This window comes from Musca domestica, unplaced genomic scaffold (genome assembly GCF_030504385.1).
Source record: "Musca domestica strain aabys unplaced genomic scaffold, Musca_domestica.polishedcontigs.V.1.1 19, whole genome shotgun sequence".
NCBI classification, from domain to species: domain Eukaryota; kingdom Metazoa; phylum Arthropoda; class Insecta; order Diptera; family Muscidae; genus Musca; species Musca domestica.
The window spans coordinates 2157056-2301234 of NW_026712245.1; the positions used below are offsets into that span (position 1 = coordinate 2157056).

At 32.0% G+C, this 144179-nt stretch overlaps 1 protein-coding gene across 1 annotated transcript; it reads left to right on the forward strand.

The window, feature by feature from the left end:
• Positions 1-58796: 58796 nt before the first annotated feature.
• On the forward strand, positions 58797-119702 carry LOC101899294 (ras-related and estrogen-regulated growth inhibitor-like protein). Its single transcript, XM_005181541.4, has 5 exons — positions 58797-59611; positions 79789-79875; positions 97813-97985; positions 105413-105568; positions 116366-119702. Exons 2-5 carry the CDS (start codon positions 79800-79802, stop codon positions 116684-116686), a joined length of 726 nt encoding a protein of 241 aa, XP_005181598.1. The 5' UTR covers positions 58797-59611; positions 79789-79799; the 3' UTR covers positions 116687-119702.
• Positions 119703-144179: the final 24477 nt, after the last annotated feature.

The following is a 144179-nucleotide window of genomic DNA, read 5'->3' on the forward strand; positions in this document are numbered from 1 at the left end:
TCTACGCTTTCTTTAGATAGAAGGCCTAATAAAACTCTTTTATGGATAAAAGACCTCATAAGGGTCTCCTATGCATAGAAGACCTCATGAGAGTCTTCTAGGGATAGGATACCTGATATAGGATTTCTATAGATAGACCTCATGTAGGTCTTCTATAGTTAGAAGACCTCATGTAGGTCTTCTATAGATGGAAGATCTCATGTAGGCTTTCTATAGATAGAAGGTTTAATAAAACTCTTTTATGTATAGAACACCTCCCCAGGAGTCTCCTATGAAAAGAAACCCCCGAAAAGTCTTCTATGAACAGAAGACCTCATAGGGGTCTTCTATTGGTATAAATATGAAAGGAATAAAGACCTTCTAAAGATTGGAGACATCATAAAGGTCTTCTATAAGCAGAAGAACTTATACGACAATAAGAAAAAATCTGTGGCGCCACTACGGCGACGATAGTTGGCTAATGGAAAATCCCTATCATTAGCCCGACAACATGCTGTCGCCAAACACAGGAGAATGTTTCGAGAATCTTTTTGGCAATCTCTTTGTGTTTCCTCTCACTATGTCTTCTCTCTGACTGTCATTTATTCCGGTTCTGGTTGCACGCATGCGCATTGCAAGTGATTCAAACAGGAAAGCTGATAGCATTGGACTTTGGACCATGGCTACAGTTGATGACAGTTGTTGTTGTTGTTCACTGACGCAATACGAAATGCAAAACAAGAAGATGTAAACAAAATAAAACTGGTCCTGGTATCAACTTGTCGGAAGAACAACAACAACAACTGCAGCGGATGCCTTGACAGTAATGATCTCAAAATGCAGAATGGCTTTCTTTTCAGAGAGTGCAGGCGGTAGTGGATCATGCAGTGGATGCATGACTTGGAGGATGGAAATGCATAGCATCAAAACATGAATGTTGATTATCATTGGAAAAAAAAAAACATACATATGTATGTCGCATGTGTGTGTGTGTGTGCGGATGTATGTCATTTTTGTGGAGAGGGAATAACACTTTTTTGGCACGTGGTTGGCGAGTGTCAATGCCAAAACAGTATCAGCCGCAAAACATCCAGAGCATGTCCATTGGCCATCCAGTCATTGAACAGTTCGTCTTATCGATCGATTGTAGTTTTTTTCTTCGCTTTTCAGGCTTCCTTCCACTCGCCATAAACTGGACACATGATTGTTTTAATCTTTATGTTCGTCGTTTGGCTATTTATGATATTGAAAAATGTTGATACCTTTTTCGGTTTTATGGGTTTTGAATGATTTGAAGGTTAGGGAATATTGAGTTAGAAGTGTGCGGCCTTTGACGTGTTAATTCTTGAGGTGACATAAAATTATTAAATGTTTGGGCGATTTGTTTATGGAGGAGCAAAGTCTTAGTCATGAGGGTGGGCCTAATGAAAATTTGCTGGAAATAATGGGAGCAAGAACATTTGAAACCACCTCTAAGGTAGGACTCCCTAAATATAAGGTATTTTTTGAATAGAGAAACAGGAAAAAAGGGATTTAAGTTGTTAACTACTAAAATTAAATATTCTGAAATATAATGAAAATATTCTAAACACTTATCCTACCCCCTCGTATTGAAAAAAAGTATTGTGGATCAAATGGGATCATATATAAGTATGTAAGAAAGATAAAGGCTAACAAGTTAAAAAGCAGTAAGTTCGGCCGGGCCGAACTTTTAATACCCTCCACCATTTGCAACGAATTTGGAAATTTTCAAAAAATAAAATCCTTAAAAAAATCTGTTAAAATTTTAAAAATACCGAATATAGCCGTTATTTTGGGGTCTATACGACGTGGACATACATAGGCATTGTTTGTCATAAGCCATTACCATATTCAAATTCGAAACTTGAAATAAACGGTGAATAATGTAGCTAAAATCATCAAAATACCGAATATAGGGAGGTACCGTTATATGGGGGCTATACGAAGACCTGGACCCGCACAGACAATTTTCTGTCACAGACTGTAGTTCCCATAACGAACTTCAAATACCAATTTTTAAACAATTCCGGTGAATAATGTCGCTAAAATCATCAAAATATCGAATATAGGGAGGTACCGTTATATGGGGGCTATACGAAGACCTGGACCCGCACAGACAATTTTCTGTCACAGACTGTAGTTCCCATAACGAACTTCAAATACCAATTTTTAAATAATTCCGGTGAATAATGTCGCTAAAATCATCAAAATATCGAATATAGGGAGGTACCGTTATATGGGGGCTATATGAAAACGTGGACCTACATGGCCCATTTACGAACTTAACCTGCCTACTAAAAAAATAAACATGTGTGCAAAATTATAGCCACCTATCTCAATTCATTCGAAAGATAGCGTGATTACAACAGACAGACGGACAGACAGACGGACAGACAGACAGACGGACATCGCTAAATCGACTTAGAATTTTACGCTGATCAAGAATATATATACTTTGTTGGGTCTGATATGAGTATTTCGAGGAGTTACAAACGGAATGACAAAGTTAATATACCCTCCATAGTATGGTGGAGGGTCTAAAAAAAAAGCTTTTATATAAGGATTAGAAAGGTCCTGCGAAAAGTCCACCTTAAAATCTTAGATTTTTTTCAACAGTTCGTGCTAGGCATTGACAATTTGTTCAGAATGGCAAAAATTTTTAATTAAAACTTCATACATCGTACTAAATTTTCAGACTTTCAAAGTTTTATATATTAATCACCACTTTCAGCAAGAAAAATCGGAAAATGTTGACCTTTTACAGCAAAAGGTCTTAAAAATCTGTCAAAGGAGGATATTATTAAAACCATTGCACAATAGAACCACATCCATTTTTTCTGTCGAAAATTATTTCAATGTCTCCATAGGTAAAGCCTAGGAACCAACAGTGACCTCAATATCAAACTTCAGGATTTCGGCTCCATATCTTCACCCAATACCAAATTTAGTAACATTTAGTACGCATACCTAAAACAAACTACATCTCTCCATCATAGACACAAACAGTGATCCAAATTTAGTACCATTTAATAATTTTCGAGCAATACTAGTACCTATTTGCCAAATTACAACCAGATCACAATCTCAGATACCAACAATGTCCTTAAAATCAGATTCAAGGACATCAACTGTGTAATTTTCCCCATTATCAAATTTAGTACCATTTACTATAACTATAGTACGCATATCCAAAACCTGACACCAACAGTGACATCCGTATCAAATTTCAGGATTTCAGCTCCATTCCTTCACCCAATACCAATTTTAGTACCATTTAGTACTTTTCGTACAATTAAAGTACACTTTTAAAAAAGAGAACTCAATATCCCAATATCCCTTTACCCAATACCAAATTTGGTACTATTTAGTACTTTTCGTACAAGTATTGTACATAATTCCAAATCAAGCTCCACCTCTATCAAAGATCGAGATTCCGGCTTTATCCCTTCACTCAATACCCGATTTATAATAATTAGTACATTTCGAACAATTATAGTACACATTTCCAAAACCACCTCCATATCTTGACCACAGACACCAATAATGTCTGTGAATTAAGGAATGGGATTTTAATTTAGTACTATTTACAACTTTTCGTACAATTATAGTCCATTTTGTCCAAAACCACCGCCTTCCCTCAACTACAAATAGCAACAGAGATTTTTTTTATCAAATATAGGGATTACAGCTCTATCCCTTCACCCAAACACACAAATTTAGTACCATTTAGTTCTTTCCGTACAATTGTAGTACACATTTAAAAAACCCACCTCAATATCGCAATTCCAGATACCAACAGAGACTTCAAAACCAAATTTCGAGATTCCAGTTCTATCCTTTCACCCAATACCCAATTTCAGGATTTAAGCTCAATTCCTTTAGCTATAGCTAATACCAAATGTAGCACCATTTAGTACAAACCACCTCCAATTCTCAATTCCAAAACCACCTCCATATCTCAATTCTAGATACCAAGAAAGACCTCAAGGTCAAATTTCAGGAATCCAACTCTATGCCTTCACACAATATCAAGTTTAGTACCATTTAGTACTATTCGTACAATTATAGTACACATTTAAAAAAGAGCACTCAATATCGCAAGTCCAAATACCAACAGAGATGTTAATATCAAAATGTCAGGATTTCAGCTTTATTCCTTTACCAAATTTGGTACTATTTAGTACTTTTCGTACAATATTAGTACGCATTTCCAAAACAATCTACATATCTTAACCACAGACACCAATAATGACATTCTTATGAAATTTTAGGATTTCAGAATCTAGCAATACCGAATTTAGTACTAATAGTGTTTTTTACGTATAATTATAGCCAATTTTTACCAATTTTGAGATTCCAGATCTATCCTTTCCCCTAACACCCAATTTGAGGATTTTAGCTCAATTCCTTCAGCTAATACCACTTGATTCCAGACATGGTACACCCTCAACATTTCCATCAACACAAGATCTGTTACAAAGATGATAGAGATCGGACCATTTCTTTTGCTACCTGCTCCACAACTCTTAAAGAAAGCGAAATAAATTTCACACACACACAAACATTTTTGCTAACACAAGATCTGTTGTGAAAATGCTATATATCTGCGAACCCCTTCTGGTGCCTCACCCACAAAGCGACACAATTTTTAATGCCTTTTTCTGTCATAAATTGCGGAACAACTCAACGATTTTTTTGCAACTTGCTTTATCTATATATATGTCTCTCAACCAAAATCCCACAAATTGGATATAAATGTTCGATTTTCTTATATATATAATATTTATATCATATATATTTAGGTCCGATACGAAATGGACAATATTGACCCATTCTTTCAAAACTCACTCCACAGAGGGTCATGAGTTTGAAAATAATCAAACGTTGGCTGAGGGTTTACATCTGTCGGCAAAACCGACCGATACTTTTTTACTCGTTAAATGAAATTACAGAATTTTATTTCTATCCCTTTACCCAATACGAAATATGGTACCATTCAGTACTTATTGTACATTTATAGTATACATTTCCGAAACCATTTAGTGCAGTATGCATTTCCAAATTCACCTTCGTATATAAAACTTATTTTACATTCATGATTCTCATATCAAACTTCAGTTTTTTAGATCTATCTGCGTTCACATAATACTAAGAGATACATTTTTAGAAGTTTAGTACCATTTTAGAACTTTTTGTAACCTTAGGTTCAAATTTCCGAAAACCATTTGGTTCATCTATTTTCTACAGTGACTCTTATACGAAATTTCAGAATTCTTGCCGATACAAATTATTTAGTACTAGTACTTTTCGTACCCTTTTGGTACGCCTCGTTTCCTAAGAGTCCAAATCCAAATACTCAACATTCATTCTAAACATTCCAAACTCTGATATACATGTCTTACATTTCTAGCTCAACTTTCGAACTTCTGCTGAAATTTTACTGTAAAAATTTTTTGTGTTGCACAGTGTTATAATCCTTTAAAGAATAATATTTTTTTTTCATAGATAAGACCCAAGGTTCTTCAGATGATCATGGCAATGGAAATTTTTACCCCACGTAGTCTTTTAGGTTTATCAGTCAATTATGTTTGTTTGTTCGAAAATAAAGATCTATTCGAAAACAATTTGAAACACATTTATCATTCAATTGGTGTTCTAACCAAAGGAAAAAATCTACAAATTTAATGCTCGACAGTAATTGAGTCAAAGAAAACCTCATAACAGGGTGTTGGAAAAATTTGACAAATTGAATTGGAATTAAATGGTCAAATTAAATTAACAAAAAAATAAAAAGAGATATGAATGCCCTGACATTTAGGTGTGAAAATACTAGAACAGACATAATTTATGGGTGGTCGTTGTTGTTCTTCTATTCTTTGCATGGCATATGACAATCATTTGTCAGGTATTAAAATCGCAGAAAAATATAATTTCAAATGAATTGTATTCAAATCGCCTTGCGTGGTGTTCCACATGCCGGGGAGCGTGTTCAAATTCCACTCAATTATATCAGAATTATCCAAAGAAATTTAGCCTAGCACAAACAAAAACGATATCAATTTTCACACCTTAATTGACAATTATGCGGGATGATGGAAGAGTCTATTATCGTGGAGAAATTTCGGGCAATTATGTGTATGGGAAGAAACTGACCATGGAAATTTTTTATCTGCAATTATGAGATTGCTCTTCTTCTTCAACTTTTTGCCTCAAGGCCTTGCTTTGTGGGTAAACAAATTAGGATGTGTTGCGTATTGAAATTAATAATTATTTTCCTTGCAGAGGGAATTATTCAACAATTAATGGGGTATTTATGTTGTAGTTTAGAAATGAATGTTGCTTTTGGGTTATTTGTCCAGAATTTTGTCTAGGAAGCTAATTGCTGAATATGGAAAAAGCATGTGCCGGAATCACGTTGAAAAAAAATGGATAGAAAATTAGTACTTGGAAATGCTAAAAACGTGGTCACATTATGTTCTCTAGCATGGGCGGCAGCTGGAATTTTGAAAATGAAATACATGGGAAGATGTTGCAAATTGTAAATTGGAATTATTTTCAAAAAAAAAAAAAAAAAAAGAAAACAAGTAAAACAGTATCATTCGGTCAGACGGGTGTGCGTGGTGAGATAAAAAAAAACTGGAAAAAAGTCAAACGCCTTGATTTTTACATTTTTTTTTTTTTAAATTTTATTGAATGAAAGCAAAAATGTCGGGAAATAGCATCAAATTTTAAAAAAAGTCTAGATTTGTTCGAATTGGTCATCTTTGGCACGAATTACGGCCAATGAAACCGTCACACGCTGCCCGAATATTGCTCTGCGGTATTTTGTCCCGTTCGCGGCGAAGCGCTTGCTTGAGGTGATCGACACTTTTGTATTTTTTAGTGCCAACCTTGCTTTTCAAAATACTCCAGACACAATAGTCCAACGGATTGGTATCCGGAGATTTTGCTGGCGAGGAACCTCATTTTGTGACCATACTTGTGTGGCGCGTGCTGAGTGCGATGGTACTGAGTCCTGTTGGAATGTCCAAGGTCTGCGGCCAAAATGTTTGCGTGCCCAGGGCTTGAATACACCCTCCCGAATATTTTCGCAATAATATTCGGCATTTATTCTAATACCATGGTCGATTAATAGGAGCGGAGAGCGGTCTGGTAGGCCGATAAATTTCATATTCCCATCAGATATTTGGTAGAGAAAAATGTTTACATATACCAAGTATGAAAAGAAGGATTGGTCCGTTACATTCCGTCTTCACACCAGATCTGGCCTTAGTAAAAATATTGAGATGTGTTTAAATTGAAAAGAAACAGATTCTTATTTCACATTTTATAAGAGTTGTAATTATTCAATATTTTGAGCCCTTTGACCCTTGTCCATTTTCGCACCTGACTTAGCATAAATAAATATTTTAGGATTGCAAAAAGTGGATGATCCTTTCTTGTTCTTTAAGGTAAATCATTTTTGGTAGATATTTTGACATTTTGTGGGTGAGCTACCAAAAGGGTTGGACCGATGTTGCTCATATCCTAACTCGTTCTATGTCTGGTTAAAAATGTTACGATGTACCAAGTTTGGATCAAATTGGATACTCCTTTCGGGAGTTATCGTGCGAGCCAGCCAACCAGACAGACAGACGGACACAGCTAGATCGATTCCAAATGTCCTAAAACGGATTTCATCCAAAAAGACCTTGGTTCTAAAACCATTATTTGGAAGAGGCTCTTTTTGGCCGTATTAGTAGTTCACCATTTCTGTTGAACAAATTATTCTTTTATGTAAACCAGTAAAGAAAGTCTTAAAGTCGGGCGAGGCCGACTTTATGATACCCTACACCACTTTGCTAATTTAGTAGGGCTCCGCATAGCAATTAAAAGTTTTTATGGGAGAATTCAATCATACACGCTGTGATTATAATTATAATTTAAAGTTCAAAGGGCTAAATATGCCGAAGCATTTGTATCTTTTAAATTCGGACTTGTATTGCCCAATTGATATATATATGGGAGCTATATCCAAATCTGAAGTGATCTCGATAAAATTTGGCAAAGATATTTCAGAGCTGTATTTCATATATTTCCCTGAATATCGTTGTAACGGAGTGCATATTACGGCTGTGGGTAACAAATCGGATGAACAGTATATATGGATATCTGAACCGATCTTCACCAAATTTCACAAACTAGCTTCTAGACTCAATTTGGTCGTAAGTGGCAAATTTCAACACATTTGGGCAAATATAAGACGTTTGGTGCACAATAAAATTTAGATCGGACGAAGATATATATGGGAGATATATCCAAATCCGAACCAATCTCGATAAAATTTAGCAAAGGTATTTCGAAGCTGTATTTGATATATTTCCCCAAATATTGTTGTTACAGAGTGCATATTACGGATGCGGAGGACTAAAATAACAAATCGGATGAACAATATATATTGGAGCTATAGCTATATCTGAACCCATCTTCCTAAAATTTGACATACTTATTTCCAGGCCTAATTTGGTTGTATGTGCAAAATTCCATACTATTCGGTCTGATATTACACGTTTGGTGCACAATAAAAAGCAAATCGGACGAAGATATATATGGGAGCTATATCTAAATTTTTACAGATTATTTCCATTTTCAATAGGGTTCGTCCTTGGGCCAAACAAATGGTATTTGTAAAATATCATCTGGATAGGGCAATAAATGCGAACTGTACTTTGTTTACAAAAATACATAGACAGACGGACGGACTTGCATACATCGACTCAGAATGTGATTCTATGCATATCATCAAAAGGAACTATGGGTCTATCTCGTTTCCTTTTGCCTGTTACAAACAAATGCACAAAGACATAAGACCCTGACCACCTTATGGTGTAGGGTATAAAAACGGATAAAAATCTGCCCACATGTCTCTAAGGAATTTGTACAATCTTCAATATTTGGTTGGACCCTCAAAAAATAAGAAAAATTTTTTATGACCCAAAATATCGCCAAAACCTAGACTTTCATGGGCAGAAAAATAAACGTGCCCATTATAAAACTTGAGCAAACCACTCGTGTTTTATGTAAGGAAATATACAATCATAAATGACATATTCCCGCCATAAATAACCCTGAACATAAATCACATTAGTACAGCCTATGTTCAAAATTTTGAAAACTCAAGTGGTTTGATAACTTTATTAACACGACGATAAGCCATTGATTTTCATAATTAAAGAAATTATCGAAAGGGTGTTTTCGCATAATCACCTCGAGCAACAAGAGCTCTAGAACCTCTTCATAAATGTCAATGAAAATTTATTAAGAATCTCTCGCGCGATTGCATGCCCATGAACATTATTAAATAAAGATTACGAATTATATCAGGGTAGCACTTCAAGCACCACCGCGGCTGTCGTTGCCAACTTAACGAAATTATCACACGGACTCAAACATGTTGCTTGCTCGCTCCATTGGCTGGCTGGCCTGATTATAATTTATAAACAAACCTTAAACGTCAATTTCATGTCAATTAAATTATTATTATTCTTATTATTGTTGTTTATGTTATTCCCATCAACTGTTGACAGTTTTTCTGGCAGTTTCAGTGAAGAAAAAAAAATAAAATAATAATAACACAGCTATCTTGAAATTAGTGTTTTAAACTTTCGGAGTGGTTAATTGGAGGTTTAGCCATAAACAAACAATGAAAACGGCACAAGAATAAAATAAATATGAGACCACACGATTGTGGCATGTGGCAGAAATAAGATGTCATAAAATGATATCATAGGCAGTATTGAAAGAGTTAATCATTTTTATTTTGTGACAATTCAAAAGGAAAGTGACAAATTGTCGATAGCTGGATTGCAATGTGAAAAAAATTCACGATACAAGGTGGGGTCTTTATGGGGGTTGTTAGAACTGGATATTTTTAGAAAAATTCAGTACCGTCATGTTAATAGCATGTCATAATTGGTGTTATGTGATAATTTTGTGATCTTAGACTTCGTTGCAGGAAATTTGACAATTTCAAGGGCAAAGTCGAAAGACGGTGGAAGAAGTTGGAACGTATTAGTTTTACTTACCGACAGCTGAATACCCTTAGATAATAGCTTAAGATTAAGTAATATAATCACCAAAATTAGGCAAGCAATACAATTTTACAAATCGAGAGGATTTATGCAAGCCCGAAAAAAAAACAGAACAATGACTTTTCACTGGAAAGACTAAATTGGTCACAAGTTTTCCGGAAAAAGAAAATGAATACCTCCAGAAAGTCAAATACCGTGGAGTAATCCCTGGATAAAAAAATTTCCGGAAAGACCACGTCAGCGACAGAATATGGCTCAGGGATTATTGTCAATCTGTAGTAAGACAAACAAGTAAGCAAAGGCTACAGTCGAGCGGGGCCGACCGTTGAATACCCTACAACACTATAATAAACAATACAGTTTATATAGGCGAGATACTCGAAGAATTCCCCAAGATATTGTGACAAATAATAAAAGAAAACCATCAGGTTCCGTTCTCTAATTTTCGAATAATAGCAACTTAAACTAATTTGCTCATTTCCAATTTATTGGTAGATGTTGCACGTAAACGGTCTTCCTAGATCTGGAACCAAAATTTCCCAAAGACCTATAATCTCTCAGAAGTGGCAAAAGATTAACATTTATTATTGGTTTTTGACTGAAACGCATCTATATGAGATACAGACATTTGACTATATTCTTCAACGAAATCAGCGTTAACGAAGTAGTCAGAAGTGCGTCTTTCCTGCATTTATGAATTCTCCAAAAAGTCGCTGGAATGGACATTTTCGTCTACAAAAGTTGGTAAACTATTTCACACATTGAATATTTTTGGATGGCCATCCGAAACTGCTTGGCTTTTACAATGTGCGGTAACCCCCATTGAAATGTGCGTGAGGATCGGGCGATAATTACGACCTGCTGACAATTTTGCAGTTTTTTGGTCCATTTCAACCCTTAAATATATAACGATCATCTCCAAAAAGAGTAGGCTTCTATTCTGACCCTCATCTTATCCCCATGCAAAATTTCGTATGGATCGGGCCATAAATTCGATCTGTATATGATATCCTGATATCCTAACTACTTAGTTTTGTTAGCTGTAGAAATATTACCAAATGTTTGATTCAAAATGAAAATATGCCAAAAATATGACAAAATTGAAAAAGTATGAGAAAATGTTAGAAAATAAATATTTTTATCTTTAGAGAGATATTTTTATGCGATTTTTTTAGACGTTTTTTTCTTTCCTGCCAAGAGGCCATTCTGAATTAATGAGAACTGTCGAAATCAGTTCAGCCGTTCTCGACATATAAGAGATTTTTCAATCATATCTTCTTTGATAAACATATATATCGCAAATATTTTGCTATATATCCGTTTTGTTGGATGTTAACATAAATGTAAAGGTCAGAAGTAACCTTGTCATGGCTTTGTGATTTCGACGGGATTTAAAAAATTCACGGTTTAATGAAAATTTTTGAATTTTTTCAACACAAAAGATATGGTCTAATTTACCCGCTAAATATTATCCGATGACCACCCAAATTGGTAGGTTTCTTCCCCGCCTTAAACTCAAGCTACATGCGAAATTATAATTGCGACCTGTATAGCTACTGCAAAATCCGACATTTTTTCAGTATTTGGTCCATTTTAACCCCTAAACATTTGGCGGCCATCTCCAAAAGAAATAGGGTTCTATTCTGACCCTAACCCCACCATCGTGCAACATTTCGTAAGGATCGGGCCATAATTGCGACCTGTAGAGTGATTACAAATTAACATGGACAGACGGACAGACGGACGGACGGACGGACGGACGGACAGACGGACGGACATACATAGCTAGATCGACTCAGCTCGGCGAGCTAGGAAGATCCATATATACTTTCCTATATGGGAAACCAATATTTCGAGGTGTTACATAAACTTATAATACCCCCAACACATAGTGTTGTAGGGTATAAAAATGGGGACGAAATCCAAAAATGTCTCACTGACTTACCGAAGCGCAATTAAGCCTATTCTTACATAGGAGTCAGTGTTCTGATGGACAGCAACTGATAAAAAGTCCAATATAAAAACCTTGCAGAAAATCCACAGAATATGCTGTCGAGGTATCAGCGGAGCAATGAGGACTACACAACCGTTCCTCAATGGAAATACAGATTTAGGTTTGAGGCAGCCATCGTGGCCAAGAGGCTGAAAGCGATGGCAGAGTGGATCAATAAAGATCACACAACATTTAATATCAAAAAGTTATACAAGCCACAATAGAGAAGACCATTTCTGAAAGAAAACCAGAAAAGAAATTAGTTGCATTGTGCGAAGATCTCGGATAGAGAATCCATCCGGAAGTGGGTGTTTCACTGACGACTCAAAGTTAGGGGAGAAAACGGGTCTAGGCATCTTTATACATGAACTGGAGACCGAAATCTCTCTCTCCGTCTACCGATTCACCGAGCGAAAATCCAAGCAATTTCAAATCTCTGAACTGATTTGGTACTAATATGACTTGATCGAAACCCGCCTTGTAGTGGCGGAAAAATGGCTCGCGAGCTGAACATATCGCAATATTCCATTCGGCAAAAATTTAAAAATAAGCTCGGGGTAAAGCAATTGATGAGAAAACATTCGTAGTCCAGCAGTTTCTAAACCAAAAAAATGATCCTGTTTACTTGCCAAAGAGGTCAGCTGAAAATGTGCACCTTCGGTTGGCCACTAGAACTCAAACGCCGGCCATGGTGATGGTGTGGGCCGCCATAACAGCCGATGGTCGAACGTGGCATCAGAATGAATGCCGAATATTATCACGAAAATATTCTGGAGGGTGATGATGTCGAGGGGTTTTACATGATTATCCCCTTGAGGACTTCAACCATGATGCACCATTGCACACGGGGTGACGATACGATGCGTCGGCCAGCGCGCCTTTGTAATTACCCAGAGTTCTCTTAGAGAGTGTTAGCCCTCCAAAGAGTTCTAGATCTATTCCGCAGTTACCAATTCGAAGATCAGCTATATGGGCTTCACTTCTCTCTTGGTAAGGGGTTGAGGACTATCTGACACCTCTGTTGCTCTATGGGTCGCAGCAGCCGGCTGAGAATGCAACACCACATCGAGCCGAAGCTCTACCCGCGATTTGGATATAAACCACAACCAACGGTTTGTACCCCAAAACAGGGACCTCTCCATAGTCAGGCTAGATCAACAGATTTAGGGGCTCCTGTCACCCGAGGCACCAGAGTAGTCTCCAGTCAGACTTCGTAGTCAAAACTACTACCAGTTTTTGCTACATACATGACGGGACTGGTAACCCAAAATGAGAGAAAAATTTAAGGCACGATCAGGGAGTAGGAGCAACACAAGTGTTGCACTGATGGAGCAGTCTAATCACCACCTTTACATGGACGTAGCTTTCTCACTGCGAAGAGCGAGGCCTATTCACCTCTTCCGCTCTGACGTTGGCGAACGGCAACCGATTAGATTTGAAAGTGCCCCCGACAAGATCAGAAGGACCTATGAAGTTGAGGCAGAGAATATTCTGGAAGGTTTATTAAAGTCTTGGGCTCGCAAACATTTTGGCCGCAGACCTTGGACATTCCAACAGGACTGAGCACCATCACACTTAGCACGCGCCACCCAAGGATGCTTACAAAATGAGGTTCCTCGCTTCGTTTCTAGCGCACAATGACCACGAAAATCTCCGGATATCAATCCGTTGGACTATTGTGTCTGCAGTATTTTGGAAAGCAAGGTTGGCACTAAAAAATACCAAAGTGTCGATCACCTCAAGCAGGCGCTTCGCCGGGAATGGTCCAAAATACCGCAGAGCAAAATTCGGACAACGTGTGATGGTTCCATTTGCCGGTCATAATTCGTGCCAATGGTGACCAATTCGAACAAATCTAAACTTTTTCTAAAATTTGAGGTTATTTCCGACCTTTTTTGCTTTCATTCAATAAAATAAAAAAAAAAATGTTAAAATTATGGCGTTTGTCCGTGTTGAATTTTTTTTCTCACCCTGTAGGTGTTCGTCCAGGCGAACAAAGCTTAATTTCTATTTGTTTTGTTTTTCGGTTTTTAGTTTTGTGATTTTTTTTAAATTTCCTCACACAATATCTTGACCTTAATTGAACCCATTTTCCATATTTTTAATATGTCTCGAGTCTATTATTTTTAATTTTATAGACCAAAATTTAATAGTTATTTTAAACATTAATTAAAATCCCCAAACATGTTAATGACCACAAAGAAAGTCGGGTGAATGTTAAAGATTGACCTCTTAATTGTTTACAGGTGGTTAACTGGTTTTCCAATTTATAGCATTATGGACATAGCCATTATTATTGTCCAGAGCCAGACAGTCGCTACAGTTAATTTACATTTGTAGTTTTTTTTTTTTAATAATTAGTTTTTGTTTTGATTTTAAAAACTCTATTCTGCTACCTGTTGTTAGGCTGACTACTCGAAATTTACATCTTTTTTCGATAATGGCTTTTCATACAATGTCAAAAGCCTTTGTTAGCCATAGGGCATGGATATTGACAGCAGCACCAAATATCTCAACAAACAAAGTAGTAACAGTCTGTGACACTTCCCTTTGTGGTGTGGACCGGACAAGAGCATTATCACTGTCAATGAGTTGGAGAAAAGAAACAAAAATTGTCACCAAACACCAGAACAAAAATCACAAATGATAAGGGAACAAAGAGGGTTTTAATTCTCAGCGTCACAGCGAAAGGCCAGTGGCGACCCACAAAAAAAAAAAAAAAGAAAACAAGGCAACGACTTCAAATTTTCATTATTGATTCAACAAGTCCATCCCCCTGCCCTCCACCACACCATTACAAAATCACCAAAATATACCCCAAATCAATGAATTTTTGGTTATTCTGCAAAAAGCATCAGCAAAACTGTTCCTCCATTGTCTCCCTCATGATATGGCCAAAAAATATTAACATGGATATTGTCCCTCAAAAATCAAAAAAGCAGATGGGGAGGGAATCCGAAAAACAAATGCTCTTTGCCATTGCCCCAAATAGACAATAAACCAGTAAAGAAAGTCTTAATATCGGGCGGGGCCGACTTTATGATACCCTACACCACTTTGTTAATTTAGTAGAGCTCCGCATAACAATTAATAGTTTTCATGGGAGAATTTATGATTATAATTATAATTTATAGTTCAAAGGACTAAATATGCCGAAGCATTTGTATGTTTTAAATTCGGACCTGTATTGCCCATTTGGTGCACAATTAATTTGAAATCGGATAAAGATATATATGGGAGCTATATCAAAATCGGAACCGATCTCGATAAAATTTGGTATATTTCCCTGAATATCGTTGGTTCGGAGTACATATTACGGCTGCGGAGGACAAAAATAACAAATCGGATGAACCATATATATGGGAGCTATAGCTATATCTGAACCGATCTTCACCAAATTTGACATACTAGCTTCTAGACTCAATTCAGTCGTAAGTGCCAATTTTCATCCAATTTGGGCAAATATTAGACGTTTGGTGCACAATAAAAGGTAAATCGGACGAAGTTATGTATCGGAGCTATATCCAAATCTGAACCGATTTCGATAAAATTTAGCAAAGGTATTTCTGAGCTGCATTTGATATATTTCCCCAAATATTGTTGTTACAGAGTGCATATTACGGCTGCAGAGGACAAAAATAACAAATCGGATGAAGAATATATATGGGAGCTATAGCTATATTTGAACCGATCTTCACCAAATTTGGCATACTTATTTACAGCTATATCTGAATCGATCTTCACCAAATTTGACATACTAGCTTCTAGACTCAATTCGGTCGTAAGTGCAAAATTCCATCCTATTTGAACAAGTATTAGACGTTTGGTGCACAATCAAAAGTAAATCGGACGAAGTTATATATGGAAGCTATATCCAAATCTGACCCGATCTCGATAAAATTTAGCAAATGTATTTCTGAGCTGTATTTGATATATTTCCCCAAATATTGTTGTTACAGAGGGCATATTACGGCTGCGGAGGACAAAAATAACAAATCGGATGAACAATATATATATGGGAGCTATAGCTATATCTGAACCGATTTCGATCAATTTTGGCATACTTATTTTCAGGCCTAATTTGGTTGTATGTGCAAAATTCCATACTATTCGGTAAATCGGACGAAGTTATATATGGGAGCTATATCTATATTTTGACCGATTATCTCCAATTTCAATAGGGTTCGTCCTTGGGCCAAACAAATGATTTTCATCTGGATAGGGCAATAAATGCGAACTGTACTTTGTTTACAAAAATACATGGACAGACGGACGGACGGACATGCATAAATCGACTTAGAATGTGATTCTATGCAGATCATCCAAAGGAACTATGCGTCTATCTCGTTTCCTTTTGCCTGTTACACACAAATGCAAAAAGACATAATACCCTGACCACCTTGTGGAGTAGGGTATAAAAATGTTGTCAAGTAGCCATCGATCTCCCCGAGTGGAAATCAACTTGTGCTGGGTTTTCGGCCCTCAATTAGATGGTTCACTATGTTATTGGGATACCCCAGTCCAAAAAATATAACAAAAAAAGAACATTTTTCATGAACTTCAATAACCTTCAGTTGGTGTTTAATTTATGACATCTCTCTTTCTATCTGTTCGATGGCAAAAAATGAAATTTTCCGATTACAAAGTAATTGCTGTTCGAAAACATTGCAGGCGAAAACATTAACATACATCACATTATTCTCATCTGAAATGGAGGTTAATAGCAACAATGGAGGTTACTAGCTGATAGGAGAGCAAATTTTATTAGTTTGCCCATGGTCGGGATTAGAGGTTCATAAATTGGCAAAGGATTAAGATTGAACTAAAAATAGGACAAAATATAAGTTTACGCAGTAGGTTGGCACAGTGCACAGGACAACTCCTAATAAGTAAAGAAGCAGTAAGTTCGGCCTGGCCGAACTTTGAGTACCTTTCATCATTTGGAACGAATTAGTCAATTTTCAAAAAAAAATAAAATCCATTAAAAATTCTGTTAAAATCTTTAAAATGCCGATTATCGGAAGGTGCCGATATATGGGGGGATATGCGATATTGTGGACCTATACAGACAAATTTATGTCTGGGTGTAAAGTACCCAGAACAGAGAATTTCTTATGTAGAATTTCAGACAATTCCGTTGACAATTGTGGTTAAAATCATCAAAATACCGAATATCGTGGGGAACCGTTATATGGGGGCTTTACGATATCGTAGACCGATATAGCCCATCTTCGAACTTAACCTGCCTGCAGACAAAATAAATCTGTGCGAAATTTTAGCTTCCTACTTCCTACTACAAAATGAAAATAAAGGAAATGGGAGAAAAATAAAAACACAATAAATTAATATTTTTTCCCACTGAGCAGTGGAATGTATATTTTATAGGGTGGCTGTTCGTAGAACAATATTACCTTCGTACAAAGGGTTTTTAGCAGTAGGACGTAATACTATGCTTGTTAGTACTCGTATAGTCGGTAGAATACTGTAAAGGCGGCAATTACAAACGACACTCCTTAGGAAATGTCATTACCTTTGACATTATGTACGAAGTACAAAGTCGTATTGAGAGGTAGTAGACATTACCTAAGGAGGGGAAAAATCACCCGTGTTACAAATATGTAATATTAACGCAATTTAATGAAAATTAAGTTTGAAATTAAACACCTATCTTAATTCGATTTGACTTTAGCGTAATTATAACAGATGGAGGGACGGATAGAACTTTACGTCGATCAAGAATATATACTTTGTTGGGTCTAAAATTATTATTTCAATGAGTTACACACGGAATGACGAACTTAATATATCCTCCATACTATGTATGGTGGAGGGTGGGTATAAATATGAGTCGGGTACAGCACTTTTGTGCCTGGTCAATTAGCCCGACTTCAAGGAAGTATACGGAAGAAAACAGCAACATCAGCGGAAATGGTTCGATATGTAAAGAAGCTAATTGATCAAAGCCCGCGTCGCAGTGGCCGAAAAATGGCTCGTGAGCTGAACATATCGCAATATTCCATTCGGCAAATATTGAAAAATGAGCTCGGGGTAAAGCTATTGAAATTCCAAAAAGTGCAAGAACTTCCACCGAAACAGAAAGAAAATAGACCCAAAAGAGTTAGAGTTGCTTTAAAATGCCGAATTTGGTTTTCTCCTGTAGTTTGGAGACCGTGTTTACCTGCCAAAGAGTTCAGCTGAAAATGTGCACTTTCGGTTGGCCACCAGAATTCAAGCGCCGGCCATGGTGATGGTGTGGGCCGCCATAACAGCCGATGGTCGCTCTCCGCTCGTATTAATCGACCGTGGCATCAGAATAAATGCCGGATATTATCTCGAAAATATTCTGGAGGGTGTATTAAAGCCTTGGGCACGTAAGCATTTTTGCCGCAGAACTTGGACATTCCAACAAGACTCAGCACCATCGCATTGAGCACGCACCGCCCAAGAATGGTTATAAAATGAGGTTTCTCACTTCATTTCCATCACACAATGGCCACCAAAATCTCCGGATACCAATCCCTTGGACTATTGTGTCTGGAGTATTTTGAAAAGCAAGGTTGGCACTTAAAAATACCAAAGTGTCGATCACCTCAAGCAAGCGCTTCGCCGGAAATGGACCAAAATAACGCAGAGCAACATTTGGGCAGCGGGTGACGGTTTCATTAGCCGTTTGAAGGCCATACTTCGTGCCAAAGGTGACCAATTCGAACAAATCTAAAGTTATTCTAAAATTTTAAGCTATTTCCGACATTTTTTTGCTTTCATTCAATAAAATTTAAAAAAAAGTGAAAATTATGGCGTTTGACCTTGTTGCAGTATATGCATACTGTGGTATTGAAACATTGCTATATTGGTCTGTGTTTAGAAATAGCCCCCACATAACGGTACCTGCAAAATTTCGGTATTCTGCCACAATTTCCAAACAGCTGAAACTTTACATTTGGGTTTTTCAATAGGCCCGTTCTCTCTTCCCCCATATATCGGTATCTCCCGATTTTCAGTATTTTTAATGTTTCTGCCACGATTTCTAACCAACTTAGAAGAGAAGAGGAACCAAAGAATTTAATTAAACTAAATTTCTTTTGTGTTTGATTTCTCTTTCGAGACGAGCTTAATGATCTGAAATTTGCAGTGAAAAGGAAAGCCAGATAGACACTATCACACACTCACCACTATGCAAATTTCAGATCATTAAGCTCGTCTCGAAAGATAAATCAAACACATAAATCATAAAACATATGATCTTCGCCTTAATAAGGCAAAACATAAAAATTCAGCCGAGCCTGGCTGTGGGATTTGAACCGCGGACCTCGGTGTGCAGCCAACTAGAAGTTGCCGTCTCTACGTTCAGAGCCATTAACCCGTCTTCCTAAAGTAGCACTAAAACAAGTGTATGCATTGGAAGCAATGTAGTTGTTGTGGACAAAAAATCCATCACTACAAAAACAAAACAAAACAAAAAAAAAAATTGCTGTGAAAAAGATCTGCCAATAGAACTTGAGTCGAACCTGGAGAGTTTCTAGTGTATAATTCGCATATGCTAATTTGCAATAAGTTCGAAATATATACTACTTTCCAGAGAACGGCCCTTGTATGCCATCATCCCACACCAAATATGCCTGATGAGCCGCTTAACCAACGGCGAAACGCGTCGCATAGTGGTGTGTGTGTGATAGTGTCTATCTGGCTTTCCTTTTCACTGCATATTTCAGATCATTAAGCTCGTCTCGAAAGAGAAATCAAACACATAAATCATAAAACATATGATCTTCGCCTTAATAAGGCAAAACTTAAATTTCTTTTGGTCGAGAGAGAGATGATATAAGTTCGGTTGTAAGATTTCGAAGAAATGCCAAAGGAATTTGGCTTTGGCATAGAATTCACGTTATTTTATGAAGAGCTTGGGAGATTGCCAGAAAGTAAATTCTCTGTTCGATAAGATAGTGCATCCCGATCCTAAGTCGCTTGAAGAATTGAGAAAGTTCGAGTTTTCATAAGATTGGAGAATTTCAGGTTATAAAAAAATACTCTAGCAAAAAAAAAAGACATTAGATCCAAATACATTGTAAAATCATTTGAATATGCATTTTTTTTTCAATGATTAATTCAATATACATTAATTAATTCCAACTAATGACACACAGACACACTTCTTACATGTTGTTGTTATTTTTAGATGCATTTACATGCCGGCGAACACTCCGCTATTTGCATACAAATAAAACAAACTATCTATCAACTTTAGTCTAACAACAACAACAAATCAAATATAAATTAAAAAGTCTATGAAATGAAATCGAGCGCTACAAGGTCACTTAGAAGCCACTGTGCTCTTGAACATGTTGTAGGCCAATAACCGGTGTAAGGCGAGTTGCCATGTGAGCTAACCGAACATGGAGTGTCGCGGTTATAAAATTATCGAGATATCAGTTTCACGTATCAATAATAGCAATAAGGAAGGCGGGAGGGCGGGTGAGTCGTGGGACCAAATCTGTTTTCAAGTTGTTGCTGTTGCTTTATTTTCGTCTAACATTTAATTTATGTGTATCTCTGATTTACAGCCATTATTTAATTTTGCACCTCCCCCCTCCCTTTGTGGGTACCTTATTGTAATTACAACATTTATTATTAATAAATATTTTACAAAAACAATAGCCTTGTTGTTATAGCAAAATAAACAGTGCCGTTATTTTTATTTGTTTCAATATCTGTTCAGCTCGGTTTGTCTGTCTGTCGGTCTGTCTGCCTGTTTCTAAGTCTCCGCTGTTGTCTGTTCTGTTGTAGCATTGTTTTTCATAATTATTTGCTTTTGCTGTTTTTTGTTTTCCACATTCCTGTCCCGATAAAAGTGCATGGCTTGTTGTGGCCTGTCTCTGACCATGGAATGGAAAAAACCCATTCGAGCTGCAGCTAAGAATGCCAAGAAATGCAATCGGAACAAAACAAATATTCATAAATGTTGAAGACAGTGGTGAAATCAATATTGGCGGCAGAGAATATTAAATGGACAGGAGTTGAAGGGCTATCATTATTTAATCGTTCGGAAGGAGTGTTAATAATAAATAATTCGAGAAGACTCCATAAAAAATATGTATGTGCTGATGATCGGTGAAAGAGGGTGCATGCTGATGTTATGCCCTTATCGGCCTGAATCTCGGCTTGATTTTTCCAGAGAAAATTATGTTAATATAAAAACAATGTAATTTGAGACGTGGGAAACGTCCTATGAAATAAAAACGGTGAAATATCCTATGGGAATTTGGGAAAAAGGATACTAAATCCTCAAATACAATTTTCAAAATTACCTGACGGGTTCCAAAAACACTCTAGAAGTTTTTATACCCTCAGCCATATGGCTGGAGAGGCTATATATCATATACAGGTTTTAGGTCCTAGTTCTCTTTGGACCAAATCGATCTAGAGATGTCCGTGTGTCCGACCTGTCTTTCTGTCTGCAGGATAGTGGGCACAATAACTCTCGAAGGGGGGGAGATTTGGTCCAAACTTGACACATCGTAAAATCATTAACAAACTTCGATTGAGGTCAGAGATGGGCAATATTGGTCCACTTCTTCTGGTACCACCTCCACAAAAAGTCAACATTTAAAAAAAAGTAAAAAAACTGTAAGTTCGGCCGGGCCGAACTTGGAATACCCTCCAATTATCAAAAAAAAAAAAAACAAAAAAAAAAAAAACAGTAAAGAAAGTCCTAAAGTCGGGCGGGGCCGACTTTATGATACCCTACACCACTTTGGCAATTTTGTAGAGCTCCACATAACAATTAAAAGATTTTATGGGAGAATTTAATCATACACGCCATGATTATAATTATAATTTAAAGCTCAAAGGACTAAATATGGCGAAGCATTTGTATCTTTAAACTCGGACTTGTATTGCCCATTTAGTGCACAATTAATGTGAAACCAGATATGGGAGCTATATCCAAATCTGAACCGATCTCGATAAAATTTGGCAAAGATAATTCTGAGCTGTATTTCATATATTTCCCTGAATATCGTTCTTACGGAGTGCATATTACGGCTGTGGGTAACAAATACAACAAATCGGATGAACAATATATATATGGGAGCTATAGCTATATCTGAACCGATCTTCCCCAAATTTGGCATACTAGCTTCTAGACTCAATTCGGTCGCTAAATTCCATCCCATTTGGGCAAATATTAGATGTTTGGTGTAAAATAAAAGGTAAATCGGAAGAAGATATATATGGGAGCTATATCCAAATCTGAACCGATCTCGATAAAATTTAGCAAAGGTATTTCTGAGCTGCATTTGATATATTCCCCCAAATATTGTTGTTACAGAAAGCATATTACGGCTGCGGAGGACAAAAATAACAAACCGGATGAACAATATATATGGGAGCTATAGCTTTATCTCAATCAAATTTGGCATACTTATTTTCAGGCTTAATTTGGTTGTATGTGCAAAATTCCATACTATTACACGTTTGGTTCACAATAAAATGCAAATCGGACGAAGATATATATGGGAGCTATATCTAATTTTTTACCGATTATCTCCAATTTCAATAGGGTTCGTCCTTGGGCCAAAAAAATGTTGTTTGGAAAATTTCATCTCAATCGGATAATAAATGCGACCAGCATACGTACATGGACAGAATACATGGACTGACGGACTGACATGCATAAATCAACTCAGAAAGTGATTCTATGGAGATCCTCAAAAGTAACTATGGGTCTATCTCGCTTCCTTCTCCATGTTACAAACAAATACACAAAGACATAATACCCTTACCATTACAAGTGCGGAACTTGAAAAAAAAAATCGGTGAATAATGTAGCTAAACTCATCGAAATGCTGAATATAGGGAGGTACCATTATAAGGGTGTTATACCAGAACGTGAACCTGCACAGAAAATTTTCTGTTATAGGCTGTCCATTACGAACTTCAGATACCAAATATTTAACAATTCTGGTGAATAATGTCGCTAAAAGCATCAAAATTCCGAATATCGGGAGGTGCTGTTATATGGGGTCTAACGAAGGCGTGGACCTGCATGGACAATTTTCTGGCTTTAGTATCCATTACGAACTTCAAATACCAAATTTAAAACAAATCCGATTAATATTGTCGGTAAAATCACCAAAATACCGAATATCGGAATGTACCGTTATATGGGGCTATATGAAAACGTGGACCTACATTGCCCATTTACGAACTTAACCTGCCTACTGGAAAAATAAACACGTGTGCAAAATTTTAACTTTCTATCTCAATTCATTCGAAAGATAGAGTGATTACAACAGACAGACGGACAGACAGACGGACATGGCTAAATCGACTTAGAATTTTACGCTGATCAAGAATATATATATATATACTTTGTTGGGTCTGACATGAGTATTTCGAGGAGTTACAAACGGAATGACAAAGTTAATATACCCTCCATAGTATGGTGGAGGGTACAACAACTGGGATTTGGGTGAACGATAGGGCCAAAACCCTGATGTTGGGAAATGCGATTTATATTGGATTGTACGATGCAGGTTGTTATGGAAATGCGCACTTATGTAAACTAAATGCTACTAAAATGAGCTGGAATTCTAAAAATAAGGAAATATAATATCTATGGCATTGTTTGATTAGGGTATGGAGGTAGTTTTGGAAATTTTGAGTGTAGGATTGGGGTAAGTAGGAAGTTGGGAAATCCGTACTCATGTGTAATAAATTTGCTACAATTTGGATTTGTGCGAACCGATAGGGCTGGAATCCTTAACTTTGGAATTAGCATGCCTGTTGAAGTGCAGGATTGGGCTTTTATCCCTTTTTTTAAATATTGAAATTTTCTAATATTTTTTTTTTATTGCAAATTTCTTTTAACAATCAGTAGCGCCTATCTCCTTTTTTTTACAGATTATTTTCGTGTGAAATATACGACTTATATAAACAGAACATATTTTAATAAATGCGTTATTGAAATTGCCACTTCCATTGACTGAGTACGTCAACTCAATGACGCATCTTGGTAAAATGCGTAATTTTTTTTGTACCTATATTCTATAATCTTTAATTTTTGGCATGTTAAATCATGAGTCGTAATTAAAAGACAAAAATATTTTCTAAGTAAGCAGGACATACTTGGTTTTTGGTATCATTAGTTGTGAGTATCAAATTCCTAGGATAATTAATTTTCCTATCGTCGTATTTCTTAAACCACTGTAACTCTATTCCTTTGCGTAATTGATGTGTTGCAGGAGTTGTATTAATGGTATCGGAAAGAAAAGGATATAAATAATAATAAAAATATATAAAATCAGAATGTGAGGACTTAGATAAATAAATAAACTACGATCTTTAAGAATGCAATAACGCAATAAGAGTGCGAGTAAACATTTATAATTTTAATGAAAAAGTTGAATTGAAAATTGTTATTCAACAAAAACAAGTAAGCAAAGGCTATAGTCGTACGGGGCTGACCATGTGATATTACTACAATATACATATTAGAAGCCTCGTGTACAAATCCATTTTGAAAGATTTCGCTTTTGAAATTATGTCATAGAGCACTGCCCAGATATTACCCTTAGCTTTTTGACCAAGGGCATTTGCCCAATATTTACGCACTCCGTCGTGCTGTTAGTTGTTGTGGTCCATTTGACAGCTAAGTATAATCCAAAGCTCATCCACAATGCTAGACTTCTTCGCTGTTCTTAACTCTCTACTCAGGCAAAATTCCGTGTCGATTGGTTTCATAATTGCGTGATCAGGACAATTTTTCTATTTTTGGTTCATTTGAACCCCTAAATATTTTGCCATCATCTCCAAATACAAGAGGCCCCTCTGTATCTCCAAATTTAGACCCATCTATATGACTTGCTTTTCTAGGATATTTGGCTATATTTGTCAACGAAATCAGCATAAAAAAACCAGAAGTTCGCCTTTTGTGTATTTCGGATATCGCCTGTGGGTAATGTTAGCATTTCTTCACACCAAAGTAGTGGTCCATTCTACCCACTGTCCTAAACTCTAATTTTATGCGAGATTTCGTGTCCTTCGGTTTCTATTTGTGACCGTCATAACGGCTGCAAAATCAGGGACATTTTTAGTTGTTGGTCCATTTCAACCCCTAAATATACAGGGTGAGATAAAAAAAACTGCAACAAAGTCAAATGCCATAAAAATGTAATTTTTTTTTAAATTTTATTAAATGAAAGCAAAAAATGTCGGAAATAGCATGCAATTTTAGATTAAGTACAAGGTCAATTCTGACCGTTACGTAGATGCCGATAGTAAATATATCAGATATATGTACCGAAATATAACAATGTGTATATACAAAGGAAGAGGATATTACCTAGAAGCCTATATCTCAAGATATACGCTGTCCGAATGTTGCTCTGCGGTATTTTGGCCCATTCCCGGAGAAGCGCTTGCTTGAGGTGATCGACACTTTGGTATTTCTTAGTGCCAACCTAGCTTTTCAAAATACCCCAGACACAATAGTCCAACGGATTGGTATCCGGAGATTTTGGTGGTCATTGTGCGCTGGAAATGAAGCGAGGAACCTCATATTGTAACCATTCTTGGGTGGTACGTGCTGAGTGCGATGGTGCTGATTCCTGTTGGAATGTCCAAGGTCTGCGGCCAAATTGACCAAGGCTTTAATACACCATCCAGAATATTTTCGCGATAATATTCAACATTTATTCTGATGTCACGCTCGATTAGTACAAGCGGAGGACGACCATCGGCTGTTATGGCGGCCCACACCATCACCAGGGCCGTCGTTTAAGTTCTGGTGGCCAACCGAAGATACACATTTTCTGCTGACCTCTTTGGCAAGTAAACACGATCATTTTGTTTGTTTACAAACGGCTGTTTTCGGAACGGAATGTTTTCTCATCGGAGAAAACCAAATTCGGCACCACTTTCGGCCAAGCGAAGCAAATAATTAGCTCTGTTGAGTCGATTTTCTTTCTGTTGCGGTGTAAGTTCTTGCGCTTTTTGGAATTTCAATGGCTTTACCCCGAACTCATTTTTCAATATTTGCCGAATGGAATATTACGATATATTTAGCTCACGAGCCATTTTTCGGTCGCCTCTGTACATTTCGAACCATTTCTGCTGATGTTGCTGTTTTCTTTCGTTCACTTCTTTGACGTCGGGTTACGCTACCAGTATCACAAAAGGTTTATTCACATTTAAATGCTGGAGTGCTCTAACGATAGCCATTTGTGGTTTTCGAGCCAAATATAAAGAAATCACACTATCACGCTTGAATTCCATCACGAACATTATTGGCACCTTTTTATGCGATTTTTTTAGATTGTATTCTTTTATGCCATCCATTTAGCTAACACCCCCTTCCTTCCTTTGTATGTACACATTGTATATATTTCGCTATATATACCCGATATGGTTCCTATCGGCGTCTACCTAATGGCCAGAATTGACCTCTTCGTCTATTTATGATTTCGTCGGGATTAAAAATATTCGGGGTTTAATGAAAAATTTGGATTTTATTTAACACAAATGTTATGCTCTATTTCATCCACTAAATATTACCCGATGACCATCCAAGCTCTAGATCCATGCTAACTTTCGCGTCGATTGGTCTATAATTGCGACCTGTAGAGCAACTGCAAAATCAGGGAATTTTTCAATTGTTGCTCCATTTCATGCCTCATTATTAAGCGATTATCTTCAGAAACAATAGGGTTCTATTCTGACCATAACTCCACCTCCATTTTCAATTTCGTGAGGATGGGGCCATAATTGCGACTTGTAGCGTGATTACAAATTAACATGGTCAGACGGAAAGACGGACGGATGGACGAACGGACGTACATGGCTAGATCGACTCAGCTCGGCGAGATAGGAAGATCCATACATACTTTCCTATATGGGAAACCAATATTTCGAGGTGTTATATAATTTTTGGCCTAATCAAACTTATAATACCCCCCAACACATAGTGTTGTAGGGTATCAATAGAAATTCAACCTACAAAGAGGATTACATAAAATGTTTAAAATTCAAAATCTAATAATGGTGCAATGATATATGGACAGTTGTCTGAATACTTTTTTAAGATTTGACCTGACCATTTAAGGGTTAAACAATCTTTAATCTTTATTTGGTTTATATCTTGGCTAATAGCCTGAACACTATTATCGACAGATTTGGTATACTAACATGATCATGGACAGAGGTTGGTTCGAATCTTTGATAAATTATTAAAAATGAAACATATAAATTACTCACCACATCCGAACATAGGGTGTCTCATATATACCCAATTTTATGGTGAATAGGGAAATATGAATGATTGCTGCTGTTACTGAAATGAAAGTTATTGATATTATTATTATTTTTTAAATAATGAAACAAATAAATAAATAAAATACTTCTAAGAAAAACTTATTTTTCGACATTTGCTATAAAATAAACGTCTTAAGTGCGTTTCTGCTGAATTTTTTGTATGCGTATTCAAATGTGTTTTATTCCGCTTTACCATTTCCAAAAAAACAGGTGTCAATGAGAAACTTAGCCAATTTATGACTATCGCATGGCATGTTTATTTTCAAATATCGAAAGTTCGCATTAAAAAATTAAAAGGGGATTTTCCTTCGATTTACTTTCCGCAGAAAACAAATGTTATATATCAAAGTCAATATTTTAGCAGATAATATACAAATCATAAAAATGTCTGATGGGTGAATGTCTGAGAAACTGTAAAAATAAATAAAGTAATTTTCCGAAAAAAAAGTAAAATTTTTACTAGACTATTTAAAATTGTTTGCAATTACTATAACCTATAAACTTGAAATGAGATTTTTGAGAATTATTTTCAAAGACTTTCACCGTAATTCCAGCTGATTTTTGAAAAAAAAGAACATCAGACCTCTAAATGCGGATGTTTGTCATTAGTTTTTCAAGGTTTTTTTTACTGGTATTTAAGATACGTTTCTATTATTATTTTTGAAGTACTTTTCTAGGGACTATAGTCATTTAAACCTAGATTTTTAAGAAAAGTTATTGAAGAACAATCAGCCTCACAAGTATGGACTTGAAAAAAATTAAAAGGCTATCGAAGACTATGGGAGCTATAATCCTGTATTTTTAAGGTGTTTCTTGGACGTTCATTTTCAATTTTTAGGACTACTCATAAAGGACTATCAGAACTATGATCGTAGGTAATGTCAGTCAGATAGCGACAGTGTTGTCAACTTTTATTTAGACTTTCCATCAATAATTTTGAAATATAATTTTTTGGTCACCCAAAAAACGAGTTAGAGAATCTCACTACAGCTCTGTAAACGTGGATTTTTAATAACAATATTTTTAAAGGACAGTCAGCACATATAAGGACCTTTGGCCCTCTAAACATACATTTTTAAACATATTTTTCTAAAGATTATCCGACCTCTAGACGTTGATTGTTTAAGAACAGTCTTTGTAAAGACTATCGGTCCTCTGTCCATGGACTTTTAAGAATACTTTTTTTAAAGATTAACAGTCATCTATACATGCATTTGTTAAGAATAGTCTTTTCACAGAATGTCAGCCCTCAAGAAACGTTTATAAGTTCTTAAAAATATTTTTTTCAAGTACTATCGCGCAGTTTTCAAGAATATTTTATCAAGGACTGTCAGCTCTCTAATCTTTGATTTTTTATACCCTCAGTCATGTGGCTAGAGAGGGTATATATCATTTGATACGGTCAAAACGTGCACAGTCGAAATAACGGTTTTACACCCTAGGTCTCTATGGACCAAATCTGTTTCTGACACTTGGAGTTGATCTAGCGAGGTCCGTCTGTCTGGTTGGCTGGCGATAAGTCTAGAAGGGGGTATCCGATTTGATCCAAACTTTGTACTTCGTAATATTATTCTCAAACTTAGATCGAATACGCAGATGGGCAAGATCGGTCCACTCCTTCTGTTAGCTCCCCCACAAAATGTCAACATTTTCAAAGAAAATAATTTACTACCCAGAAAGATAAAAGATAATCCGATTTTGCTTCAACATCGCAAATCCTCATATTTGCGTCAGTGCTAAGACAAGTGCGAAAATGGACAATATCGGTCCACTCCATAAAGTACCTCCCCCACAAAGGGTTACAATTTTGAATAATTACAACTCTCACAAAATGTGATATAAGAGTCCGATTGCCTTCAAATTTCACACATCCCAATAATTTTGTTAACCCAAAGTCTGGTGTTAAAATGGAATACATAGGTCCACTTCTTCTAGTCAAAATATCCCTGAAGGTCATAAAACGCGAAAGAAGCATCAGGTAATCTTTATATTTCACACATCCCATTATTTCTACTAACATAAGATCTGTTGTCAATTAAGATAGGGAGCTAAAATTTTGCACATATCTGTCGTTTGGTCCCCATATAAAGGTACCCCCTTATATTCGGTATTTTGATGATTTTTGCGATGTTTTTCACCGGAATTGTTTCAAATATCGGAAATTACCTATGCAGGACAACGTCTTCGTATAGCCTTCATATAACGGTGTTTATTTGATTGGTATTTTCTGACGGATTTTTTTTTAACATTTTCAAGTTTCTTCCAAATGGTGGAGGGTATAAAAAATTAGGCCCGGCCGAACTTATCTGCTTTTTTACTTGTTTAAATATATTTTTTCAAAGGCTACCGGTCCTATATACGCGGATTTTAAAAATAGAAATTTTCAAATACCCTCAAAGCCCTCTACATCTGGATTTTTTAATTATAATATAACAAAGGCCATTGGCCCTCTACACGTGATTTTTTTTAAATGTCATTTTTCAGAGACTATCAGCCCTCTACAACTTAGCTGCTTCTTTACTTGTTTAAATATATTTTTTCAAAGGCTACCGGTCCTCTATACACGGATTTTAAGAAAAGAAATTTTCAAAGGCTATCCGCCCTCTACATCTGGATTTATTAACTATAATATAACATAGGCCATTGGCCCCCTACACGTGGATATTTTTAAATGTCATTTTTCAAAGGCAATCAGCCCTCTACATGTGGGTTTTTAACTATAATTTTTCAAGGGCTATCAGACCTCTATACGTGGATTATTTAAAGGAATTTTTCAGAGGCTATCAGCCCTCTGCACTTGAAATTTTTAAAAGACTATCATCACTGTACAGTTGGATTGGAATAATTCTTCGAAGGCTATCAGTTCTTTACACGTGGATATTTTAAAAGAAAGTTTCAAAGCCTATCAGCCATCTACACGTGGATTTTTTAAATGAAATTCTTCAAAGGCTATCAGCTTCCTGGTCGTGGATTTTTTAAATAGAATTCTTCAAAGGCTATCAGACCTCTGCACGTGGATTTTTTAACTATAATATAACAAAGGCCATTAGACCTCTACACGTGAATTTTTTAATGTCATTTTTCAAAGACTATCAGCCCTCTACATGTGGGTTTTTAACTATAATTTTTCAAAGGCTATCAGACCTCTATACGTGGATTATTTAAAGGAATTTTTCAAAGAAAATCAGCCCTCTGCACGTGTATTTTTTAAATATGATATTTGAAAGACTATCATCACTGTACAGGTGGATTTGTATATACATAATTCATCGAAGGCTATTAGCTCTTTACACGTGGATATTTTAAAAAGAAAGACTATCAGCCACCTACACTTGAATTTTTTTAAATGGAATTCTTCAAAGGTTATCAGCTCCCTAGTCGTGGATTTTTTAAATAGAATTCTTCAAAGGCTATCAGCCCTCTACATGTGGATTTTTTAAATATAATTTTTCAAAAACTATCAGCCCTCTACACGAGGATTTTTTCAATATAATTCTTAATATTATTCAAAGGATATGCGCTCTCTACACGTGGATTTTTTTTTAATGTAATTGTTGGTTGCTCAGGACTCTACGTGTGGATTTTTAAAATTGGATTTTTTTTGAAGGCCCTCTGCACGTGGATTATTAAATATGATTTTTCATAGACCCTCTACTTGTGGATTTTTAAAATTGGACTTTTCAAAGACTATCAGCTCTCTACACATGAATTTTTAATACATAATTCTTCAAAGGCTTTCAGCCCGCTACACTTTGATTTTTAAACATAATTTCTCAAAGTTTATCAGGCTCGTGGATTTTCTAAATACAATCTTTTAAAGGCTACTACCTTCTACAGCCTCTATAAGTGTATTTTTTCAATAGAATTTTTTACGTATTTTAAATATAATTTTTTAAAGTTTATCAGACTTTATGGACTTTTAAATAGAATTTTTTAAAGGCAATGAGCCCTCTACACGTGGTTCTTAAGATCAAAAACTATTCCCGGCCTTTGAAATTCCCAACAATTATCCTGAAAACCATACAACAATTTTGTCAAAATATTCACAATGTCAACATGACCGAGGTCATTATCATCAGCATCATGAATACATTATCAAACATTAAATTGCCTCTGCGAATGACCTCAACCAACAAGTGAAACGAACATTTGGTTAACACCCCTAACAAATGCAGTAACATGATTCAGTCCTCACTGCGGGGTCATCTACTCCTGGTGGTTTATGAAAATGCCCCTTTTTGTGATGCATTAAAAATCCTTTTTTATTTTGTTGGTTTCTTGGGTATTCCTTGATTTTTCCATGTCTGTCATTGACTTTAGGTCAATCTGGAGAGAGAGAGAGAGAGAGAGAGACCAAGTGAAAAGTCATTGAAACTGCCAAGGCATGTTTATTTGGACAAAAATTAAACTTCCTGATAGCAAATGCAATGACCTTAACTTTTTTTATGGAAAAGAAAATAAATATTGGCACTTCTTCAGTGGCAGTGGCAGGCTACTGCCAATGCTGGTGTAAATTGCCTTGCCACTGTCGTAGCTCACATTCATACATGTCTGTCACACACACACCACACGGGCCGAGTTGTGACAATTTCGCCTTGATTTGTCACTGCAAATCTCTAAGAAAACACGCCAATGAACTGAAATCAAAACAAACACAGGGTCCATAGTATTCTGTTTTCATTTCAGCCTTTTTTTTGCTTTGGTTTTGGAAGAAAAATACGGAGCACCAGAAAAAAGGGGGAATTAAATGTGAAACCACAACATCAACTCGTTGACAGATAACACCCAGAAAATATGAAATGTGACAAAACGCAAATTATCCAGAGACGAAGACAGCTATGCATTTGAAGTCTGTTTACTCAAGAAGACGGAATCTTTTTTGGCCAGAAGAAAAATCAAATTTAATGCTGATTGATTTAATGGCTCTGAAGGTGAGTGCTTTCTGAAAGACATAGAAACAATTAAGTCTATTGACGCACGACCGCACAACAAATTCCGAGAAAAAATAGTAAAACTGAAATGCGTAATATTTGTAATAATTGCAGTGTAATAGTCGTATTTTAATTAATCTTCGAGGCAAGTTTTCATTTGTTGCATTTCGATTTCCAAGGAAAAATACTGAGGGATGAAAAATCTTAATTGGAGGGGAAGTACGTAATTCCTTCCTTTGAGATCTTTTGGGACATTTTTCAAAGATTTTGTATCTGACTTTAAGGAAATTTTTAAAGGACTTTGAGCGGATTTTTTGTGTAATATTTTATAAGGCTTGAAAGGCCTAAACGTGGATTTTTTTAAAAAATATTTTTTAAGGATTTTCAATAAACGTGGATTTTTTAAAGAATATTTTTTAAGGACTTTCAATAAACGTGGATTTTTTAAAGAATATTTTTTAAGGACTTTCAATAAACGTGGATTTTTTAAAGAATATTTTTTGAAGGACTTTCAATAAACGTGGATTTTTTAAAAAAATATTTTTTAAGGACTTTCAATAAACGTGGATTTTTTAAAGAATATTTTTTAAGGACTTTCAATAAACGTGGATTTTTTAAAGAATATTTTTTAAGGACTTTCAATAAACGTGGATTTTTTAAAGAATATTTTTTAAGGACTTTCAATAAACGTGGATTTTTTAAAGAATATTTTTACAGGACTAACAGACCAATAATCGTGGATTTTTTAAAGAATATTTTTTAAGGACTTTCAATAAACGTGGATTTTTTAAAGAATATTTTTTGAAAGACTTTCAATAAACGTGGATTTTTTAAAGAATATTTTTAAGGACTTTCAATAAACGTGGATTTTTTAACGAATATTTTTTAAGGACTTTCAATAAACGTGGATTTTTTACAGAATATTTTTTAAGGGCTTTCAATAAACGTGGATTTTTTAAAGAATATTTTTTAAAGACTTTCAATAAACGTGGATTTTTTAAAGAATATTTTTTAAGGACTTTCAATAAACGTGGATTTTTTACAGAATATTTTTTAAGGGCTTTCAATAAACGTGGATTTTTTAAAGAATATTTTTTAAGGACTTTCAATAAACGTGGATTTTTTAAAGAATATTTTTTAAGGACTTTCAATAAACGTGGATTTTTTAAAGAATATTTTTTAAGGACTTTCAATAAACGTGGATTTTTTAAAGAATATTTTTTAAGGACTTTCAATAAACGTGGATTTTTTAAAGAATATTTTTTGAAAGACTTTCAATAAACGTGGATTTTTTAAAGAATATTTTTAAGGACTTTCAATAAACGTGGATTTTTTAACGAATATTTTTTAAGGACTTTCAATAAACGTGAATTTTTTACAGAATATTTTTTAAGGGCTTTCAATAAACGTGGATTTTTTAAAGAATATTTTTTAAAGACTTTCAATAAACGTGGATTTTTTAAAGAATATTTTTTAAGGACTTTCAATAAACGTGGATTTTTTACAGAATATTTTTTAAGGGCTTTCAATAAACGTGGATTTTTTAAAGAATATTTTTTAAGGACTTTCAATAAACGTGGATTTTTTAAAGAATATTTTTAAGGACTTTCAATAAACGTGGATTTTTTAAAGAATATTTTTAAGGACTTTCAATAAACGTGGATTTTTTAAAGAATATTTTTTAAGGACTTTCAATAAACGTGGATTTTTTAAAGAATATTTTTTAAGGACTTTCAATAAACGTGGATTTTTTAAAGAATATTTTTTAAGGACTTTCAATAAACGTGGATTTTTTAAAGAATATTTTTAAGGACTTTCAATAAACGTGGATTTTTTAAAGAATATTTTTTAAGGACTTTCAATAAACGTGGATTTTTTAAAGAATATTTTTTAAGGACTTTCAATAAACGTGGATTTTTTAAAGAATATTTTTTAAGGACTTTCAATAAACGTGGATTTTTTAAAGAATATTTTTTAAGGACTTTCAATAAACGTGGATTTTTTAAAGAATATTTTTTAAGGACTTTCAATAAACGTGGATTTTTAAAGAATATTTTTTAAGGACTTTCAATAAACGTGGATTTTTTAAAGAATATTTTTTAAGGACTTTCAATAAACGTGGATTTTTTAAAGAAAATTTTTTAAGGACCTTCAATAAACGTGGATTTTTTAAGGACTTTCAATAGACGTGGATTTTTTAAAGAATATTTTTTAACGACTTTCAATAAACATGGATTTTTTAAAGAATATTTTTTAAGGACTTTCAATAAACGTGGATTTTTTAAGGAATATTTTTTAAGGACTTTCAATAAACGTGGATTTTTTACAGAATATTTTTTAAGGGCTTTCAATAAACGTGGATTTTTTAAAGAATATTTTTTAAGGACTTTCAATAAACGTGGATTTTTTAAAGAATATTTTTTAAGGACTTTCAATAAACGTGGATTTTTAAAGAATATTTTTTAAGGACTTTCAATAAACGTGGATTTTTTAAAGAATATTTTTTAAGGACTTTCAATAAACGTGGATTTTTTAAAGAATATTTTTTAAGGAATTTCAATAAACGTGGATTTTTTAAAGAATATTTTTTAAGGAATTTCAATAAACGTGGATTTTTTAAAGAATATTTTTTGAAAGACTTTCAATAAACGTGGATTTTTTAAAGAATATTTTTTGAAAGACTTTCAATAAACGTGGATTTTTTAAGGAATATTTTTTAAGGACTTTCAATAAACGTGGATTTTTTACAGAATATTTTTTAAGGGCTTTCAATAAACGTGGATTTTTTAAAGAATATTTTTTAAGGACTTTCAATAAACGTGGATTTTTTAAAGAATATTTTTAAGGACTTTCAATAAACGTGGATTTTTTAAAGAATATTTTTTAAGGACTTTCAATAAACGTGGATTTTTTAAAGAATATTTTTTAAGGACTTTCAATAAACGTGGATTTTTTAAAGAATATTTTTTAAGGACTTTCAATAAACGTGGATTTTTTAAAGAATATTTTTTAAGGACTTTCAATAAACGTGGATTTTTTAAAGAATTTGTTTTAAGGACTTTCAATAAACGTGGATTTTTTAAAAAATATTTTTTAAGGACTTTCAATAAACGTGGATTTTTTAAAGAATATTTTTTAAGGACTTTCAATAAACGTGGATTTTTTAAAAAATATTTTTTAAGGACTTTCAATAAACGTGGATTTTTTAAAGAATATTTTTTGAAGGAATTTCAATAAACGTGGATTTTTTAAAGAATATTTTTTTAGGACTTTCAATAAACGTGGATTTTTTTAAAGAATATTTTTAAGGACTTTCAATAAACGTGGATTTTTTTAAAGAATATTTTTTAAGGACTTTCAATAAACGTGGATTTTTTAAAAAATATTTTTTAAGGACTTTCAATAAACGTGGATTTTTTAAAGAATATTTTTTAAGGACTTTCAATAAACGTGGATTTTTTAAAGAATATTTTTTAAGGACTTTCAATAAACGTGGATTTTTTAAAGAATATTTTTTAAGGACTTTCAATAAACGTGGATTTTTTAAAGAATATTTTTTAAGGACTTTCAATAAACGTGGATTTTTTAAAGAATATTTTTTAAGGACTTTCAATAAACGTGGATTTTTTAAAGAATATTTTTAAGGACTTTCAATAAACGTGGATTTTTTAAAGAATATTTTTTAAGGACTTTCAATAAACGTGGATTTTTTAAAGAATATTTTTTAAGGACTTTCAATAAACGTGGATTTTTTAAAGAATATTTTTTAAGGACTTTCAATAAACGTGGATTTTTTAAAGAATATTTTTTAAGGACTTTCAATAAACGTGGATTTTTTAAAGAATATTTTTAAGGACTTTCAATAAACGTGGATTTTTTAAAGAATATTTTTTAAGGACTTTCAATAAACGTGGATTTTTTTAAAGAATATTTTTTAAGGACTTTCAATAAACGTGGATTTTTTTAAAGAATATTTTTTAAGGACTTTCAATAAACGTGGATTTTTTAAAGAATATTTTTTAAGGACTTTCAATAAACGTGGATTTTTTAAAGAATATTTTTAAGGACTTTCAATAAACGTGGATTTTTTAAAGAATATTTTTAAGGACTTTCAATAAACGTGGATTTTTTAAAGAATATTTTTTAAGGACTTTCAATAAACGTGGATTTTTTAAAGAATATTTTTTAAGGACTTTCAATAAACGTGGATCTTTTAAAGAATATTTTTTAAGGACTTTCAATAAACGTGGATTTTTTAAAGAATATTTTTAAAGGACTTCCAGACCAATAATCGTGGATTTTTAAGGATATTTTTTAAGGACTTCCAGACCAATAATCGTGGATTTTTAAGGATATTTTTTAAGGACTTCCAGACCAATAATCGTGGACTTTTAAGGATATTTTTTAAGGACTTCCAGACCAATAATCGTGGATTTTTAAGGATATTTTTAAGGACTTCCAGACCAATAATCGTGGATTTTTAAGGATATTTTTAAGGACTTCCAGACCAATAATCGTGGATTTTTAAGGATATTTTTTAAGGACTTCCAGACCAATAATCGTGGATTTGTAAGGATATTTTTTAAGGACTTCCAGACCAATAGTCGTGGATTTTTTAAATAATATTTTAAAGGACTTCCAGACCAACATTCGTGGATTTTTTCAAGAATATTTTAAAGGACATCCACACCCATAATCGTGGATTTTTTAAAGAATATTTTTAAAGGACTTCCAGACCAACATTCGTGGATTTTTTCAAGAATATTTTAAAGGACATCCACACCCATAATCGTGGATTTTTTAAAGAATATTTTTTAAGGTCTTCCAGGCCAATATTCGTGGATTTTTTAAAGAATATTTTTAAAGGACTTCCGGACCAATAGTCGTAGTCGTGATTATTCATACATCATTTTATCTAGGGAGTCTGTGTAAATATTTGTATTTAAAATATTTGAGAAATCCCTCATTTTTGCCATAATATTATCAATATGGCTTCTATAAATTCCAAAAATTTCAGCATTGCTTACATAACGTTTTTATACAGAAGCCGAAAGGGGATTAATGTCATTAACAAAGTTGCTTTGATAAGCTTTCCCCTTTTTTTCGGAACGAAAATTATTTCATAAGTCCATATTTACAGTGGATTACATTGTCTAACCGTTTTTTACCAGTTATGTATCTCAGCCACCATAAAATTCAAGACAAAAAATATTTACTTTCATTTAAATATTTTTTCGTTTTTTTTTTAATAAAAATTTCCCCTTAAATTGTTCTGCTTCTCAGATACCAGTTACCACTTATGCCAATTCTCATCATTTTGCGCACACCTTTTGCTCTTTTTCAAACCCATTTCTGTGGAAGTCGTAATTCAAAATGTGTATTTTTTTTCTGCGTTCTCTTCAAGCTAAGCATTTCCGAAAATTCCCTAAGTACGGTCAAATTTATTACATTTGAAATTTCCGTCTAGACCATATCATCTTCGGGATGAGTTTTTGGCATTTTGGATTTTTTTCTGCATTTTTTTGAGGTAATTTCTTTGCATTGGATTTTGTTGGCTAAGACCATCAGGAATTGTTGTTTATGCTTTTGGGATTTTTTTTTAATTTTTTTTTCATAGCGAAAAAAGTGAAAGATTATTATAAAGTTCTTTCACATGTTCTTCATTTTTGTTGCTGTTGCTGAAAACAGCGTTGAAAAAATAACAAAACGTCGCTATTTTATGATTTCATTCCCATTCATATTTAAACAACCTGTGTTTAATGATGAATTACAGTTTTGTTTAAACATTTGTTGCGTTTATTTGTTTAAAAAGAAAACACTCATACACACGGGTACAAAGGTACTTTAATAAAAAAAAATAAAACAATGGTGCAAAAGTTGAATGATCACCATACACTCGGAAGAAAAAAAGGTTTAACAGTTATACCAAAGGATACCAAAAGGAGTTTTTTGAAGGACTTGTAAAACCATTTGTTTCCTCTTTGGATTTTTGAATATTTTTCTAGAATTTAAAAATAAAAAGATTTTATAAATTTTAATTCAATTTTTTTTTAATGTTGAATATTTTTTGAGTTTCGTTTGAGATTTTTCTAGTACCGCCTTTTCTTAATTTCTTAATAATTTTTTCTTAAACATTTTAAGCGATTTCTAAGGGAAATGCTTTTAAAGATCTTTCGGGGCTACAATGTTGCATTTTTTATAATTTTTTTTGAGCTATAAATGAAAATTATTTTTTAAAATATTAGAGCTAAATCATGAAATCTTTAAATTATATTTTTTTTAAAGAATTTCAGGGCTACAATCGTCGATTTCTTGGAGAATCGATAACTTTTTAAGAATATTTTTAAACTCTTTTTGTTCTCCATTTGTGGATTTTTTTCTTTTTTAAAGGATATTTGTTGAGGACTTAAACTGCAATAACCATGATTTTTTAAGAATATTTTCCAAAGACTTCAATACAAGTAAACATGTTTTATAAGGATGTTTTTAAACGAATTCAGTTGAATAATCGTGGATTTTTAAAGAATATTTTCAAAGGTTTTATGACCCATAAAATTGGTATTTTAAAGAAGTTTTCCAAGGACTCTAAAAGTTCAATAAACCTGGATACTTCAAGGAATATTTTTTTAAAACTTAAGTTCAGTATATTTTTAAAGGACAATCGTGACATTGTAAAGAATTTTGAAAAATCCTGACGTTTTAAAGAGTTTCTTCGAAGGACCTTCAGTCCAATAAACGTAGATTTTTAAAAAAATATTTTTAAAGGGCTTTAAGTCGAATAATCGTGAGTTTTTAAAGAATTTTTTTCGAAAGACTTTAAGCCAAAAAAGGTGCATTTTTTATAATTTTTTAATTGAATAATCGTAGATTTTTAAAGGATTTTCAGTCCAGTAAACGTGGATTTTTTTTAAGAATATTTTAAAAGAACTTTAGGTGAATTAAATTTTTATGTATTTTTATTATGGGTTGTTTGTAATTTTATATTCTTCCGAGACTTTAAAGTACAGAATATTGTTCAGTAATTTTTAGTGATTTTTCAGGGCCATAATCGTTTATTTTAAAGCGGAAATGGTAAATTTTCGAAGGCGACAATCGCAAAATTTTAAAAAAAATTAAAAAAAAATCGGACTAATAATTTTCGATTCTTTAAAGAAGTTGTAATATTTTCGGTTTTCAATTTTTAACTTCTGGAACTTGTTATACCCTCAGCCATATGGCTACAGAGGGTATATATCATTTGATACGGCCAAAACGTGCCTAGTCGAAATAACGGTTTTAGACCCTAGGTCTCTTTGGACCAAATCCGTTTCAGAACATTTGGAGTCGACCTCCGTCCGTCCGTCTGTCCGTCTGTCTGTCTGGATGGTGCGCTCCACTCCTTCTGGTACATCCCCCACAAAAGGTCGAAATTTTCAAAAAATATATTTTTTGCACAGAAAGAGAAAGGATAATCCGAATGTGCTCCAACTTTGAAAATCCTAATATTTGCGTCAGTCCTACGTCAGGTGTGAAAATGGTCAATAACGGTCCACTCCATCAAGTACCTCGCCCCACAAATGGTCAAAATTTTGAATAATTACAACTCTCATAAAATGTCATGTAAGGGTCCGATTGTCTTCAAATTTCACATATCCCAATATTTATATTAACTTAGGTCTGGTGTTAATTTGGACAATATCAGTCCACTCTTTTAGGTACCTCCCCACAAAAGGTCGAAATTTCCAAAAAATATATTTTTTGCACAGAAAGAGAAAGGATAATCCGAATTTGCTCCAACTTTGCAAATCCTAATATTTGCGTCAGTGCTAGGTCAGGTGTGAAAATGGTCAATAACGGTCCACTCCATCAAGTACCTCGCCCCACAAATGGTCAAAATTTTGAATAATTACAACTCTCATAAAATGTGATGTAAGAGTCCGATTGTCTTCAAATTTCACACATCCTAATATTTGTATTAACCCAAGGTCTGGTGTTAAGTTGGACAATATCGGTCCACTCCTTTTGGTACCTCCCCCACAAAAGGTCGAAATTTTCAAATATGTATGTAATATTTATTTTGGTCAGATACGAAATGGACAATATTGATCCATTCTTTCCAAACCCACTCCATAGAGGGTTTAAGAGAGAGAGAGAGAGAGAGAGAGAGAGAGAGAGAGCGAGAGAGATAGAGAGTTTGAAAATTCATAACAGAAGTCAAAATATTTTAAAATAATCGAACATTGGCTGAGGGTATTACATCTGTTGGAAAAACCGACTGAACATTCTTAACTTGTTTTAGTTCTACATTAATAATCTTTTGGATTTTATGAAAAATTAATTTTCTAAAATATTTTTTCTGACTATGACCCCATTAAAAGGAAGTAGCCATATGTTCGAACAAGATAATCCTAGTATTGTTATGGGTTATATTGCAGAAGACACGATGTACCTAAAATGCAGGGGACTCTTAATTCAAAAATTCGAAATTTTTGGATGGGATACTTTGCTATGTAAACGTTTTAAACGGCGATATGAAATCTTCTATTTTTGGCTCTACTTTCATAATCTTCTAGGTTTATTATGTAATTATAAACAATTTTATGTAATTATTCATTTTATAACTAGAATTTATTTTAACTTAAATAAATGCATTCTTCATATCTTATTGTTCTTTAAATGTTGGTGATTATCTTTATTAATTAAAGTTTGGCTTGATTTTTTCCTCGAGTGTACCACCACAACATATGTTTATTTAAATGGCAAGTGGGAGGAGGATGGGAGGGGGTAGGTAGGTAATCTACTTTTGTTGTTCACAATTTTCGCAATTTTCAGTTGCCATTATTGGCATTGCTGCAGTACAATTTAACTCCATAAGCATTTTGTGGCCTTTTATCTGATAATTAATCTTTTATTCTCGCGCAATATTTGGGGGTCTTCATCTTCTTCTTCATCTCTTGGGCTTCTACTTTTGTTGCTGCTGTTGTTCTTCGTTCACATGGCAATGAAACATGTAAAACATTTGGCAAATTCTTCGTGGGAATTTTATTGAATTCATTTTATTTATTATTATTTCTGCGGTTGGAAGGCGGACAGACAGACAGACAGATGTAATATCTTTTGCTTTGTTGTTTTTTTCGGGTTTGCCCATTCAGACGGGCCAATACAATTTAATATTCCAAAAAATATTTGAGAAGTGAGAAATACACGGAAGTGGTTTCATTATTGTTGTTGTTTGATTGTTTGTTTTTTGTCTTCTTTTGTTTTCATCGGCGTTACAAATGTATGGCATATTCATGTAATTCCAAATTTCCAATTTTTGGGGAAAAATGATGAACAGTCGGACAATTTTAAGGAATTTTAATTTTTTCCTTCTCTCTGCTAAAGCAATTTATGTTGGACTTTGTGCTCAATATCGAATTGTGAAAAAGAAAATATTGATAATTTTGTTTTTGGGGAAACCTCTTCAAAATCTCAAGAGTATTTTTTTTTTTTTTTTGTTTTGGCAACACATCAAGGCTGGCCATGGAAAATCCCAAAATTGAAATTAATATATCAATTTGTACAGCCGTGTGCTTAATGTTAAACATGTTCATTCAAAGTGTAACAAGGAATTTCAGTTAACACTTTCTATTAAGAACGTTAATGTAAGATTGGCGATACTTAACGAATGCAAATTGCATGAGAGAAAATGGAATATGGAATTGGAGGAGTATGACACTGTGCAGCAGTAAAGTGGAGCTCAAGGGCTGGAGTATGGAAATTTTTAATTTGAGAATGATAGACCTTGATGAGTATATTAAAACTAGAGCAAAATTGCCAAACTTAAAGTCTGCTAAAGGTATACAGGGTGAGATAAAAAAAAACTGCAACAAAGTCAAACGCCATAATTGTTATTACATTTTTTTAAATTTTATTGAATGGAAGCAAAAAATGTCGGAAATAGCATCAAATTTTAGAATAAGTTGAGATTTGTTCGAATTGGCCACCTTTGACAATAATTATGGCCTTCAAACGGCCAATGAAAACATTACACGCTGCCCGAATGTTGTTCAGCGTTATTTGGACCCATTCCCGACGAAGCACTTGCTTGAGGCGATCGACACTTTGGTATTTCTTAGTGCCAACCTTGCTTTACAAAATACTCCAGACACAATAGTCCAACGGATTGTGTGGTCATTGTGCGCTGAAAATGAAGCGAGGAACCTCCTTTTGTAACCTCGTTTTTAGGTGGCGCGTGCTGAGTGCGATGGTGATGAGTCCTGTGGGAATGTCCAAGGTTTGCGGCCAAAATGTTTGCCTTCCCAAGGTTTTAAAACACCCTCCAGAATATTTGCGCGATAATATTCGGTATCCATTCTGATACCACGTTCGATTAATGCGAGCGGAGAGCGACCTTCGGCTGTTTGGCGGCCCACACCATCACCATGGCCGGCGCTTGAGGTCTGGTGGCCAACCGAAGGTGCACATTTCTAGCTGACCTCTTTGGCAAGTAAACACGATCAACGAATGTTTTCTCATCGGAGAAAACCAAATTCGGCAGTTTACAATTTTTGACCAAGCGAAGCAACTCTTTAGTTCCTTTGAGTCTATTTTCTTTCTGTTGCGGTGTAAGTTCTTGCACTTTTTGGAATTTCATTGGCTCATTTTTCAATATTTGCCGAATGGAATATTGCGATATGGTCAGCTCACGAGGCATTTTTCGCTTCTTTATTTTTCGAACCATTTCTGCTGATGTTGCTGTTTTCTTCCGTGCACTTCCTTGACGTCGGGCTATGCTACCAAAATCACGGTGACAAGCGATGGTATGAGACACAAAACATTTATTAACATTTAAATGCTGGAGTGCTCTAACGATAGCCACTTGTGGTTTTCTAGCCAAATATAAAGATATCACTCTATCACGCTTGAATTCCATCACGAATAACTTTGTTTCACGAAAATTCTCACCAAAATGCTTTTGTACGCTTGTGAACAATATAATGAGCTGTCACTGGAATATTTTTAAAAAATATTCTTTAAAAAGTCCACGTTTATTGGTCCTTGAAAAAATATTCTTTAAAAAGTCCACGTTTATTGGTCCTTGAAAAAATATTCTTTAAAAAGTCCACGTTTATTGGTCCTTGAAAAAATATTCTTTAAAAAGTCCACGTTTATTGGTCCTTGAAAAAATATTCTTTAAAAAGTCCACGTTTATTGGTCCTTGAAAAAATATTCTTTAAAAAATCCACGTTTATTGGTCCTTGAAAAAATATTCTTTAAAAAATCCACGTTTATTGTGGTCCTTGAAAAAATATTATTTAAAAAATTATTGGTCCTTGAAAAAAAATATTCTTTAAAAAATCCACGTTTATTGGTCCTTGAAAAAATATTCTTTAAAAAATCCACGTTTATTGGTCCTTGAAAAAATATTCTTTAAAAAATCCACGTTTATTGGTCCTTGGAAAAATATTATTTAAAAAATTATTGGTCCTTGAAAAAATATTCTTTAAAAAATCCACGTTTATTGGTCCTTGGAAAAATATTATTTAAAAAATTATTGGTCCTTGAAAAAAATATTCTTTAAAAAATCCACGTTTATTGGTCCTTGAAAAAATATTCTTTAAAAAATCCACGTTTATTGGTCCTTGAAAAAATATTCTTTAAAAAATCCACGTTTATTGGTCCTTGGAAAAATATTATTTAAAAAATTATTGGTCCTTGAAAAAATATTCTTTAAAAAATCCACGTTTATTGGTCCTTGGAAAAATATTATTTAAAAAATTATTGGTCCTTGAAAAAATATTCTTTAAAAAATCCACGTTTCTATTGGTCCTTGAACAAATATTTTTTAAAAAATCTACGTTTCTATTGGTCTTTGAAAAAATATTCTTTAAAAGATCCACGTTTTTATTGGTCCTTGAAAAAATATTCTTTAAAAAGTCCACGTTTCTATTGGTCCTTGAAAAAATATGCATGAAAATATATTCTTTACAAGATTCTCGTTTCTATTGGTCCTATAAAAAATATTCTTTAAAAAATCCACGTTTCTACTGGTCCTAGAAAAAATATTTTTAAAAAAATCTACGTTTCTTTTGGTCACTGAAAAAATATTCTTTAAAAAGTCCACGTTTATTGGTCCTTGAAAAAATATTCTTTAAAAAGTCCACGTTTATTGGTCCTTGAAAAAATATTCTTTAAAAAGTCCACGTTTATTGGTCCTTGAAAAAATATTCTTTAAAAAATCCACGTTTATTGGTCCTTGAAAAAATATTCTTTAAAAAATCCACGTTTATTGTGGTCCTTGAAAAAATATTATTTAAAAAATTATTGGTCCTTGAAAAAAAATATTCTTTAAAAAATCCACGTTTATTGGTCCTTGAAAAAATATTCTTTAAAAAATCCACGTTTATTGTGGTCCTTGAAAAAATATTATTTAAAAAATTATTGGTCCTTGAAAAAAAATATTCTTTAAAAAATCCACGTTTATTGGTCCTTGAAAAAATATTCTTTAAAAAATCCACGTTTATTGGTCCTTGAAAAAATATTCTTTAAAAAATCCACGTTTATTGGTCCTTGGAAAAATATTATTTAAAAAATTATTGGTCCTTGAAAAAATATTCTTTAAAAAATCCACGTTTATTGGTCCTTGGAAAAATATTATTTAAAAAATTATTGGTCCTTGAAAAAAAATATTCTTTAAAAAATCCACGTTTATTGGTCCTTGAAAAAATATTCTTTAAAAAATCCACGTTTATTGGTCCTTGAAAAAATATTCTTTAAAAAATCCACGTTTATTGGTCCTTGGAAAAATATTATTTAAAAAATTATTGGTCCTTGAAAAAATATTCTTTAAAAAATCCACGTTTATTGGTCCTTGGAAAAATATTATTTAAAAAATTATTGGTCCTTGAAAAAATATTCTTTAAAAAATCCACGTTTCTATTGGTCCTTGAACAAATATTTTTTAAAAAATCTACGTTTCTATTGGTCTTTGAAAAAATATTCTTTAAAAGATCCACGTTTTTATTGGTCCTTGAAAAAATATTCTTTAAAAAGTCCACGTTTCTATTGGTCCTTGAAAAAATATCCATGAAAATATATTCTTTACAAGATTCTCGTTTCTATTGGTCCTAGAAAAAATATTCTTTAAAAAATCCACGTTTCTACTGGTCCTAGAAAAAATATTTTTAAAAAAATCTACGTTTCTTTTGGTCACTGAAAAAATATTCTTTAAAAAATCCAGGTTTATTGGTCCTTGAAAAAATATTCTTATGATTATTGGTCCTTGAAAAAATATTCTTTAAAAAATCCAGGTTTATTGGTCCTTAAAAAAAATATTCTTATGATTATTGGTCCTTGAAAAAATATTCTTTAAAAAACCCAGGTTTATTGGTCCTTGAAAAAATATTCTTTAAAAAACCCAGGTTTATTGGTCCTTGAAAAAATATTCTTTAAAAAATCCAGATTTATTGGTTCTTGAAAAAATATTCTTATGTTTATTGGTCCTTGAAAAACTTTAAAAAACTTTAAGAAATATTCTTTAAAAAATCCACGGGTATTGAAGTGGAAGTCTTTAAGATATATTCTTTAAAAAATCCACGGGTATTGAAGTGGAAGTCTTTAAGATATATTCTTTAAAAAATCCACGTTTATTGAAGTGAAGGTCCTTCAAAATATTCTTTAAAAAATCCACGTTTATTGAAGTGGAAGTCCTTAAAAAATATTTTTTAAAAAAATCCACGTTTATTGAAGTGGAAGTCCTTAAAAAATATTTTTTAAAAAAGTCCACGTTTATGAAGTGGAAGTCCTTAAAAAATATTCTTTAAAAAATCCACGTTTATTAAAAGTCCTTAAAAATATTCTTTAAAAAATCCACGTTTATTAAAAGTCCTTAAAAATATTCTTTAAAAAAATCCACGTTTATTGAAGTGAAAGTCCTTCAAAAAATATTCTTTAAAAATCCACGTTTATTGAAGTGAAAGTCCTTCAAAAAATATTTTTTAAAAATCCACGTTTATTGAAGTGAAAGTCCTTCAAAAAATATTCTTTAAAAATCCACGTTTATTGAAGTGAAAGTCCTTCAAAAAATATTTTTTAAAAATCCACGTTTATTGAAGTGAAAGTCCTTCAAAAAATATTTTTTAAAAATCCACGTTTATTGAAGTGAAAGTCCTTCAAAAAATATTTTCTAAAAATCCACGTTTATTGAAGTGAAAGTCCTTCAAAAAATATTTTTTTAAAAATCCACGTTTATTGAAGTGAAAGTCCTTCAAAAAATATTCTTAAAAAAATCCACGTTTATTGAAGTGAAAGTTAAAAAAACCACGTTTATTAAAGTGAAAGTCCTTCAAAAAATATTTTTTAAAAATCCACGTTTATTGAAGTGAAAGTCCTTCAAAAAATATTTTTTAAAAATCCACGTTTATTGAAGTGAAAGTTAAAAAACCACGTTTATTAAAGTGAAAGTCCTTCAAAAAATATTCTTAAAAAATCCACGTTTATTGAAGTGAAAGTCCTTCAAAAAATATTCTTAAAAAATCCACGTTTATTGAAGTGAAAGTCCTTCAAAAAATATTCTTAAAAAAAATCCACGTTTCTTGAAGTGAAAGTCCTTAAAAAAATATTCTTAAAAAATCCACGTTTATTGAAGTGAAAGTCCTTCAAAAAATATTCTTAAAAAATCCACGTTTATTGAAGTGAAAGTCCTTCAAAAAATATTCTTAAAAAAAATCCACGTTTCTTGAAGTGAAAGTCCTTAAAAAATATTCTTTAAAAAATCCACGTTTATTGTAGTGAAAGTCCTTCAAAAAATATTCTTTAAAAAATCCACGTTTATTGAAGTGAAAGTCCTTCAAAAAATATTCTTTAAAAAATCCACGTTTATTGAAGTGAAAGTCCTTCAAAAAATATTCTTTAAAAAATCCACGTTTATTGAAGTGAAAGTCCTTCAAAAAATATTCTTTAAAAAATCCACGTTTATTGAAGTGAAAGTCCTTCAAAAAATATTCTTTAAAAAATCCACGTTTATTGAAGTGAAAGTCCTTCAAAAATATTCTTTAAAAAATCCACGTTTATTGAAGTGAAAGTCCTTCAAAAAATATTCTTTAAAAAATCCACGTTTATTGAAGTGAAAGTCCTTCAAAAAATATTCTTTAAAAAATCCACGTTTATTGAAGTGAAAGTCCTTCAAAAATATTCTTTAAAAAATCCACGTTTATTGAAGTGAAAGTCCTTCAAAAAATATTCTTTAAAAAATCCACGTTTATTGAAGTGAAAGTCCTTCAAAAATATTCTTTAAAAAATCCACGTTTATTGAAGTGAAAGTCCTTCAAAAAATATTCTTTAAAAAATCCACGTTTATTGAAGTGAAAGTCCTTCAAAAAATATTCTTTAAAAAATCCACGTTTATTGAAGTGAAAGTCCTTCAAAAAATATTCTTTAAAAAATCCACGTTTATTGAAGTGAAAGTCCTTCAAAAAATATTCTTTAAAAAATCCACGTTTATTGAAGTGAAAGTCCTTCAAAAAATATTCTTTAAAAAATCCACGTTTATTGAAGTGAAAGTCCTTCAAAAAATATTCTTTAAAAAATCCACGTTTATTGAAGTGAAAGTCCTTCAAAAAATATTCTTTAAAAAATCCACGTTTATTGAAGTGAAAGTCCTTCAAAAAATATTCTTTAAAAAATCCACGTTTATTGAAGTGAAAGTCCTTCAAAAAATATTCTTTAAAAAATCCACGTTTATTGAAGTGAAAGTCCTTCAAAAATATTCTTTAAAAAATCCACGTTTATTGAAGTGAAAGTCCTTCAAAAAATATTCTTTAAAAAATCCACGTTTATTGAAGTGAAAGTCCTTCAAAAAATATTCTTTAAAAAATCCACGTTTATTGAAGTGAAAGTCCTTCAAAAAATATTCTTTAAAAAATCCACGTTTATTGAAGTGAAAGTCCTTCAAAAAATATTCTTTAAAAAATCCACGTTTATTGAAGTGAAAGTCCTTCAAAAAATATTCTTTAAAAAATCCACGTTTATTGAAGTGAAAGTCCTTCAAAAAATATTCTTTAAAAAATCCACGTTTATTGAAGTGAAAGTCCTTCAAAAAATATTCTTTAAAAAATCCACGTTTATTGAAGTGAAAGTCCTTCAAAAAATATTCTTTAAAAAATCCACGTTTATTGAAGTGAAAGTCCTTCAAAAAATATTCTTTAAAAAATCCACGTTTATTGAAGTGAAAGTCCTTCAAAAAATATTCTTTAAAAAATCCACGTTTATTGAAGTGAAAGTCCTTCAAAAAATATTCTTTAAAAAATCCACGTTTATTGAAGTGAAAGTCCTTCAAAAAATATTCTTTAAAAAATCCACGTTTATTGAAGTGAAAGTCCTTCAAAAAATATTCTTTAAAAAATCCACGTTTATTGAAGTGAAAGTCCTTCAAAAAATATTCTTTAAAAAATCCACGTTTATTGAAGTGAAAGTCCTTCAAAAAATATTCTTTAAAAAATCCACGTTTATTGAAGTGAAAGTCCTTCAAAAAATATTCTTTAAAAAATCCACGTTTATTGAAGTGAAAGTCCTTCAAAAAATATTCTTTAAAAAATCCACGTTTATTGAAGTGAAAGTCCTTCAAAAAATATTCTTTAAAAAATCCACGTTTATTGAAGTGAAAGTCCTTCAAAAAATATTCTTTAAAAAATCCACGTTTATTGAAGTGAAAGTCCTTCAAAAAATATTCTTTAAAAAATCCACGTTTATTGAAGTGAAAGTCCTTCAAAAAATATTCTTTAAAAAATCCACGTTTATTGAAGTGAAAGTCCTTCAAAAAATATTCTTTAAAAAATCCACGTTTATTGAAGTGAAAGTCCTTCAAAAATATTCTTTAAAAAATCCACGTTTATTGAAGTGAAAGTCCTTCAAAAAATATTCTTTAAAAAATCCACGTTTATTGAAGTGAAAGTCCTTCAAAAAATATTCTTTAAAAAATCCACGTTTATTGAAGTGAAAGTCCTTCAAAAAATATTCTTTAAAAAATCCACGTTTATTGAAGTGAAAGTCCTTCAAAAAATATTCTTTAAAAAATCCACGTTTATTGAAGTGAAAGTCCTTCAAAAAATATTCTTTAAAAAATCCACGTTTATTGAAGTGAAAGTCCTTCAAAAATATTCTTTAAAAAATCCACGTTTATTGAAGTGAAAGTCCTTCAAAAAATATTCTTTAAAAAATCCACGTTTATTGAAGTGAAAGTCCTTCAAAAAATATTCTTTAAAAAATCCACGTTTATTGAAGTGAAAGTCCTTCAAAAAATATTCTTTAAAAAATCCACGTTTATTGAAGTGAAAGTCCTTCAAAAAATATTCTTTAAAAAATCCACGTTTATTGAAGTGAAAGTCCTTAAAAAATATTTTTTTTGAGAAATCCACGTTTTTTGAAGCAAAAGTCCTTAAAAATATTTTTTAAAAAATCCACGTTTATTGAAGTAAAAGTCCTTAAAAAATATTATTTAAAAAAATCCACGATTATTGAAGTGAAAGTCCTCAAAAATATTCATTAAAAAATCCACGTTTATTGAAGTGAATTCCTTCAAAATTTTCTTTAAAAAATCCACGTTGATTGATAGTCCTTAAAAAAATTCAAAAATGAACGTTTATTGAGAAAATAAAAAAAAAATATTTTAAACTGTTTTATCTCTTCTTTCCCTAAGTTCTTTATCTATATAGGGCCAAAAAATTTGAATAAAAAAATATGAATATGAATCTGTGTCCTTTATATAGCCTATTGTAGGAAACACTTTGACCCAGCATTTGTTGGTGGGAACATATTTTATGAAATATTTACTACACTCAATTCCCAGGAAGTGGCCATTTGTACATTTGTACCTTTTTCCTTTGAATTTTCACAATTGCAAACGAAATGTGACATGTCGTTGCCTGTTTATGCAAAAAGAAATTACCAAATATGGTGTTGGAGAAAAAAACGCCATCATAATTCTTTGACAATGACAAATCCTAATTATAATACTGCCTGTCATTGCTTCGGCTTTTATGGCTGATGTCAATGAACATTGCAACGGTTATGTGAAAACATATGTTAGACAGCGCATTTGAAATCAGGAAATTTTCTAAGAAATCCATTCCATTCTATGCCGAAAAACAAATTAAGTGGTTGATTGTCCTATGGACCATCGTAGACTTCAGTGAATCACACTCATGAGTTATGTTCACCTGCCTTGCAGGCGGGGACAGCTTTTCCTTTGTGGCAATGACAAAGTCTGAGTTTCAAAGGAAATTTTGTTGTGGAATTTCCAATAGAAATGATATGCAAATAATTTGAACCCCATCATACCAGCGTCGAAAGAAAAAAAAACTTGGCACAAACAATTATGTCCATTTTGTAAATAATTTATTGCTTAAATTCATTTCTATATATGTATTTATATATATATATGTACATGTGAAAGCATTTCTAAATATTTTAAATGGCTATCATTTCTCTCTGATGACAAATAACAATTAGCCAAACGATAATCGCCAATGATTTTCATGTTGAGGAATTTTAATAGAGATTCTCATGTCTTATGGGATTTCTTTGTTAAAAATGTGGAAAAGAAAAAGTATAGGGTTGTTAGGATTTTTAATATCCAAAAGATTATATCCAAATCGTAAAAATTCATTTTTTTTAAATAAATACTATTTTTAAAAATCCACGCCTAAATGAAGTAATTTAAAAAATATTTTTTAAAAATCCATAAGGCATTTACAAATATTTGTAAAAAATCCTCGCCTATATATGAGGCATGTAAAAACTTTTTTTAAAAATCCACGCCTATATATAAGGCATTTAAAAATATTTGTAAAAAATCCACGCCTATATATAAGGCATTTAAAAATATTTGTAAAAAATCCACGCCTATATATAAGGCATTTAAAAATATTTGTAAAAAATCCACGCCTATATATAAGGCATTTAAAAATATTTGTAAAAAATCCACGCCTATATATGAGGCATGTAAAAATATTTTTTTAAAAATCCACACCTATATACAACGCATTTAAAAATATTGGTAAAAAATCCACGCCTATATATGAGGCATTTAAAAATAGTTTTAAAAAATCAACGCTTATATGAAGTCACTAAAATATATTTTTAAAAAATCCACGCTTATATGAAGCCACTTAAAAAATGTTTACAAAATCCAAGCCTATATGAAGCCTCTAAAAAATATTTTTAAAAAATCCACGCCTATATATAAGGCATTTAAAAATATTTTTAAAAAATCCACGCCTATATATAAGGCATTTAAAAAAATCCACGCATATATATAATGCATTTAAAAATATTTTTAAAAAATCTACGCCTATAATTAAGACATTGAAAAATATTTTTAAAAAATCTACGCCCATAATTAAGGCATTTAAAAATATTTTTAAAAAATCTACGCCTATAATTAAGGCATTTAAAAATATTTTTAAGAAATCTACGCCTATAATAAAGGCATTTAATTTTTTTTTAAATCTACGCCTATAATTAAGGCATTTACAAATATTTTTAAGAAATCTACGCCTATAATTAAGGCATTTAAAAATATTTTTAAAAAATCTACGAATATAATTAAGGCATTTACAAATATTTTTAAAAAATTTACGCCTATAATTAAGGCACTTAAAAATATTTGTAAAAAATCCACACCTATATATAAGACATTTAAAATTTTTTTAAAAAAAATCCATGCCTATATGAAGTAATTTAAAAAATATTTTTAAAAAATCCAGGCCTATATGAAGTAATTTAAAAAATATTTTTAAAAAAATCCAGGCCTATATAAGGCATTTAAAAATATTTTTAAAAAATCCACGCCTATATATAAGGCATTTAAAAATATTTTTAAAAAATCCACGCCTATATAAGGCATTTAAAAATATTTTTAAAAAATCCACACCAAGCCTGTAAATAAAATTTTTTTTTAAATATTTTTAAAAAAATTAAAAAAAATATTTTTAAAATATATGAAATGATTCTAAAAATATTTCTAAAAAATTTAAAAAAATATTTTTAAAAAATTCACGCGTATATGAAATGCTTTTAAATATAATTTTAAAAAATCCACGCCTATATGAAATGCTTTTAAAAATATTTTTAAAAAATCCACGCCTATATGATATGATTTTAAAAATATTTATAAAAAATCTACTCCTATAATTAAAAATATTTTTAAAAAATCCACGTCTATATCATATAGATTTTAAAAATATTTTTAAAAAATCTACGCCTATAATTAAAAATATTTTTAAAAAATCTACGCCTATAATTAAAAAAAAATTTTAAAAAAATCCACGCCTATATATTTAGGGCATTTAAAAACATTTTTAAAAAATCTACGAATTTCTGAAGTCTTTTAAAAATATTCGTATACAAGGCGAGGTAAAAAAAAATGCAGCAAAGTATATATTTCCTTTACCCTAAGGTCTAGGTTATTAAAAGTTTGGCCCGGCCGAACTTAATGTTTTTTTACTTGTTTCATCTCACCCTGTACATATGGATGTGTATACAGACCAACAGATCTTCTTTATTAAGACATTACGCCCGGTCTATAAATTCTTTTTGCACTATAAGATATTCAGTATCCCCCCACCCCTCCGATGGCACACTGTTTTGAAATTATGCCAATCGATGGAGCATACAAATTCATGTTTCATATTTATTCATTTATTTGCGGCTAACTATAAAAATAGTTCGCTTGCTGTTCAGACTCGTAATTCGCAATTTGTTTAATTGTAAATTACAGAATAAAGGTCAGATTTCAAAATTAGCAATTTGGCATATTTGGCTAGGCTTGGCTAACATTGAAATTTTTTCAGTCGAACATTTCAATTGCAATTTATGAAAGTTTTATAAAAATCCAAATGATTCAACAGGTACTCTCACCACCATTAGCCAGCGAAACGAAACGAAACGTAATGACTCGCACAATATTTTATTGAAGATTATCATTATTTTTTTGTTTACTATAGACTAGGTCGAGGATTGTGCGTGAGAGAGGGGTGGAGGGAAAGAGATGGGATTTTTCCTTATTGAAAAAATAAATGTTTCTTTGATAGCACAACAAAAACGCCTGAGAATGCCTTTGAATTTTTATGAATGAAAATTTTCTGCTCGTGTTTTCCAAGAAAATTCAAAAATGTGTGTTTTTGCAAATTGTGAGCGAAGGAGAAAACATGTTTTTTCACTCCTGTAAAATGGCAAATAAACACGGGGTCCATAGTCGAATGCCCAGCAATGCGTGAGTGTTTATATTCTTCAAAAACGACAACAACAGCTGTATGCTGTCGCCCAACACTTTCCTCACAAATACCACGCGTTTAAGTGCACTCACACCGCTACAATGGCGAACAGCTGATTTTTGAGTGACTTTTTCTCTCGGCCGAGAGTTTACCTTTACTCCTACCAAAATAAGAACGTTTTTATCATAACAGAGAAAATGTGGGATGTGAGGAAATGGAAAATGTTTAAAGAGCGCATGCGTTATGAACACTGTGAGAAAATGTGGGGCGAGAGTAGAAAGGGAAGAGTAGCTATTAAAAGTGTTGTGTGAAATTTTTTAACAACATTTTTAAAGTTATCATTTTTAAATACTTAATAATATATTATTAAATAAAATTTATAATCGTGGATTATTATTTTATTTGATTTTAAAGTAGTGTATATTTCATTTTCATATAGGCGTGGATTTTTTTAAAAATATTTTTGAAATGACTTCATATAGGCGTGGATTTTTTAAAAAATATTTTTGAAATGACTTCATATAGGCGTGGATTTTTTAAAAAATATTTTTGAAATGACTTCATATAGGCGTGCATTTTTTAAAAAATATTTTTGAAATGACTTCATGATTTTTTAAAAAATATTTTTGAAATGACTTCATATAGGCGTGGATTTTTTAAAAAAAGTATTTTTGAAATGACTTCATATAGGCGTGGATTTTTTAAAAAATATTTTTGAAATGACTTCATATAGGCGTGGATTTTTTAAAAAAATATTTTTGAAATGACTTCATATAGGCGTGGATTTTTTAAAAAAATATTTTTGAAATGACTTCATATAGGCGTGGATTTTTTAAAAAAAAATATTTGTGAAATGACTTCATATCGGCGTGGATTTTTTAAAAAAATATTTGTGAAATGACTTCATATAGGCGTGGATTTTTTAAAAAATATTTGTGAAATGACTTCATATAGGCGTGGATTTTTTAAAAAATATTTTTGAAATGACTTCATATCGGCGTGGATTTTTTAAAAAATATTTGTGAAATGACTTCATATCGGCGTGGATTTTTTAAAAAATATTTGTGAAATGACTTCATATCGGCGTGGATTTTTTAAAAAATATTTTTGAAATGACTTCAAATAGGCGTGGATTTTTTAAAAAATATTTTTGAAATGACTTCATATCGGCGTGGATTTTTTAAAAAATATTTGTGAAATGACTTCATATCGGCGTGGATTTTTTAAAAAATATTTGTGAAATGACTTCATATCGGCGTGGATTTTTTAAAAAAATATTTTTGAAATGACTTCAAATAGGCGTGGATTTTTTAAAAAATATTTTTGAAATGACTTCAAATAGGCGTGGATTTTTTAAAAAATATTTTTGAAATGACTTCAAATAGGCGTGGATTTTTTAAAAAATATTTTTGAAATGACTTCAAATAGGCGTGGATTTTTTAAAAAATATTTGTGAAATGACTTCATATAGGCGTGGATTTTTTAAAAAATATTTTTGAAATGACTTCATATCGGCGTGGATTTTTTAAAAAATATTTGTGAAATGACTTCATATCGGCGTGGATTTTTTAAAAAATATTTGTGAAATGACTTCATATCGGCGTGGATTTTTTAAAAAAATATTTTTGAAATGACTTCAAATAGGCGTGGATTTTTTAAAAAATATTTTTGAAATGACTTCAAATAGGCGTAGATTTTTTAAAAAATATTTTTGAAATGACTACAAATAGGCGTGGATTTTTTAAAAAATATTTTTGAAATGACTTCAAATAGGCGTGGATTTTTTAAAAAATATTTTTGAAATGACTTCAAATAGGCGTGGATTTTTTAAAAAATATTTTTGAAATGACTTCAAATAGGCGTGGATTTTTTAAAAAATATTTTTGAAATGACTTCAAATAGGCGTGGATTTAAAAAAAATATTTTTGAAATGACTTTAAATAGGCGTGGATTTAAAAAAAATATTTTTGAAATGGCTTCAAATAGGCGTGGATTTAAAAAAAAATTGAAATGACTTCAAATAGGCGTGGATTTTTTAAAAAATATTTTTGAAATGACTTCAAATAGGCGTGGATTTAAAAAATATTTTTGAAATGACTTCAAATAGGCGTGGATTTAAAAAAAAAAATTGAAAAGACTTCAAATAGGCGTGGATTTTTTAAAAAATATTTTTTTCATTTTTATATAGGCGTGGATTTGTTAAATAATATTTTTGAAATGACTTCATAGAAGCGGGTATTTTTTAAAAAATATTTTTGAAATAACTTCATATAGGCGTGGATTTTTTAAAAAATATTTTTGAAATGACTTCATATAGGTGTGGATTTTTTAAAAAATATTTGTGAAATGACTTCATATAGGCGTGGATTTTTTAAAAAATATTTTTGAAATGACTTCATATCGGCGTGGATTTTTTAAAAAATATTTTTGAAATGACTTCATATCGGCGTGGATTTTTTAAAAAATATTTGTGAAATGACTTCATATCGGCGTGGATTTTTTAAAAAATATTTGTGAAATGACTTCATATCGGCGTGGATTTTTTAAAAAAATATGTTTGAAATGACTTCATATCGGCGTGGATTTTTTAAAAAAAATATTTGTGAAATGACTTCATATAGGCGTGGATTTTTTAAAAAAATATTTTTGAAATGACTTCAAATAGGCGTGGATTTAAAAAAAAAATTGAAATGACTTCAAATAGGCGTGGATTTTTTAAAAAAATATTTTTGAAATGACTTCAAATAGGCGTGGATTTTTTAAAAAATATTTTTGAAATGACTTCAAATAGGCGTGGATTTAAAAAAAAATTGAAATGACTTCAAATAGGCGTGGATTTTTTAAAAAAATATTTTTTTCATTTTCATATAGGCGTGGATTTGTTAAATAATATTTTTGAAATGACTTCATAGAAGCGGGTATTTTTTAAAAAATATTTTTGAAATAACTTCATATAGGCGTGGATTTTTTAAAAAATATTTTTGAAATGACTTCATATAGGCGTGGATTTTTTAAAAAATATTTTTGAAATGACTTCATATAGGCGTGGATTTTTAAAAAATATTTTCTTCATTTTCATATAGGCGTGGATTTTTTAAAAAATATTTTTGAAATGACTTCATATAGGCGTGGGTTTTTTAAAAAATATTTTTGAAATTACTTAATATAGGCGTGGATTTTTTAAAAAATATTTTTGAAATTACTTCATTTAGGCGTGGATTTTTTAAAAAATATTTTTGAAATGACTTCATATAGGTGTGGATTTTTTAAAAAATATTTGTGAAATGACTTCATATAGGCGTGGATTTTTTAAAAAATATTTTTGAAATGACTTCATATCGGCGTGGATTTTTTAAAAAATATTTGTGAAATGACTTCATATCGGCGTGGATTTTTTAAAAAATATTTGTGAAATGACTTCATATCGGCGTGGATTTTTTAAAAAAAATATGTTTGAAATGACTTCATATCGGCGTGGATTTTTTAAAAAAAAATATTTGTGAAATGACTTCATATAGGCGTGGATTTTTTAAAAAAATATTTTTGAAATGACTTCATATAGCCGTGGAATTTTTAAAAAATATTTTTGATGTGAATTCATATAGGCGTGGATTTTTTAAAAAATATTTTTGAAATGACTTCATATAGGCGTGGATTTCTAAAAAATATATTTTTGAAATGACTTCATATAGGCGTGGATTTTTAAAAAAAAAATATTTGTGAAATGACTTCATATCGGCGTGGATTTTTTAAAAAAATATTTGTGAAATGACTTCATATAGGCGTGGATTTTTTAAAAAATATTTGTGAAATGACTTCATATAGGCGTGGATTTTTTAAAAAATATTTTTGAAATGACTTCATATCGGCGTGGATTTTTTAAAAAATATTTGTGAAATGACTTCATATAGGCGTGGATTTCTAAAAAAATATTTTTGAAATGACTTCATATAGGCGTGGATTTCTCAAAAAATATTTTTGAAATGACTTCATATTGGCGTGGATTTCCAAAAAAATATTTTTGAAATGACTTCGTATAGGCGTGGATTTCTAAAAAAATATTTTTGAAATGACTTCATATAGGCGTGGATTTCTAAAAAAAATATTTTTGAAATGACTTAATATAGGCGTGGATTTCTAAAAAAAATATTTTTGAAACGACTTCATATAGGCGTGGATTATTTAAACAATATTTTTGAAACGACTTCATATAGGCGTGGATTATTTAAAAAATATTTTTGAAACGACTTCATATAGGCGTGGATTATTTAAAAAATATTTTTGAAACGACTTCATATAGGCGTTGATTTTTTAGAAAATATTTTTGAAATGACTTCATATAGGCGTGGATTTTTAAAAAAAAATATTTTTGAAATGACTTCATATAGGCGTGGATTTCTAAAAAATATTTTTGAAATGACTTCATATAGGCGTGAATTTCTAAAAAATATTATTAAAATGACTTCATATAGGCGTGGATTTCTAAAAAATATTTTTGAAATGACTTCATATAGGCGTGAATTTCTAAAAAATATTATTAAAATGACTTCATATAGGCGTGGATTTCTAAAAAATATTTTTGAAATGACTTCATATAGGCGTGAATTTCTAAAAAATATTATTAAAATGACTTCATATAGGCGTGGATTTCTAAAAAATATTTTTGAAATGACTTCATATAGGCGTGGATTTAAAAAATTCAAATTCGTTGCAAATGGTGGAGGGTATTCAGCTTTTTTACTTGTTACATATTTGTTTAGAGATTTTGTGGTCGTGAACATTTTTAAAGTATTTTTTTTTTTTTTGAGATTTTGGGGTTGTGGAGGTTGTGGGGTCGTGGAGTTTCCAAAAAGACATTTTAAAGATTTTGGGATCGTAGACGTTTTTAAATATTTGCTCGTGGAAATATTTTGGGGTCGTGAATTTTTTTTTAAATTTGGTTCTTTTTTTGGAAAATTCAAAAACAAAAAAATGAGAATTTGAAAACCCGACGATGTTTAAACGCTCTTTTTTTGAAAGACCCAATAATTATTTAAAAAATTTAAATTAATTTTTTTTTTTTAAATGTATTAAAGAAATATCGAATCAACGGCACTTCTCTTAGCTAAACCCAACCATTTAGGTCCCACAAGAAAAACAAAAATTCTGGCTAGAAAGCAATTCCACTCAAATTGTGGGAATATTTCAATTTCAAAACACACAGAAATGATGTGAAAACATCTTGTCGTCTATATCAGCGATAACGGCTGGGAAAAGCAAAACAGTTTTATATGAGATATCGTCGGAATAAGATGTGTTGAGCGGAAAGCACACCTAGAAAAAAACACAAATTTTGAAACAGCACAAAAATATACCAACAGCAACAACAAAAGAAAATATTTATAAAAATAACAACAAAGTCTTTCGCAATAGCAAATAAAATTTTGGAAAAATTATTGGAAATTTTGAAACCGTTTACAAAATCAAATCACAAAACGGCTTTCGGCAAAAAAGCTTATTCAGTTTTCCCATACCAAACAAAAAAAATTGGGGGGAAAACCAACGATTTGATATTTTATATAAAAAAAAATCTATTCAAATTTATGGCATTTTCAGTTACAAGTGAAAGTGTTAACCATTAAATGCCCACAGAAAAAAAAATCGATAAATAGAAAAAAATTTGAAACATATTTTTTTCTGAAAATTACCAAATTGAGATTAAATTAAAACCTTTTTGTGAAACCCAAGAGAAAAATCAACAACAACAACAAAGTTCTAGAGTACCAAACAAAGAAAATGTTAAATAATTTACATTCAAACTGTGAACAAGTGAAAAAAGCCAAGAAATTGTGAAAGCCAGTTATTTGAAAACAAAAAGATATTCAAAAAAAAAAAGACCCGTTACCAAGAGGAAATTTTTGTGCCATTAAAAAAAGCAAAGTGTTTACATTTTACACATTTTAAATACATTTTTATTAACAATCAAGAAAATAAATTAATTATTATCAATTACAACATCTGAAGTTGTCCTTATCTCTCTGTCTCTCTCGCTCCCGCACTCAATTGGAATTTGGAATATTCATTGACATTCAACAGGTGAGTTTGAAGCATCATCTCTTGGTTGTTGTCTTTCAACCAATTTAGTTTTAATTAAATTTGAGACCTAGTCTGCGTACTTGACATCTTTTTGCTGTTCACACATTTAAGTTTTTTTTTTATTTTTTATTCATTTTGTTTGATTTATAAATATTTTGAATTTTAACTGTCTTGACGCAATGTTAGTAGGAGAACGGTTATTTTATGACAATTAAATAAAGCACAAAAAGACCGATAAGAGAGGATTTTGTGATAGTTTACACTCAAGAAAATATGTTAGTTTAAAAGCATTTTTTTGCGAAACATTTTGGAAATTTGAAAAATTTGAGCTTTTTTGTGTTCAAAGGATTTATGAAATTTAGTACACCTATATAGAACCGCAGTCACGACCCAAATGGCGTACAAAAATATTACGATGCTCTAGATTTGGAAAAAAACTTGAAAACGCCCTTTACCATATACTTGATTCACGTTTATTTAAAATTGTTGCCCATTGTGGGAGAGGTACGCAAAGGACCGACATTAAAATTTTTTCAGTAACACCTAAGTTTAAAAAAAAAATATTTTTTTTTTTTTTAATTTTGACCTTTTGTTTTAGAAGGATAACAAAAATTGATACTAAACAAATATCTTGATTGGCGGATTTTAGATTAAATGCTGTAAACGGTCCTTTTAATATTTTAAAAATATTTTGACCATTTGCAGGTCGATGTAGATATTTGCCAAAAAGGACCCGATATATTTCACATCTTTACAAGATGTATTATTGGCAAAATTTTTAAGATTATTCATTTTCCGAATGTGTCACAAATGTTGCCATTTGTTTTATATTAGCTTTGTTTTTATTTTGAATTTCAACCTTTGTTGAGAAGGTATCAGAAAAAAAGTCTAAAAAATAAGTATTTTGCCACCGGTAGTGTCTTAAAAAAAAAAAAAACTTTAAAAGCCTCAAGCTCTTATAAGACCGAAAAAAAAATCTTAAAAATATCCATCTTAAATTCAAACAAAAAAGAGGACATAATTCTTAAATCCACGTTTGTTGAGCCTCAAGAAAAAATATTGAAAATATCCACATCCCTAGCTAAAATATGTAAAAGAATCAGGGTTTGTAGTCGCCCATGGGAAAGTGTTAAGAAACACATTAAAGAAACATATAAAAAATTTGTGGCTCTAAAAAAAACTCTTAATCTAGATTTAAAAAATTAAATCAAATTTTTGACTCCGAAAAAGAATTTATCTATTTGGCTCTGAAAATCTTCGCTAAAAACCCAAGTCTTTAACATCCTCAAAAATATTGGGTTGTTGGGAATATTGAGGGAATTTGACGCTAATTTCACATTTTATATGCGTTATGGTTATTCAAAATGTTGACCCTTTGTGGGGGAGGTACCAGAAGAAGTGATCCGTTCTATCCGTTCTTCATACCATATCTTGTGGTAGTGGAAATATTAAGATATGCGGAATTTAAAGACAATTGGACTTTTATTTCCAATTTTGTAAAAGTTATAATTATTTAAAATTCTGACCCTTCGTGGGACAGGTACTTTCTGAAGTGGGCCGATATTGACAATTTTTCCACATAGCACAGATACAAAAATTGGAATTCGGCGGATCCTTTCTCTTTTTATGAGGTAAATTACATTCTTTGAAAATTCTTCATACCATATCTTGTGGTAGTGGAAATATTAAGATATGCGGAATTTAAAGACAATTGGACTTTTATTTCCAATTTTATATAATCATTTAAAATTCTGACTGATACAAATATTGGAATTTGTAATGTTTGAAAAAATTCGGCGGATCCTTTCTCTTTTTATGAGGTAAATTAGGTACCAGAACGAGTGGAGCAATACTGTCCATCTCCGAACTCGATCTGAGTTCCATAGTAATGTTACGATGTACCAAGTTTGGAACAATTCAGATAGTTGGATATAAATAGGCAGCCAGAGAGACAGGCAGACGAATGGGCGGACACCGCTAAAACTGAACTGGGTTTGGTCCAAAGAGACGTAGGGCCTAAAATCGTTTTTTCAATGACTATCTGTATCCACATTTGTGATCCTGAAAAAAATTTAAAAATTCCCGGCTCTGAAACGCCCCCTGTTTTGTGGATTTGAAAAAATCTTTAAATTTTTAAATATTTTAAAAATTCTCTTTTTTTGGCTCCAAAACAATGAAAATCGACAATTTGTCGGCCTAGAAACATATGCATCCTTTTGTGACTGTGGAAAGAAGACTCAATCCTAGAATACAAAATTTCTGTCGCTTAAAATTCAACTTGGTGGCTCTGGTAGACCTAAAAATATATCTTTAAAATTCCACATTTTTGGCTCTAACAGTGATTTAAGGGAACAGAATGTTGGTTTATTAAAAACAGAATTGAAAAAAACCTTGTTTGTGGTCCTAACAATTTTTCAAAATACTCCTCAAAAATTCAAATTTGTAGGTCTAATGTCTTAAAAAAATCACGTTTCGGGGTTTTATATTTCTTCAGTAAAAAATTCTTAAAAAGCTTACATTTTTCCCCACACATCTCTAACGGTGATTTTGCACTTTAAGCTTCTTGCTAAATTTTTTCAATAGATTTTAGGATAATCGGTCTCTTTGTGTTCTAAGAGAGCTGGATGTGGCAATTTCAAAAGTAGCTCAAATAAAATTATTCAAAACGTTTTTTTTTTGTGACATCATGTAAAGAGAAACGAGATTCTTGACAGATTTTTGGGGCCAAAAATACATTGACCTTAAAAGTATCCCATTTTTTTTGTCTAAGATTCTGAGCCAATTTTTTTATTTTCTCCAGTTCCAATTTGATTGGAAGTGAAGTTTTTTTTATGTTGGAATTTTTAAGGAGATGTGAAATCTCCTTAAAAATTCCAACATAAAAAAAACTTCACCTTCATTGTCGTCACATTACGTAAAGCCCTTACAGATTTTTGATATTAGACGCTTCCAATGTAACCTAGACAATATGTTCTCTCTCCAAAAAAACTATAACTCCCCAGGGAATATGCTCTGCATATCCTTTTGGCTTCTTGTAAATAGAACACATGCCATATTTATTTATTTTTTCTTGCAAAAATTCTTGCCAACTATAAATAAATAAAAGAAGCTGGCAAGATAATTAGACCTCCTGCCGTGTAGTTGTAATCTCAATCATAACACGTGTCTCTAATGCAAGACAAGGTAGGGGTGGGGGCAGGGGAGGTGCTGGCATTGGAGGAAAAAAAGTAGGTTGCTGGCAATTACTTTTATTTATGCATAATCAAATTGCATTGTAATTAATTAGATGAGAGCGCGTTTCGAAGTTGTTGCTTCTCTTTTTTTTTTTTTTTTTTTGAAGAGAACATTATGGGGCAAAAGGGGGAGATTGGTGCAAGAGGATTACGTTTTAAATATCACCTTAAATGGCACAAAATTTAAACTTAAGTTACTTATTGTTACAAGATTTTCCGGGAAAGCCAAATTACAATCCTCAGCAAAGGGAGACCTTTTGTTGAAATTTTAGGAAAATTTTGGTTTCGAAAAAAAATTTGGAATTCAGGAAAATTTTCATTTATCTCTTCTGCTAATTAAGTGTTAAATGTTTCCCCCCAAAAAAAAAATTCCATATCATTTGCGTTTAGATATTCCAGCATGCCACACATGTCGGTTTGCCGGCATGCCTGCCATTCTTCCCTCTGCCATTGAAACGCCTTGCCTAATGACAATTAATTGTTTCCTGGCAATAAAGGCAGTGATTCGCTTAAATACCCAGTGATGACTTCCGCTTAAAAATTAATCAACTGTTGATTATTTTTTTTTTTTCGGGAAAAGAAGAAATTTCCATTGCCTCGGTTTATGGAAGGCACATATTTTCCCACAAGACATACATAAATACATACATATGTATATAAATCCATACACATGTACCCTAACAAACGTCATATGTGAAGCTATACACATAACTATTAGTAACACGTGCTTGGATACTCAATGTTATTGCAGGCTCAAGCCACCCACTCACATGCATTCTCCCTTCTATTTTTATGTGTGTATGTGTGTAATAACCCCCCTAACCTTTCGACAGACAAAACTCATTGAGAAAATGGTATAGAAGCCCAGCTGGATATGTGGTAAATGGACCCAGAAACAAAAACTAATTTTAAGCACGTGAAAATGGCAGAACAGCAGCAGCAGAATCGTAAATTCAGCAACTTCAATTCATTGAGAGTTCGTGTGTCACAATGCTGCAAAAATCCCACACACACACAGGACAACCACGCATTCTAAGGACATCATGTGTGTGTGTTGGTTGGTAAAAATAACACAACAAAACAAAAAAATCACAATGCCTTCCAGCCAGCGACCACCCATCATGGTCACAAGTTAGCAACAAGTAAAAGAAAAAATGGAAAAATTTTCATGGGAACTATAGCCGCATGATGAGCTGATGATGATGGCGGTGGTGGGAACTTTTGACTTTTGTTATTGACACATGACACTAATGTTGCGAACAATGTTTATGGGATTAGTTGAGGGTTTTTGGAAAAATAGGGGAAAATTGTAGGGGAAAACTCATTAATGAATTAATATGGAAAAAGAGAAAAAGGGGGAGAGTGAAGGACATTTTCAAGGGAAACCATACAGAATGAGATGAAAAAATTGCAACCAACTTCAGACTGCTGTCATTTCTAAGCCACTCGTCCGACAACTGTTAAAATTATTCCAGCGACAGCTCATTATATTGTTTGCAAGCGGACAAAAGCATTTTGGTGAGAATTTTCCAGAAAATAAGTTATTCGCGATGGAATTTAAGCGTGATAGTGTGATTTCTTTATATTTGGCTGGAAAAACACAAGTGGCTATCGTTAGAGCACTCCAGCATTTAAATGTAAATAAATCTTTTTGTCTCGACATCAACATCAGCAGAAATGACTCAAAAAGTAAAGAAGCGACTTGATCGAAACCCGTGTCGCAGTAGCCGAAAAATGGCTCGTGAGCTGAATATATCGTAATATTCCATTCGGCAAATATTGAAAAATGAGATCGGGGTAAAGCCATTGACATTCCAAAAAGTGCAAGAATTTATACCGCAATTTATGGTGAACTGCCGAAAACATTCGTAGTCCCGTAGTTGGTAAACAAAGAAACTTATCGTGTTTACTTTCCAAAGAGGTCATCTGAAAATGTGCACCTTCGGTTGGCCACCAGAACTCAAGCGCCGGCCATGGTGATGATGTGGGCCGCCATAACAAGATCGATGATCGCTCACCGCTCGTATTAATCGACCGTGGCATCAGAATAAATGCCGAATATTATCGCGAAAATATTCTAGAGGCTGCATCAAGGCCTTGGACACGCAAAATTTTTGGCCGCAGACCTAGGACATTCCAACAGGACTCAGCATCATCGCACTCAGCACGCGCCAACCAAGAATGGTTACAAAATGAGGTTCCTTGCTTCATTTCCAGCGCACAATGGCCACCAAAATCTCCGAATACCAATCCGTTGAACTATTGTGTCTGAAGAATTTTGTAAAGAAAGGTTGGCTGTTATTGTCTGTGGTTAAGATACGGAGGTGGATTTGGAACTATGTGCTAAAAATGTTCGAATATTACTAAGTGGTACTAAATTTGGTATTGAGCGATGGGATAAAGCTGGAATTCTTAAACTTCATATTGGGAGTTCTTTTGGTATCTAGAATTGAGATATGGAGTTGGGTTTCGGAATGTGTGCTATTATAATTATACGAATCGACCATTTGGAGGTGGACTTTTCTTTGACAATGTTGCGGGCACTTGCTAGTCTATAATAAAAATAAAAAAAAATATAATAAAAAGTTCTTCGTATAGCAATAATACTATTTATTAAAATAATAATTTTTTAATTTGAAATATTTATTTTGAAATATTTATTTTGAAATTAAAAAAAAAAATATATACTCATATTTCCTCTTCACCAACAATAATTTTTATCTTTTGTAAATTTCGCCTAGCATTCCCTAATTGGCAATCACATCTGTAAATTTCTTCCATGAAAGCTGGCAGCCATCCCAGCCACCCTGCCATCCACCCAACCTCTTAAAAAGAGGTCAATGTGTTAAGTATTGGCCAAAAACACTTTAGATCTTGCATTGCTTGTGGCTTCACCAAAACCAGGCAACAGACAGCCAGGCCACCAAGTTCTCCACTTGTTGAAAACATGTTAAGTGTGTGTGTGTACATTTCCCTGGCCAAATGTTGGTTTGGATAATTTCCCACTATGAAAATGGTACAATTTTCCCCCACCAATCGAATCGACCATTCCAGAGAGATATGGGTTGTTATGAATCGTATTGCTGTTTTCATTTCATAATTCAATATTTTTGATAGACATAATTGGGCCATCGTGTAATGAAGGCAACAGGGATATTGAGGAATTTTATGGAATATGGGAATCATTTGCAGTTTCTCTCACAGGGTGTTACATCTCAAAATTAAGTGGGAAATGTGGGTAAATTGGGTTAGATTGTTTTGCAAGACATTGAAAAGCCAAAAGTGGAAGGAAGATCAAGAGCAATATTGGAGAAATAGGAATGTGCCGGATATCAAGTATCAGAGATTTTAAGCAGATTTTTTGAAATTCTTTTATAGAAGAAATACCTTTAAGAGCGGCTTCTCCTGAGGGTCTGTTTTAAGACTTCTAGAGGTGTTTGGAATTTTTTTTAGAAAATCTTTTTGTATGGAATGGTTGTATTGGAAGACTTCCCTATTTACCGAAGATTTTGAGAATATCTTCTATTAATGGAAAACATAGAGCTATGCAATATGTTTTATGGAAAATAACTATTTTTCATTTTCAAATCTTGCTATGCGGAATTTTGGCCCATTCCCGGCGAAGCGCTTGCTTGAGGTGATCGACACTTTGGTATTTTTTAGTGCCAACCTTGCTTTCCAAAATACTCCAGACACAATAGTCCAACTGATTGTTATCCGGAGATTTTGGTGGTCATTGTGTGATGAAAATGAATCGAGAAACCTCATTTTGTAACCATTCTTGGGTGGCGCGTGCTGACTCCTCTTGGAATGTCCAAGGTCTGTGGTCAAAATGTTTACGTGCCCAAGACTTTGATACACCCTCCACAATATTTTCGCGATAATATTCGGCACTGGCTGTTATGGCTGCCAACACCATCACCGTGGCCGGCGCTTCAGTTCTGGTGGCCAACCGAAGGTGCACGTTTTCAATTGACCTCTTTGGCAAAAAAACACCATCATTTTGTATGTTTACAGACTGCTGGACAACGATTGTTTTCTCAGAGGAGACGGAGAAACCCAAATTTGGCAGTTAACCACATTCGGCCAAGCGAAGCAACTCTTTAGCTCTTTTGAGTCTATTTTCTTTCTGTTGCGGTGTAAGTTCTTGCACTTTTTGAAATTTCAATGGCTTTACGCCGTCTTCATTTTTCAATATTTGCCGAATGGAATATTGCGATATGTTCAGCTCACGAGCCATTTTTCAGCTTTTGCGACGCGGGTTTCGATCAAGTCGCTCCTTTACTTTTCGAACCATTTCTGCTGATGTTGCTGTTTTCTTACGTCCAATTCCTTGACGCCGGGGGGCTACGCTACCAGTATCATGGTTACGAGCGAAGGTACGAGACACAAAAGATTTATTGACATTTAAATACGGGAGTACTCTAACGCTAGCCACCTGTGGTTTTCCAGCCAAATATAAAGAAATCACACTATCACGCTTGAATTCCGCCACAAATAACTTTTTTTTCTGGAAAATTCCCACCAAAATGCCGCTTGTAAACAATATAATGAGCTGCCACTGGAATAATTTTAACAGCTGTCGGACGAGTGGCTTAGAAATTACAGCAGTTTGAAATTGATTGCAGTTTATTTCCATCTCACCCTGTATAGCCCATCTTCGGTCTAAGTTTTATAATAATATTACGATGTGTCAATTTTGGACCAAATCAGATACTTCTTTCGGGAATAATCGTGCGAATCAGCTAGATAGCCAGAAGATAAACAGGCGTACGAACCTGTCTAGATCAATTCGAAATGTCCTAAAACGAATTTGGTCCAAAGAGACCTTAGTCCTTAGGTCTCTGTTATTTCGATTAGGCACGTTTTGGCAGTATCATGAGATATACCTTCTGAAGACACATGGCTTAGGATATATTTACAATATTTTTGTTTTTTTTTTTGTCCTGATATTTAGGAACAATTAGCAAAAAAGTTCTTGCCTGGTTTTTTACTTTTTTTTGTCTTTTACCAGCTGATGTTTTGAATTTATTCCAAATATTTTTGCCTCTCTGCTTCTGGCATTTACATACCCAAGAGTATCATATAAACATGCCAAACAACCACCCTTCGATTTGAAAATCCATTTCAAATCCATTCTGAAATTCCAATGCTATTTATAATTGCCATCATTTATAGCGGTCAGAATGGCGCCCAACGGTATCGTGAAAGGCTTGGTTGAAGAATTCGCCACAAGTTATTTGCCTCGATATTCGCTTGTTTTTGCTCTCTCTGTCTGTCTGTCTTTCATGGGAGTCTATAAAAATCGCTCTCTCTCTCTGTCTTTCATGGTAGTCTATAAAAAATCCCAAGAAAAATATTTTGAGTAGCTCCCAAATAGAGTATCCATAGAGATCATTCAATGTGTATGTGTGTGTGTATGTGGGGCTTTTGCTGAATATCTGAGTTTTTGGTATAGATGTGTTCTGTTTTTCTATTTCTTTGTTGCTATTGTTGTATCCGTTTTGATACGTGTGCTATGCGTCACTTTCATGGTTTTGTGTATGTTGCTTTGTGCCATTCTTCGGTGTTTGGTATTTTGTCGTTTGCCTTATGTCAACACTTGGCAGAACGTTTTTTTTTTTTGGCAGAACGTTTTTTTGGACATTTTTTTTTTTTTGGTTATTTTTTGTGATATTTTTTTTTTCTAGATTTTCACATTTGAATTTTTTTGATTTTAATTTTTTGGTTTTTTTTATTTATGTGTGTATATATGCTAGTTGGCTTGGTTCCATTTTTTTATATCTATATGTATGCCTCCTCATATATGAAATATTGTTCGACGATCTGTGAAAGCAATGATTATGAAAATAAAGAAGAAGCAAGGAAAACGAAATAAAACATATATATGTATATATATATATGAAAACGTAAGTGTTCACACTCATTGTCGTCAATATTCATAATTGCGCATTTGTTGTTGACAAAAGCAAAAAATCGGCACCGGACATTCTTTTGGAATGATTTTCCACAGCAAAAAAAAAAAAATTGATAAAAAAAGTAGAGGAAAACAAAAAATGGAAATGGTGTTAAGGTTAATTGGGTTCAAAGGTTCTCCACTCTTGTTAGAAGGTATAAAAAAGTTACATTTGCTTATCAAAATTTGGAGTCATTTTCAATTGAATTTTTAATTTAAGATTTCAAAATTTGCCCATTAACCCCCTGGTTTTTCCTTTCCTTCTTTCCCATTTCTGGACCCATTTTTTAATTGAAAATTTCAAAATTTGCCCATTGACCCCCTAGTTTTTCTTTTCCTTCTTTGCCATTCCTGGGTCTATTTTTTTAATTAAATATTTGAAATTTTAAAAATCCGCCCATTGACCCCTGGTTTTCCCATCTCCTTTCTTCCCATACACATTCCCTGTTTATTGTCAACATATTTTTTTGTTTTTAAATAAAAAAATGTTTTTCTTTCTCTCCTCATAATTTTTTTTTTGTCATAAAAAAATGCAACAAAAACAAAACAAGGAAAGAAAACATCTGTTTTTAATCGTTAACATGTTCCTGCTGAGTAAATTGTTCGTTTTTTTTTTGCTACTTCATTTCATGACAATCTGCTGATCGTTTGTACATTTTACGGCCAAACGCCATTTCATTCTCACAACATTTAATTTGCCATCACCAGAGCTGACCGCCTGGCTGATTCATCAGCAAACTGTGAATCGGCCAATCAATCTTTTTCTGTAGTCTTGAGTGAAAAATATTTTCGCCATATGATACAGCCGCACATACCAAACTGCGGGACATCCCGCAGTTTAGTGTCATGCTGGGCTCCTATACGTGATCTGATTGGAAAATTTTTAGGGTTATAACAAATTATTGGCGAATACTTAGATATTTAAAAATGCGATCAGAAGGGGCAAAATATTCCATTGAAATTGAGATGGTCATGAGACAAGGCAGTTAGGAGCAAAAACAAAAAAATAATAATAAATAAATAAAAAAATAAAAATATTATCAAAAAAATCAATTATTAAAAGATATATGAAATAATAATAATAATAATAATAATAATTATAATTATAATAATAACAATAATAATAATAATAATAATAATAATAATAATAGTAATAGTAATAGTAATAATAATAATAATAATAATAATAATAATAATAATAATAATAATAATAATAATAATAATAATAATAATAATAATAATAATAATAATAATAATAATAAGAATAATAATAATAATAATAATAATAATAATAATAATAATAATAATAATAATAATAATAAAATAATAATAATAATAATAGTAATAATAAAAATAATAGTAATAATGGTAATAATAATAATAATAGTAATAATAATAATAATAATAATAATAACAATAATAATAATAATAATAATAACAATAATAATAATAATAATAATAATAATAATAATAATAATAATAATAATAATAATAATAATAATAATAATAATAATAATAATAATAATATCACTATTTTTATTAATAAACAAAAATTTTCAAAAAGGATATCAAAATTAAAAAATGAAAAAAAAAAAATAAAATAAAAAATAAATATTTTTTTAATGATTTCTTATTCAAAACTAAGAAGTTTTTTGGTTTGGAATAGACCTAAAGAGAGCAAGTTTACGGTTTAACGTATACGTGCCGACGTTGATCATATATTTACTTGAAATGGCTTTCCTTTTCACTGAAAATTTCCCAACATTAAGCACGTCTCAAATGTGAAAAAAACACATAAATTATTAAAATATGATCTTAGCAAAAACTCTAAATTTATAATTTTTTTATAAACAAGCGTTTATCGAGTTATTTATTTAAGCTAAATAAGTTCCTCTATAATTATACCCTTCTGAGAGGAGAACTTAATTTTGAGTGTAATCATGTTAATATTCACCCAGCTCTCCAAAAACCCTTCAATAACTTTATCAGAAATCATATCCCTGTAGAAAAACTATGAGAGACCATTCTTCTCATTAAGGTCTTCAATACAAAAATCGAGCTATTAACTAAAAAATGTCTCTGTGTAATTTTTTTAACGAATTTTTATTTATTTATTTTTTTTTTTTTTTTGTTTTGAAAGGCTGATAAAAAAAACCGTTAAATTTTGTTTTGCTTCAAAAAATGTTAATAAAAATTTGCTTGGTTTTTATTTGGGAGAGGCCCAGAAAGAGAGAGCGAGCTGCCCAGTGTACTCCTCTACGTATACATGCCAATATTGATCATACGCTCCTTTTTGGCAATATTATTCTTAGCTATATTTATTTTAAATTCCACATTGTTTATGGGCTATAATAGGATTTATGACAAGACAGATTGTGTGAAGAGGCGTATTGCGACACGTATGCATGCCAATATTGATTATACGCCATTTCACCGAGAAATTCTTAAATAAATATTTATGATCAATAAAAGGGTGTATTAACACGAGAGAGTAAGAGAGAATGTGATTCAGAGAGGATGAAATATTTTTTTAATACGTTTTCATTTATAATTTTGGAACAGGTACAACATCGGCAAAACGATGCGTATACATGCTGACATATATCATACGCTCCATGGGACATTTACTCTTTTATTTTTGAGCTTACTTAAAATTCAAAAAAAAAAAAATACCTCTACAGAACGAAACGATAAATTCAATTTTGTCTCTAAAAATTTGAAATTAAAAAATCAATATAAATTCTAGATTTTGCCACAAAAGATTTTATTATGGTATAACCGATAATTGCAGAGGGTACATGGGTGATACTCTACGTATACGTATTGGCATATTTCATACGCTCAATATTATTTTTACACCCTTAGCCATATGACTAGAGAGGGCATATATCATTTGATATGTCCAAAACGTGCCTCATCGAAAAAATAAGATTTTAGACCCTCTGCCTCTTTGGACCAAATCCATTTTAAGACCATTAGGGTCGTTTTAGGGTTGTCCGTCTGTCCGTTGTCTGTTTGGCTGGTGTGCACGATATCACTCGAAGGGAGTATTCGCTTTGTTCCAAACTAGGTACATCGAAATATTATTATCAGAATTAGTTCGAAATGGAAAATGGGCAATATCGGTCCACTGCTTCGGGTACCTTCCCCACAAAAGGTCAACATTTTTTCATAAAAAAAATTTTCCTCATAGAACAAGAAAGGATCATATAATCTTGCGCAAATTTTGCAAATCCTAAAAAAATCCTAGCTTCCGAAGGAAATCCAGTACGTTGATAAAAATTTTACTCAAATGTATATTATGTCTGCAGGACTTTTGGTATTGAAAAAAGGCCATGTAAGTCCACGTTTTGGTATAGCCCCCATACAATGGTACCTCCATATTTTCGGTATTTTGTTGATTTAAGCGACATTATTACCCGGAATTGTTTCAAATTTGGTATTTAAAGTTTGTAATGGATACTACAGCCTATGACAGAAAATTGTCCGTCCAGGTCCACGCCTTCGTATGGCCCCCATATAACGGCAACTCCCAATATTCGGTATTTTAATGGTTTTAGCGGCATTATTTACCGGAATTGTTTCAAATTTTGTATTTAAAGTTTGTAATGGATACTTCAGCCTATGACAGAAAATTTTCCGTGCAGGTCCACGCCTTCGTATAGTCCTCATATAAAGGTACCTCCCGATATTCGGTATTTTAATGATTTTAGCTAGATTATTCACCGGGAATGTTTCAAATTTGGTATTTTAAGTTCGTAATGGATACTCCAGCCTATGACTGAAAATTGTCTGTGCAGGTCCATGTCATCGTATAGCCCTCATATGACGGTACCTCCCGATATTCGTTATTTTAATGATTTTAGCTACACCGAATTTTTTTTGAGTATTCTAATGGCTTATGACAAAAGTTGCTTATGCAGGTCCACGTCATCAAATAGACCCTAATATAACGGCTGCATTCAGTATTTTTAAGATTTTACCAGAATTTTTTAAAGAATTTTATTTTATTATTATTATTATTTTTTTTTTTTTTGAAAATTGCCAAATTCGTTCCAATGGTGGAGGGTATTCGAAGATCGACCGGCCAGATTTTTCACTTGTTAAAATTAAAAAAAAAAAAATAAATAAATCAAAAATAGATTCGATTGCGATTACTCAAATTTTCAAAACATAAGCCTCCAATAAGTAGACGTATGCGGATAATTGTTAAAATTAATCATACGCTCTATGGTGGGCGTATACGTCTTACCAACATTCATACGCTTTGTAAACATATTATTTTAAAAATCGAAAAATTTCCCAATTTTAGCTACCTTTATTTCATATTTGATTTCTGCATACTTCAGGACAATATATTCTTCTTTAAAATTGCTAGACTTACAAATAGTCCAAAAATTTAACTTTTTCTGAAAAATTGGAAATTTAAAAAATATTATCCATAAAAATAACCAATTATATTTAAGTCTTTAAATTTGAAATTTTAAGTTGCATTAATTTGCCTTTTTTGGCTAAAGAAAGATAAACAACAGTTTGAGTCATTCAAGGCGTATACATGCCGACATTAATCATACGTCCCATCCCCATTGGCAAAATTGTGTATTAATCATGAATTTATTTCAATTTTGAAATAATAATTCAAATAAACCACACGTATGGTCATTCATCCTCCAATATTCAAATAATTGTTTATTTTCTTAATCCAAGAAGAACGTGATTTAATTGCATAAATATTTTTATTGTTTGCTATTGATTCTGATGAAACAAAATTTAATTTCATTTTCGGTTTACTAGGATAGCAAATGTCTTCTCCTCCCCCTCCAAGGAGAGTAATTTTGTTTGAAGCTTAGCGCACGTGTAGCATTTTTGCTGCTCGGGAAAAGACACTTGTATCCATGGCAAACCAGTTATGAATATTAAATTCTTTTGAAACAGCGTCAATAATTTAAATTAAACTTTTTTTGTCTAGAGACAGAGTTGACTAATTAAACAAGCATACACAGACACACAAATGCCAGAAGTTGAAGTAGAAAAACATGTGTCAATTTTATTATTTTAATTATCAAAAAAAAATAATTGAAATTCTTTTTAACTGCTTAGAACATGGAACACATTTGTTTGCTCCCCCCTTTCCCTTTTCTATACCTCTTTATGGAATTTCTTGCATTACACTAATCACGAAAAAATTCCCCACTTTTATGATCTATTTTTATAAAGAAATAAAAGTGTAAATATTTGCACAAAAACATTCCAAACATTCCAATGGAATCATACCTCTCTTTTTTTTTTGTTCGCAATTGTCATTCTTTCGCTTGAGGCCTATAAACAGCGACATTATTCGTTTTTTCCTTATAAACAACCGTAAATGTCAACTTGACAAAGAAAATTGTTTTAAACAAAAAAAACAGCAACTTCTTAAAAAATAAATCTCTGAATACACACGGGCAACAACAATCAAACAGAAAAAACATACGTAAATTCCGAATAAATACAAATGTCGCGTTTAAAGAAGAAGAGAATGAAGAAAACAAGATTTTGAAATATATTTTACAAAATGCTGACTTATTGTGTTTCTTATCTACCTTTCTCGTCGTCGTCGTCGTCAGAGATAAACTTGATAAAGAGACACCAACGAAAAAGGTAAAGAATCCAACTGACATTTAAAAGCAGAATTTGTGATAGCCATTATAATTATGTATGATATTTAAATGATCTGGGAGGGGGTTTTGTTGTTATTGCTGTTTTTTGGATTTGATAATAGTTAAATGAGATTACACACAGGGGTACAAAAGAATTTCCTTAATAGGTAATTTTTTTGGTCTGTGGATTTGAATGTCAATTGGAATTTTTGAAGCCATTTTCAATTTTGTTTTTTTTTTTATAATTTTTTTTCGAAAGATAGGAATTTTTCTACAAAGCAATATTGTAAGTCTTTGTCATTTTTAAAGAAAGTGTTGTGAAACGGTAGAAAAATAGGCAGTAAATGTTAGCGTATACATGCTGTCGTTAATCATACGTCCATTATCTATAAATGAACTATAGTGTGTATGATTGATGTCGGGCATGTATACGTTCAGAAGTCCTTGCATTTTTCATACCCTCCACTATTAAATAAAGGGTATATCAAGTTTATTATTCCTGTTGCAAGACCTCGAAATATTCATCGGAGATCCCAAAAAGTATACAAGGTGAGATAAAAAAAACTGCAACAATGTCAAACGCCATAACTCTTACATTTTTTTTAATTTTTTAATTTTATTGAAACTTTAGAACTTTAGAAATTTTAGAATAACTTTAGATTTGTCCGAATTGGTCACCATTGGCACGAATTATGGCCTTCAAACGGTCAATGAAACCGTCACACGCTGCCCGAATGTTGCTCTGCGGTATTTTGGCCCATTCCCGGCGAAGCGCTTGCTTGAGGTGATCGAAACTTTGGTATTTGTTAGTGCCAACCTTACTTTCCAAAAAATACTCCAGACACAATAGTCCAACGGATTGGTATCCGGAGATTTTGGTGGCCATTGTGCGCTGGAAATAAAGCGAGGAACCTCATTTTGTAACCATTCTCGGGTGGCGAGTGCTGAGTGCGATGGTGCTGAGTCCTGTTGAAATATCCAAGGTCTGTGGCCAAAATGTTTGCGTGCCCAAGGCTTTAATACACCCTCCAGAATATTTTCGCGATAATATTTGCATTTATTCTAATGTCACGGTCGGTTAATACGAGCGGAGAGCGACAATCGGCTGTTATCGCGGCCCTCATGGCCGGCGCTTGAGTTCTGGTGGCCAACCGAAGGTGCACATTTTCAGCTGACCTCTTTGGCAAGTAAACACGATCATTTTGTTTGTTTACAAACCGCTGGACAACGAAAGTTTTCTCATCTGAGACTGAAAACCCAAATTCGGCAGTTCACCACTTTCGGCCAAGCAAAGCAGCTCTTTAGCTCTTTTAAGTATATTTAACTTTCTTTTGCGGTGTAAGTTCTTACACTTTTTTGGAATTTCAATGGCTTTACCATTCCGAGCTCATTTTTCAATATTTGCCGAAAACATATCGCTGTTCAGCTCACGAGCCATTTTTCGGCCACTGCGACACGGATTTCGATCAACTCGCTTCTTTTCTGTTCCAACCATTTCTGCTGATGTTGCCGTTTTCTTCCATCCACTTCCTTGACGTCAGGCTACACTACCAGTATCACGGTAACGAGCGATGGTGCGAGACACAAAAGATTTATTCACATCTAAATGCTGGAGTGCTCTAACAATAGCGACATGTGGTTTTCCAGCCAAATATAAAGAAATCACACTATCGCGCTTGAATTCCATCACGAATAACTTTTTTGCCTGGAAAATTCTCACCAAAATGCTTTTGTACGCTTGTAAACAATATAATGAGCTGTCACTGGAATAATTTTAACAGCTGTCGGACGAGTGGCTTAGAAATCCAGCGGTTTGAAGTTGGTTGCAGTTTTTTTTTCCTAACCTGTATTTCTTTATATGGAAAAATTTCAAAAATTTCATAAAGAAACGATTTGGAATAGCCCTCAGAGGATTGGTGCCAAAATTAATCATACGTCGGTTTGAGTTTTAATTTAATTGGATTTTTTTTATAGTTTCTAATTTTAAATCATATTTAAATAAAATTATTATTTGAAACCCGTGACACATCTTTAAAGTCTCTATTCAATATAAAGCCTTTATGTGTGTAATACAAGGCGTATAAATGCCGACATCAATCATACGCACCCTAAGTGATTTATTAATCATGAATTTGGTATAATATTGGAATATATATTTCAATTTTTTTCCAAATGACCCATCGCACACATAAATCAGATTCATACTTCGCTCATATTTTCTTAATCAGCAGAAACGTGATCTTGTCAAATAAACAAACAGCATTTTTTTTTGTTGGTGAAAGAAGAGCCAGAAAACGACAAATAATTTACATATACACACAATTTTGAATACAATTTAAGCAAACAAACAAACAAACATGTACGAACTGAAACGAACAAAAAAATATTAGCATAACAAATGGAGAAAAGAGAAAAGTAGGCTCTTGTATTGGTAAATATTGCGTAGATAAATTACAGAAAATCAAATAAAAAGAGAAAAAAATTGAAAAATATTTGTTGAAAAAGTCTAATGAATGAGATAAGAATTGAATTGAATGGCAACATCGTTTACTTAGTTTCACTGGATTTTTCCAAGGCATTTATGTTTATGTTTTTGGTTTTTTTTTTTGGAATTTTGCAATGTTGCGTTTTGTTATGTTTTTCGGATTTGCCCAATCTTTGCCATTAAAGGTTAATGCTACCATTAAATTGTTTTGGAAACAAACATATGGTGATGGATAATTGTGGAATTTCATTATTCTTAAACAGATTCAATTAAATAGCAATTTATGGAATTTGAATGGTATTTGGGCAGAAAATCTATCTACTTTAAAGGGAAATGAATCATGACGATGGAACATAATTGAATAATAAATGCCTAAAATAAGAGATCAATTTTAGTTTGAGTAAATTATGCGCAGTACCGAAAATCAAGTTGAATTATCAATTGAAAATTGGAATTATCAATGAAAACTATGGTTTTCTATGTTAGTGAAAAGCATGTTGAATTCGATAAATTCATACAATACTTTCAAATTCAAACAAAATTCATGTTTAATACCTTTACAATGGGGCGTATGAGCCATGACGTTGAGTATACGCCCTGGATCCAGGAAGTTATGGATATAGGGTGTGATGAAAAAACTGCAAGCAAATTCATACTGATGTAATTTTTAAGCCACTCGTCCGACAGTTGTTAATATTACTCCAGTGACAGCTCATTATGTTGTTTACAAGCGTACAAAAGCATTTTGGTGAGAATTTTCCACAAAAAAAGTTATTCGTGATGGAATACAAGCGTGATAGTGTGATTTCTTTATATTTGGCTGGAAACCCACAAGTGGCTATCGTGAGAGCACTCCAGCATTTAAATGTGAATAAATCTTTTGTGTCTCGTACCTTCGCTCGTTACCGTCACGTCAAGGAAGTGGACGGAAGGAAGAAAACAGCAACATCAGCAGAAATGGTTCGAAAAGTAAAGAAGCTACTTGATCGAAACCCTCGTTGCAGTTGCCGAAAAATGGCTCGTCAGCTAAACATATCGCAATATTTCATTCGGCAACTATTGAAAAATGAGCTCGGGGTAAGCCATTGAAATTCCAAAAAGTGCAAGAACTTACACCGCAACAGAAAGAAAATATACTCAAAAGAGCAGAAGAGTTGCTTCGCTTGGCCGAAAGTGGTGAACTGTCCAATTTGATTTTCTCCGATGAGAAAACATTCGTTGTCCAGCAGTTTGTAAACCAATCGGCAGATCACCACATTCGGCAAAGCGAAGCAACTCTTTATCTCTTTTCGAGTCTATTTTCTTGCTGTTGCGGTGTAAATTCTTGCACCTTTTGGAATTTAAATGGCTTCACCACGAGCTCATTTTTCAATATTTGCCGAGTGGAATATTGCGATATGTTCAGCTCACGAGCCATTATTCGGCTACTGCGACGCTGGTTTCGATCAGGTCGCTTCTTTACTTTTCGAACCATTTCGGCTGATGTTGCTGTGCACCTTCGGTTGGCCACCAGAACTCAAGCGCCGGCCACGATGATGGTGTGGGCCGTAGCGCCATAACAGCGCTCGTATTAATCGATCGTGGTATCAGAATAAATGCCGAATATTATCGTGAAAATATTCTTAAAACCTTGGGCATGCAAACATTTTGGCCGCAGACCTTGGACATTCCAACAGGACTCAGCACGCTCCACCCAGGGATGGTTCCAAAATGAGATTCCTCGCTTCATTTCCAGCACACAATGGCCACCAAAATCTCCGGATACCAATCCGTTGGACTATTGTGTCTGGAGTATTTTGGAAAGCAAGGTTGGCACTAAAAAATACCAGAGTGTCGATCACCTCAAGCAAGCGCTTCGCCGGGAATGGGCCAAAATACAGGAGAGCAACATTCGGGCAGCGTGTGACAGTTTCATTAGCCGTTTGAAGGTCATAATTCGTGCCAAAGATGACCAATTTGAAGAAATCGAAACTTATTCTAAAATTTGATGCTATTTCCGACATTTTTGCTTTCATTTAATAAAATTACAAAAAAAATGTAAAAATTATGGACTTTGTTGCTTACCCTGTATATTCCTACATTATAATAAATTTATGATAAATAAATAACTTGGGTTCGTATGATTGATGTCGATATGTATACGCCTTGTATCACGCACATAAACGCCTTATATTAAATATATACTTTAAAGATGGGTATTAAAAATGAAAAAAAAAAATGATGAGAGTGAATTTTGGATATCAAATAAAAAATTTTATTTTTTTTTTAATGATAATCAACGTATAATTTATTTTAGCTCTAATACGCTCAGGCTTATTCCACACCATTTCCTTATTTTATGAAAATTTTGAAAATTTTCCATTAAAAGAAACATGAATCTTATTTATGTGGATTACAGGTCATTACGAAAATTAATAAATCTCTATTTTTTTTTAGTTTCCAACACAATTCATGATTAATGGTGCGTATAATTGATGTCAGCAGGTATACGCCCAGAATCACCCACATAATCCGTCTATTACAAATTAATAGAATTTATTATATATTTTATATTTTTTTTTGTTCAGAATTATGTGGTCTTATAGTTCACAGACATGTCACATGATATGCTAGTGACATGTTTCTCGAAAAATATGACAATCGATGGACATCTTTTCGCTCAGAGACACACACACACAAAAAATTAAAATTTTTTCTTAAAAAAAATTCAAAAAAAAATATATATTTCTTAAAAAAAACTAAATCCTTAAAAATTCTTTGAAATCCCTGTTCTTCATAAGTTCAGCATCATAACATAAAAAATGTCTGGTCTTGGCTTTCTTTTCAATAATGTCTGTTTTTTTCCTGTCTTTCTTCTTTTCCAGTTAATATCAAAATGAAGGCTGAAGACAAAACTGCCATACCCAGAGTTCGCATTGCGGTTATTGGCCATGCTGATGTTGGTAAATCAGGTAAGTCAACTTCCAACGCTCATAAGAGCCTTGTTTACAAACCGAGTGTGGGCATCAAAACAAAAACTGTTATTGATTGACATTCTGCCATTTTTTTTTTTTGCTTGTCTTGACAACATGTTATATACATACATAAAATACATACATACCCCCACATCTTTACATATTACATATCATACTCTTAGCAAACCATTTAGAAGTAGGAAAAACAATAACAACAAAACTTTGTTATATCAACTGAGGTAATATCTATTACATACAATTGCATCATGTAGTTTCCCCAAGACTGTAATACACAACAGAACAACAGCTAAAGGAAAGTTGCTCAAAGTGTGTAGGAGGTGGGTGAGAAGGGGGGTCGTGGGTGAGGAAAAACTTCACCGTGACATTGATTCAAATGCATGGCCTATTGTTACTATTTTTAATCACAAACAAAGTGAAAGAAATATTATTATTTTATTTATAGCATGTTATGGAAAATCTTCTTAATGGAAAGAGGAAAATTTTATTTTGTGTTTTTTTCTTTCAATTAAAAAAACATGTCATTTAAAAATAGAAAAAAAATGAAGTATTAATTTTTTACTATTTTAAAATAACCAGGCTTAGAATTTTTTATTAAAAAAAAATATTCACTTCACTGCTGGGAAGGCTATAACATCGAGACCCCAAAATAGCATCAGTTTTATCAGTAGTTACTATTTTTTTTTTAATGTTAGCAATTTAATTTCAGGATATAAAAATGCTTTTAAATTCAACATTTACTTCAAAAAGTAGCTGATTTACAACATTACGTGTTATCCGGATAAACTCTCCATCTCTATATATATATATATAAAATAGTAGTGAAATAACTGACTGAATGAGAATTAACACCCTGACTTAAGATATAATCTTGAAATTTTGCACGAGGGTCGTCAGTCTTGGTGCATAGGCGTGTGATAAGGCTGGGTTTTTGAAAATTCGTACGAAAACTACTAAAAATGTACTAATTTTTATAGGATAAACGGAATGAGATATAATTCTGCAATTTAGTACGAGAGTCACTGATGGAGTGCAGAATAGATGTACCAAAAGTTTTTTGGAAATTTGAACTTAAGGGTTACGAAAAGTTCTAAATCGTACTAAATTCCAAAAATAATACGACTTGGTATTATGAGAACGTAAACAGCTAACAATTCGAAATTTGGTATACGAATTAAGGTTGGGAAGTAAGCTTGATATATGATGGTGGTGGTTTTGGAAAAGTATACTAAGTTGGCGAACTGTACCAAAATGGTACTAAATTTGGATCAGTTTGGTTAAGGGCAAAAGAAAAAAGGCGGAATTTTGAAATATTTTATTGGTGTCCCTGTTGATGGTAGGTTTGTGATGAAGAGGTGGTTTTGGCAATGTGTAGTACAGGAGCATGAAAAGTGCTACATAGTACCATATTTGGTACAATTTGGTATTGAGTGAACATACAGCGTTTGAAATCTGAAATTTAATTCTAAGGGCCGATGTTTATGTGTAGCCTTGACATATGGAGATAGTTTTGGAAATTTATTCTATAATTGTACGAAAAATACTAAATGGTTCTAAATTTCGTATTTGGTGAAGGGATAGGGATGGAATCCCTAAATTTGATATTGAGTTCACTGCTGGTTTTTGGAATTGAGATATTGATATTGTGGTTTCGAAAATGTGTACTATAATTGGTGAAAAATAGATATTAAACTCATTAATTTGATATTTAGTCTTCTGATGGTATCTGTGTATGAGATTTGGCGGTCGTTATGAAATGCGTTCCAAATTTGTGCGAAAAGTACTAAATGGTACCACATTTGGTATTGGATGAAGAAATAGGGCTGGAATCCCGAAAATTGATATTGAGGTTTCTGTTGGTATCTGGAATTGAAATATGAAGTTTTTTTTTTTTTTGAAAATGTGTACTATAATTGTACGAAAAGTACTGAATGGTGCTATATTTGGTATTGGGTGGAGGGGTAAAACTTAAATTTTAAAATTTGATATTGAGGTCACTATTGGTTTCTAAGGTTTATATTTGGAGACTTTACATAGTTTTGGACAGAACAATTGGATGCGGGTCCAGTGTGCAATAGTTTTACTAATATCCTCCCCGGAAAGTTTGAAAATTATGGATTTGGAGACAAAGTATAAACATTTAATATATGTTTTCAAACTGAACAAATTGTTCATTTATTTTGTTCAGTACTAAAAAAGTAGATTTGAAGAGAATCGAATGCTAATTTAGCTTTATTTGAATTGTACAATTATTCAAAATGTTGACCCCTTTTTGTGGTATAGGTATCAGAAAGGGGTGGACCGATATATTTCATCTTTGCACCAGATTTTGTGTTAATAGAAAAGCCTCTTTTGACACTTTTTTGAGAGATATAATTATTCAAAAATTTGACCCCTTTGTGAGAGAGGCAGCAGAAGGAGTAAGCCAATATATATTAAAAAATATCATTATCAGGACCAGAGCCCTAGGCTTAAGTCCTTAGGGAAATATTAAAAACCACAGAGGTTCAGGCATAAAAGTTTTTAAAATTGTAATTATAGGGCCCAGAGTTCTAGGCTAGTCATTAGAAAAATTCTAAAAAATCCTAGAGGCTAAGCGTACAACAAATGAAAAAATAGTTAAAAAATTAGCACCATCAGGACTAGAGTTCATAATTGATTTTAGATCTTCTCTCATCAGATCTTTAATTTAATTTTTAATTCAAAATGGAGAAACTATGATGATCGAGAATGATTGGAAACAATATTTAAAAAAATCGACTACCATTGAAACTTGAATTTTTAGAGAATAACGTCGCAGCGGTAAAAGCTCTTAGTATAAATATTTAAAAATCGCCGATGTTCACTATACCTCCGAAAAAAAAAAGAAATTTTAAATCGACGATCTAGATGCATTATATTATCCTACATAAAATATTACAAAAAAAAGAAACGACTACCAGAGCTGTAATCTTTTAAAAATATTAAAAACATAGATTTTTAAAATTGGATTAATTCAAAAAATACTCTATTATCGGGTCTAAAATCGCAAATACATATTTTGAAAATTTGCGACCATTGCTAAATCTTTTATTTTGCATTGTTTTATACATGTGATTATTATTCTTTAATAAATAATCTCCATTTTTATTTTTTCAATACAATATTATAACAAACAATGCTAAATGCCCGAGATTAGCATTAAAACAATAAATAATTGTTCTTTACAAAAAAATGCTAAATACTCACATACACACATGCAAATCTTAATACTTAAGCTTTGACCTGAATAGCATATTAAAGATAAAAATCTAGCAGCAACTGAATAGAATTAATTTCAATTTTTTTTTGGCTAACAATACACCTATAGCACATATACAAAATTTAAAAAATTACAACTGCATAGCCACAACTAACGATCGACGGACGGACGACCCACTTAAAAAGCTTTACGGTATTCGGTCGGTCGGCCGAACGGTACATTCATTGCTTAGGTGTTTATGGCATTTTTTTTATGGTGTTGAGCTGCATATTTTTTTTTTTTGCTAAGATTTTTCACCTCGCAATGATATGCAACAACAACAACAACAAAAACTTAAATTCTTACAGTGTAAACAAAATGTTTGAAATTCATGTGTGTGTGTGAGTTTTTTAGTTGGCCTGCCTCAAATTCTTCCAACGTCTGCTAGCCAGCCATCCATCGCTTCGATAGCAAATTCTTTGGTTCCTCTTATGGTCTTACCTCAAAAGTCATTGTAGAATAGCTTCAGATGTTTTCCATAGGCATTAATTGTTAAGCTATTTGGACACCTGCTGTTTTCATTTATTTGTCGAGAATTTTCCCAGGCAGGTCATGTAAAAGAGAAGAGGAAGATGATCCCCCACCCAAAAAGTGGAAAGAAAAAAGTGGTGAAATAATTTTTTTTTTTTTTTGTTTTCCAAGCACATTATACATCCTAATGGCCGGCCACTTGTTGTTAGTGCTCTTATTTAAATATCTTAGTTTTTCATTTTTTGTTTTGTTTTTTTTTCCTTTTCGTTTTTCAAAATATACTTTATAGTTTGTTTGTTTATTTACATGGACAGCGTAGAATTTTGTTTATTTGTTCAGCTTCAGCTTCTTTACTAAAATTTTCCACTTTCCCTGCCAAGTTGTAGCCACCTTCACATCTATTACACCTACCTTTCCATATGCACTTTTTGCACTGGCAATTGTTTTTATTTTGCCTTTTTTTCTTCTTTTGTTGTTGCTCTCCTGTTGATTTTTATTAACAATAAACATTAATCGAGGAGGCAAGAACAATTGTACAACGAAATTCAACAATTTATTACATGGAGGTGTAAACTGATGACTAGGCGCACCTTTTGTTCTCTGTAAAAGACCTTGTTACAGTACAATTTGTTGTGAACTTTCGGCGTTTTTTTTTTTTTTTTGGAAGAGGAAAATCACTTAAACGTTTAATGCTGTGAAAATTTGCACGTAATTTCGAATCGTAAAAAAACGTGGTGGGTGGTTCAAATACAACATTTTCGAAATTAAAACAAAAAGGAAAACAAATTTAAATTTGTTAAAATATTTGAGATGTAATCGAGTATCTCATTTTTAGACCAGGATTCTTCAAAAGTATAAAAAGTATCACCTCTGTTATTATTTATCATTTCGCCATCTACATGTCAATCAATTCATAGACAAACACTCCTTTTCCCAATATCAACATCAAGATGGTGCTGTATTATAATGTTTAGGATCTTTGGTCGATCTAAAAAAAACGGAAAATTTAGGATCTTTAGTCGATCCCTGAAATGAGGATCTCAAAAAAATGCATAAACCGCCTAGGAACCAACCGAATGCCTTTAAAAGTATAAAAAGAATCACATCTATTACTTTTTATCATTCCCCCATCTACATGCCAATAAATACTGAGACTCCTTTTCTTTCCTTTTCCTAATATGAACATCAAGATGGCGCTGCTTTACACATTTTGGTTTCTAAATCTATTTGTCTGTTATAAGACACTCAACATTAATTATTGATATTTATTTAATCGCCTAAAAGTATGTTAGCAAATTTCTATTTCTCAGGCAATAGCTTTTATCAACCACCAGCATAGTCCTTTGGTCTGACCGTTAACAGTGAAACGGCCAACTAAATTTCAAAATCCTAAATCCCAACTAAATTTCAAAATCAGCTAGTCTGTCAAATATCACTACTGTGATTATTTATCATTTTCCCATCTTTATGTGATTCAATTCTAAGACAACAACTTAGTTGCCCAATTTTAACATTAAGATGGCGCTGTTTTACAATATTTTTGATCCTCACTTAATTAGTCTGGGATTTTTAAGAATAATAATTAACCCAAGCTTCATCATTACAATAATTTATTTTCTCGCCCTAAATAGGCATATGCATTTCCATTTCTCAGGCAACATCTTGTTTACGAAATATCAACCTCAAGATGGCGCTCCTTCACAGTATCAGATACATCTAACCATTATTTATAGCTTAGCCATTTAGTCTTGACAAAAAGACCAAAATAAATTTTCAAGAACAATACTTCAACCAGTTTGTCTGGAGTCTTGATGATGAGTGAAATTGTCTGTTAAATCAATAAATTATCAAAGAAATACTCAGCTGTAAAACAGCGCCATCTTGATGTTGAAATTTGGAATTGAAATAATTAATTTGTATAATTAACCCAAGCGTAATCATTACAATACATATTTTACTCGGTTAAACTGGGATTATAAGTGTACATTTCTAACCCAAAATGGTGCACTTCTAGAGCATTAGTGACCCGAAAGCATAATTGTTCACCTAATAATTTGATCTGAGCGTTGATAGTGAGTCATTCAATAAATTTTGAAGAACTCCATCTATATGTTAGTCACTTCTCTGACAAATACTCATTTTCCGATCTTTAACATGAAGATGGCGCTGTTTCAACTTATTTTAGTCTGAGATTTTAAGGATGAATGAGAGTCTCGAACTTTTTTCTTACAATTTATTTTTGCCTTGAAGTATGCTTTTACATTTTTAATTTTCAATATTTTAATTTCCAATATTAACCTAAAGATGGCGCTTTCACAACAATCGCAATTAAATCGGACAATCACTCAATGTCTTATTTATAATTTATTTTCCTTAAAAGTAGGCTTATAAAATTATATTCCTCGGTTAATCACTTGTTTATCCAATATCAACATCAAGATGGGGCTTCTTCACCTCAATAGGGATCCGCAAGGAAATTTTTAGAAGTCTAGTTTTATCTGCTTGGTCTGTGGGTTGATGGTGAATATGTGAGTCAGTTGTCGAATAATTTACTCTTTATTTTTATTCAATTCGCCCTCCCACGTCCTTTACGAATTAATATCAGTTTGCTGTTCTATGGCAAATGCTCATTTAATCAAATTTAACATAAAGATGGCGCACCAGTTAAACACCGCTGATCCTCAGGCAATATTTCTGGAATTTGAATGAATCAGGCATGATTTATTTAACCACCGAAAGTATTTAAAAGTATTTTTTGTGTTATCGGATTTTATTTCCCAGTCTATTAACCGTTTACTGAAAATCAAGATCAAGATGGCGCACTTCAGCAGCATAAGGGATCCACAGGTCAATTATTATGAGTCTAGCCTTAGTCATGTTGCCTGAGAGTTTGTTGGCCAACCGTCTGCTAACTTACTCTTCAATTTATACTAATTTCATACCTCCTCTTTCCGAACTTCTCATACAATTATTTCATTAACGAAACTCAACATGAAGATGGCGCTCCCTTGAAATTCTCAGATCAATTCGTCTATAATTTAAGTGATGAACGGACATGTTTGTTCAACCCCTAAGTAACTTTTCCCCAAGCCGAAAAATATCTTCATCTCTTTATATTTCTCGATTTAATAACAATTTCAAATTTCCATATCTAGATGGCGTACCAAGAACATTTTTGCTCCATTCTCGAAAATCTAAAAGTTGAAGATGTATCCGATTGGTTCCCTTGATTACCAAAGATTCCATTTAATTTCAAATCTCAGCATTTGCCAATTGGTTGATTATGAATCCTTTTGGCTTCTGATTAATATTTAATTATCCTCCTCAAAGTATGCTCAGAAATTAATAAGTCTTTGAATAATGTCCACATATAGAGGGCGTTAAAATCGACTCTTTTCGATTGCTTTGGAATTTTGATCAGGAATTATTTAGTCTTTTGATTAATATTTAATTGTCAGCCTCCAAGTATGCTCACAAATAAGTATGTCACAGGTAATAATCGATTTGTATAATATCTACATATAGATGGCGTTCTATTGTAACCGGTGCGAGTACTTCATTTAAAATGAGGTGGATAGCTCTTAGTCCATTTTTTTGGTACATCGTAATGTATATTTTATGAGGAAAATACCACAGGAAAATTGAATTTTCCACTACTTTTCCCTATTAATTTCCCCCCATCTTATATTCAATTACAACTATCCTGTTCTTATTCCTTGCAAAAACAATATGTATGCAACATATCAGTCATTTCCTGTGGCTTTTATGTTCATAATAATTTTCCATGAAAATGACAAAGTTGTCTACTTATGACTGTCCTCTGGCATTCCTGTCTCAATGCCGGAGTGAAAGAGGGGGACACCACTCATCAGCATCATAAACAGAACACAAAATGCAATTATATTGATGTGAATGTATTACCTTTACCCAGCTACCTGTACAGCACACACCCACAAATTGGTTTCCATGCTATGGCATTGAAGGTTATCGTTAGTGGTCTTCAGTCTCATGATAACGAAAATTTAAGGGGGTGATGAGGATACTATTTGGGAGGTAAAAGTGGAAAGTATCAAGCCCATGTGAGTGAGTGAATTTGAGTTTGTCTAACATGATTCAATCACATCAATCAAAAATAATTTTTTTTGGTCACCCAAAAAAAAAAATTCTGTTTTGCTATGGATTTGGAAAATTTTATTGACCCCATATCGAATACCGAAGAGAACGAGTGCGATATTAGACCTTGACATGACATGTCATAGCAATATGTCTCGATGATTGTGGGGGTGAAAGTTTGTTTTTCGATTGTTTCTATGAATTTTTTTGGTTTTAATGACCAAAAAGAAAAGTTCAATGACTCTATTTGCGGCGTGGCCTGATAGAGGACAAACCAAAAAAAAATTTCAATTTAGTTATTTATCGATGAAAATTTTCCAAAATTATTACCATGATGGATCGTCTCGTACACGGGGTCGTGATTTACTAACGAATTAATTTTTGTTGGCATGTGGACGAAAGTTCATTGATACGGCAAATTTTTGTATTTTTGGAAAATTAAGAAAAAAATGAAAATATGAATTTGAATTTTAGAAAGTGGTTTTGAGCAATAATTTCCTTTTCACTGGAATATACATTTTCCCACAGAATAATGGACAATAATTGAATCATTTCCTAATATTAACAGATTATTGATCCCAATTTTATTTTTAAAATTAGCATTTGTTGTTTGTTTAACATCACAATATTTTCAAAATAGTTTTTAATATTCCGGGTGAGATAAAACAACTGCAACGCCATAATTTTAATTTTTTTTTAATTTTTTACTTTAAAAAAAAATGTCGGAAATAGAATCAAATTTTTGGATAAGTTTAGATTTGTTCGAATTGGTTACCTTTGGCACGAATTATGACCTTCAAACTGCCAATGAAACCGTCACATGCCGCCCGAATGTTGCTCTGCGGTATTTTGGCCTATTCCCGGCGAAGCGCTAGCTTGGGGTGATCGACACTTTGGTATTTTTTAGTGCCAACCTTGCTTTCCAAAATACTCCAGACCTAATAGTCCAATTGGTATGCGGAGATTTTGGTGGTTATTGTGCGCGTAACCATTCTTGGGCGGTGCGTGCACAGTGCGACGGTGCTGAGTCCTGTTGGAATGTCCAAGTTCTGCGGCCAAATGTTTGCGTGCTCAAGGCTTTAATATACCCTCCAGAATATTTTCGCGATAATATTCGGCATTTTTTCTGATGCCACGGTCGATTACTACGAGCGGAGAGCGATCATCGGCTGTTATGGCGGCCGCTCACACCATCACCATGACCGGCGCTTGAGTTCTGGTGGCCAGCCGAAGGTGCATATTTTCAGCTGACCTCTTTGGCAAGTAAACATGATCAAACTGCTGGACAACGGATGTTTTCTCATCGGAGAGTGAAAACCAAATTCGGCAGTTCACCACTTTCGGCCAAGCGAAGCAACTCTTTAGCTCTTTGAGTCTATTTTCTTTCCGATGCAGTGTAAGTTTTTGCACTTTTTGGAATTTCAATGGCTTTACCCCGAGCTCATTTTTCAATATTTGCCGAATGGAATATTGCGATATGTTCAGATCACGAGTCATATTTCGACCACTGCAACGCGGGTTCAAGTCGTTTCTTTACTTTTCGAACCATTTCTGCTGATGTTGCTGTTTTCTTCTGTCCACTTCCTTGACGTCAGGCTACGCCGGCAGTATCACGTTAACGAGGGATGGTACGAGACACAAAAGATTTATTCACATTTAAATGCTGGAGTGCTCTATCTATAGCCACTTGTGGATTTCCAGCCAAATATAAAGAAATCACACTATCACGCTTGAACTCTATCCCGAATAACTTTTTTTCCGGAAAATTCTCTCCAAAATGCTTTTGTACGCTTGTATGCAATATAATGAGCTGTCACTGGAATGATTTTAACAGCTGTCGGACGAGTGGCTTAGAAATGCCAGCAGTCTGAAGTTGGTTGAATTTTTTTTTTTTTTTCATCGGACTATTTTATAGATATGCTCTGAATAAATCTCCACCAAAAACATTTTGATAGGAAACAACAAAGATAATTTTCATATTGGAAAGAAATTGGGCTAAAAATTAAATTTTAGAATTTAATAAAAATAACTTATTATTTAAATAAAAATAGACAAGGAAATAATACCGAAAATTTTTTTTAATTTGAAATGTTCACAAAAAAATTTTAGTTATGGGAAGGAGATTTTTTTGCCCAACATTTTCCCCCCAAGCTCTTAGAACACCACTTAAATGATAAATAAATATTGACATTGAAAATATAAATTAAAGCACACACATACACATAAAACGGACAAATTCAATTTCCAGGAAAATGTGTCAATAGAAAACTAAACAAAAAAAGATAAATAAATAAAAAAATAAACTATCCAACAACACTCCCAGTCAATCTTAACTTCTGGACCCTGATACAAAACAAAAATGTGCATAACATGTTGTACCGTAACATTCTCCACTGGCAACCTTGTACGAGTATGTGTTATATTATATATATTTTTTCCAAAGTTCATGTCCATGTTTGTATTATTTTCCTCCTTCCTTTTTGGATATCTTATAAAAGATGTGTAGTTATTTTTCCATTCCCAGTTTGGCATGCACTTGTATGCCGGCATGCATTTATGCAATATGTAAATAATACATAAGAAAAAAGGAAGGAGGCAAGTTTAAGTTTTCTTGAATTGAATTTTCTGTATTCAGAGCAAAACGTTTATAACAGTTGAAATTTTCCCATGAAATCGTAACATGAGTTTGGATGCCAAGGAAAAAATGGAATGGCGATGTTAGAACGACATACAACAGGACAATAAACTTTTATTAAAAAAATTGAAATAAAACAGTGATTTTAAATTGAAAAATTATTTCAGAAAATATAACAAAGCTTAGAAGGATTATTTAAAATAAAGCGCTTAACGTCCTCTACAATTAGATCTCAAATTATTTATGCACATCTTTCCTTTAACACACTAATGTGGAATGTAGATGGAGCAGTTCAAAATAAACAGGTTTCAGAAATGTGTTAAATATGTTCTTGTTAATTGGGCGCCATCTATACGTCACACATATAACAACTTTTCTTAGTTTTTTTCCATAAATAATAAGTAATGAGCAATTTTGCAAGTTTTGAACTAACCACAACAATTTTTGAGGATGCTCTTCCTTAAAAAAATGAATATTAAATAAATTCCGAAAACCGATGCGATAAGAGCTCCCTCTATTTGTCAGACAACATAAACTCGACATTTATGCCAAACCAATTTAGTCAAAAGACAAAAATCCGAATAAATTACTTGTGATTTTTAAGAAAATCACCAAAAAAATTGTAATTTTCTTTTGTTTGACCGACAACTCATGGTTAGAGCGCGCCATCTATATGTCAACACATCATATTTTTCTCAAGTTTTTTTTTTAATAAATAAGAGGTAGTGTATAATTTAGCAAGCTCTGAACAAACCCCGAACTAAAATCTAAGTATTCATGATCTAGCACCAAAAAACAGGAAAATTTATTTTGTCTGACCACTCATATTTAGAGGGCGCCATCTACATGTCAACACATCATATTTTTTTCCACCAGTTTTTTTATAAATAAGAAGTAGTTCTCAATTTAGCAAGCTCTGAACAAACCACAAACTAAAATCTGATTATTCATGATCTACATATTTCGTAAAAAAAAACCGGTAGGTCGAACATATAATGAAAAAAAATATCGGTTTTGACTTAGAAAACATTTATTTGTAATATTTGGGTTTTTTGGGCATTTTCTAAATTGGGGTAAAAATGTCAAATGTACTCATTTTTGGCCATTGATTGACTATGAGGTCAATGAGAAAAATATTCCTTATCAAAATTCACTATGAGCCACCGAAGACCGAAAATCTATATATCGAACATATAATGGGAAAATATCCGCTGTGACTTAGAAAACAACAGAAAAAAATATTAGGAATTTTTTTTTTTTGTTTTTTTGGGTTAATTTGTAAATTGCGGTCAAAAATGGCAAAAGTATTCATTTTTGGACATTGGTGTAAATGAGAAAAATATTCCTTATCGAATTTCGAAGACAGAAAATCGGTAGGTCGAAAATATAATATGAAAATATCGGTTGGAACTTAGAAAATGAAAAAATAAAAATTATTTGCAATTTTTATTTATTTTTTTTTTTTTTTTTGGGTATTTTTTAAATAGGGGTCAAAATTCCATAGGTATTCATTTTTGGACATTGGTGTAAATGAGAAAAATATTCTTTATCGAATTTCACTATATGTCACTGAAGATAGAAAATCGGACGGTCGAACATATAATACGAAAATATCGGCTGTGACATAGAAAACGAAAGAAAAAAAATTATTTGCATTTTTTAAGTTCATTGGGTATTTTCTAATTAGGGATCAAAATGCCAAAATTATTCATTTTTGGACATTGGTGTAAATGAGAAAAATATTCTTTATCGAATTTCACTATATGTCACCGAAGACAGAAAATCTGTAGGTCGAACATATAATACGAAAATATCGGTTTGAACTTAGAAAACAAAAGAAAAAACAATTATTTGCATTTTTTAAGTTTCTTTGGGTATTTTCTAAATAGGGGTCAAAATGCCAAAGGTATTCATTTTTAGGACATTGGTGTAAATGAGAAAAATATTCCTTATCGAATTTCACTATATGTCACCGAAGACAGAAAATCGGTAGGTCGAACATATAATACGAAAATATCGGTTGGAACTTAGAAAACGAAAGAAAAAAATATTGGAATTTTTTTAAGATTCTTTGGGTATTTTCTAAATAGGGGTCAAAATGCCAGAGGTATTCATTTTTGCACATTGGTGTAAATGAGAAAAATATTCTTTATCGAATTTCACTATATGTTACCGAAGACAGAAAATCGCTAGGTCGAACATATAATACGAAAATATCGGTTTGAACTTAGAAAACAAAAGAAAAAACAATTATTTGCATTTTTTAAGTTTCTTTGGGTATTTTCTAAATAGGGGTCAAAATGCCAAAGGTATTCATTTTTAGGACATTGGTGTAAATGAGAAAAATATTCCTTATCGAATTTTACTATATGTCACCGAAGACAGAAAATCCGTAGGTCGAACATATAATACAAAAATATCGGTTGAAACTTAGAAAACGAAAGAAAAAACAATTATTTGCAATTTTTAAGTTTTTTTGGGTATTTTAAAATCTCCAACAACAACAACAAAAAAACCTTGAATTGAAGTGAAGATGGCGCTACTTTAAACAAACGCATGATTCTAGGAATATGTTATTTAATCGGCCTCTGAGATTCATTTTATGGCATTCATCACTCAACCTTCTGAAAAAACCACCGCCAAAGTTCCCTTAAATGTTCAAATATTTAATCGATCTTAGTCTATAATAAATTTAAAAAACAAAAAAAAAAAACATCGGGAATGTAATAGCCTATCTATTTTTTAGTTTACCTAAAAAAATCCGAAACTAGATGTCGTCCCAGGGCTGTTGCCTTATTAGTTCCAATATTTATTATAATTTGCTGGGGATTAAATAAAAAATTATAATAACAAGATTCTTTTTTGAATTTGTATATTTTGATGATAAATAATAATTTCTTCTGAAACACCATGAAATCACCATAATTGCTCACCCTTCAGTCATACATCACGTCAATAAATAAAAAACAAGATGTCATTGGAATTCCCACTAAAAAATACACCTGTTTTGAGACGTGTATGTACCTTAATTTATTCCATGTCGCAAAATAACAACAAGTAATATATAATTAAAAAAATATATTGTATATTTTTAAATAGATCTTTGACGTTTAACAAATATACAACATTTGCGCCATCTACCAATCAATTTATTTATTTATTTTAATATTTTTCTAATCAAGAATCCAATAAAAACAAGACACTAATTGGTTTGGCCTCGCATTTTTAATTAAATGATTATTTGTATTTTCGCTAATATCGTTTAGAAATAAAAATAACATTAAATGTGGGACATAAATAAAGATGCCACGAAGTATGGCTGTCATAAATTTGTGACACATAGATGGCGCGCATACATATGTTGACGCATATTTTGAAATTATTGTATTATGAATGGATTTGGCTCAGTGCCATCAAGGTATATTCTGAGTATACAAATATTTATTCATATAAATATTTATTCACATAAATATTAATATTTGCGGATGTACATATCATAATTGGCTAATTATGTTGTCTTGGGGAGGGGGGAAATATATGACGATAAAATGTGTAAATGTATATTTTATGTGCATATAGTACATTTCATTCATGATTTTTTCATTAATTTATTTTTTCTTCAATTAAAAATCTCTTGATTTTTCTTCTGCGAAAAAATAATTTTATTTAATTTCTCTTTGACAATTTTATGATTATTTCTTCGTGGCTGATTGGTTTTTATTTCCACCAACCTCTTTTCAATATAAAAAAATATTATCAAACACTTTTCTAATTTTACCTGGAATTTTTCATTTGCCATATATTATATACTTTTCCCAATGGACTTGGATAGGGGGAAATCCATTACGGCAACTTTAAAGAAGAGTCTTAATGAGAAATAACATTAACGCTTGCAAATCAAAGGGAAGTGGTATAGACAAAACAAATAAAATAGAAAATTACAAAACTAATGCATAGATGTGTTTCAAGACAAAAATTCACTGGAATAAAATCCACTTTATGAGTGATAAAGGGGAGAATGATGATAACAGATAGCTTTTTCTATCCCCCAAAAAAATACTCAATTTTTATGACAAAATAAATTCAACAGCTGCCGTAGAAGTACCACAACTTCATTCATAGTTGTTTTTCATTGAGGAAATACATATGTTGATTTTCTCGGAAAAACATTTCCTCATGTTACCTTGACATTTCAATTTTTATATTTTTCCTTCTTCCTGTGAACCACAAAATTGGATTTTTTTTGTCTCTTGTCTTCCTATAATCAACTAATATTAGCTGGAATTTTACTTTGCGAACATCGCTTATTGTTGTCTCAAAGGAATTGGAATGGGAAAATGTATAAAAGAGATATTTGAAATAGACTCAACACCGACGCACATAATCCCAACAATTATATTGGTGATTGAAAACGAAAAAAAAAAAAAACATGGAAAATAAAGGAAAGGCAGAATTGCCATTCAGTTCTAGCAGGATGAACATTTTTATTTCCCCTCAAACGCGAGGAAAACAAAAAATTCGAAGAATATTTCAATTCAAGGCCTTGATATCGGTGAAAAAATATATTCTATTAAATTTTAAAAATTTTAGCTTTTTCAAAAAAGAATCAATAAAAATACAATTTCGATTTTCTTCTTTAAAAACAAATTTAAATTTTAAGAAAAAAAATTAGGCTACTTTAAATAATACAAAAATTTCAAAAATTTCGGTAGTTCGAACATATAATAAGAAAATATCGATTCTGCCTTAGAAAACGAAAAAAAATCATTTGCAATTTTTAGGTTTTTTTTTTGGTTATTTTCCAAATTGCGATCAAAATGCCAAAAGTACTAATTTCTGGACTTTGGTGTCAATAGCAAAAATATTCTTTATCAAATTTCACTATAAATCGCCAAAGACAGAAAATCGGTAGGTCAAACATATAATGGGAAAATATCGGTTGACTTAGAAAACATAAGAAAAAAATACTTGCAATTTTTTGTTTTTTTTTTTTTTTTTTGGGTATTTTCCAAATTGCGATCAAAATGCCAAAAGTACTAATTTTTGAACTTTGATGTCAATAGCAAAAATATTCTTTATAAAATTTCACTATAAGTCGCCGAAGACAGAAAATTGGTAGGTCTAACATATAATGGGGAAAATATCAGCTGCGACTTTGAAAACGAAAAAATATTTTTTTTGCATTTTTTGGGTTTTTGGGTATTTTCTAAATTTGGGTCAAAATACCAAAAATACCCATTTTTTGACTATGATGTCGATGAGACAAATATTCTTCATCGAATTTCACTAAAGGTCTCTGAAGACGGAAAATCTGTAGGGCGAACATATACAAGTGATATAGAGGGGTTCCAATTTGGGTAAAATTCAAAAAATGCAATTTTATGGTTAAATTGAGGCAATTTTCGCATTGGTCTCCAAAACGCTAATAAATCTACATTTTAGAGGAAAAGTGCGAATGAAAAAAATATTCCCTATCGAATTTCACTATGAGTCACCGAATAAGAGAAAAATGTAGAAATGATATATAGTCACCAAAAATCGTTAGAAATTTAGGTATAAACAAAAACTCTCGTTTTTTTTAACTATTATGGCTAATTTGAGAGCTTTTAAAATTGGTGCCTAAACTCCAAGAAAAATCCATTTTCAGGAATGCTGTTAAATAACAAAATGTTCTCCATAAAATTTCACCATGAGTCACCAACCAAAAGGAATCTAAATATATAACACATACCACCAAAATATCGGCTCTAAGTTGGATCTTCCAAAAATATTAATTTATTAGAATTTAAATTCTAATTTTATACCTTTCTTCAATTTGTCACAAAACCCAACAAAATGGTTTACTTTACCCCTAAATTTCAAAAGGAAACATATTCTCCACAGAACCATAAGTCACCGCTCGGAAAAAAAATAAGCTGTAAAAATAACATATTTCACCCAAAATCGCCTCTAAGTTGGTTACAAAAATTAAAATGAGTTTATCGAAATTAAAGCGCTATTTTTGTGTTTTTTCTTCGAATTAGACCCAATATTCTAGGAATGGCCAACTTTTTGGAGATACTTTCAAAGGAAGAAATATTCCCTACTTGATTTCATTATATTTTATATAACCCATAAAATATTAATTATTTATAAAATATTCCCAATAATTTGGCTATATAAGACCAAATGCAAACGAAATCTCATAAATATGACACATTATAGGACATTTGTTATGGCACTCTTAATGATAAAATTTCCCTTTCTTACAGCCCATTTTGCCTCCCCATGACTTCTCCTCTTTTCCTTTCTCCATCAAAAAATCCTTTGGCATTATTATGTATATTTTTGGAGGAAATTACTGCCTATTTGTCATTCACACCATTTGTTAATTATCAAATTTCCATTTTTTTGGATAATAATGCCTTATTATCGACTACTCCCCCCACCTCCCCTTTTCCAAATGTAATTCCATGTAGTTTTGAGAATTATTACCTCTCATATAGCCCTAAACTATATTGCAGATAATAATAATTTGCCAAATTTTCTTATGCAAACTGAGATGGGATAATGGCCAAAAGGAAGGGGGAGAAGGATTCAGATCTTTTCTACCTTCTTACCACCATGTGCTTTCATTCATAATCCGATATTATTATTATTCTTATAATATGCTTACATCTATAAAGGCCAGACAAAAGGCAAACGTGCAGAGAGAATTGTGTAAGCCAAATGTACATTTATTTACGAGCATTTTGTAATAAACGAAAGACCTTATTATGATAGACAAGGCAAATAATAATTCAGACCCATACAGACAAACACACACACACACAGAGAGGAAAACCCACGTTGGGGAAAACTTGCCGATTTTTCTTACAACAAAAATAAGAGTGAAACCTGAGGTATAAACAAAACAAATGTAAATGCAATTTATTTCAATATTTAATGGGGATTGTTTTCTCTTCGTTTCGGCTGGCCTTGTGCGGTGGCAAAATTATGATATATTACACATTTCAAGAAAATATTTCCAGGAATGAATGAAAATGGAAAAAATACATATTTTAATTTTAATTGTGGAATATAAATTTTTAATAATTACTATTAAATTATATAACCGCAAGATATGCTGGCAGGCAGGCAGGTTTTCATTCATATCCGTTTTGTGACAATGTGTTAAAACATTGATGGCAATTAAAATGCATGAAATATGTAATGGCCATATGTACAAATGTATAGTACACATACATACATGTATGTATGTATGTATGTGTGTGTATGTCCATAGTTCTCTGCGTATGACAAAAAAATGACAAATTTGTTACCTACTTTGTTTTGTTTTCTCGTTATTGTTGTTCCTGTCATTTGTTCTGACAATCCCCATGTCACATTTCTCATCATCTTTTTTTCATCTTCGTCGTCTTCTTCTGTCTCATTACAGCTCTCACAGTCCGCTATCTGACGGGACGATTTATTGGCGAATATCGCTCAAATACAGATTTGCTCTACAACAAGACCATAACATTGGAGACCGGCCTGACGGAAGTGGAAATCGTTGATGTCTATGCCGGAAGTGTTGATGGTGATGAACAAAATGAATTTCCCATGGAACAGGTAAAAGACAAAAAAAAAACATATACACATACATCAATAGAGATTTACAATGAATGTGGTACAATATGGACGTAGCAGAGTGGGGGGGAGGGGTTTGGATTCCTGGCAAAATATATTTTTACGCCCTCAACCATGTGGATACAGAGGTTATATATCATTCGATGTGGCCAAAATGTGTTTCATCGAAATAAGCGTTTTGGACCCAAGGTGTCTTTGGAAAAAAATTCACTTCAGGACATTTGGACTCAATCTAAGGGTGTCCGTCCGTCTGTACGTCTGGCTGGCTGATGTATAGTGCACATCAGCCAGCCAGAGGGAGTATCGAATTTGGTCGAAACTTGGTACATCGTAATATTATCATCAAACTAAGATCGAGTTCGAGGATGGGCAATATCGGCCCACTACTTCTGGTACCTCCACCACAGAAGGACAAATTTTTCAAAGAAAATAATTTACCTAATCGAACATGAAAAAATAATCCAATTTTGTGCAAACTTTGAAAATCCTAATATTTGCATCACTGCTAGGTTAAGTGGGAAAATGGACAATATCGACCCAATTTATCAAGTATCTCCCCCATAAAGGGTCAAATTTTTGAATAATTAAATATCCTATAAAATGTAAAGTAAAAGTTCGGTTCTCATCAAAATGAGCACATCTCAATATTTCTGCTAACACAAGACATGCTGTGAAAAAAGGATAGGACGGACCATTCCTTTTAGTACCTCCCCCACAAAGGGCCAAATTTTTGAATAATTATAGTTCTTATAAAATGTGTAGTAAAAATCCGATTCTTGTCAAATTTCGCACATCTCAATATTTCTCCTAACACAAGACATGCTGTGAAGAAAGGATACAAAGGACCATTCCTTCTACAAAGGACCATTCCTCCGCCACAAAGGGGTCAAAATTTTGAATAATCTAAACGCTCATAAAAGGAAATTAGCTTCCGATTCTCTTTAAATTCCACTCATGCTAATATTTCTATTAAAACAAGACCTAGTGTGAAGATGGGGTAGATCGGACCACTTCTTCTGGTACCACCCCCACAAAGAGGTTAAACATTTCAAACATTAATTATATTGCCTTCAAATTTCACACATCCCAATATTTCTACTAACCCAATATCTGGTGTGAAGATGGTAGATAACGGTCCACACATTCTGATACCTTCCCCACAACGGGTCAAAATTTTGAATAATTATGAAGCTCATAAAAAGCGGAACAAGCATCCGTTTCTATTCAAATTGTACATACCCCAATATTTTTACTAACGCAAACTCTAATGTGAAGGTGGGGTAGATCGGCCCACTCCTTCTGGAACCTCCCTCACAAAGAGGTCAAGATTTTGAATAACGAACACGCTCATAAAATGGCAAATAAGCATCCGCTTCCTTTCAAACTCGGCACATCCCAATATTTCTACTAACACAAGATTTGCCGGGAAAATGGAATATATCGGTCCACACCTTTTCGTACCTCCCCCACAAAGGAGTCAAACTTTTTAATAATTATAACTCCCATAAATGGCGAAATAACCATCTGATTCTTTCTAAACTCCACACAATACAGTCTTTCTAATAACAAAAGATCTGGTGTGAAAATGGTGGACATCGTTCCACTCTTTCTGGTAGCTCCCCCACAAAGGGGTCAAAATTTGGAATAATTATAACTCTCAGAAAATGCGATATAAGCATCCTATTACTTTCATACTCGGTCCATCCCAATATTTCTATCAAGCTAAGATCTGATGTGAAGATGGGATATATCGGTCCATTCTTTCCGGTACCTCCCCCAAAAAGGGGTAAAAATGTTGAATATCTATATTTGTAACAAAAAGAGAAATAAGCATCCGATTTTCTTCAAACTTCACACATCCCAATATTTTTACTAACACAAGATCTTGTGTGAAGATAGAGTAGATCGGCTCACTCCTTCTGGTACCTTCCCCACAAAGAGGATAAAATTTTGAATAATTATAACTCTCATAAAATTTCTTAAAATTTCACATATCCCAATATTTTTATCAACACAAGATCTGCTCTGAATATGGGATATATCGGCCCACTTTTTCTAGTACCTCCCCCACAAAAGTTTCAATTGAATAAAAAAAATGAATATCCAAAACGCTCACAAAATGGCAAATAAGCATCCAATTCTCTTCAAACTCCACACATCCCAATATTTTTACTAACGCAGAATCTGGTGTGAAGATGGAGTAGATCGGCCCACTCCTTCTGGTATCTCCCCCACAAAGGGGTCAACATTTTGAATAATCATGGAGCTCATAAAACATGAAATAAACATCCGATTCTCTTCAAATTACACACATCCCAATATTTTAATCAACACAAGATCTGATGTGAAAATGGTGGACATCGATCCACTCCATCTGGTACCTTCCCTACAAGGTGGTCAAATTTTTGAATAACGAAAACGGTCATAAAACGCGAAATAAGAATCCGGTTCTCTTCAAAATTCACATTTCTCAATATTTTTATTTATACAAGATCTGGTTTGAAGATGATAGATATTGGTTCATTCCTTCTGGGACCTCGCCCACAAATGGGGTTAACATTTTTGAATAATTATAACTCCCATAATATGTGAAATAAGCATCCGAATATCTTTAAATTTCACATATCAAAATATTTTTTCTAACGCAAACTCTGCTGTAAAGATGGGGTAGATCGGACCACCTCATCTGATACCTCCCCCGCAAAGAGATCAACATTTTAAAAGCTTATATCTCTCTAACTTGTGAAACAAATCAGCTATTCTTTTCAAAGTTGGTATATCTAAATATTTCATTCAACCAGAGATCTGATAAATTCCATATTCACAGAATTTATCGTTCTACTCCATCTGGTACCTCCCCTCTACAAAAATATACAAATTTTGATTAAAAATTATTCTCCCAAAATTGGAAAAAAATATTTGATTTTCTTTAAATTTTGCAAATCCCAATATTTTTATAACTTTTTGATGAAATGGAATACATCGATCAACATTTTTCAAAAATTATGACACATCCCATGTAAATTCAAGGTTGAGATAATCAAAATCTGGAGTTGTAGAATTAAAAAAAAATCCCATAAAAAGCCTTCCAAGCGGCGCTCCTGTCTACATCACTGTAGTCCAGTCGCCACAGTTCTTTTGTGGGAGTTATGTTAAATGCCATTTCATGTTTTTTCAATTAAAAATTAACATGTGTTACGTTTTTGTGTGAGGTGTAGGCGTGTTAAAGAAAAAAATACATAGTTTACAATTGCTCGTTTATCCGCGCATTTTTTCAATATTTTGTTTTCTGTCAATCCCATATCGTTTGTAAGGTTTCCGACATTGAAATTTGTTTTGGGGCCAAGAGACACGCAAAAATGGCGGAAATCGCAATTTTTTTTTTGTTTTTGGTTTCTGAATATTGCAAAAATTCCTTTTAGTTCAATGAACCTTGATTTATTTTTCATCGGTTTCAATTTAATGAAAGCATTATTTGAACGTGTAAATTGAAAATATTTCAAGAGGTGAGAGGGTAAATGGGTTAAGAGTGATGGTTCTTACAAATGGGAAAGGGGAAAAAAAGAGGATGATGAGAGAATTTTAAGAGGGTAAATGGTTTTGGAATGATTTTCTCAAAATTATATTCAGCTATTAATTCTATGATGATTTCTTTTTCCCCATTGAAATAAATTGCATACACAAGTTATTGGATTTTTATTGGCCATTGCAATTTCAAATATTATATCAAATTCGCGTTGTTAATGGATCTTGGGGGTTTGGCACACGAAATTAACAACAAGCTGTCGTCTATATGCCAAAGAAACAGACGATTCCAATAGAAGGCATGGCAAGAATTTCGAAAACCAAAAAAAAAAAAAAACATTTATTACCATGTCCAATATTCAAATAAGAAAACAAGAGAACATGTATGAAAAATAAATAAATAATTAATTTGCTAAATTGATGTTGAGAGCAAAATACACACAATACATCAAGTAGAGGAAATTCCATACGGGGAGAGAGAGGGGTCGTGCTACTAAAAGTAAATGAAAATTAATGTTTTTCAAATAATAAAAATTGATAATGACATTGTGTTTTTGGATGTTAATGCGTGGATAGACTTGTTTTGAAATATTGGAATTTTTTGGAAACATTTGAAAAATATTTACCAAAATAAAAAAAATATGAAAAATATTTTGTCCATTGGAAATTTACCAAAAATACTAGGAGGAAAATTTCGAAAATCAATAAAACTATTTTTGTTTCTTATATTTTTAAGCCACAACATTTGAAGGCAGATATTTAATGACTTGAAGGAAAAAAAAATTCTAGACGAAAATAACAACTTTTAAAAATAAAATACATGGAGGCTTCCATGGAGCGTATAAGTAATATCAATATTCATACGCCACATAATACATGTGTTACTAATTTAAATAAACCTTACTAATGTTTTTTTTTATTTGATTTGAAAAATGAGAAATTGCAGTTTTTTTTGCATTTAATTACAAAAAAAGCAAAGCAAATTTTAAAATTTTATTATTTTATATCCTCAGCCATATGGCCACACAGAGTGTATATCATTAGATAGCGCAAAAATATGCCTCATCGATGTTAGACCCTAGATCTGTTCGGACGAAATCCGTTTCAGTACATTTGCAGTCGATTTAGGGGTGTTCATCCATCTGTCTAGTTGCCTGCCTCTTTGGTGCGCACGAGTTCGAGGATGGGCAATATGATCCACTCCTCGTGGTGCCTTCCCCACAAATTGTTACAATTTCTAATAATGATACATCTCACTAGCCAATGCCAACAACGTTCCAAGAGTTCCAGTTAGGCCGTTTAGTACTCAAAATGCACAATCGGTTCAGTTTGTTAAAAATTCTTAAGAAAAACTGCATATATCGTCTTAAATTGTCGGACTATGAAGGTTTTTATATATTATTAAAACTTTCTGATTTCTTTTCAAAAATAAAAATGGGAAAATCGTAACCTTTTGTACCAAAGAGTCTTCAAAATTTTTCATTTCGAAGTTTAGCAAGGAGGATAGTAGTAAAAACCAGTGCACAATGGACCCTCATCCAATTTTTCTGTCTAAAACTATTTCAACGTTTCCATATTTAAACGTTAGAAAACAACAGTGACCTTAATATCAAATATTAGAATTCCAGCCCTATCCCTTAGCCCAATACCAAACTTAGTACCATTTAGTACTTTTCGTACACCTAAAGGACGCATTTCCAAATCACCGCCAAATCTCAAAAAACAGATACCATCCAAATATTAAATTTTTAGAATTAAAGTATATCCATTCACCCAAGACCAAATTTAGTACCATTAAGTACTTTTCGTACAATTATAGTACACATTTCCAAAAGACCCCTTCATTTCTCAATTCCAGATACCAACAGTGACCTCAATATCAAATTTGAAGATCCCAGCCCTATCCCTTAACCCAATACAAAATTTAGTACCATTTAGTACTAAAATTATAGTTAATATTTTCAAAAACCACCTTCAAATCTCAATCCCATATACCAACAGTTACCTAAATATAAAATTTGAGAATTTTATCTCTATCCCTTCAACCAATACCAAATTTAGTGTCATTTAGTACGTTTCGTACAATTATAGTACACACCTCCAAAACCACATCCATATGCCCAGGCTACATATGAACAGCGATCCTAATACCAAATTTCAGATTTCAAGCACTATCTGTTCACCCCATACCAAATTGTACCAAATATAGTACTATTTAGTACTTTTCGTGCCCTAGTATCACAAATCTACCATCACAGGGGCCCTAATAAATCATTTTAAAATTACATCTCCGTCCGTTCACCCTAAACCAAACTATTCCTAACTGAGTACCATTTAGTACAGTTTACACACTTTGTACACATTACCAAAACCACCTCTTTATCACCAACGTACAACTGAAAGAGACCCCAATACAAAATTTTAAAATTCCAGCTCCGTCAGTTGACCCCAAAACCAAACTGTTCGAAATTTAGTACCTTTTTGTACAGTTCCATACATATTTCCAAAACCACTCTAATATATCAAACTTTCTTTCCAAATTTGATTCTGATACCAAATTTCATGTTTTCAGCTCTAACCCTTCACATGATACGAAATGGTACCATTTTAGAATTTTAGTACAATTTTTGGATTTTTCGTAACCTTAAATTTCGAATTTCCACAAAACCCTTTAATACATCTATCCTGCACCCTACCAGTGAATGTCATTCCAGATTTCAGAATTTTAGCTCACTCCGTTTGTCCAATACACGGTATTAATTTTTTAGCACATTCTAGTACTTTTCGTACGCCAAAAATGCCAGCTTCCTATACGTAATTGTTCCAAATTTAGTACCATTTAGTACAGTTCGCAAACTTAGTACACAGTTTCAAAACCACGTTCATATACAAATTTATATTTCAATCTAGATTCTCACACCGAATATATCCCTTCGCATAATAGCAAATTTCAGAACTCTAGTCCAAAAATTGGACTTTTCGTAATCTTTAAGTTCGATTTTCCAAAAACCTTTTGGTACATCTATCCTATGCTCTATCTGTGACTTTCATTCCAAATTTCAGATGTTAGTATTTTTAATACTTTCATACTCTCTCTCTCTCTCTCTCATTGCAAATTTCAAAATTCTAGCTCCGTCTCCGTTTTGTCTTTTTGTCGTATCTAATTTTTAGTACATTTTAGTACTTTTCATACCCTTTAAGTACGAATTTTCACAAATCTGGCCTTTTTAAACGCCTGCGCACCAAAACCGACCTTTGTGCGACATTTAAAATTTCTAGCTTCAGCTGTTTCGTCTGGGCCTTGATTCTCAGTCAGTTATTTCACTACTCCTTAATATTTATGAAATTTTGATTTTTTTTTTTTTTTTGAAATTTAATTAAAATTGAAATGGAAAATATTTTTTCCTAACTTTCGAAACATTTTGAAACAATAGAAAAGTATTAGTTATCTTTCATTAATGTGGGTCATTCTATTAACCTCCCGAAACAACACAAACAAATTAATATGGCCCACAGCAAAGTACTTACAATACATTCTCTTTGATCTGCAATATTCCGAAAAATATTTATGTGGGCAATTATATTTCAGAAATTATTTATCAATTTTTAAGGCTTTGTTATGGGATAATATCCTAAAAAAACCAAATACTCAAAAGATTACATGATCCAAACAAACATTGGCAAAAAATTCCAGATGGCCAAACAAAAATTCCGCTCTACACAAAAAACTATGCAATTTTCGTTTCTTTTTTTTTTTTTTTTTTTTTTTAAAACCATAAAATTTTAATTTATTAATATTAATAGTTTGTTACTTTCGGTTAAGCCAAAAAAACTGTTTATATCTTGTTAAATTTTTTATGTGTGTTTTTGTTGCTTCTTTACAGGTTCTCTGGTCAGATGCCTGCATGATCGTTTACAATATCACACAACGCAGCAGTTTCGAATATGCGGCCAAATGTCTGGCCGAATTCAAATCGCTGCAGAATGCACCCACAGCCTATTTGGTGGGGAACAAGGCGGATTTGGATCATTTACGAGAGGTAAGAAGAATGCGAAGACAAACAGAAACAACAAACAAACTGAGAAATGAATAACAAAAAAAAAAACACTTGAGAGATATTGATGATTTTCCTTGTTTTAAAAATAGCTTTCGAAGGGACAAACACTTTCTTTTCAAGAGGGGGGAATTATGTAAGAGGGGGCTTTATAACAAATTCACACCACAAATGAAATTAAATGAAAAAATGAATAAAATTAATTTCTTGGCTTGTCTTAGGTCAGCGGCACACGCACAAGTGTTGTGGCCCCCTTTTCTATTGGGAAAAGATTTATTATCATGCCCGGAGATTAAAATACAAAGGTCCCCCACCCTTTCCTCCCCTTTTTGAGATGAGAAGAAATTAATGCTTATCATTACGAAATCCCTGGCGATTAGGGAATTAAGACAAATTTGGGTCATAAACTTTGGCTCTTCGAGAAAAAGCATTTGGAGATTGGGAAAAGTGTTTTTTTTTTTTGGGGGGGAGGGGAATGGGGGTGTTAATTTCAAAACAATTAAAACCTTGTTTTCGTATTAATATATCATTAGCAGCGGGATGCATTTATAGAAAAGATTTAATGTTGCAATTAGAAAAAAATGCAATGCGGGCGATTATCATACCACCCCGCCGAGATTGCATGTTTTGAAAACACTGCAATGCACTTGGAATAATTCACAAACCTGTGAGGAAAATATTAATTATATTTGTTGTAATAAGTTAATAAATTTGAACCAATCAATGCAATGTTCTGTTGAACAATTACATGATTTTCAAAATATTTTCCTATTAAATTTTTATTTTCGAAAGTTGTGAAATAAATACTGAGCTCATATTTCATGAAATTGTAACCGCATATAAAAATGTTTTAAATAAACAAATATTAAGTGATATATTATAAATAATAGTAATACGAATGTTGCGTATGCGTGTTGTCACTACGTATACGCTCTCACATATGAATTTTAAAATTTATAAAACAATACAATAAATAATTTTGAATTTAATGTTTAGTTTTGCAACTTGAAATTAAAATTACTAAACTTCAAATTCCAAAAATTGGGCCAATATGGCGTATGACTAATGTCACTACTCATACGCCATTGAATATTTATTTTAATGTTATTATTTTTAATATTTTTGTAATAATTATTTTAATTGAAAATTTGAAATAAATACTGTATATTTCTTGTTCTCAGATACGTGGATTTATCATTGCCACTAGCTATGTTAAATTTTGAATTAAATTTCGAATAATTTCATATTGGTCCCATATGGCGTATGACTAATGCCACTACGCCCATTGATCTGATTTAAACTTATTTATTTAAATTGTGAAATATTTAATAACAATTATTTCCGATTTTTTCGTTTTTGTTTCAGAAATTTACAAAAAAAAAATGCACTGGATTTGAAGATAAATAAATTTTGGGGCATTTGAATTCTCTTCGACCTTTTTTTTTCTATGGGTTTGAAATAATATGAACTTGAGGTCACATTGTTGTCCCAGTACTAGAGTCCCGAAGAATATTAATATCGTAGGCTTGAAAAAAAACATATTAATTAATAGAGACCAAATAAATCAGACTTAGTATCAGTTGGCGAATAAGTGATACCATAATGTATTCGTTTCAAATGAAATAAAATGAAATGCCTGTAGGCAAACAATCAATGGTCAATGTCTTTCGATTCAATGACCCTTGTTGCCTTCAATTGCCTTAATTATGTGTCATAATTCCATTATTTTGTCGAATGTGGGGGGCTATAGAACCTACAAAAACATCCACCACAACTGTTTATTTTTAATTAGTTCTCTTTTTAAATTTAACAAAATTAAATCAAGACTTAAAAAATTTAGCAAATTTTTAAATTAAAAAAAAGTGCATTAAATAAATATTTTAACTTGTTTAAAAGTTATTCCCCTATGCATAAACTGCCTCCTATAAGGCCTCTATAAATAGAAATCCTCCATTAAATGTTTTCGAAATCAAAGACCTTAATCTCTAAAATTCATCTTTATTTTCCAATCTACCTCTTCTTAACCATCTATAAATAAAAATCCTCCATGAAATCTTTTCCGAAATCAAATATCTTAATCTCTTATGTAATTCGCCTTTATTTTGCAAACTGTCATTAATCTCCAATTAAATGCAGATGATAATAAAATCTTCCCTCGCCTTTAGTGCACCAAGAAAATCTCTCTCTCTCTCTCTCTCTCAACTCAAGTAGTTTTGTCGTTTGACAATTATATTTCAAGTTTATCTTTTGCTATTTAAATACATAATTCCTTTTTGGAAAATGAAAAATTACAAATTAAATTGCTAATATGTACGAGTATATGAGGGCGTATAGATAATGTCATCACGTATACGCATTGTATAGGGCGTATGTGTGTTGGTGTTAAGTATACGCCAAATTGGCTGTAAAAGTACATGAAGCACATGGAGAAAATGTGGAAATTTGTACGGCGTACATGCTATAATGTCAAGAGAGCGCCAAGCGGGTTGAAACATAATTCATAAATTAAATTATATTTAATTTTTTTTATTTACCTATGTATGTAAATATTTGGAAATATTAAGTAATTTTTTTGTTTATAAGTTAGCGTAGGAGTAAAATATTTTCAGCTAATGCAAAATTGATTCAACTTTTTGAGATTATAGTTCGTAAATTTTTTAGGAATTTAATATTGCTTAATATGGCCATACTGCAAATATGGTTTGGATTGAATTATAAATGGATTACATTCTTGATTTTTCTCGAATTGGTTTTTTATGAACATATCTTTGATGTGACGCATTTTAATTCACCAACCACAAAACATAATTAAATAAAAAAAATAATTTCAAATGACTTGAATACCACACCCTTCTTCCAATTTTTTTCTCTCCCTCTCTCTCTCCCTCCCTGCTGACCACATGAAATTATTAATCCCACAAACGTGAATTTTATCCATCCATCCACAAAAAATTGCCAAGTTTAGAATTCATTACTGGGCCATTGATGATGATGTGGATGATGATGCCAACAACTCACGTTCGTAAATTTTCCTTTCAATTACGTAGTAGTGGCCGGATATGGTTGTCCTGGTGGTGGTCTAGTTGTTATCTTGTAATCTAATACATGGCTAATTGAATGTCTGGGCAGCAAAAAACCAAAACCAAAAACAACAACACAAAACTCAATGTCACATGAACATTTATCCAGCAATATTAGATAGCAACAACAACAACAACAATATGGTCCTAGAAACCGATAGTCTGCAGATCGAGGTGGGCACGTGTAAATTGCACAGGTTAGTTATGGCCACTCCAATGCCAGACAAGACAACAAACAACAGCATGGCCATGACATGCTGATGTCGGAATTTATGGTAAAATGTTGACGTCCAGTTATCTCCTGGAAGAATGCGGGTCATTTGTTAGGGAAATGGCACGGAAAAAGTGGTTAATGCGTATGTGTATGTAGATTAAGGGCAGAATTGTCATGGTTATCAAGGTGACAAAGTTGTGGTTTTTGTTTGTTTTGACCAAAAGGAAAATGGGACAAGGAAAGATGCTGTTATTATTATTATTTTTTTTTTTTTTTTTTGGTTTTTTAGAAGATATAAAGAGTCATTTCTAATGGTGTCATGCTTATATACAGGGTGAGATAAAAAAAAACGACAACAAAGTCAAACGCCATATATTTTTTTTTTAATTTTGTTATTTTATTTTATTTGAAAGCAAAAAATGTCGGAAATAGCATCAACTTTTAGAATAAGTTTAGATTTGTTTGAATTGGTCACCTTTGGCACGAATTATGGCCTTCAAACGTCACACGCTGCCCGAATGTTGCCATGCGGTAATTTTTAGTGCCAAACTTGCTTCCAAAATTCTCCAGCGATGGTGCTGAGTCCTGTTGGAATGTCCAAGGTCTGCGGACAAAATGTTTGCTAGCCCAAGGCTTCAATACACACTCCAGAATATTTTCGCGATAATATTCGGCATTTATCCTGATACCGATTATGGCGACCCACAACATAAAAAAAATTAAATTTCTTCTAAATTTTCTCATTGTAAATAATACAGTATAAAAAAATATTTTTTCTTTAAATATTGAAAAGAAATCAAAATCTCTAAAATTTTTCTCCTGAATATTTTTATTAGCCCAAAAATTTAATATTTATTTTTATTTATTTTTTTTTGTAAATGTGGAATTTTTATATTCATTTTGTTAAAATGTGTTTATTTACAAAAATTTTAATGTTTTTTTTTTTTTTCTTTTGTCTCTAATAAAAATCTCACTATACGACTCTTGAAAATTGTAAAATGAAAATCCCAACTAATGATGTTGTAAAATTAAATACTTAAAAGAAGTGACCTTCATGTGAGCTCCCAGTGATTGTTGATTTAATCCAAAAAATAGAGCGGCCAGTGGAATCAAAACAAAAAAGGCAAAAGAATTTTGGAAAAACGAAATGAAAATCAATAAAAATGCCATAAAATGTGTTTTTTTCGCCACTTAACCGGTTAAGGCGGCATTGAAATGGGATTAAATGCTGCAAGAAGCACTTGAGGTATTTTAAACAAAAACCAAAAAATATATGGAAAATGAGAACGCGACCTTTTTGGCCTTGGGCTAAATGTGGTCACATGCAGCCAGGCAGGTACAGGTAAACAATAAAGAGGCAAAGACAGGAATTTTGTGAGAGGTTGGGGAAAAATTCAATATTTTTTTGAATTATGGCCACATTTTAATAAAAAAAAATATGAACATTTTGAAAGAAAAACAAAACAAAAATACTTGAAATATGTCGTTGAACTTTTTGAATGTTGCGCTCCAGTTATTTTGTAAAATAAATTTTACAAAAAAAAAAATCGAAAAATATGAAAAAAGTCATTAACCATAACACAGCAGATATACGGCAATTAATGGCCAGCCAAATATATATGTATGCTGGTGGGGGTCTTGAATATTTTCAAGATGATTTTTTGGTTTTGTGCTTTGCAGACTCTAGGCGACTTGTTTCCTCCTTGAGACATGGCGCGTGGTATATTGAGATTTTTCTTAATTTTTTTTTTTTACTTTGCCTCCAAATTCTTGGCGTACACACATTCCGCAGTTTAGCTGCTATTCCAAACGCAACGTGTGGTAAAGTGGCTAATGTGGGGCGTGTGCTTTGAAATAAGACATTGAATTTTCAAAAAAAAAAAAAAACTAAAACAAAAAAATTGGACGGTGTGCCGTGCCATCACATACCGACAAACATATTTTACATTTAATGTAACATTTATGTGCGGCAGATGGATGTTCTGGAAAATTTGTACATTTGCCAAAAAATCTAGAAGATATCCCCCAAACAAAAATTAAAATAAGAAAATAAATATAAGGAAATTATGACAAATATCTACAAAACAATTGCTATTTAAAACAATTTTGTTTTTAATAATTTATTTGAGCTGAAAAATGTGTTTCCTCTCAGGGGCCAGTTATGCCCTACTTCCTTTCTTTTGGCATGGCAAAAATGTTTGTTGTTGGCAAATTCCAACCATCGAAACTATGTCAAACATTGACCATTCAGCAACGTCAAATATATAATAAATTATTTATTTGCACAAAATATTTTACCTTAAAGTCATTGAAACGCAATGACCTAAATATTTGATGGTCTGAAATGAATTATTGCCTTGCTAATATTTTGTGATGCTAAAATAGACTAATTTTTAGTTAAATAAATAGTGCTAAAGAAATCCCCGCATATTTTTTATAAAAAAAATACAATAACAACAATAGCGAAAGAAATAAATGAAATGAAATATGTTGATCGTGGAGGCCACAAACGATGATTTTATAGGACCCTATAACACCATATCGTAGGCATTTTCAATGGCTTTTCCATTTTGCAAAATAAAATAGGAAAAATGAGGCGAAGACAAGACCACGTTATGGGAAGTTGTTATTGGCGCCAGACAAAATATTTTCTTTCGAATCAAACAATAAATCAAGATTTTATGTCAATTCGAGGCAGGGCAATTTATTAGAATATTTGGTTTTATGGAAAGATTTGGAAAAAAAATTATTTTTTCTTTTAGAAAATTTGAAAGTAAAAGCAAAAAACCAAGAATAATTATTTTGCATTATAATAATTATAATAATAATAATAATAATAATAATAATAATAATAATAATAATAATAATAATACAAATAATAATTTTAATAACAATAAAAATTATAATAATAATAATAATATTAATAATATTTATAATAATAAAAATAAATTAAAAATTATTTGAGACAACGTATTTTAAAACAATATTCGTTTATGTGAAAAATCTGTCACCTTTTTCTGGATTAGAAAAGTAAATTTTACATTCTTTAAACACAAAAGAAAATTAGATTAAAATTAATTTTTGCTATACAAAAAAAAATTCAATTTATTTATTTAATATATGGGGGCGTATAACTGCTGGCAACACGTATACGTATACATTGGTAAAGATGAAATATCAAGAAACTAATTAGTTTTGCACTGAAACCACTTCAGTTATTGAAATGCCGTCAAAGATGAAAATGTAGACAAGGAAGAGATCCTGTAGCTTGGGAAAATCCTAGCTTTCTAGGATCATTGTATCTGAAGATATTGAAACTTAAGCCTTATTAAACATTTTAAGGGAAATTAAGGATATAAAACTTTCTTGAAGGGCTGTCAGCACTCCAAAAATGGCATTTTAAAGAACATTCCTTCGAAGAACTAGGAGATGAATGCCATTATATCTAATATATAATAAAAAATATCCATATATGAATTTTCGTATGGGGGCGTATAACTGCTGACAGCACGTATACGTCACATTGGTCAATATGAAATATAAAGAAACAAAATAGTTTAGCAGAAAACCCAGTTCAGTTATTGGAATACCGTCAAAGATGAAAATGTAGACAAGGAATATATCCTGTAGCCTCGGGAAATCTTAGCTCTCTAGGATCATTGTGTCTGAAGATATTGACACATAAACGTGATAAAACGTTTTTAGGAAAATAAAAGATATAGAAATTTCTTGAATAAATATCAGCACTCCAAAAATGGAATTTTAAAGAGCACTTTTCCGAAAAGTTAGGAGACTTATAATTTTTTTCTAATATATGATGAAAAAAATATCTATTTATTGAATTTTCATAAGGGGGCGTATAATTGATGACAACACATATACGTCACATTGGTCAACATGAAATATGAAGAAACAAATTAATTTTGCACAAAAACTACAACACTTTTTGAAATGCCGTCAAAGAAAAAAATATAGCTCACGAATAGATCCTGCAGCCTCGGTTGATCTTACTACGCTGGGATCATTGTATCTGAAGATACAGACACCTAAGTCGTAAGAGAAAAAATGTTGGCAACAAAAATATCCTTCAGCCTTAAGATATCTGGTTAATTTAAAAACAATGTCTTAGAAGTTATTTGCAACTAAACCTGAAGGACTATCAGCACTCCAAAATTGGATGGTGATAATTTATTTCAGAGGAACGACAAGCTGCCCCAAATTGGAAACGACAAGCTGCCCAAGAGAAAAAATGTTGGCAACAAAAATATACTTCAGCCTTAAGATATCTGGTTAATTTAAAATCAATGTCTTAGAAGTTATTTGCAACTAAACCTGAAGGACTACCAGCGCTCCAAAAGTAGCTGGTGATAATTTATTTCAGAGGAATCAGCAATTTTTTTGGACGATCAGGACGACAAGCTGCCCCAAATTGTTTTTTTTTTAAGAATATTTTTGGCACTCAAAATGTGGACTTTTAAAAAATCCTTTTTTATGAATACCATTAGAACTTAAAACGTGGATCCATTTTGAAGGGCATGTAAAACGAAAGCTAAGCACCCAAAATTTCGGTTTTTCTTTAAATATTATTTTTTAAGGATGGTTAACACTTCAAGACCCAAATTTTTAAGAATTTTTTTCCGCACCATAAATTTCCGATTTTAGAGGAATAATATAAAAAAACTGGATTTTTAAAAATATTTCTTTAAACCCAAGAAACAATAATTAAGCAATATTAAGGAATATTTGTCTAAGGATAAATATACCAATAATCTAAGTGATTTTTTAAGGACGAGCAGATAATAAATAGCGGATTTTTGACAAACTACAAGACCAATTTTTGTTAACCTTTTTAAGTTTTTTTTTTAAGGACTACAAGATCTATAAACCGTCGGTCAATATTCTTTAAGTCTTTTAAAGGATCATCCGTTCAAAAATAACGAGCAATATTCTTGGATTTGGAATTTATAAGGACTACAAGGTCGATAATCAAGGATTTTTTTCAAGGACGAAACGATTAATATTTTTTAAATCTATCCTGAGAGCTTGACCCAAAAATCTAGTGTTGAAATGAAGACTACCAGCAAACAATTTTTTTTTTTTTTCATAAACTCTAAATACATTAAATAATATTTCCATACATTTCATAGATAGCTGAATCAAGCCAAAGAAAGGAATATAGAGCACCCCTTATAGAGCAATTTTGCCAATGAACCCTGTGCTCTCCCAACACTCATTGCCCCTAAAAACTATGTGGCAAGATTGACTAATTATCTAAGTATTTCCTAAAAATACACATTTTAAGAGAGATAAAATTTACTCTGAGAGTGCTTTTCCGCTGAGAGTGAGATAGTTGGACCATGAGAGAAAAAGTTTGCTAAAAGGATAGTCTTCAAACCTTTCTCATGTACGAAAGTTCTATTTCAAAGCCTTGACCCATAAATCTAGAGTTGAGTGAAAGGTTTTTTTTTTTTTTTTTTTTTTTTTTTTTTTTTTTAATGCCTACATTGTTTATAAACCACAGACCAAATTTGTTTAGAATTTTTGTAGGACCATCCGTTCGAAAGTACAGATCAATATTCCTGGTTTTTAAAAAATAGGTGTGGATTTTTGAAAAATATGTTAAAGGGCCACAAGACCAATAATTGTGGATTTTTAATTTTTTTCTAGGACCAAACTATCAATATTTTTTTAAGAATTTTAAAGAATTTTAAATTTATTTTTTTAAGAATTGAAAGTATGAGCCAATATTTGTGGATTTTAAATAATAATTGCGATTTTTTTTAAATATTTTTTAAGAATATATTTAAGGGCTGGCAGAGCGATGCTAATGGATTTTGTTCAAGTTTTTAAGATTTTATTTATATTTTTTACTATTTTTTTATTTGATTTTAATGTTATTTATTTATTAATTAATATTATTTTTTATTTTCTATTTATTTATTTTTTTTTATTTTTTTATTTTTTTTTTTTTTTTTTTTTTGAAATACTATCTGATTTAATATAATAATTGTGGAGTTTAAGAATATTTCTATAGACCACTAGACCTTTTATCATGAATTGTTAAGGCTACTGGCCGTATAATTGATATTAATTCATTGATGCGTATGATTAATGCAACTGCATTTATATTAATCATACTCCAAAAATTCTCATAAAATGTACATTTTGTACATAAAACTGTTTATATAAAATAAATTGTCATAGGTCACTGTGGATTGTATCTAACGAAATGATATACCTTGCAATAGTTTATTTATTTTTTCTTTCTTTCTCTTAATTTTTTTTATTTATTTCCACTCACATGGCTTTTCTGGCCATGTCCGTCTCGAATAACACAAGTTGTTGTGTTTTCTTTCAAAATATACAACAAGAACAGCAAAAAGGCCAAGACATTTAAGACCTTAACACATAAAATCAATCAATTGATCAATGTCCCAGCGTCTCTATTGCACATCCATGTATATGTATGGATGGTTGTATGCACGTACATATGTATGTACACCCACAGCGAAAAACGGAAAACAAATGTATATTTCTTGTGCTCACATTGCCTTTGAAAATAAATCATAAAATTTATTATGCAATGTTTACAGCGAACACAAAAAAAAAATTGTTTCAAATCTAAATCTACGACTTCTGACGCTTTGTCTGGCCTCTGGCTGAAGAATATGTTTCATAACTCAAAAAAAAGTACATATTTTGTATTCAATCAATGTTTTTTTTTTCGATTTTCCAATGCTTTATGAGTTTTGGAAACAAGAAAATGAAAACAAATACTCGATGAGAGGAGTTTATTTTTAAATTCAAAAATTCTTCTTTTGAATTTATTTTTAGTTTGGCAACAACCACCTCCCCACACCTCTATTTTTTTACTGCCCCCATATCTCTCTATCTGCTAATATTTATGACTTTCTTTGTGTATATTTTGTTGCTTTCTTTTCTTTTCCTAGTTATTGCTGTAGGTTTATACTAAAAATTTATAAATATATTATTTTTATGGTTGCCATTTGTGTTCCATAAACGTAATTTGAAAAATTCTTTGCATACAATTGTTGTGTTAATGTGTTTTTTTTTTTTCTAACTTTTCTTAGGAAGTGTCCAAGTATTAGAAAATTTAATTATTTTGGCAAAGAGCAAAAATATCAAATTAGTCATTTGCTAACATTGTTAGACGTCATAGAAGAAGAAGAAGAAAAAATGAGATAGATAATTTTGAGAATTTTGAAAATAAATTGTATTCACATGATAGGATCTTAAAAAGATATAAACAAACAAAACGGTGTCCCCTAGGGCGAATAATTAATTTTAATTCTATTAAAGGAGGGCGTATGAGTGTTGTCATTGAATAATAATAAACATACTCAAAGTTCTCTTAATGATTCACTCTCTTAATAACATACTCAAATTTCTCTCAATAACTTACTCTCTCAAAAATATATACTATTAAATTTTTAACTAATTATTTTCAAATATTCCCTTTAATTCCAGGTCCCCGAAAAAGAAGGTGCCGCCCTTGCCGCTGCCAGCTCAATTGGTTTCTGCGAGGTTTCGGTTGCCGAATACACCCCCACCCTATACAAAGCATTCGAAAAACTCATCATTGACTCCCGTGCCCGTCCCCAGAAACAAAATCGCAAATTCTCTGTGAGTAAAATGTTGGGTACCCTGATAGGCAACAACAGCTATAGCCAGAAATCACTGGGTCCCATCAATCATCAGGGTACCGTGGTGCCCTGTCACAAGGGAGAGCTACACAAATCGCGGGTCTTGAAAAGGCGCCAGGGTTTTACAGCCACAACCAGTCTGTGACCAGCACGTGAAGACAGTTGGTAAATCAAATCAAAAAAACATGGAACCTGAATAGCACCCGCATAACATAAGCTCAAGTCAAGTAAAAAAAAGAAAAGAAAAATCAAATAAATTTAAGTCTAAGCATAAGAGATGATACTACAAGGAACTAACAGGACAAATGATAACCAAAAAAGAAATGAGAGATTTTTATATATTTAATATTTAATAAAAAAAACCATAATTGATTTTCTAATTATGGTAGCCAAAGAATTAGGGCCCAAAGAATGTAAGGGAAAAAACTATAAATCTAGGAGAGAATAAACCCTAGATCATTACTATTAGAAACTAAGAATTAGTTTTATAAAAACAAGAGAAAGAAGCAAATTTTGAAATTTTTTGTAGATAAGACAAATTAGTTAGGCTTTGAAATGGGTACAGAAAAATAATTTAAAAAATTAGTTAATTTAAAATAAAATTAAGGATCAAATCAATACCTTATTCCAGATAAAAAAAATGTGAAAATATGCCAAGCCAAGGGGTAAGAAAATCAGAGGGGGGGAAATTTTTCAAATTAATCGCGAAATTTACTCAACAAAAAAAATTTTAAAGTTTCAATGTAAGACACTTTTGAGCTACAAAAATTGCCTATAGATCACACATGTCTGAGCAAGAATTATGAGGAACCCTCTAGGGAACATTTTTGCCAAAGATAATTCTGTTCCCCCACCACCCCTTGTCCCTGAAAATCCAGGGCCAAAATTCTTTAACAATTTAAGAATTTTATACAAATGAAAATTTTAGAGGGAGAAATAAGGTTTCTCTGAGAGTGTCTTTCCGCTGAGAGTGAGAGAGTTGGTTCTCGAGAGAAAAAGTTTGCTTAAAGGATGCTCTATAAATCCTTCTCATATTACAAAGTTCTATTTCGAAGGCTTGACCCAAAAATTTAGAGTTGAGTTCATGACTATGAACAAATAAAAATATTCAGAAACTCTAATTATCGTAAAGAAAACTTCAAAAAATATCTTAAATAACAAAACCACGCCAAAGGAGAAAATATAGAGGACCCTTTATAGAACATTTTTGCCAAAGAAACTTCTGCTTCTCCACCACTCCTTATAACGGAAAATTACGAAAAAACTCGAAGCATTTTACAAAAATACACATTTTAAGAGAGAAAAAAGTTTACTCTGAGAGTATTTTTCCACTGGGAGTAAGTGAGTTGATGCCGGAGAGAAAAAGTTTGCTCAAAGGATACTCTTCAAACTTTTCTCGTACACCAAAGTTCTATCTCGAAGGCTTGACCTAAAAAATTAGAATTGAATTCACTCTCCCAGTGCTTGACACTCACTAATACACTCAATAGAATTCCGTCTGTTTCGAAATATATTTTGATGTATAAATATCATATATAGTCGATTTATCTCGGAGAAAGAAATATAGGGGACCCTTTAATTAACATTTTTGCCAAGGAAACCTCCGCTCCCCAACCACTCCTTATCACTCAAAATTATGTGCCAAAATTGATAACATTTCTAAGTATATTCTTGAAATTAGCTTTATTAAGAGAGGAACGGTTTGTTCTGAGAGTACCTCTCCACTGAGAGTGATAGTGTTGCACGGTGAGAAAAAAAGTTTGCTCAAAAGATACTCTACAAATTGTTCTCAGAAAGTGAACCTCTATGGTACAATCTAGTTCCTAAAAATAGAGATTTGAGTAAACTACTTTCATAAAATGGAGCTAAAAATGTAATTTTCAAATATTTTGAAAAATTATTTTGAGTTATAAGTTTTATAAATAGACGCCTCATGTCTGAGAAGAAAATATAGGGAACCTTTTTAAGAATATTTTTGTCAAAAAAAAACCTCCTCCCCCTTTCCTCTTTACCCCTGAAAATAATGGACACAATTTTTATGTGTCTCAAAACTTGTATCTCTCTTTTTCATGGGAAAATTTTTGAACTCCAGTGAGAGTGAGAGAGTTGGGCCCAAAGAGAAAAATGTTTATCAAAGTATACTCTTCAAATCTTTCTCATATGTGAAGCTTCTATCTCAAATTTGAGAATCTAAAAAATTTGTCGCAAGTTAACCAACTCCATGAAATGTAGCCAAGAAATTTCGATATAATTTTCCATATTTTGAAAATAAATTTTGAGATTGAAATCGAAATTCTCGGTCATCTTTGTCTGAGAAGAAAATAAGGAGGAGACTTTTATGAATATTTTTGCCATAGAAACCCCTGCTCTAACTACTCTCTTTGTCACGAATATTATGTCTCACAAAAATAAAACATTTCAAGACTAGTGAGGGTTTCAATGCATTGTGGACTTCGATATTATTTTTGATAATTTCAATTCCACCTGAGAAGCTTAAATTTTTTGAGAATTTTTCTCATTTTTTAAACCCCCTCCTCTTACCCATAGTTTTATATCTCTCTTTGAATAAGTATTTTCACAACTTAACCCCCTAGATCGCAGGTCGATATCATACGGGAAAATTTCAATTCTGGAAATTGATTTTTTTCTCTAATTTTATTTTAATTAAAAATTTCATTTAAATTATTTTTCTGTACCCACCACCTCTAAGGCATGCAAAACAAAAATATACCAACAAAAAATTGGAAATTTTTAGAAAATATTTTTGTAAAATGGGAATATTGAAACAGACATAAGTACTTGGTACAGACATAAGAAAAAAAAAAAACATTTTTGTAATAATTAGAAAAAACAAACAAACTTTTGTAAACTATTGTTAAGTAACATAAGATGTACTCAAAAAAGAAAAAGGAAAAATAATTAAGATATTTTTTGTAAGCAGAATTATGGCAAAAAGGAAATAAGATTGGCAAGTAATGTTTTTGTTTTTCTAAGTTTTTATTAGAAAATCAATGGAGTTATTGATAAAACAAAACTAACTCAAATCAAATAATTGTCTCCTAAATGGAATTTTGAATGGATCAAAAAACGCCTACAGCAATAGTTTCAAATTTCATTGTTTAAATGTCACAAGTCTAAATGTTAAAATACAAATAACCCAATTAAAGAAAAAAAGTAAAACAAAAACATTCCTTTCTAAAACCAAAAACCAAACTAAATAAGTAATCTGAAAATGTAATTAATGTTTAAATAGACCCCCTACCCCTCCCACCAAAAAAAAATACCAAACAGAAACCTTTTTTGAAAACACAGTCAAAGACCAGATGTTATCCGATCGGAACAGTTACTTCTTCTTCAACAAAGCAGACCAGTTCAAAATTTCATTTGGAAACAAGATTTTGAAATTATTTACACAAAGAATTTAAAAGAAATTTAAAGAAAAATTAAAAACAAACTGAAATTATTTGGATTTTTTGTTTTAATTAAAAAAACAAATAAAAAATGAGAAGAAAAAAAAAACAAAAAATCCAAATTGCAAAGAACTGTGATATAAAAAGGTTTTAATTTAATTAAAATTGGTAAAAATGAAAAAAAAAATGTAAAAAAATCCCAAAACAACTAAGTTTTGAACAAAAAAAATTGTAAAACAAAATAAATATAAAATAGCTGTAAGAATAATATTAACCAAAAATTATTCTTCCCCCAAGCTATGTAGAAAAAAATTAAAAACCCTTAGCCTCCCTCATCAAACTGAAACAAAAACAGCTAAAACGACTAACATAAAAACTAAGAAAAAATTGTAATAATTGTTTAATTATAATTATTATTAATTTATTTTTTTTTTTTTTTTTGTTTATTTTCTTTTAATTTTCTTCATTTATATTTTTATTTTTGTTAATTCATAAAAATATAAATGCCATCCTTTTCGAACCAAAGAAACGAATTTAATTTTCATTTTACGTATTCACTTCTCACCGATTTTAGAATACTTAAAATTTGAGAATTCCCACCAAAAATAATGCAGTTGGAACTCAGCACAATTTTTTTCTAAAGACAATAAAAAAGAAAATTAAATTCATTTTGCATTTATATTTTCAAATTTAATTCTTTTTTTTTTTGTGATTTTATTCAATTTTTTAATTTGTTTTTTTTAATTAAAATTTAATTTGTATTATTAATTAATAATTATTTCGCACAAAACAACTTTGTATCCACTGTATTATATAAAAAACCCAACAACCCTTTGAAAAACAATAATAAGAAATAAATATTGAATAAATTTTCGTAAGGAAATTTAATTTAAATAAATGTTAAACAATGTCTTTTGATTTAGTGGGAAAATGGGGGGAAATGGGTGAGTCCAAGGGGGTGAGTCCCAATGAACAACAAATTCTATTCAGATTTCAAAATAATGGTGAGGGTACCTGAAACTGAAAAAGGGGTACTAATTTTGGAGGAGAGATATTTGCCTTACTCAAAAAGGGTGGAATGGATAAAAATTTGTTTTAGGATCATCGAAATAATGGGGGGATGTAGAAAATTATCAGCTATATTTTCAATGAGCAAAAAATAGGACAGAAGGAACCTTTTCGTATGTAACACGAACCCCTGGGCCCACCAGCGTGCGTTCCTGTTTTAAGCCGCTTTACAAATTTTGACGAAGCCGTTTCATAATATTAGGAATATCTTTTGTTATTTGTGTTAAGTGTCTATGTAAAGAACTATAGAAAATGGAACTGTAAAGACTACAACTTTAATATTTTGCGTCTGAGGATTGGAATACATCAGGATTTTGGAATTTTATACTGCAGGGATACGAAAAGTGCCAAAAGATACAGGTAGTTATGGCATATTTACTGAGCGATCGGTAAGAGGTTCAGGTTTTTCATTTTGATACGACGGGATATTTGGGATTTTTTTCTTCTAAGCAAGAAGGATGAAGAGTACTCAAAGGTTCATACAGTATTGTAGGAAATTTGTTTTTAAAATTTATTGAAAGATCAGTTTCAAGAGAGGTATTCCTAGATTTTAATATTAACATATGAAGTTACTTTGCGGGTGTAAGTTGAGATATGCGAACGAGTTTTAGCGACTGACCAATAAATGGTGCTAAATCGGACTAAGCAAACAGGTAAGTATACAAATTATAGAGCCTATATTTTTCCTAGAGCCTATAATTTGAGAACCACTGTTTGGATGTCGTATTGAGATTATGAGGAGACTGAGGCCAAATGAACGGACTCAAGGAGTACTAGGCAAAAGGAAGTCTGAAATTATTTTTGCCTGTAAGATCGATACATTCGGAAAGTACTTCTCGACCGCAACCCCGCTTCATTTTTCAATAGTATATTCTGGGTTTTAAACGGGGAGTAAAGGGTTTGAACAATTTTCAAGGTATGTTTTCTAATTCCTAAACAAAACACCTCGAAATATTGGTCCCCGACATAGGAAACTAGATATGGATCTTCATAACTCTTCGAGCGGAGTCGATCAAGCTATGTATGTCCGTCCGTCCGTATATTGTTTTTAGAAATGATCGCAAAATATTCAGGGGTTGAAATGGACCAAAAACAGAAATATTTTGTGATTTTGCAGCTGCTCTACAGGTTGCATTTATGGACAGAAGCCTAACATTTTTTTTCGTCATCGGTCAATGAATGCGGGTAAAATAGACAATACATTTCATGTAAAAAAAATATACGAAAATATTGAATAAATCGCGAATATTTTTAATCCCGGCAAAGATATCGGGTATATATCAAAATAAGTAAAGTCTATATGTACAAGAAATTGATGTTAGTTATTCCGCTTATAAGTGAAGAACCGCTGGACTGATTTTGACAAATCCCACCACTTCGGAATGGCCTCTTGCCAGAAAAGGATGAAATCTAAGAAAATCGCCCAAAACTATGCTATAAAAAAGTGAATAATTTTTTGTCCAATTTTTCATTCATGCGATTTTTTCATATTTCACTTACAATTTTGATTTGTACATTTTGTAATATATTTCAACCCTACAACACTATATGTTGAGGTATTATATTCAGTTCGCATGGAATATACATTTGGGGGTTTAAACGGAATTACAATTTTCTGATTTTGTAGTCGCTCTGCAGGTCATAATTGAATACAGAATTTAGCATGAGGAGAGAGTTAAGGACAGTCTAGCATTTTTGATTTTTTTTTTGTGAAATTATTTTGAATGCCTATCGGCACGACAAAGAGGGATAAATAAAGGGCAAATACCCTGGTAAAATACCCAAGGTAACATTTGTACAGGACTGTATGGCATAATTAAAAAAATCAACTAAAATGGGTTTGGAACTAAGGATGGTTATTGTAGGGTAGGACATGATCGGCTCCACAGGACTATAGCCTTTGCTTATTATTTTTTTTTTTTATTTAAAAATAAAGTACGATTTCGAAGGCATTTCAATAATTGTCGCAAGTCATCGTCATGACAAAATATATTAAAGGCAAAACCTTGCAAAAATAATATAGTTCTCGTTTCTGTTTACATTTAATACTCGACTCGACGGGACTTGTGCTTTCCGGTTCTGGATTTATATAAAAAGATATTCGCTTTAAAAATTTCCACTTACCTTACATTTTATATATGTACTCTTTCCGACTTATGGAGTATAGATCGCATCCCGATTTCTTCTCCAATGAAATTATAACAGACGAAGGTATATTCCGACAATTCGCATTTATTCCATTGGCATAAATGTGGAAGTTTTGGGTGTATCTGTAAAAGGAAGGAAATTGTTTCAATCTTAATTTTTGATTTTTTAATTATCAATAGAATAGAATAGTATTTTTAGTCAAATAGTCAAAGTATTTCTTTTCCTGACCTGGGACTGGATTCTTGTTCTATGAAAATTTGAAATGAAATATATTTTCCTTATATTTTTTTTTTCATTTGACATTTTTCCTTTCACATTTACATGAAACAAAAATTGGGCCCCTGATGCGATACATTTTGCTCAGCAATCGATTGGATTTTCGAATAAAAATTATTATTTTCGATTTTTTCTTCAATAACTCCTTTTTTATACCCTCCACCATACTATAGAGGGTATATTAACGTTGTCATTCTGTTTGTAACTCCTCGAAATACTCATGTCATTTTGCGATGACCCTCTGTCTGTCTGTCCGTCTGTATTGAAATAGAAGGCTTAAATTTTGCACACATGTTTATTTTCCAGTAGGCAGGTTAAGTTCGTAAATGGGCCATGTAGGTCTACGTATTCATATAGCCGCCATATAACGGTATCTCCCGATATTCGCTATTTTCATGATTTTAGCGACATTATTAACCGGAATTGTTTCAAATTTGGTATTTGAAGTTCGAAATGGATACTACAGCCTAAGACAGAAAATTGTCTGTGCAGGTCCACGTCTTCGTATAGCCGCCATTAACGGTACTTGTATATATTCCGTATTTTGATGATTTTAGCGTCATTATTCACCGGAATTGTTTCAAATTACGTACTTAAGAGTTCGTAATGGGAACTACAGTCTGTAACAGAAAATTGTATATGCAGGTCCAGGTCGTCGTATAGGCCCCATATATCAGTACCTCCCTATATTCGGTATTTTGACGAGTTTAGAACCAATACCCACCGAAATTGTTTGAGATGTCGTATTTGAAGTTCGTAATGGATGCTACAGCCTATGATAGAAAATTGTCTATGCTGGTCCAGGTCTTCGCACAGCTCCGATATAATGGTACTTCCATACATACGATATTTTGATGATTTTAGCTACATTATTCACCTTTTTTTTCAAGTTTCGAATTTGAATATGGCAATGATTTATGACAAACAATGCCTATGTAGGTCCACGTCGTATATACACCAATATAACGGCTATATTCGGTATTTTTAAAATTTTAACAGAATTTTTTAAGGATTTTATTTCCAAATTCGTTCCATATAGTGGAGGGTATACAAAGTTCGGCCCGGCCGAACTTACTGCTTTTTAACTTGTTCCATATTGAATGTATTCCTTACATAGCTTAATTAATCACGTTCCATACCCAACCCCTCTCAACATTGGAAAAACGATCCTTAATTTATTTCAGTTTTGATTGCATCACCTAACGAAACTCCTCAACAAGACGTTATGTCCTTGTGTAACCACATGTATTGTCGTGTGAATATTATCCTCACCAAAATCGCTAACTGCAAATATGATCTCGGTTTTATGGTGAAATAACAATATCACAATTTAAGAAGTTCAAACAAAAACATGTGATATTTATTTAAGAGGTCAGCAGGTTGAGAGCAGTTTTTCTAAATGTCCTTCCTAATAAAAAAATGCTGCTTGGCGTAATATTTAATTGGGAAAGTAATGGAAAAAAAAAATAAAGAGCGGATTGAATTTCCTGTTTGAAGCGTTTTGGAAAATGTGAGGGAATGTAATCCTTGTTGCCATGAAATATTTTTGGTAAACTGAAATTGAAAGTAAAGATAAAAAACACGTTTGAAAAACGTTCTATTCTGACTATGGTTTATCACAAATTTCTGGCTGGAAAAGAAAGCAAATGTCCATTGAAAAAGTGTATCATTTATGCCTTGTTGATACACATGACGCCTTCCCATAAACAATTTGAAAAACATGCAATTATTGTAAAATCGTAAATTGTAATAAATTGCAGATTATATTAGTCGGTATAAATGTTCTCATCATTTGAATGAGTTAGCCACGCGTCAGAACGTAAACGACTTTTACACTTTTATTTACAATTCACTTACAATGGAATAAATACATGAGTTGTTAATGGCCGATCAATTGCTGTTGCAGCGCTACAAAGCCAACCGAGATGTGGGTGGTGTTTCTCCTTTTTTCATTCATTCATTCATTCATTCATTCCCACATCAATTACCAAGGCCAGACCCCAGATATTGTCTAGATTTTGAATGCAATTGCAAAAGAAGGCGAAAGGTCGGCAATGGCGAACTTGGGGGAACTTACTGCAATATGGTTGTTCTAAGAGACAGAGGGAAAATGAGGAAAGGAACTTTACTTGAAGAGAATCATTTTTTCTCCTAGATGAAAAAATTGAAGGCGTCCTTTGGACTTTTAAGCACTATGGTTTTTTAAAGGATATTTTGGATGAGCTATAATGGCGAATCCTTAAGGGCTATAGGCTTGAATTTTTTACAGAAAGTTGTCAGAGGACAATCAAGACTGCAATCGTGGATTTTTTAAGGAATGTGTTTGAAGGACAAAATCTTGGGTTTTTAAGAATATGGTGAACTATTAGGACAATTACTGCGAATCGTAAAGGAATAATTTTGAAGGATAATGGTAAGCTTTTAAATAATTTTTCTGAAAGAATATAAATGGCGATTTTTTTAAATGACTTGTATATTTTTAGAAATAAATTCGGCTTTACAATCGTTGTTAAAAAAACACTTTAAAAGAATTTTAAGTCTAAAAATCTTTTATTTTTTAAGGAATATTTTTAAAGGACTATTAGCACCATAATCGTGAATTTTCAATGAATATGTTCGAGGGACTAAATATTATTGACGAATATTGTGGATTGTCAGGACAATTATGGCAAACCTTAAAAGAATATTTTGAAGGCCTATCAGGACTATCAATGACTATCTGTACAATAATTGTGAGTTTTTTTAAGGACTTTTAGAGCTATTATCGTATGTTTTCGAGGTTTTTTCAAAAAAAATTATATCTACAACCGTGTCTTTTTTAATAGGAATTTTTTTGAAGGCCTACCAAGACTGTATTCGTGGTTTCTCTTAGGAATATTTTTGAACGATTTCAGAGCTAAGATCGTGGATTTCTAGGGAAAGCTATAATTTTATACAATTGCACAAAGCTATAATTGAACATTTTTTAGGAATATGTTTAAGGAATTTACAGGATCATAATCGTCAATTTTTAAGAAGTTTTTTGAAGCACTATTGGGATTATAATCACGGATTTTTATGGATTTTTTTTAAAGGAATTTATGGTCCATTGTCATGTATTTTGTAAGGAATATTTTTGAATAGGGAACATTGGTAACCTTTGATTGTTTTAATGGATACCAGGGCTATAATCATAGACATTAAGAAAATATTTTAAAAGTCTATTTCAACGAACTATTGGTTTTTTAAATTAAATATTTTTTAGGACTTTCTGAGTTCAATCGGGAATTAAATCAAAAAATATTTTGAAATATTTAGAAGGAATTTCTGGGATATAATCGTGTATTCTCAAAGTGGTTATGTTATTGGCTTTCAGAGACATAACGAAGGACGTATTAAAAAAAATTGAAGGACGTTTAGAAAAAAAATTAAATACTGCATTTTTTCATTGGCTTTGTTGGCTATAATTTTGGAATTTTTAAATAATATTTTTAAAGTACTTTTTCGGTCATAATCATGGGTATTTAAATAAAATATTTTCGAAGGACATTTACATCGACAATCGTGGATTTTAAAATAGAATATCTTTAAAGGATCATGGTTTTGTAAATAAAATATTTTCGAAGGACATTCCGACCCACAATCGTGGATTTTTAAATAAAATATTTTTAAAGGACACTCAGATCCACAATAGTGGATTTGTAAATAACATATTTTTAAATGACACTCAGATCCACAATCGTGGATTTTTAAATAACATATTTTTAAATGACACTCAGATCCACAATCGTGGATTTTTAAATAAAACATTTTTAAAGGACATTCGTGGATTTAAAAAAATAATATTTTACAAGGACATTCAGTTCCGCAATCGTGATTTTCTAAAAATAATATTTTTGAAGCACATTCAGATCCACAATCGGGGATTTTTAAATAAAATATTTTTAAAGAACTTACGTGGATTTTTAAATACAATATTTTTGAAGTGCACTCAGATCCACCTTCGTGGATTTTTAAATAAAATATTTTTGAAGTGCACTCAGATCCACCTTCGTGGATTTTTAAATAAAATATTTTTGAAGAACATTCAGATCCACAATCGTGGATTTTTAAAACAATGTTTTTGAAGGATTTTTGGGGCTTTGGAGGGATTTCCAGAGATAAAACGTGGATTTTTAAAACAATGTTTATGAAGTATTTTGGGGCTTTGGAGGGATTTTCAGAGATAAAATCGTGGATTTTTAAAACTACATTTTTGGACTGTGAAAAAAAAAACAATATCTTGTAGGACTTTCTGGTCCAAAATACTGGATTTTCTAAGGCCTTTGTATGCTATACTCGTGAAATATTAAGAAATATTCCTCAAGGATTTTGGAATGTAATCGTCGATGTTTTTGAAGCAACTTGAATATAAACTCTGATTTTTAAAACAATATATTTTTAGAGGACTTTTTTTATTCCCAGAGATACTTTAAGGATTCCCAGAGATATAATAGTGGATTTTTGAAGGACTTTTATGCACATAAGTGTGGAATTCATAGGAATATTTTAAAAAGACTTTAAAAGCTACAATCGTGTAATATTGTAAGGAATATTCCAGAAGACTTCATGGTCATAAACGTTGATAATTAAGGAGTATTTTTGGAGGGACTTTCAGAACTATACGTAGTTTCTGGGCAACATTTTGAACGATTGAACAATTTTGAAAGATATAGTCAGGGATTTTATATGGACTGGTTTCTTTATTTATTGCTATTCTTGGTGTCAGAAGGCCTTTAAGAACTGTTTTCTCCATAGAGGACCTGCTGTAGAGCTCAAAAACGAACCAAATAAAAACATTGAATCCCATACACCGTGTATGCCTTATGATGGAACATGTGATACGTGAGTGTGTGTGTCAGACTCATTCAATCTCCACCACACAAAGTGTCTGGTTATGTGCAAAATAATGTTTTTTTTTCTTTTTCTTTTTCTTGCTCAAATCTCAAATTCGTAATAATAAGCAAAATAATAATATATATTTTCTTTTGCTACTGTATTATTATTGTTGTTGTTGTATTGTTCTCGTTGTTTTTGTAGTTTTATTAACTGTTACAGTAGTGTCAAGCGAGGGCAAACAACACATGTGGATAACAAGCGATATACTCGTACACATCCACGCTTTTGCCCAATGCTAGACGGGAATTACCCAGAAATGTGTAAGAGTACCGTTCGTTATAACTTGCTTCTACCAACAACAACAATAATAACAGCAACATCAATCACAATAATAACAATAATAATATTTACATTTGCGTTTTAGAACACGAGTTCGCAATGTGAATTTAGCAGTTGTTTTGTTTTTCTTATTTGGTTTCTTTTTCTCTTCGCACAACAACTTTGATATGTTTTGCGTCTCGTTTAAATCGAAACTCATAAATTGTTCTAGGAAATGATGGATTTCAAAACATTTAATTGGCCAAAGTCTAATTCTGTCTTAAAGGTTAGATGAACTTTGGATTGTGAAGATATATATTTTTTGAATTATGAAATATTAAGGGAATATCTTGGACGACCCACAGGATTATGATCATTAACGTTTTGAAGGGCCTGTAGAGGCTATAATCATGGATCTTTTAGGAATGTTTTTGAAGGACTGCTCTGAAAGTGAGGGGTTTTTAGGACATTCAAGGCTATTAATATTATTAATATTAATTAATATTAATATTAATCCTTGATATTTTACGGTTTATTGTTAAGACACTTTTAAAACTAAATCAATTTTGCATAGATATTTGTTCGATGGATGGATGGATATTTGTGCAGAGGGACTTTATAAGCTAAAATAGTAGATTTGTCTGACAAATTTAGAAAATATAACAATTAAGAAAAAATAACTACTTTAGGGCCATAATCATGGATTTAAAATAAATATATATATTTTTTAAGGGGTTTAGAGGTAATTGTTTTTGAAGAACTTTCGGAGATATAATTGTGAACTTTTATGCAATATTTCTGAAGATATTTGAAGGCTATAATCGTGGATTTTTTAAAGAATTGTACAATTATCAACCAAATTTTTAGAAAGACTGTAAAAGATAAAACCGATGTTTTTTTATCAACAACATTTTTGAAGGACTTTGAAGGTAACAATCGTGGATCTAGAAACTATATTTTTAAAGGGATTTGACGAATACAATCGAGAACTTTTTAAACAATATTTTTGAAGGACTTTTATGGTTAAAATCATTGAATTTTTTACAAATATTTTTGAAGGTCTGTGAAGGATAAATAAAGAATTTTCAACGAAATTTTTGGAGGACTTTTATAGTTTCAATCGAGGAGTTTTTAATCCTCAAGTATCGAGGATTTATTTATTTATTTTTTTTTTTTTTGAACAACGTCTTGAAGTACTTTGAAGGTTTCAGTCGTGGATTTTTTGAAAAGATTTTTGAAGGACTTTTAGGAGAATAGTCGAGGGATTTTTACCAATATTTTTGAAGTACTTTGAAGGTTATAATCTAAGAATTTTATACATTACTAGCTGGCCCGGTCCGCGTTGTCGGCCCGTACTTTTAGTCTTAAAAGCAAAATAAATCACAGATCTGACTTATGTAGGCGGAACAATTTTGATTATAAGTAATGACTTGATTATGAGTAATGACTCCATGACTAAATATAAATTAATATTCATGGCAAATATTATAATTACCGTCGGTTTTAGATATTTTGAATAGCCTGATCTTATTTTTCAGCTATAGGCTTTAATTTGAGTGTTAAATACCTATATGCTAAAGAACATCTATAATAGCCCCATGTGAAAATTCAGCTCAATTTTTGATATTGTAAAAAGCATTCAAATGAGCTATAATTTGAAATTTGTATTTCCAACGTTTAAAATCCCGTACTGCGTGGTATTCAGTTTTGTCCACCTCATACTTGAAGGCAGAATGTTGTCAGAATAGCCAAAAAATTACTCTTTTGCTCCGATGACCGTAAGATGGACATCAATTGTTTGTCATTTAAATTTTGCGGTGGAGATCCAATAAAGTTGCTTTATAATTTCGTTTTTTTTTTTTTTTCATGTTTCTGCCACAATTTCCGACTGAATGAGTTCCAGATTGACATTTCCGAGATTATTTCATATAGACGTACACCCCAAATCTACGTTCCCAACCAATATTCTCTTGGGGGTTACAAATTCAATAGAATACCAAATTTTCTTTTCTGACCACACATTGGTTGGGAAAGTGGACTTGGAGACTATACTTAAATAAATTCCTATGAGGATAATTATCTGTAAGATGATTTTCTACCCCAGGGTTTTTTTACCCCAGGTAGCCTCAAGACTAAGATGCGCGCTTTTCCGAAAAATAAAAATTTATAAGAAGAGGTTTTCTTCGGTATTTGACTGATTGCAGTCCCAATGTATTTTGCATTTTGTGTTTTCATTTGACAATTTATTTAAAGAAGCAGGTCCACTTTTTGAAATTAGCCCCATAACGCTTCTTTGGTCATTTTTGTTTGTTTAAATGTGTTCGCATCTTCCAGCTGAAGCACGATGTAGGTCCTGGAGTAGAAAGCATTTAACATCGTATTGCGCCCTCATTTCATTTTTAATATTATTCATTCAGAATTCAAACGAATAAAAAAATGTCCACTTCAATATAGAAAAAAGAAAAAGAATCTTCAACTGGTTCGCTGATTTTTTTTTTGCGGCAAATTTTTAAAGGTCCTTACGAAGTTTGTCGGTAGAATGTACTATTATTTTGAAATTCGATTCCATTGAAAAATTGTCGATTTTACCCAATCTTAGAATTTTCATATAAAGCGACAACGGATAAAATTGTTATTTATAGATTATATGTATTTATTGGGTATTACGAATAAATACATAAAATCTATAAATAACAGTTTTATCCGTTGTGGCTTTATACTACCAAAAAAAAACCTACACATCATATTAGAATTCCAAAAAAAAAAAAAAAAAAACACTACAAATGTACATTCGAAAATAGTAAGTCAAAATGGAAAAAAATCATGCAAAATAAAACATTACTATTGTACATTTTAAAAGTCAAAATGAAAATGTTCAATTTTCACATTTTTACGCGATTTTTTTTTTTTGGATTTTATTCTTTTCTGCCAAGAGGCAATTCCGAATTTGTCTAAATCGTTAAAATCAGACCGGCGGTCTTTATGTTATAAGAGTAGTAACTAACACAACTTTCTTTTACATATAGAGAGATAGATTTAAAAGTAGGCGCGTTCCTCAGCCCCTAAATAAGTACTTAGGGTTGGATGGAAAGCCAACAGCATATCGTGTAATAATTCTCAAACCGATATCTTCACTATTTTGGCAAATATAAAGATTTTAGATAAATCGTAATAGTGGGCGTAAAAGGAGGCGTGGTCAATGTTTTTTTTTTTTTTTTTTTTCTTTGAAAACCTAACTCGGGTTGTGACGAACGTTTGTACAAAAATTATGCAAATCGGTCCAACCGTTTCCAATTGATTCCGTTACCAACAAACAACAATTGATTTTTACATATATATATTTTTGAGGACTTTAAAAGGCTATAATTGTGAATTTTTAAGCAATATATTTGAAAGACTTTTAAGAGTATAGGATATTTTGAAGAACTTTGAAGATAAACAATTTTCGAGGGATTATAATTGTGAATTTTAAAGCAAAACTTTTGAATTGTTGGAATTTTCAATCAATAAGAATGTAAAGGTTAAAATCCATGATATTTAAACAACGTTTTTTTGAAGACTACAATCACGGACTTTATAGTTTAGGATTTTGTAAACTACTTTTAAGACAAAATTTGGGAATTATAATCGTGGATTATTAAACAATATTTTTTAAGGATTTTCAAGACGAAACTCAAGGATCTTTAAACAATATTTTTGAAGTTATTTCAAGGCTAAAAATGAATACTTAAAATATAAAGACTTTCAGCCATATACTAGTGTATTTTTTAAACACACATTTCAAGGAATTTTAGGGCTAGGATTGTTGACGACATGGATTTCGAAAAAATAAAAGTACTTTCGGGACTATAATTAGACTTTTTATTTAAACAGTAGTTTTGAAGGAATCTGAAAATTATAATACTAGATTTAAAAAAAGAAGAACTTTGAGACCAAAAATATTTATTTAAAAAAAATATTTTTTCGAAGTATCAATCGGTTTTGTCGACAGATGTATACCAAATGTTCATTTATTTAAATATATTTTGACTTTTGTTATGATTATTCCAACTGTTGACCCGTCTCCGAACTCAATTCAAGTTTGTTATTGATATTACAATGTACAAAGTCTGAAGCATAAATCGTCAATTTAAAAAAATATATTTTTTATACCCTCAGTCAATTGGCTACAGAGGGTATATATCATTTGATACGGCCAAAAGGTGCCTCATCGAAATAACGGTTTTAGAACCTAGGTCTCTTTGGACCAAATTCGTTTCAGGACATTTTAAATCGAACTAGCGATGTCCGTCCGTTTGTCTGGCTGCCTGGTGAGCACGATAACTCTCGAAGGGAATTTCCAATTTGACCCAAACTTGGTATATCGTAATATTATGGGCAATATCAGTCCATTCCTTCTGGTACCTCCCACACAAAATGTCAAAATTTTCAAAGAAAATAATTTATTGCACAGAAAGAGAATCGATTATCCGATTTTCTCCAACTTTGCGAATCCTAATATTTTCATCAGTGCTAGGTCAGGTGCGAAAATGGACAATATCGGTCCACTCCATCAGGTACCTCCCGCACAAAGGGTCAAAATTTTGATTAATTACAACTCTTATAAAATTTGATGTAAGAGTCCGAATGTCTTCAAATTTTACACATATCAATAATTTTATTACCACAAGGTCTGGTGTGAAAATAAAATGTATCGGTCCACTCCCTCTGGTACCTCCCACACAAAATGTAGAAATTTTCAAAAAATATATTTTCTGCGCAAAAAGACAAAATATAATCCGATTTTGCTCCAAATTTGCAAATCCTAATATTTGAGTCAGTGCTACGTCAGGTGCGAAAACGGACAATGTCGGCCCACTTCATCAAGTACCTTCCCCACAAAGGGTCAAAACTTTGAATAATTACAACTGTTATAAAATGTGATGTAACAGTCCGATTGTTTTGAAATTTCACACCTCCCAATATTTTTATAAGATCTGGTGTTAAGATGAAATACATCGGTCCGTTCCTTCTGGTCCCTCCCCCACAAAAGGTCGAAATTTTCAAAAAAAAATATATATTTTCTGCACAGAAAGAGAAGTAATAATCCAATTTTGTTTCAACTTTGCAAATCCTAATGTTTGCGTCACTTCTAGGTCAGGTGCAAAAATGAATAATATCAGTCCACTCCATCAATAATATCGGTTAACAAAGGCTCAATGGGCGAAATAGGCATACAACTCTCCTCAAATTTCACAAATACAAACATTTTTGGTACCCTTCTGGCACCTCAATCACAAAGGGTCACAATTTTCAATACTTTCATCTGTCATAACTTAGGAAACAAGTCAGCGATTCTTTACAACTTGCTATAGCTAAATATTTTTCTTAACCAGAAAAATGAGATAAATAAGGAATTTATGATTTCGAATAAAATTGGATATAAATGTTATATTAAAAAATATTAATATTTTTATCTGAATTTGATGAAGTATGAAAACGGAATAATTTGGTCGACTATATTTGGTACCTCACGAAGATTTTATCGTTTTCCAAAAATTATCACATATGTCATATAAAGTGAAGGAAGTAGTCGATATGGTCCAAACCTGGCACGTAGCAAAAAATATCATATTTATTTGGGTCCGATACGAAATGGACAATATTGGTCCACTCCTTCGTCACGTACTCCATAAAGGATAAACAATTTTAAAAATCATAAAAGAAGTCAAAATATATTTAAAAAATCGAACATTGGCTGAGGGTATACATCTGCCGACAGAACCGACCGATACTTTTTTTTCTGAGTTGATTTATGCATGTCAGTCCGTCTGTCCGTCCGTCTGTCCATGTATTCTTGTGAACAAAATGCAGGTCGCATTTATAATCCGATTGAGATGAAATTTTGCACAAATCATTTGTTTGGCCCAAGGACGAAGATAAACGGTAAAAATTTAGATATAGCTCCCAAATATCTTCGTCCGATTTGCTTTTTATTGCGCACCAAACGTGCAATATCAGCCCCAAATAGTATGGAATTTTGCACATACAACCAAATTAGGCCTGGAAATAAGTATGCCAAATTTGATCGAAATCGGTTCAGATATAGCTATAGCTCCCATATATATTGTTCATCCGATTTGTTATTTTTGTCCTCCGCAGCCGTAATATGCACTCTGTAACAACAATATTTGGGGCAGATATATCAAATACAGCTCAGAAATACCTTTGCTAAATTTTATCGAAATCGGTTCAGATTTGGATATATCTCCCATATAAAACTTCGTCCGATTTACTTTTTATTGTGCACCAAGCGTCTAATATTTGCCCAAATGGGATGGAATTTGGCACATACGACCGAATTGAGTCTAGAAGCTAGTATGTCAAATTTGGTGAAGATCGGTTCAGATATAGCCATAGCTCCCATATATATTGTGCATCCAATTTGTTGTATTTGTTACCCACAGCCGTAATATGCACTCCGTAACAACGATATTCAGGGAAATATATCAAATACAGTTCAGAAATATCTTTGCCAAATTTTATCGAGATCGGTTCCGATTTGGATAGAGCTCCCATATTTATCTGTATCTGATTTCAAATTAATTTTGGGCAATACAAGTCCGAATTTAAAAGATACAAATGCTTCGGCATATTTAGTCCTTTGAACTTTAAATTATAATTATAATCATAGCGTGTATGATTAAATTCTCCCATTAAAACTTTTAATTGTTATGTGGCGCTCTATTAAATTAGTAAAGTGGTTTAGGGTATCATATAGCCGGCCCCGCCCGACTTTAGGGCTTTCTTCACTGGTTTTGTTGTTGCAAAATGGTCAGGCTTTATCTATTTATTGTTGTTTTTATAAAAACGTTTTTTTTTTGTTTTTTTTTTTTTTTTTTTTTTTGAAATTTAGCCTGCATTTCCTTTGATATTTTCATAATCATCACGTCTGTGATATTTAATTTGTTTATGAAACTTGTTTTTTTTTCATGTAAATTTTGCCAATGCAGTATTCAATTGCCATTCATAACGGCCAGAGTATTTGTTTGCTTTGCCACTAGCACATGGCCAGGGTATTAATTAGCTGTTCGTAATACCAAGAAAAACGCAATTGCTATTATGTGAATATTTATTTTATTAATTATGTTGCATATTTGATTTTCTATATGAATGTATGTGATTTGTATATGTGTGTATTTGTGCGTATGTATGTATCTAATGCTCCATACAGACAGAGTCTCAATACCATGTTATGCAAATCAATTGATAGACTATAATGGGTCAATCATGGATATCAAGGTCTCATGCTCAAATTTCCAAAAATAAAATATATAACCTAATTTGGATGAAATTCAGATAAAATGACATTTGCCAAATGGTGATGGTATTATCTCTCAATAGCTGCAAGGTTTTTTTTCCGAAGACAATTTACATGGCGCTTCTTGGTTATATTTCTTTTTGGTTGCAAATAAAGTTACAACGCATTAAACTTGTATGGACGTGGATGAAAATAAAACGTATTCGTCGAAAAACCAAGATGTTTGGTATTTGAGCACAACAGAACTCGTATCAACGACATTTCATTCATAAAAGAGGAAAATATTCATAACCGATGTAGAGAAAATAAAGTGGGTGGGTGTCATACGATGATGAATATTGCAAAACACCCAATATCGCGTATGTGATTTTGAAATCAACAACAACATGGTTTTCATGGAAAATATAAGGAAAAATAGCACAATAAGAATTAATAACCGTCAACAAAAAGCAATCAATAAATGGTTTAATATTTTTTTTATTAAATTTTCAATGGCAAGTTGTGTAGAATATTTTCAGTTCCTAGTACCAGGTTCAACATAAGACTATTTAAATTTAATTTTAAAATCCCTTAGATGTAGATTTTTTTTTAAAAATATGTTCTATAGTGCCAAACTATGTTTTTATACCCTACACCAAAAGGTGGTCATTATACCCTACACCACAAGGTGGGCAGGGTATTATGTCTTTGTGCATTTGTTTGTAACAGGTAAAAGGAAACGAGATAGTTTTCGGCGTTTTTAGCCATTATTTGTGATCACTTTTTGAAGAAGGAATTAATGCAAATTTTAAAATGGCCATAACTCCTTAAATATTGAGTTTTCGGCGTTTTAAGCTATTATTTGTGATCACTTTTTAAGGCGTGAATTAATGCAAATTTTTAAAAATTGAGTTTTCTGCGTTTTTAGCAATTATTTGTGATCACTTTTTTAGGCGTGAATTAATGCAAATTTTAAAATGGCCATAACTCCTTAAATATTGAGTTTTCGGCGTTTTTAGCTATTATTTGTTATCATTTTTTGAAGAAGGAATTAAAGTAAATTTTAAAATGGCCATAACTCCTTAAATATTGAGTTTTCGGCGTTTTTAGCTATTATTTGTGATCCCTTTTTTTGGCGTGAATTAATGCAAATTTTAAAATGGTCATAACTCCTTAAATATTGAGTTTTCGGCGTTTTTAGCTATTATTTGTGATCACTTTTTGAAGAAGGAATTAATGCAAATTTTAAAATGGCCATAACTCCTTAAATATTGAGTTTTCGGCGTTTTTAGCTATTATTTGTTATCATTTTTTGAAGAAGGAATTAAAGTAAATTTTAAAATGGCCATAACTCCTTAAATATTGAGTTTTCGGCGTTTTAAGCTATTATTTATGATCACTTTTTTAGGCATGAACTAATGCAAATTTTAAAATGGCCATAACTCCTTAAATATTGAGTTTTCGGCGTTTTTAGCTATTATTTGTGATCACTTTTTGAAGAAGGAATTAATGCAAATTTTAAAATGGCCATAACTCATTAAATATTGAGTTTTCGGCATTTTAAGCTATTATTTGTGATCACTTTTTTAGGCATGAATTAATGCAAATTTTAAAATGGCCATAACTCCTTAAATATTGATTTTTCGGCGTTTTTAGCTATTATTTGTTATCACTTTTTAAAGAAGGAATTAATGCAAATTTTAAAATAGCCATAACTCCTTAAATATTGAGTTTTCGGTGTTTTTAGCTATTATTTATGATCACTTTTTTAGGCATGAACTAATGCAAATTTTAAAATGGCCATAACTCCTTAAATATTGAGTTTTCGGCGTTTTTAGCTATTATTTGTGATCACTTTTTTAGGCGTGAATTAATGCAAATTAATGCAAATTTTAAAATGGCCATAACTCCTTAAATATTGAGTTTTCGGTGTAAAGAAGGAATTAATGAATATTTTGAAATGACCATAATATTGAGTTTTCGGGGTTCACCCTAGCTCTGATTGTAAATTTAAAATTTTATTTAAACCAATCGTGGTTTTCTAAAATATTTTTGAAGCACGAACCAAAATAAATTTCATTTGACTTTTGAGAATATTTTTGAAGAGCCAATAGAGCCATACTCTTGGAATTTTTAGAAATATTATGGAACCACCAACAGAAAAATAATTCTTGATTTTTAGTCATTCCTCGAAGCACTAATCGTAAATAGTATTTTAATAACATTTTTGCATTTTCAGGAATTTAAATCTGAAGAGCCATAATCGTAGTTTTTCTTAAACTAAGAATAAGAATATTTTTGAAGAGCTACCAAACATGTTATAGTGGCTTAAAAAAAAACTATTAAACAGAACATTCAGAGCTATAACTCTGAACTTTTTAAATAAATAGTTTTAGTGGAATTTCTCAGCTATAATTCTGAATTTGTAAATAAATATTTTTGAAGGATTTTTAGAGTTATAATCGTGGATTAATATTTTTCGAAGGATTTTCAAAGCTATAATCGAAGATTTAAAAGCATATTTTTGAAAGACATTCAGAGCTTTATTCGTAGAACTTTTTTATATTTTTTAGGGACTTTCAGAATTATAAACTTGGATATTTTGAACAATATAAATTTATATAAAGACTGTACCAAAAGTTGGACCCATTTTCTCTCCGAATGATTCTGGATGTAATCCAAAGATCTCTATAATAGTTTTTGGTATACAATGGAAAGAAATCTCAATTCCTTTTCTTTTGTAACTTATTGCGAAATTTGATATGGAATATTTTTCTCTTTGTAGTTCCACTTATAGAATTATAATTTGTAGGAGATTTTTGAATTCCTAAAATGTGTTTAAAATATATGTGGGTTGCTGTCGTTCAGGTAAAATTAAGACTTTTCACGTCTTCTAGGACCTATAGTAGAGTTTTATAACAACTAATTTTGTAGAAAATTCCGCTTGGTGACCAATTCGAACAAATCTAAAATATTCTAAAATTTAATGCTATATCCGACATTTTTTGTTTTCATTCAATAAAATTTAAAAAAAAGTAAAAAGTATGGCTTTTGGCTTTGTTGCAGTTTTTTATCTCACCCTGTATATGTGTCGGCAAAACCGACTGATAATTTTTTACTTGTTTTATCTATCGATTTTTATTTTCATTTTATAGAGTACCTTGTAATGATCCGAAGTTCTCTTCATTAGAGAATTTTTTTAAATAAACATGATTTAGCAGACGGCATAGCAGAACAACTTATTTCATTCACTTAACTAACAGCTATTCAAGGAAACGAGACAGATAGACACGATCTCGTTGAAAGGTTATTTTTAACCATATTTTGAAAAATAAGGACTCCTTTCACAGCTCACTTAAGGTTTAACATTTTCGACTAAAACAATTCTCAAGTTGGAAAACATACCCCCTCTATTTAGGTTACTTTGCGATGTAAACTTTCAAAACGCTGACATACATGCCTTCCTTTTTTGCACTACTTTCAGAATCAGCTCCTTTTTCCTATAATTGTTAAAAAAATTGGAATTTGTCGCACAGTGTAATCTTAGATATAAAAATGTCACACATTTGTAATCGTTTTTTGAACGCACCCTTCCTATAATTGTGCATTACTTATGAACGTTATTTATGAACTTCCAAACTCGGGTGATTTTTATTCATACTTTGTATCCCGTCTTTGCAGTGAAAATGTTAGGACGTATTATGTTGTTATTGAAATACGAAGGATCCAATTTTCGTAGAAAACCCGCCAGGTAAGTGCATTTTATGGCAACAAAATACATACATATTGGCAACGTCTTCTAATGCATCAAGGGAAAAACGCCATAACCAAACCATCTAAATAAATAAATAAACTGGGTGGCGTATGACTATCAGGAATACTCATTAACATGCAATGCCATAATGTATACGCCCTCGCCAAGCACAACAGGGTTTTCTTGGAACCAATGATGGTGGTGAAGCAAATACAAAGAAGTGACATATGTCAAGAATTGTTTAACTGGGAATGCACTATAGTTTAGTTAAATTAGAATTTTTCAAAATTTCACAGCCAAATTAAAGGAAAATGTTTAACTATAAGGTTATTACTTTAAAAAAGATTTCATATTCTTTATTAAATTAAAATGTACGTTTTTTTTGTTAACTTGTAATATTCAATCAAAAACCGCTTATTTATTATTTCCAACTACACTCTAAGTTCCCAGAAACAATACCCAAAACATATCAATTGCCTTGCACCACATTTTGCGGTCACGAATTCGTCTGTTTTTTTTCCTTATTTTATGTGGAGATGTGTGACCATGACACGTACCCCTCTCCACTTATTGTGTATATTGCTTTTCAATATTTTTTGCAAAAATCAATTACTTATGAAAAAATAGTTTCTTGGTATATTGTGTGTGTCAATCTGTCTCGTTTCCTTGAATGGCTGTTAGTTAAGTGAATGAAATAAGTTGTTCTGTTTTGCCGTCTAAATGCAAAAAAATGAATTTCAGCTAAATCATGTTTATTTAAAAAAATACTCTAATGAAGAGAACATTGACTCATTACAATGTACTCTTTTAAATTAATATTAAAAATCGATAGATAAAAACATGACATGATCTTAAATTTTGGTATTTTCCCGTGTCCTCGAGCAAATCAATCCTGAGGTCTGATACAATTAAATTTACAAAATTCCTATACACTTCTTCTTATAGTGAAGGAAGGATTTTCTAAGGTACAATCATGGTTTAAAAACAAAATTTTTACGAAATTGCATACGCCCTTGGAGATTTATTGCACCAGCCGGACAGACAAATGCCGTTAGATCGACTCCAAATGTTTTGATTTGGATTCCGTCTACAGAGCCATTGACCTGTAAAACTAACCTCTTAAATGAGGCACATTTTGTCCGTATTTTGTCTGGCATAATTCTTAGAGCCCTTTCAAGATAAACCAGTAAAGAAAGACAAAAAATCGGACGGGGCCGACTTTATGATACGCTTTATGATACGTCGTTGGTCTTTAAAAAAAATATTCTTCAAAAACCCAAGTTCGGTGGTCTTTTGGTCCTACATTCGGTGGTCTTTTAGCCCTACATTCGATGGTTTTGGTCTGTTGGTCCTTGTACAAATCTTTAAAGAATCCACGTCTATTGATATGATGGTCCTTGAAAAAAACCTTAAATAATTTCTTTAACAAAACCACGCTCTATGGTCTGTTGATCCTGGAAAAAATTCTTTAAAAAATTCACGTTCGGTGGTCTGTTGATCCTGGAAAAAAATTCTTTTATAAATCCACGTTCGGTGGTCTGTTGATCCTAAATTATCAAAGTTTATTGGTCCTGTCGGTCCTTGAAAAAAATCTTTAAAAAATCCACGTCTATTGGTATGATGGTCCTTGAAAAAAAAAAATTAAATAATCCATGTTCTGTGGTATGACGATCCTTGAAAAAAATCCTTAAAAAATCCTCGTTTTTTTGGTATGAAAATATACTTTAAAAATCCAGGTTTTGTGATCCGAAGGTCCTTGTTAAAATATCCTTTAAAATCCACGTTTAGTGATCTCTTGAAAAAAAAATATTCTTTTAGAAATCTACGTTGGGTGATCTGTTTGTGATTAGAGAAACATTTTTTGATGAACAAATATCCTTTAAAAATAGACTTTTAATGGTCTCTTGGTCCTTGAAAAAAAAAATATTATTTGAAAAAAAACCCACATTTCCAGGAAAAATTGTGAAATCGGATGAAACATATATATTGGAGCTATAGCTATAACTTTAGGCTGAATCGGTCGGAAGTGACACAATTCACAATAAACCTGAAATCGGATAAAGGCATATATGGGAGCTATATCCAAATCTGAACCGATCTCGATAACATTTGGCAGAGGTTATTATGGGCTGTATATGATATTTGGTACCAAATATCATTCTTGTGGAGTGCATATTACGAATGTGAGGAACTTAAACACAAAATCCGACTTATATATGGGAGCTATAGCTATATTTGAACCGATCTTCACCAAATTTGATGTACTTGCTTCTAGACTTAATTCGGTTGGAAGTGCCAAAACTCAGGTTATTTGGACTGATATTCGCTATTTGGTGCACAATTAACCCGAAATCGATATATACAGGGTGAGATACAAAAAACTGCAACAAGGTCAAACGACATAATCTTTGCATACTTAGAATAACTTTAGATTTGTTTGAATTGGTCACCTTTGGCACGAATTATGACCTTCAAACGGCCAATGAAACCGTCACATGCTGCCCGAATGTTGCTTTGCGGTATTTTGGCACATTCCCGGCTAAGCGCGTGCCTGAGGTGATCGACACTTTGGTATTTTTTAGTGCCAACCTTGCTTTCCAAACACTCCAGACACAATTGTCCAACGGATTGGTATCCGAAGATTTTGGTGGCCATTGTGCGCTGGAAATGAAGCGAGGAACCTCTGATGCCCAGGCGGCCCACAACATTACCATGACCGTCGATTGAGTTCTGATGGCCAACCGAAGGTGCACATTTCCAGCTGACCTCTTTGGCAAATAAACGCGATCATTTTGTTGGTTTACAAACAAAGAAAAACAAATTCGGCAATTCACCCCTTTCGGCCAACTCTTTAGCTCTTTTGAGTCTATTTTCTTTCTGTTGCGGTGTAAGTTCTTGCACTTTTTGAAATTTCAATGGCTTTACCCCGAACTAATTTTTAATATTTGCCGAATGGAATATTGAGATATGTTCAGCTCACGAACCATTTTTCGGCCACTGCGACGCGAATTTCGTCCGTCCACTTCCTTGACGTCGGACTACGCTTCCAGTATCACAGAGACACACAATATTTATTCACATTTAAATGCTGGTTTTCCAGCCAAATATAGAGAAATCACACTATCGCGCTTGAATTCCATCACGAATAACTTTTTTTCTGGAAAATTCTCTCCAAAAGGCTTTTTGTACGCTTGTAAACAATATAATGAGCTGTCACTGGTACAATTTTAACATCTGTCGGACGAGTGGCTCAGAAATGACAGCAGCCTGAAGTTGGTTGCAGTGTTTTCAACTCACTCTGTATATATGGAAGCTATAGCTATATCTGAACCGATTTTCACCAAATTTGATGTACTTGCTTCAAGGCTGAATTCGGTTGGTTGCATTCGGATATTAGCCATTTGATGCACATCTAAACCCGAAATCGGTTGAAGATATATATGGGAGCTATATCTAAATTTGAACCGATTATCACCAATTTCAATAGGGGTAATCCTTGGGCCATACAACTATTGTTTGGAAATTTTATCTCAATCGGATAATAAATGCGACCTACATTTTGTTCACAAAAATACATGGACGGACGGACTGACATGCATAAATCGACTCAGAAAGTGATTCTATGAAGATTCTCAAAAGTAACTATGGGTCCATCTCGCTTCCTTCTGCATCTTACAAACAAATGCACAAAGACATAATACCCTTACCACTATGTGTTGCAGGGTATAAAAACGTCCCATGCTCCATTCTTATATTGTTACGAATTTTCTATGGAAGGAAGGATCTTCTATAAATATTCAGCACATAAAAAGTCCTTAGAAAGGTCTATATACATAGAACATCTGATTTTGATATTTCATAGATCTTACATAGATAAAATACCTTCCACAGATTCCCCATTCCCTACATTTTCCTCTTGATATGCTCTTACAAATCTTCAATCGGCAGAAAACATTTCCCAAAGGACTTGCATGCTAAGAAATATCTTCGAAGGTCGTGTTTGTCTAGAAGACTGTTTTCCCTCTTTCGTGTTAAAAAAAATCATTAATGTCCTGGTATGTGTTACGAAAAACACCCATTTCCTTCTGTACACTGCAATATTTTTGGACCATTGTTTACCTAGACGTGAATATTTCATTTATGCCAAATACGTGCGTAGGTGCAAATGAACAACAAACCCAAATAAAACATTCCAAGATTCCCTTCAGACAGTAGACACATTTTAAACCCTTTTGAGAAAAAATATCCCCATTTTACGTAAGCATTAATCCACTTTCACAGCAAATTGCAAATCAGCTAAGCATTTTACAAATCACGTAGAACTAAAAATATCACAGAAATGGTTCCTGTATTTTTATTTTCCTTTCAAAACGAAGGAAACAGAATTTATTCGTTGTTGCACAACAAACACAACACATCCGTTGACCCAAGACACATTTCCTTGTCGCTGCTATTTAACCAACAAAAAGCGAAGCTATGAAAACAAATTTCTTGCTATTTGTTTAACCCACTTTTGTGATGGGGCGTC

What these genes read in the sequence shown, in the direction of transcription:
- LOC101899294 (XM_005181541.4), top strand. Translation starts at nt 79,800, where the DNA reads ATGAAGGCTGAAGACAAAACTGCCATACCCAGAGTTCGCATTGCGGTT. An exon ending in TGCTGATGTTGGTAAATCAG is followed by an intron (nt 79,876 to 97,812) that starts GTAAGTCAACTT and finishes GTCTCATTACAG; the next exon opens with CTCTCACAGTCCGCTATCTG. An exon ending in ATGAATTTCCCATGGAACAG is followed by an intron (nt 97,986 to 105,412) that starts GTAAAAGACAAA and finishes GCTTCTTTACAG; the next exon opens with GTTCTCTGGTCAGATGCCTG.